The sequence below is a fragment of the Typopeltis vanoorti genome, chromosome 2 (genome assembly GCF_054136105.1).
Source record: "Typopeltis vanoorti isolate ZY-2024b chromosome 2, IOZ_Tvanoo_1.0, whole genome shotgun sequence".
NCBI classification, from domain to species: domain Eukaryota; kingdom Metazoa; phylum Arthropoda; class Arachnida; order Uropygi; family Thelyphonidae; genus Typopeltis; species Typopeltis vanoorti.
Genome location: NC_143550.1, coordinates 3,137,311 through 3,281,489, shown reverse-complemented (window position 1 = coordinate 3,281,489; position 144,179 = coordinate 3,137,311). Strand labels below are relative to the sequence as shown.

The 144,179-nt window shown below is 38.5% G+C and overlaps 1 protein-coding gene across 1 annotated transcript; it reads right to left on the bottom strand.

Moving 5' to 3' along the window:
- Window positions 1–56,635: 56,635 nt before the first annotated feature.
- Window positions 56,636–139,564, bottom strand: LOC150108788 (uncharacterized). The gene is made up of 3 exons (XM_090414248.1): window positions 139,099–139,564; window positions 69,103–69,275; window positions 56,636–57,251 (listed from the first exon to the last, which is right to left on the bottom strand). Exons 1-3 carry the CDS (start codon window positions 139,562–139,564, stop codon window positions 57,027–57,029), a joined length of 864 nt encoding a protein of 287 aa, XP_090270374.1. The 3' UTR covers window positions 56,636–57,026.
- Window positions 139,565–144,179: the final 4,615 nt, after the last annotated feature.

Below are 144,179 nucleotides of genomic sequence, written 5' to 3'. Positions count from 1 at the left end.
AGCCTCTTAATTAAAGAGATAACCGTGAGCTCAGCCACCCATAAAAGACTTCTATCCAACTAAACTGTGCTGCCCCCCCCCTTTCCTCCTTCCGTGCTGAAGGTCACTTCCATTTAAGGAAGTCGTTTGCATTTGGACTTGTTCAAGTGCCTTCTTCATTGCTTTTTTCGGCCGGTGGACCGGCTAACGGCTTTTCAGGTGGTCTGGTCTCATACGGAGGTGGCACCGATTTCATCCTGCAAAACAGGCGGACTCGCAATAAGAATGACGGACAATTGCGAGTAGTCTCGTGGACTTAGTTGCTTCGGTGTTAATTACCCAACAATCCGTCTAGCGATCTGCCTTTACTGCTGAACAGCGAAGGCTCCTGTTCTTCCTCTGTACCTTCGTATCCTTTCTTCACTTCGAACGGAAGAAGAAAAGTCCTGTGGTTAGTCCAGTCCAGATGCTTGGCAGTTGAACTTACGGAAACGTTATGTGGCTCTGTAATATCAGAGGATGAGATGGGTGTTTGGCTTGGATGAGACTCTGATTTCTGGTTTAAACAATAAGAAATCTCTTCGTATAGCAATTTGCCAGCATGGCTTGCAGGCCAGCCACCCTCACGAATGTAGTTTTCAATGACTCTTCGCTATGTTTGAGTTAGCCATTCCTAGTTTACAGCATTTGCTGCTGAACCCCCTCTTTTGAAATTGCTTTCAAAGTGCGCAACCTGTTCTTCTGAAGGGTCTCAACGCTTCGGTTCTTTCAAGATGTCTTTCAGTTTCTGAAACACATCTGGATAATAAGTTGGGTGTAATGAGTGTTTTGCTCTGAAGTGCCTTACTGAGAACCAATCTGCGCTAGCTCTTGCCATGCTGAGGAGGGGAGTTCATTCTATGCCTCGAAGATCCTTCGTTTTGAGAGTATTTCGCAGTTGCAAATTCGCGAGCCGTAATCCTTTCTCAAGGTCTGAGTTATGCAACGTCATTCCAGTTGTTCGCAGGTGAAAATATCCGCTGATAATATAATAACGAAATATCCGCTGATAATATATTAATGAAATTATTATATTATCAGCGAATATTGCTATAATGGAAATATCCGCTGATAATATAATAACGAACAAAAGGGGAAACTCCGTTTCCCCTTTTGTTCGTGAAAATTTTGATTTTCAACATGCAGATTTTGGTTCTTTGTTGTTTTGTTCATCTTTGCAAGAACTCTCGTGTTTCAACAGAAAACAAAAGTTAACATTACACTTGGTCTTTGCGCATGTGATTCCCTTTTGAATGTCAGTGCATACCTTCAGCTATCATATCTTCCTTCAACCCTTAAAAATATTTTTACAGCATTATTTTCTTTTGTGTTCACTTCTGTGTGTAGGACGATTATCAAGTAACTATATAAATAAAATAAAAATACCTAAAAGACATTAGACGATTCATGATTTTACTCCCAAAGGGAGTAGATGGAATTCCTTTAGCTCTAACCTTTTCAAGATTGATGGGCAGTTCGGTCTCTCTCTCTCTCTCTCCTCTTCAGCCATCACTGATAGTGAGCTCAAGCTATCAGTGAATCGTGCAGTTCAGAAGAGACTTTAATGCAGACGCTTAACGCTACTTCGTGGCCCTAAACCGTAAGCGGATATATATTGCTTCTGAAAATAGCGAATTTTATAGTCGATGGTTTTAGTTTATTTCAATGGCATACACTTTTGTTACTTGAAATGGAAAATGTGACTTCAGCGTTGATTTAGTTCTTAGTAATCACCACGAGTCTGTCTTGGTCGCTCATTGATGATACCTCAGTAAAATGTCTAAATTGGACTGAGTAGTGATTGTTCCCATAATGCATAGCAACTAATGTCTGAAAGGAAGTGTGCTGTGCATAATGGGATATTGAGACAATTTCATATGAAGTCTCGATATGCAAATAGCCTGGTCGTGAAAACTGGATGCATTTTTTCGAAAATCTAACGGTGCTTATAAAGTAACTTGCATTTGCAGTTTTGTCGTTGCTGCTTTGTCCACGCACTAAAAAGTAAGTGTACGTTTTAAGTTTGTATGAAAATCATTCGGAGGATGTACAGCACACTCCGTCTAAAGGTGTCTTCGTGGACTTTGTTGAAATGCAGATTTTCTCCGAGGACTCCTCTTTCATAAATATTCTGGAGAAACAGATTACATAATATAATATCATATTGTCATATATATACAGGGTGTTCGGGATAAATTTGACAGTTTCGTAAGGAAAAAGAAAATCTTCTTTGTATCTATTAAATTTAATGAATTGACAAAAAAACATTACAGGCAGAGTTAATTGCAATACTATCAACAAGATTTACTCAAAATAACCACCATTAGCATCGATCACAGCTTCAATTCTGCTTCGGAACCTCGAACAAGCTGATGCTACAGTCTCCCTGGGAAGGGCCGCAAAAACTGTTTTAATTTTATCCATTAACTGGGCTTTTGTATTACTGGAAGTGCGATTGGTGTCTTTTTCAACTGCGCCCCATACAAAATAATCCATGGGGTTAAGGTCTGGGGAGTTTGGAGGCCAAACATTTGGACTGGTGAAGTCGTAGAAATTTTCAGACAACCATTTTTGACTTTTCCCAGAGGTGTGGCAAGGGGCCGAATCCTGCTGCCATACATACGGCCTACCATTGGCTACCCTTGTTATCCAGGGCTTGACTACAGTTAGCAACTCCACGAACAAAGCCCGAATTCCAATGCCAGGGTTCTTCAACACCTGTTCCTGCAGATTTGCGAGGAATTCTGCTGTACGAACGCAATCAGATCGTCTGCTAGGGATCTTTCTTCTTGCTACATCCTCGTAGTCACCATTGCAAGTCTCTAGTTCATGCCTGATTGTTTTTACTGTATTCAGGGAGCATTGGGCAGCAGTCGTAATATCCTTATTTTGATGGCGGGCACGAATCATCATGATACAAGTTATTCTCTTCCATGATTCAGGTGGGTTCCAGCTATCCATCCTTTCTGACATCTTGTATATGAATGAAGAAGGGTCCAAACTTTTAAATGAAGAGAAGTGTGTGTTAATACATGTAACTTACGGAAAAATATAATTAATTATAAATATGTCAAATTTATCCCGAACACCCTGTATATATATATATATATATTACTTTCAAGTCTCAACGAAATCCAAACCGGACAGAAAACATGGGAACGACCGCAAACTGGGAATGGTTAAGAAACTTTGGAAAAAGAAAAACGTGGTGAAATATGCTACATGGAACATTAGAAGCACAGCACGTAAAGAAGAAGAATTAGATAAAATTTTGAATGACGAAAATACGGAAATTGCAGTTCTTACAGAAACAAAAAAGAAACTTAAAGGAACAAAAGAAACGGCTAATTACAATATCATATATAGTGGAGTGGACAAACAAACACATGCAAAATCTGGTGTAATGATTTGGATCCATAAATCAATTAAAGCAAAAATAACTCATTATACATACTGGAATGAAAGAAGAAGTGCGATTAAAATTAAATAAAGAAAATTTAACAGTTCTTGCAGCCCCCTGAAGAAGGAAAATTAGAAGAAAATGGTTACTTTTACAAAGAGTTACAAGGAATATATGAAAAATTAAATAAAACAGACCATATAATTACAGTATAGCCGGAGATCTTAATGCCAGAATAGGAATGAAAAAAATTAACAATAATATACAAAAATTTGGAGAACCAACAGTAAACAAAAATGGAAAGCGACTCATTGATTATACAATATATAATAATTTAAAACTAATGAATACATGTTACAAACATAAAAATATACATAAATATACGTGGTGTGCAAGAGGGGAAAAATCAATAATAGATTACTTCATTGCAAATGAAAATGCAGCAAACTTCTTCCTAGAATTAAAGTTAGAAGAGGGCCAGAAATCGACACAGATTATTATTTAGCAGGCAAAACTAAGTTTTCTGCCAAACTGGCTACAAAAAATACAAAAAAATAAACAAACTAGATAAACAAAATCTAATTACAAAGCAAGACTACTAAATGATTCAAGTATAAGAAATTTATACCAACAGAGGATTAATAACTACTTAGAAAAAATACAAGAGAAAGAATGCAATAATATAAAAGAAATTATTGCATCAGCAACATATGAAAGTCTTAGGAACACACAAAAAATATCATAAAAATAAAAAATTACATATATGGGACAATGAAATAAAAACAATAATTGAAAATAAAAAGCTGGCTTTTAAAAGATGGTTAAGTAGCAAAAAACAAGAAGATGAAATTGAATATAAAAAAGACGAGCAATAGCCAAAAGAGAAACCAGAAAGAGACACAGGGAAAGCGGGGAAAAATTTGCATCATATCTAGAAAATGACATCTACAAAATAAGACTCAGTGCGTACAAAATACTAAAACACATGAATTCAGATATAAAAGAAACTGCAAATATAAATTGTGAAATAGATGTGAAAGAAGTCTTGGATTACTTTACAGATCTTTGGACGGATAATACTGGCAGCAAAAATAATTACACCAGAAGCTTACAAAATACCTTAAATGATATGATAACAGTGAAAGGATTAAAGGACAACCTAAATAGCATAAAAAATGGCAAATCAGCAGGAGAAGATGGGAATACACTCCGAACTGTATAAATTTACTGAAAAAAAATTTCATCAAAGATTACTAAACTTTTTAAATAAAATATATACAAATAGACAAATACCAATAGAATGAAACACAAGCATAGTAATACCTATATTTAAAAAAGGGGATAAAACAAAACCTGATAACTTACAGAGGTATTAGTTTATTGAATACATGCTACAAAATATATAGCAGAATACTTAATGAAAAACTAAAAATATCCAGTGAAAAAATATTATTAGAATTTCAAAATGGATTTAGAAAAGGACGCTCTACAATGGATGCAGCTTTCTGTTTAAAACTACTTATAGAAAAAAGAAGAGAATTTAATTTGGAAACTCATCTTTTGTTTATAGATTACGAAAAAGCGTTTAACAAAGTAAAAAGATATATACTGTGTGATATATTACAAAGAATAAATATACCTAATATTTTACTACGTGCAATATTGAATATATACAAAGATAATGAAATAAAAATAAATGAAAAGTTGTCTGAAAAACAATCTGTGAACCAAGGAGTAAGACAGGGATGCCCTCTGTCTCCACCACTTTTCAATATTTACATTAATGGAATATTAATACAATTATTAAAACAAATAATAAAAACAAGTGAAATGAGATTTATGAGAAGAACTGCAAAATACGCCTTAAACAATCCAGGTATAGAAATTTGCCGGAATAACAAAATGAATACGCTATTATTTGCAGATGATCAGGTAATAATATCAGATAAGGAAGACAATTTACAAAGAGCAATGTATAATTTAAACATTATAGTAGAACAGTTTGGAATGAAAATTTCCATAGATAAAACTAAAACAATGGCATTTTGTGGACAAACTCAAGTTAGAAGCAAAATAGTTATTAATAATAAAATAATAGAACAGATAAATACTTTCAGTTATCTTGGATGTGAAATATCCTATGAAGGAGAAAAAGACATAAAATTAAAAACTTCAAACTTTTTACAGATTATAGGCCTGATAAACAAAACACTCAACCCAAATATAGTACAAAAAGAAACACGCTTGAAAATATACAATACTTTAGCAGTGCCCACATTATTATATGGCAGGAAATTTGGGCAATAAACAAACGAGATAAACAAAGAATAAAAACAAGTGAAATGAGATTTATGAGAAGATCTGCAAAATATACATTATTAGATCAAAAAAGGAACGAAGACATTTTAAAAGAACTAAAAACAAATTCAATAGAAGAAAAACTAAACAATTATAAACAAAAATGGATTGAACATGTAAACCGAATGGCCAACACCCGACATCCAAAACAAATACTCAAATATAAGCTAATTGGAAAAAGAAGCCAGGGTAGACCTCAAAAATGGATATTGGATGGATAATGGGACCGGAACAGACCAATATGGTTTATACCCGTAATTAGTGTTATGATGATATCATATAGATGCAGGTATGCTTACACACATTAAATTTTTATTCTCATTACGTGACACCACCATGGACTCATCGCACCGCACCCAACATAATCCATCGTGTATACCACTCAATCCTCCATTTACTGACATTGATTGTATTTTGTGTCTGTAAATTTTGCGTGTACTCTGGACGAGTTTCGTGTACGCGTGATGAAAACCCCGAGATACTGAGGATTAGTTCTGCTACTTCCTTCAGAGATCGACTAACTCACCTTCAGGCGATAAAGATTCACGACGAGAATCGAACCGAGGTCTTTTCCAATCGACTATGACGTAATTTCCATTTGCGCTAAGGAGGCGCTTATGAAAACATTTAGGGAATCTGCAGACCAATGGGGAAGAAAAAAAAACGTCTTAACAATGCACACTGTGAAGATCGCAAAATGCAAGCTTTCTTAATACATTGAAAGAGACTTTTTAAACCATTCCCGAAAACATTGATTGGTTAATACGCCCATCTTTATAACGCAGCCAACTTCTCACATTTTATTCCCCAACTGGAGATTATATATTCAATAGGAAATGTCTTGATGGTTCGTGACGTTCCCCGTGCAGTCGGTTACAAGGGTTGATGACAGAGTTTAGGAGTTCATTCGGCATGAGTTGCATGCCCTCCACGCTTAAACGTCGGCGTAGTTACATCTCCAAGTAATCTTGCGATAAGCAGTGTCAGTCAGCAGTGCAGATGGAAAAATGCAACTGCATTTTTCCATCTTCACAGTGTGCGTGCACACTGTGAAGATGTTTTTTTTTTTCTTTCTTTCCATTCTTCAGACTACAAGTAATCTTGCGATAAGCCATGTCAAGCAGGAGTGCAGTTGAGAATGAGAGCCACTCGCTCAAAAATATATTTGTGTTTTGGGTTGCAGCACGTCCTCCAATCTGCTCGACGTGGCATTTCTTCAATTTGCTCGTTTCTCTCTCTCTCTCTCTGTGTGTGTGTGTGTGTGTGTGTGTGTGTGTGTGTGTGTGTGTGTGTGTGTGTGTGTGTGTGTGTGTGTGTGTGTGTGTGTGTGTGTGTGTGTGTGTGTGTGTGTGTGTGTGTCTCAAGTGCACGATGAATTCGCTTCAGCATTCGCATTATTGAAGTGACTGATTGTATGCACGTGACAAAGTGGAATCCCATTTTTGCCCATTACGGCGATCCACCGGCCGACACGCTGCTTGCAACGTGAATGGGACTTCATGCTCTGTCGGCAGTGGCGAGTGCGTCACCTGACAAATGGACCTGTCGGAAGTGCATAAACGGAGACTATAGAAATGACCAGGTCCACTTGACAGACCATATGTCGCTCGACGCGGTATCGCACTTCCTTGGCGGCAATGCCATCGCTCGCCTCATCCTTCATCCGCTGCTATTCACCTGTCCGGGATGAGTTACCCGAGGCTGCCTGGAGACAACGGGAGACGCCACGAAAGAATGGCATTCGACACGAGGACTGGATACAATGATGGCAGTGAAAAAAACGAGAGAGTGGAGTAATGAAGTTGTACTTCACCGAATGACCTTGGAAATAAAAGACGTCTTTTGTGCTCGCGAGGGTTTTCAGTATTGCGCCGTGAATATTTGAAAGGAACGGCAAAACAAATTGCTGGCCGTCAATGTCTATTGTAGCGGATAGCAGATAAATAAAGATGGTAATAAGCTATCCAAATGCATCCTCCTCCTCTGGAGGGATATGCGTGACTATTTATCTGCGTTTCGTATTTCGTACAAGTCCGTCACTTGTAGCTCATTGTTTCCTTTTCTGAAACCAGCCAACCTCGAATGCAGTTCGTCATCCATCTTCTCACAAAACGGTTTCTTTGATGACGCCACACCAAATCGGTCACCTTCTTTTGCCGGTTGCATGCAGGGTTCCTGTAAGTCCGTAATATTTAACCTTTTCGTTCTGAGGTCCGAATTAAGATCACACTGATAATAAGATGATGTATTTCTTCGCCATCCTAATATCACGATGGGGATAGCTTAGTGTGAGATGAGCTTCCGCGAATATCGTGACGCGCTACCATTTTGTTAGCCTGGTGATAAGAGTAGATGCTTACCGATTCTCGGGCTGCGGACTCAAATCTCGCCGTGGACCACCAACCACCCTGCCTACGGGAAGCTCCCCTCAGTGGCTTAATAAGTTTCGTGCTTGGTTTACAGAGCAGGGTTCAGCATTATCAGTCCCTTAGCCATCCGGAATTAATACTAATGTGCGATGAGTATATTTTATGGGCGGGATTCACATCAAAAGAAAAAATGAAACCAAATTGCAGCAAGCACGGCGGTCAACTTCAGGATTTTCCTTCTGAACATCCATCTCATTAAGGAAAGAAAATGTTCAAGAATTGGAAGGAAGGCTTTCCTGAGCAAGCAATCTCATTTATTACACTTTTCTTACTCCTGTTGGCAGCGCTGAGCGAAAGTATCCCTCCGTTCCGCTGACTTCATTTGCATACATGAATTGCGCGTCTCCGATCCACTAGGAGGTGCTTTGAACAAGCGTATGCTGAATCGAGAAGGAGGGGGAAAGGAGCAAGAACTCTTGGGGAATAAGCACAAACACTTGGGAAGGAATACTCGGTGAGACTCTTCTCTGGGAAGGAGAAAAAATTTGTAGTTTTAGTGTTTGTCGTTAATTCCGAGTAACCTCCGAAAAAATGTTCCTAAGCAAAACTAACCATTTTAAAGAAAGTCAAGTAAATCACAGCAGCGGGTTTAAGGTGCTTATTTCGCTCGAGTGCCGATCCCAATGGAAATATTCGAACTAATTGGAAATGAAACAATCTGTGGCCGCTTTTCATGAAGTTCTTCTTTTTTTTTTTCTTTTTTTTCCCGTTCAAATTCTGCAACAGATTAAATGAGATTAAAATTAGAGTCAGTTTAGCATCTTGAAAGTATGCGATGCTAAAATTGATTCTGTTTTTTTTGCGTAGAACCGATTTGGAATTGTTCTGTCTTGTGCTTCTCATCGCATTTACACTTTGACAGACTCATTTCCGTAACTGCAAAACTTTTATGTCGGAATCACATCGTTGTGCAGTCCACACCCGAAATTGTTTTTTGTGTGTTCCTCGAGAAAGGTCGAGAACCCATGGGGCATTCATTCCGTGCTAGACTACGGGTTGAATCCTCCAGGATCCCTTCATGAAGACCAACTTCATCCATGACACGGCGGTATTTGATTCCGTAGGCTGTTGTCGGAAAGCAGAGATCCGATCCACTCAGCGCCATTCCAAATAAAATTACACGGAGCTGTGGCGTGACCTGCGATGTAACATCGCTGTTTCCTTTTCACCCTGAACAATTCGACCTTGCAAACATATTCAATAAACGAATTTCGGAAGTGACTTTTTTGAGTCAAATAGATTATCGTCAGTCAACTGGAATGTATCGCGTAATGCTCTGTGATTGTTCAGGTTAGTGCAACATCGCATCCAGACTCCTTCTTAGTTCTTCTAATATCTTCTCTCCCAGCCGTCTCCAAGCTTTAAATTCAGAGCTGAATTCACTTTTCGATACCGATGGAGTAATTCACTGTAGTGATATGTACTGCATAGAGTGCTCTCATGTGTGGAGGGAAAAAAAAAAAGAATTTCGTTTACATATTAGCACTTTGTAATTTTAGAAAATAGAAAACGTGTTTTTTCCTAAAGTACCGATTCCCGACCAAGCGATATTATTATTTTTTCTTTCTAATAGGCGATATCACCTTTCAGGCCGCTTCCATTATTTACAATATATTACTCAAGTTTTTTGACGAGGGATACACCTTAAATGGGGACAACGCACAGTTGGTTCTCTGGGTAATATGGTGTTATCTGGACATTTTACAAACACTTTAGAGCTCACATTTTTGTGAGGTCTAAAGTGTGGGCAAAAATGTGCGCAAAAATGTGAGCTGGAAGGCTCACATTTTTGCACACAGTTCTGCTTGTGGAAAAAAAAAAGGTGCTTTGCACGATCGTGCAGATCCAATTGGACGAAATAGCTAGTTGAATGTATTGTTTCAGAAATAAAAGTACATTTTGCTATTTTGAGACACTTTTTGTTGTTGCAGCAGGGAAAAATAAGAGAAGTTTTCAGAGTGAATTCAACGCACTGTCTTCGTAATAGGAATCAACAAATTATAAACAAATGAAACGAGTAAAAATGGTCGCCGGTGTTTCTAAGTTCAAATCTGCTCCTCAGTGGGCTACCAAAGAGGAGGGAGGGGCGATAATTATTAGCACTGCAGGCATGACACAGAATTGCTTATGTCATGAACAGACAATTCTGTGTCATCCAAGTTCCTTCTTTACTTTGCCCGTTAGTAATGTACAAAAGTCGTTTTATATTAGCTGAGAAAGAATAAAGTGACAAAATCACACGTTCTCGCATTATTCAGTGGTTTCTAAAGTACGTTTAGTTCTTTTTTTTTTGTATTCATCGTGAAAAGCATCAGAACCCTTCTTTCATCTTATTGCTATTATTACATGACTCCTCCAAGACTGATCGTGGTAGGGCAGTCTACTCCCCTGTACACAATTCTCAGTTCCCCCTAACCATAATTCAAAAAAAAAAAAAAAAAAAGGAAAGAAAGCTCGACGAGGTTGGTCATAAGACGTACATTCTAAAACTTAACAAATAACATAAAGAAGAAATTTAGTTAGAAGAGGTGGGGCGGACTTTTTAAAATTGAATTTTGGTATTTATCTGGAAACAGTCGGTGAAGATGAAACTGCAGCTCGGATGAAATTAGAGGATATAAGACTCGACTCCATTCCTTACATTCTCGTGAAATATTAAAAGAATGGCAAAGTATAAATAAGACATCTCATCTGCATAGTCAGAATCAAGTTTAAAATGCTGTTGTATATAAAAGGGTGGTCACATATTAATTACTACAGTTAAGCGCTGTACAATCTTGAACGCGACTGTAATCACTAAATAAAGCACGAGAATGTGTTCTGATCATGGCCTTTAAAAATGTTATCGAGAAGCAGAATAGTTCTGAATAACAAACCGACAGAAAGTTCATTCAAAATGATAATATTGCTGTAATAAAATCGCACCGGAAAAAAACTCTCGTAAAACTCGTGAAGTTACGAAAATCTTTGGCTTGATCGATGATATTTTTTAAATCAAATGCCATACAAAGAAAGAAACCATAAGGAGTATTGAATTTTTAGCCAAACCTTTTATATTATATGCAAGTGACATTGCGGGAAAAGGGGGGGGGGCAGAAAAATCAGCAGAAATATTTTTTAAGAGGATATAACAGCAAGTACGCTTACTAGATTAGAAAAGAGACAGGAATTTTATGAGAACCAAGCCAAGTACCCTAGTGGACAATTACAGGACCAATTGGATTCAGTAACTGAACAGCATGTCGCCGAACAGAATGCAAAAGAAAAGGAAAAAAAAAACGGTTGAAGAGACCAGAGCAGATCACATAACGTAATCCCGTGAAAGGAAGAAGGCGACCAGAGTATTACGGAGAAACTAATCCAAGCCAAAAAGAAACGAATCCAAAAGTGACTTCACCAGCAAGATATCGTGCACGAGAATGTCTGCTAAGGCAGAGTTTTTCCATCCTTTAAATTCCCTTGATAGAGGGAATGTAGATAGCAAGTTCGTGGCACCTTCGAGCTTAGTTAAGCAGCATCGTGAAACCGGCGACAAAGCCAGCACGAACCTTCTAATAAGCATTGGATTATTATTATTATTTGCCGTAACTCCTACCCACGAACGGTTTTCGTAAACCTTTACTACATTCGTGCCGTGGATGAGCTAAGGATTTTTTCCAGTTTTTATCAATTATGTAGGGGTTTTGTATTTTTATTTATTTTTTGCATAGTTCGGAAACCCTCCCTAGAGACCAAACATGGAACTTTTTCAAGCCACTTCATTCCAAATTCATCTTCCACCTAAACGCAACTAAAAACAGCCTGACCACAGCGTGATTCGTTGTTTGGAAAGCGAACAAGCAAACCACTCGGCCAACCAGGCTGGGAAAGCTTTCTTTTTAAGAGGGGGGGGGGCTGATTACCTATCAGTGTTATTTCTTTGAAGAATACAACTACATACTTAGCGCTTTCTCGTAGTTGTTGGGTCGTTATATAATCGTTCCGTTACAATAGTTTTATACTCAATTGTAACGCATCGCGCACGAGCTAAAATTTCTTTGCTGGTGAATTTTGCTCTTGTGCAAATGCGACATTTGATAGAAAATGGCCAAGGAAGGGATTGCCGTAGCTAATGATTGATTTCTATATGAGAGCTGCGTTGGAGCTTAATTTATGAATTTATTGATCGCATACACAAGATACTGAGGGACCTATAAGCAAATCAGCGCCGTGTGTGAGCTGCAGGTGAGGACTGGGATAAAGGTTATTGATTTGTTTGTTTGTTTGTTTGTTGAAGAGTCGCAGGTTGTAGTTGTTTGGGAATACTTCTAACAGCCGGTGGAGGTTTGTCTTTTGAGTGGGAAAGCGGCCATTCAAGCACTTGTGGAGTACACACAACTTGCTGAAACATTGCGAGATAGAGACAGCTGTGAATTTGTAAGAGAGATAGGTCATCTACGGACCGTATTCCTGTCAATAATTTTTAGTGAGTTTTAGGTGTACCTCCATGAACACGTGAACAACATTCTAAGGATAGGTCCATTTGGGATTGATATAGATTTTGTAATTGGATCGTGGGGTGGGTAGAGAACAGAATTTTGAGCGGGAGAAAATGCTTAGTTTAGAGGCAGCTTCCTCAGCCTCTTTTTACAGGCTGAGGAAGCTGTTGATGCGATGTGTTTGTGCCAGGTGACGCTGGAGGTAAATGCTAATCCTAGCAGAGAGATATAATCCTGTGTGGTGATTTGTGTATTACTGAGGGTAAGGGCAGCTGAGCTGGGATGTCTTTTGAGCGAGAAAAAGCGAGACTGCATTTTGATGACACTGAAGGGTGGTACGTAGATCCATGTTTAAAGCACTCGTTGTAGATGATTTTTGAAGGCTTGGGATGTCTGACCAGTGCAAATGAGGAGGAGGAATGAGGAGTCCTATCATTTGCTGAGCCTTGAATGAGATTGTGATAATAATTTCAGTCAAACAGATATGGAGGTATTAAACTGCTACGAGCGATAGCTTCTAATTCTTATAAATAATCCCATTTCATTTTAGAGGTTGTTTTGAATCATTTCCTTTATCTGATTTTCTGTTTGTGGATAGATCTTCCTCCAAATAGAAGCTTTATTTAATGCCATATATTTTAATGTATCGTTGTGTTTTTCCGATCATGGCTGCTATATCTCCTTTATGAGATCGCTGTATTTCTTTTTGTTTGTGACCATCAACGGTAGCGATATAATTAAGTGCGTTTTTTAATGATTTGAAAAAAAAAAATCAGTTTGGAACAAATAAATTGCAAACTTTCAAAAACTTTAAAAAATAACTTTAAAAACATTCTGCATCGCAGTACATCTGCACAATCGGTTCAGTTTACGCTGTAAAATGCGAAAAGCATTGCAGTGTCGCAAATATGGTGTGTTCACAATGATTTACAAAATGAACAAAAATCTGAAAATAATAAAATAGGAAATAATTCTAATAGAGCAGTACATAGTATAGTCAATACATTTTTTTCGTAAAGCAATAGGTGCGGGTACTCGTTCTTTGCAGTAAAAAAATGAAAATTAAAAGGATAGAAAAAATTAATTAGTGATATTTTCTCTTCGTAGTGTGATGATGCGTTTAAAATAAGAAAAACGAACCCAATAGAAGACACGCGGTTTATTAAGAAAAAATCGTGTGCAAGCGTATAAAATAAGTAAAATGCATGCGATAATTTTTAATAAACATTTAGACAAAAGTCTAAAGAAGTTTCGTTCCGCTGATGTTTCACGATGGTCTAATTTAGTCAGCCGAAGATTGTTTACCATCAGACTCTCCTCATTCCGAAATGGATTTGTTTTTAGTTTCTTGTTGATAAATTGCTTTATTTTAATAATTATTATTAATTTATCAAACAGCGAGCTCATGAAAGGTTTTGAGAGTACACATTAAAGCTAGCAATGCAAGGAGCTTTAATAGGCAAGGAATAAAACACTTTTCCACGAAATTTCATCGAAAAGAGTTCATTGAAAGGCAGTCCACCATAAAAATGAAAAGAAAAAAATCGCAATAATTTTGGGCGAATTTCTTTTCATCATTCAACAGAACACTTTCCCCCCTTGCGAAATATTGTTTCAATGTTTTTCTCTAACATTTCCTGATTAAGTGGTCGTCGACTATTTATTTATTTTTTCTTTCAAAATATTATTTTTGAATGTGCTGTGATGATTAACTAGTGGACATTTTCTAACTCGATTGGAGAGTCGCTGTTGGCGTGTGAAGAAGTACTTCCCAGTGTTTAATCAAACCTGACTGCGATTTGCCTTCCCGATTCCCTTTTCGTGCGGGATTTTTGCAAGCAAACAGCCATCGTGGCTGCTAATTACAAAGCCTCATAATTTTCCGTTTATGAAACACTTCATTAATTATTCTGGACATTTAAGAAATAAATTTACAATAACACCTCTTTTTGGTAAGGATTTTTTTTTTTTTAAGATTTCCAAATTACTGCAGAATCGTTTTGGACAAAATAACATAAAATAAAACATATCACGTGAACCGGACAGAGTTTAATGCTGTTTTCAGGTCGTAAGAACATCAATGGACTGAGTGGAAGGTTTTTTTTTGAACCACTCATACTTTGCTCGTACCCCCCCCCCCCCAGCAGGGATGGATGGTTTAAAGATTTTATGAGTCATGAAATATGTTGTGATATGTATTGCAAAACCTAGCAGTGCATTCAATCCGTACGGTGTGTGAGTCAAGTATTACGTAAATGGGAAAAAACTCGACTGGGCATTTCTGAATCGCCTTCTATTCAGACGCGTTCGTTATTAAAGCTAATTACACATCTCATACGTCTTTTGGGCGACAAAATTGTGTACTTTGGTTTTATTTTATTTTTTTTTGTTTGGGTAGACAAGATTTTTTCTCCGGCAACAAATAAAGTGGACAAAAGAACTCACGCAATCCACACATGAACGCCGGACTCAGCCCATGCCTCATCGTCCGCATTCCGTATTTCAAAACCAACGAAAAACTTTTTTTTTTTTTGTCATACGAGCAGATAATAGAGGTACATTGGGAGAGTTATATATATATATATATATGAATTATCTTCCGATGAATTATCTTTCGATTTCTTGTTTTCAGCGAATGTTTTGCACGCCAAACTAATTATGACGTCAGTTGTTATTCTGCATTGAAGTTTCGACAAAGCTTTCCATACCTGAATTCACTTCTTATAAACTCGGGTGATAACAGATGCGTGTTCACAACTTTTTACAAACTAAAGAAGAAAAGCAAACTCCAAGGAATTTTACCTACCAAGGCAAATTTCCGCTGATTAGATGAATGAATGAAAGAATAAATAATAATCGTTGCGATTTCCTTCGATTAAGCAGATGTGAACAGCACATCGGAGCCGCTCCTCACGCAAGCGTGCATAAAATCTTCCATCGCCGGATTTTATGTGTGTGTGTGTGTGTGTGTGTGTGTGTGTGTGTGTGTGTGTGTGTGTGTGTGTGTGTGTGTGTTTTGCCAGATGGAATGTTCCGTTGTGATCTATTGATACGCAACATCTAACACAGCAATAAATTATTCGAAATCTTTCAGGGTGTGACAATTTACTCAGAAAAATCAGGCTCACGAGAAGTTCATGGCAAGTGTACCGTTGATCAGCTTATTCTTCCAGTACGAAGCAAGAGAGAGAGAGAGAGAAAGAAAAAAAAATTAAGGCCAAGAACCTGAATGAAATAAATGTATGGCAGACCTCTCCCAGTCTTCAAATGGAAGAATAAAGAACCATATGTTGCGTATAAGTTTGAAGTTACTTCCATTTAAAGCGCTCTGTCAGCCAGCGTTTATGACAAATATTAATGTGCCTATTATTGGAGTGAGGCTCGCAACCCACAGGGACAAACAACAGTTAAACAAAACCAGCCACGGACATAAATCACGCACGCTTACCACGCTCGGGCTAAGAATGGTTCCCAAGACAACAGACGCGCTATAAAGTCTTAGTTATCTGGCTCGGGTAGAAGGAGGACGCCGTGAATAGATGCAGCGCGGAAGGAACGAACCTGTCAGGAAATTTATGTTCTGCCTTTTGGGAAATGGCCACCGGGTTTATTGACACCCACATTTCCTTTGTTCGTGCTGCCGATTGTTTTTCCTGATATCTCACAATTAGGGTGTTATTATTACAGTCTCGAGCCGTGATCGCGGGCCTTAATTAAGTCGGGAAATGACAGGCCAGCCGCTGGATCGTGAAATTGTTCCTTAACATGGAACGGACATCTGACAGCTAAAGTGGGTGTAATTACAGCACGAGCCTTCGGCTGACCCAACGAAACTGTCTCACTTGGCAAGCTATTCGGAGGAATTATTTGTTTAGAAAGGGGGAATTTTTCACGGCCCGGTGTGTGAAAAGAGCGGATTAAAGTGGAGAATGTAAAGACGTGGAAGTGGCTGCAAATGAGAATTATTACACGGCAAGCGGAAATAAACAGGAAGGGAATTAAAAGGAAGCCTCCAGAAATTAGGGAAAATATTTGACTTTCGGCCCTGCATTTGCTTCTTTAATAGGATACGCGTTAATTTCCATTCTGCGTGTGTTCGTGCACTCCTCGTTTGTTATGTCAAGTAATTTGAGAAGGAAAACTAAAAAGATATTTAAGCAGCGACTTAAGTGCGTACCACGGAAACTGCACATTTAAAGCGCTGGTCATGCCGCAGCCAGGAATCGAACGGCCCAAACTGCAAGCGGGACTGTGGGCTGCGACATGGCCTTAAGGAATGCACGTGCTGAATTTTTTCCGTGATATGCATTACGTCGACACGTATTATTTTTCGGAGAAGATCGACACTCCTTTCTCACACCGTTTCATCCGTTTTTTCGCTTCTCCAGGTATTCTGCCGAGGATCACAAACTAATGCGGCCGTGCTTGAGAGGCGGGCACGGAAGAGTGAGCCTGGAAGGGCGAGGATCAACCAGAACAAACCTTGACTGTGTGCTAAACCGCGTGGAACCGGTTTAAAGGCTTAGACAACGATATCGTTATTCAAACAAAATGAGAACTCCGAGATTAGCAAAACAGGTGTTTGAACCCAAAAATGGAACGACGGAGATGAACACCTTTGGGACGGCATTAAAAGAAGGACGCGAGAAATTGTTAACCACAATTATCGCTAATTTTGATCAAAGATTGCTTTTATTGTTTTTTAAACACAAATAAGACTGCACTGGCGGAAGATTAATGAGAAATCAGGGTTGCAATCTTGGAGAGAGAGAGAGAGAGAGAGAGAAAACGAGAGGGCCAAGGAAAGGAATCACACGAGGAGATTCTTTATATCCTTGGCCCTCCCGTTCTATGAGGATTTAAATGTAAATTAAAATAAAAACAGAACCGAACTTCATCGCCTATGCAGACGATGAGGCATTTCTCGTACGAAATGAAGGCGACCGCCAAAGACTTAAACTGCGAAGATGTGCAAGAGTTTAATAAAACTCACGAGAACCCAGAAAAGCGAATCTTGAGAAGAATTACATGACGAGGGAAAATCAAAATTTGTATTTTCTTTCCATTTGCGGCTAAACGAGACCTTTTTTTTTCGCCATTTGAGCTTCTCTTTTTTTTACGAATCGGGGTTTGGCAGTGAATTTTTTTCGAGTATCTCAGAGAGTTTTTCATGCATTGCTCGTTCCAACGTGCTTACCATTTCTAATACATCTTCCAGCATTCGACTTAATTTCCAGTAATCGTAAACATTTACAATGCAATGCATTTGCATGCAATATTGTGACGAGAGATGAAAAAAAAAAAAAAAAAACTAATCGAAATGAAAACGTGAAAATGACCTGCGGAGTTATTAACAGTCCCGCAAACCTTTCCTCGTTTTATGGCAACTTTCCGACCAAACACTCGAAGCTCATCAGCAAACGCAATCGTTCCTTGTTCTGACGCGACTACGGCCACGAGACCAGCGTATCAGTTTAGTGAATGGAGGGCGTTCTCGGGCAGGTTTGCGTGCTTTCCTGGAGGGAACATCGCTTTTGCACTACGCCGGAATCGAAGTAACCCGCTCCAAAGGCCATCCTCGCTACGGTCGTATAAGTTAGCGAGTTCATGAAAAGGGTAAAATGTCATCAAAACTTTTCCAGATCGTCGTCTTCTCCTTTCGCTCGCATGCGACATCAGTTTGCTGTGAATTCTGAAGCCGCCCCTGTGTGGAGCCGATCATTAATTTCTTGTCTATTAAAAAAAAAAAAAAAGATTTATGACAGCTCCTCACCAAGGCTCGATCAAACTGAGGATACTTAAACAAAGACAGCTTTTAAATCGCCTATACTCTTCTTGAGGGAGGGGGGGGGGGCATCATCCTGTTACGCGTCATGTATTCCATTTCAGGCTCAAAAAATTCCGCTGAACGTGTCTGCCTCTTCCTAATGTATTTATTTCTACCGCGTTGCTGGCTGGCTCTTGTAAACGTACGAAAGTCGCAATATCTTCGTATGTCGCTCGATCATCACTGCAGCCGTGCAGTAGTTCGAAACAGATTTTCTCTTATCGCAGCAGTCCAACTTATAGGTTTATGCAGGACGATTACGCGCAAGATACTCAGATGTCGCATCTTCTCTGACTTCGCTGCGTGCGTCAACAGTTTGGATTTGTACGTTTGCAAACTCAACTGAGAGAGTCGATGCTGATTTTCTGTTGGAAGTAAAGTCGGAGGTATTCGTAGAAAAACTGAAGAATCTTAAATGGAATCTATCGCTTGTCGTTAATCCAGCCAGAGACTTTATTCCTGCACGGAATTAAGTGCAGCTGGAATACGAAGTGGACATACACGTATTTATTTCAATTTCATTTAATTTACATCTGCCTCGTGAGTCATCGGATTTTATGCGGTGAGTAATAAAGCAGCCGAGAAAAAATAGTTTCAACTCTCGGCCCGAAAGTTTTTTTGCTCTTTCAGACGATGAATGAATTTCCACAGAAATTCGCATTTTCGCTCATCGAATCATTGAAACAAACCGACTTTCAGAATGCATCCCCATCTTAAATACGTTTGCGTGTTCTGTTCGTCCGTTTATATTTCTCGCTCTGTCGAGCACAAAATGAATTTTATTCGATGCTGGTTTAGGTTGAAATTTTAGGATCCCTCACATATTTGTTTACAATCGTCAGGGATTTCGGCCCAGTGGCCTGTTCCGGTTTTCGTTGGTCGCCCCTCATTTCTGCGTCTTCCGATACAACCCAATTGGATTTGGGTTGTATCGAATGATCTTTGTGGGTAATCTTGAACTGTCCCTTCTTTCAATAGGTTAAATCTACTTCTTTCGGTATTCGCATATTTATCCAATACGGAGTCCCTTTTTAATCCTTTACGCGTCGCTACGCATCATTCTTTTCCCCAGAGTGCAACTTGCTGTCCTTCGTAGGAATTTCACTTCTCCGGTTTCTGTTCGTTTTTCTTCTGTAGTTTTATGGGCCACATTTCATTCCGTACAAGAGAGGGAAGTCTCGGCAGAACTTTATGAACTCTTGTTCTTGTATGCTTTTGAACTTATTTAGGTTTGAAAATACTGTTGATCATCCCTGTTACGTTTAGGAAGTTTGAAAACTTGATGTCAGCTTCTTTTGTATATGCTCCAGCACATCTAAGTCATTTGCAGCAGTTCGTTTGTTCTAAAAGTTTATTTTCAGTCACGATTTCACTTCTGACGGTCCTTGAAAATCCACGATTTTTGTTTTGTCTGCTGATATTTCCATTCCAATTTTTTTAGCAATTAGTTTGAAAGAATATATTGATTTCTGGAGTCCATCTTCACTTCTTGCTATGATTATTCGGTCAGTATTGGGTAGTATTGTTCCACGATTCCGTTTAAATATTGGTTTTATACTTTTCTTCAATTTGTTTTTTACTATTTCATCCATATAATTATTTATATTACATAATAATTATCTGTATTAAATGAAAGCGGTGATATCGAGCATCTTTGACGTGCCCGTCTGTTTATTCATTTCCATTCTGTAACATGTTTCGTTGATTCTTACCGCTATTTGGTTGTTTTGATACATTTCAGTGCTGCCAGTTAGCTAATTTGGAATGTTTATCTTCCAAACTAATCGACTCCTTAAGACTTTTCCAAAGGCTTTCTGGAAATGATATTCTACTGTGTTTCTATGTTGAATTCACGATGCTTTTCCATTGGAATTTAAAATCAGGTCAATCCGTTTTTCTGAAATCTTCATAAACTTTATCTTCTACATTTGATTTGAGTTTTTAAGTTAATATTCGTGCGTATAATTTAATAACAGTATTTAAAAGACTTATGTGTCTATAGTTTGGATAGCTGCACTTATCGTCTTTTTTTTTATATATTGGAATGAGGATGGCCCTATTCCAACTTTCTGGGATTTTTCGTTGCTCGTAGATATTGATAAATAATTTTAATAGCCGTTTGATGAATGGGATGCCTGCATATTTAATGGGTTATATTTATTCCATCTTCTCCAGGGGGTTTCTTGTTCCTGATTTTCTTTGCAGTATAGCCTTGTGGGAGTTCTTGTAATGTTATTTCTCCAACTCTATAGTTAGCATTATATCAAATTTAGTTTTATTTCCGTTTTGCCACAAGTTTTGCAAGAAATCTAGGCAGATTTTCTCTTTGATTATTCTAGGCCTTCCGTTCACCTCCTTATTCATGTTTCTTTGAATTTTGTATGCATTTGATCTCTTCACTGGAAGATCTCTTTTCAGTTTTGCATGAACAATCCCATATTTCTCTATTCATTTTCCTGTATGTGTTTTTTTTTTTGGGGGGGGGGGCTATTGCTATTTTGCGTTTATAATTAATTTATGATTTACTTAATTTTGTGTTTTTCCATTGTTCATATGCTGCTTTCTTGTATTTATTTGATTATTGCTTCAATGTTTTCATCCCAATTTCTTATCCTTTTCTCCTCTTCCATTTGCTTTTTGTTCCGGTGCAGTCTGTTGTTAATATGGGTTTTAACGTATTCAATCTGAATATCAGAATCGTTTATTTGCTTTTGTTTTCCATTTATTCTTTGAGAATAAAGGTAGTTGATATTTTATCATCCAAGAGTTGAACTCTAATATGGATCATGATCTGATTCCATTTCTGCTCATCTGAATACTCTCGTGTCTCGTGTCAGATGTTTTCCTATTAGCTAGTATATAGTCAGTTTTACTTTTTAGGTTTCTCGTTTTCCACGTGAATTAACTGCCGTCTTTAATGCTTGTAAAAAAACGTATTAGTAATTTTTACGTAGTTATAGGTGGAGAAATCTTGAAGTCTGTATCCATTTCGTAGCTTCACCATTTTTTCTTAGGTTTGTACCGAGTGGAAAGTTCCCTGCTCTGTCATCAAAATTTTCCATTATTAATAGATTACCGCACTGGTTTATATTTTATTTTTTTATTTATTGTAAATCTGAGTAGGAGACATTGTTGTCTTCTTCCGTTGAAGTTAGTGGTCGGGATGTCACGATTTATTTGTAGTCTTAGTTCTAGAATTCTTTCGCCCTATTATTTGTATGTGTAATCGTTTTTAATTGACTCTTCGCTTTTTTCATTTTGCAGTCCACTAGATTTAGAAGTAATTGTTGGTTTCCTTTGAAAGTTTTGCGTTTTCTTTGATTCCTTTATTACTGTTTATTTGATAATTCCTTCTATCAGTTTTGAACAGATCTTGGTGCTTGTGATGAAACGTTCCTTCCTTCCAAGTAGCATGCAAATCATTTCAAGTGCTATTGCTTATTTTCATTCATTTTCTTTTCCTTGTCTTGCTCGTATCTTGCTCATATAATGATCTTAAAATGATCTTGCTCATATCTTTACCAGTTGAAAGTTTCTTTTATAAGATAGGAATTTGTACCCAATATTCCACTTTGTTGCTCTGGTTCCCAGGCTCACTATGTGAGAGTTGGATTGGGGAACAAGAGGATAGATAATCCTTCTTGAGAGGATCATATATGGCGCATCCGTCTTTTGAATTCCATATATTATGTGATTCTTACGTTATTATTATACATGTCCACGTGGAGGAGAGAGAGAAAGAGAGAGAGAGAGAGAGAGAGAGAGATCTTAAAGATTATGTCTCAGATTATGAATAAGATGCAAAAGAAAACGATACGAGTGAAATGTGCTCTACAACTGCTTATTTCCTCGCTCTTCTTCTTTGGCCACTTCCTGATAATAAACCGCACGGAAATAAGAAAAGATGCAGATAAGTTACATATTGCAAGGCAGCACGAGCAACGGGCAGTGAGAAAAGGACACCTTGGTGGAACCAAGAAGTCTGAAAAACTGTCCGGGCAAAAAAGGAGTCCTACCTAACATGGCTTAGAGTCAGTTCACCTGAGATGCATTTGTGGTATGCTGAGGCACGAAAAGCTGCTGCTAAGGCAGTAAAGACAGCAAAGCAGAAGGCTTGGGAATCCTTTGGAGAAAGATTAGACTCATCCTATGCAAATGTAAATAAAGTATTCTGGTAGACCATCCGCCGCCTTTGAGGGAGGAAATCGTCCACAGCAAGGGCAATTGAGGCCTCTGATGATGCACTTTTAACAACCGAGAAGGATATCCTCCACAGATGGAGGGAATACTTTGAGAGCCTTCTTAACCCCGGTGGCCCAGCAGTTGTGGACATCCAAGAAGTGCAGATCGGGGCAATGACTAGTCTCACAGCAGAAGAGGTCCATTTAGCAATAAAATCGCTAAAATTGGACAATGCTGCTGGCGATGATGAAATTCGGCCCTAAATGCTAAAAGCCTTAAATCGAGACGGTATTCTCTGGCTGACTCGAGTGTGTCAGGCTGCTTGGATATCTGGGCGAGCACCAAAGCAATGGCAGACAGGCATAATAATACCACTATTTAAGAATGGAGACCAGAAGGATTGCAGTAACTATCGTGGCATCTCTCTGCTCAGCCTGCCTGGTAAAGTGTATGCTAGGTGCTTGGAAAGACGGTGCAGGAGCATAGTTGAGTCAAAGTTCCAGGAAGAACAATGTGGCTTTCGTCCTGGTAGAAGCACAACTAACCAAATCTTCACTTTAAGACAAGTCTTTGAGAAATCTTGGGAATATGCCAAGAATGTCTACACATGTTTTGTAGACTTGGAGAAGGCATATGACCGGCTTCCTCAGGATAAGCTTTGGCAAGTAGTAGAGGAGTATGGAGTGGATGGTCAACTATTATCTGCCATCAAGTCCCTGCATGAATGCCCAGAGTTTTGCGTCAGGGTAAACAGCACAAAGTCTGAACCTTTCACAGTCTCTGTTGGCCTCTGCCAAGGGTGTGTTTTGTCACCCCTCCTTTTCATAATATTCATGGACTGGATTGATAGGCACAGCCGAGGCAGTGAATGTGTCATAATTGGAAGATGTAGCATTGGACGTCTGCTTTTTGCAGATGACCTAGTTCTGCTTAGCTCTTCCATATATGACCTCCAGAGGACCCTGGATAGGTTTGTAGCTGTTTGTGCAGATGCCGGAGTGAAGATCATTGTGGCCAAAACTGAAACATTTGTGGTATCAAGACAACCACCCCAGTGCACTCTAAACGTAAGTGGAGTCCCAATGAGGCAGGTGGAGAAGTTTAAATACCTTGGGTCCATATTCACGAATGATGGAAAATGGGACATAGAGCTAGATTCTCGAATTAGCTTAGCAAGCTCAATATTGCGGGAGCTTGGCCGTTCGGAAGTATTAAAGTGGGAGTTAAGCAGAAGGCAAAGCTGGTTGTCTTCAATACAGTCTATGTCCCCATCCTCACCTATTGTCATGAGAGTTGGGTAATGACCGAAAGAATGCGGACACGAATCCAAGCAGCTGAAATGAGGTTCCTTCAAGGGGTTGCGGGGCTGACAAAACTCGACAGAGTCAGAAGCTCTGCAATTCGGGAAACCCTCAATACTCAACCGCTGCTTCTCCATGTTGAGAGATCATAGTTACGTTGGTACGGGCACCTGGTCAAAATGCCACAAGAGGGGCTCCCTCAGCAGGGCCACTTTGCCAAGCCAGAGGGTGTGAGGTCACGTGGAAGGCCAAGGACTCGCTGGATAGATTATATCCAAAACCTTGGGTGGACATGTGTGGGAATCCCACCAGAACACCTGAGCGTGGTGGCAGAGGATCGTGACCATTGGAAGTTCCTCTTGCAGCTGCTGCCCCCACAACCCAATTAGGAAAGGTGGGCCTTGAAGATGTATGTATGTATGTATTGTTTTCATGTTTGATGGCTTGTTTGTTTGCTTACATTTTGTGTAGCTTGGAAACTGGAATTTATTTCAAATGAATACTAGCTCTGTAATCTCTCTTATCCAGTCGCCAATTTTGTTGTACGTAGGTGAGAAATCGTGTGTTTGGGTTGGAACATTTCTTTCCTGTGGGAAATTATTGCTGTAGTAAATTAATGCTTAAATTTAGTTTTTTAAAAACCAATATTGACTATTAATTTTACCTGTGATTCCTTGTGCTCTTAACCTATTTCTTTAACTGAAATTAAGTTATTTCATTTATTTTTTCTTTAGCATTGGTAATTTTAAGTAACGGATATGGGACAAACAAGGTTTTGAACTCACCTTAGCATTTTCCTTTAGAAATTTCTTTTGCCAGCACAACAAATAAAGTTATTTCTTATTATTTCAAATGAATATTAGCTCTGTAATATATACTTTGTTAATTTCTACGTTACCTTTTATTTGACTGTAATATTATTAACAAATTGTATTTACTGAATCTAACATACAGAAATTAAATAAAGTGAAAACGACAGTGTTTTTTTTTATTATTATTCTTCTACTTTAACGTTTGTGCTGATGTTCATAGTGTATGATTTGCTACTAGTGTTTACCTGTAATTCATGTGATTTTTCTCCATGTGACATTTCAAAACAAGTTGAACTATATGGCTATTTAGTTCATTAATGTTTTTTTTTCTCTTCCAATGAAGAGTATTATTTGATATATGCATGTTGATTCACTTGATTTTATCTGCACACTACGATACCTTTTTTCTACAGCAATCTTTTTTAGAGTTTTAGTAACGTGTTGGTTTAAAATATCTAATGGCTATTTTAAACTAAATAGCCATTAGATATTTAGTTATGGAAAGTCACAATACTGTTAGAATTTGGCTATTGTAAAATAGCCAAATTCTAACAGTATTGTGACTTTCCAGGTGAAATCTCCTCCACTAAAATTCTGGCTATTAATTTAATACCCAATTATTCCTTTTGCTTCCAAGAGTTGACAGTTTCTTGAAATATTTGATGGCTTAAATGAACAAATAAGATTTTTAATTCACTGAGTCAAAAAAAAAGTCTCTGGTTGGTTTGTAGCATGAAATTTCACAAGGAAAAAAAACGTTATGGTCTTACTTGAATTTGTATAACACATCAACGACACCCAATTTGTTCATTTAAATTTACACATTTTATTTGAATGAAATTATTATTTACAAATTGTATTAACTGAATCTAACATACAGTAAATAAATAAAGTAAAAAATACAATGTAGTTTTTATTTTTTTTTTGTTCCTTAATCTTCTTATTCTTAAATTTGCACTGTTGTTCAAAGATTCTTCCCATGCTTATGGAATTGCCATCATGTGGTTTTTGAGAATGTGACTCTCATCTGAAAGTTAATTTTCCTTTAGTGATCGTTGGGAATTTATTACTGTAGTAAAATTAAGGGTTGCTTGTTTATTTTTTAAAGTATACTTCTGAGAATTATTAAAAGCACAGAATCTTTCGTTATGTTTCCAAAAGTATTTAAAAGTACACATTATGTTTTTACGTTTTTTGCATTCAATTTCATTTAAATCAAGAACAGGCCTCCCTATTCACCTCGTTAATGTTTTTGATTTTTCTCTTCCTTTGGCGAGTAATATTTGATATTTGCATGTTGATTCTATCATCCAATTTTTTAGTTTGTCCAGAGATAGTGAACCAATTTCCCACTTCAGCTGATGGTTATATTTTATTAACCAAGAATTCTGTTTTTTAACTCTTTCAGGTAATTCTTTCCAACTTCAAGGTAAGGTGATTTTGTCAATGTATATCTTAAAATAATTCTATCAGAAAAATAAATTTCTTTAGGAAATAAATTTGAAGTCTTATTCAAAAGAAATTCACAATGAATTATAGCAATGATAACCGAAAATTCGTATTTTTCACCCACTGTGATTTTTCATAACCGTTTTCCTTCATTCTTCTTCTTCTTCTTAGATTACTTCATATGGCACCACAAATAAATAGTTATTTATTATTATTTCACTGATTATTAGCTCTGATCTTATATTTTATGTTAACTTTCTGTTACAAAATTCTAAACAACTTGAACTTTTCACAAAGAAACTTTCAAAGAATTTTGTGGCTCACCAGTTATTTTTACATTACCAAACACAAAACACCACAACACAAAACAACAGCTGCAATGGTGAACGATTACCTTAAGTCCAAAGTCACTCGACTCTACGGTATTTTCTTATAATATGATTTTCCCTTACTATAAGCCCTACCCCGACCATTCCTTCAAAAATGAAATTTGTATATGTGTTATCACACAAACTTTAAGAGTTAAAGTCATGTTTTGGGTTAATTATCTGCAATCTCTCTGTAAATTTTCGATTATGTGAACGAATTGTTTTCAGATAACTCAAACAATGTCAATAGGTAGCATTACACAATTTCTAAAATAATGAATATATGGATATTAGTTTTCAACACTTTTTCCCCGGTTTTTTAATCGGTTTCCATCTTTTTGTAGCTATGTGAAGGGTTTTGTTTCCTGCTATTTTCCTGAAGAAATAAAATTTCAATGACTTTTGTGGCTCACTCATTATTTTACTTTACTTTCCTGGATACCAAACACCACAACACAATACGATACCTGCAATGGATGATCGAATTGCCGTAACTGAAAAGACACTTGACTCATTTGTTTTTCCTTATAGTACTGTTTACCTGACCCTTAACCCTGACCGTTCCTTTCAAAATGATACTTTCGTGCAGATGATTCTTGGACATGTTTCTACGTGCTCTGTGGCTCGAAGGGCATTCTATATTATTTGTCCTTATTATGTTAAGTATTTTATCCTCAAAAAGTGTTTCTGATGTTGGACCATGTGAATATTTCTCTAACTCATATGTCCGAAATCTTTGGGATGGGGAAAAAATAGCATTATGTGGTGGAAGTGAAAAGGTCGTCAAGAGGGTGACAGAGGTCTTCCCTGCAATGCTCCCCCACCCACCCCTAACCCCATCGTCCCCTATTCTCCCCCTCTTTTCCAGATGTTTTTTAATGCAATGTCCAGTGACTGTGTTTTTCTGTTCACTGAACGATTCTGTCACCAGCGCAGTAAGAAAGAGGGCCACCTCACTTGGGCTTCTCAAAATATCTGTTTGAGAACTCTGGTTGAATTATAGTCTCTGAACACAGATCAATAAACACGTACCCACAATATTCACATTTCAGCAACACCGAATAGCACGAGCGCCAAAAAATGTGTCAAGCAGTTTGACTCAACTCACAGATCATGTGATTATAGACAAATAAAATCTATGTGCGTGGAATTGCATTTGGTAGTTCATTCTAAGCAAGTGGCATTTGCTTCCGTCTTGTCAGCGGCAACAAGTTTATAGAATTGGCTGAGAGGCTCATTTATTATGGGATTGCCAACAGCCTCATATGCCATATCACGTCAAGGATTCTGCCTTTATTGGCACAGAACAGTTTCGTACCGAAAAAAAAATAAAAAAATGCGTTTTATTATTTTTTTTCTTTAAAGTTATCAGTATCAGTTGGAGGTGACATCACTAAAAGATATCCGCAAATGATGACCTTGCTCATCTCCACCAGACATCTTCTGGAGGAGAGGAGGAGAAGAGGGGGAGAGGGAGAGTATTGCAGGGAAGGCCTCTGTCACCCTCTTGACTACCCTTTCACTTCCACCACCTAATGCTATTTTTTTTCCTCCAAAGTTATCAGTATCAGTTGGAAGTGACATCACTAAAAGATATTCCGCAAAAGATTAACTCGTTCATCTAGACTAGGTTGAGCAGACATCTTATGAAGGAGAGGGGGAGAATAGGGGGATGATGGGATTAGGGGTGGGTGGGAGAGCATTGCATGGAAGACCTCTGTCACCCTCTTGATGAACTTTTCATTTGCACCACCAAATGCGTTTTTTCCCCATCCCAATAATTTCGGACATATGAGTGAGAGAAATATTCAAATGGCCTAACAACAGAAACACTTTTTGAGGATAAAATACTTAACATAATAAGGACAAATAACACAGAATACCCTTCGCACCACAGAGATAAGATTTGCCCTATGATGTCTCAAAATAAGATAATTTCAGATCACCATCATATCCAACAGCATGTAGAAACATGTCTGTGAATCATCTGTGCGAAAGTTTCATTTTGGAAGGAATGATCAGGGTTAAGTGTCAGGTAAACAGTACTATAAGGAAAAACAAACGAGTCACGTGTCTTTGCAGTTATGGCAATTCGTTCATCCAGTGCAGGTATTGTATTGTGTTGTGGTGTTTGGTATCCAGGAAAGTAAAGTAAAATAATGGGTGAGCCACAAAAGTCATTGAAATTTTCTTTCTTCAGGAACATAGCACAAGACAAAACTCTTCACATAGCTCTAAAAGGATGGAAACCAATTATTATTTTAGAAGACACGTACATCGTGATGTATTTATCCAGGACCACTTGGCAAAAGTTATGCAGGACATGATCTGATATCCTTGGCTACTTGCAAAGAAGAGCTGACTATGAAATGTACCTCGGTGAGTGTTATATTCTGGAATGCCAAGATGGGGAACTAATACTTGATGATACAGGAGCTGATGGAAGTAAAGGTTTTTCTATTAGTTGTGAAGAAGCTAATAGATTTTTACCAAAAATGTACGACATTGATAATCATTTACTATTTTTGGAAACTAAATTACCAGCTATTCGTATCATGTGGAAAATTATTGGTAATCATTTAAATTCGTCAACGGTAAAATTAGACTTTCAAGATTTTTTCCAATTTAATAAAGATTCTTTATTTTGAGACATTTACGAATATTTTATGAAAACTATTTGTGTATATTTGCTGAAAAACGAAAACACAGTATGTTTAGGGAGGCATAGTGTCATTTCCAGACTAACACAATATGAAATGTATGGAGGTGTGATTACCATGGTATCTGGTTTAAAAACTCTTTTGCGTGACCAGCTATTTTGATGTAACCAAGAAACAGTGAGTAACAAAAATTTTATTCATTGAACTCTTTGGAAAATGTTAAGATTCTAAACTAAATATTGTGAAACATTTTTAGGTAATTACATGTTTTGAATTTTTCTCAGTGAAAATACTTGTAAATAGTATTTCAGGAAAATAAAATATGCATTAGTAAACTTAAATGAAGAGAGATGTGTGGTTTTGTTGTTGTGTTTTTTCACAAAGAATTTTTTACTCAGTTATTCTGATTAGAACTTGATATTTAAATCCACAACTTGATACCTTAATGCAATTCTGTTTAATTATTTAAAAAAAATCACAACTGTGAAATAAATGCCAGGAACGGAAAAAAAATAGTTGAAAACTGATATCCATGTACTGATTATTTTAGAAATTGTGTAATGCTACCTATTGACATTGTTTGAGATATTTGAAAACAATTCGTTCATATAATCGAAAATCCGAACTGCTAGAATTTAGTTGTTTTACAGAGAGTTAGCAGATAATTAACCCAACACATGACTTTAACTCTTAAAGTTTGGTATAAAAAAATATTTGTACTCTCCAGATAACACATATACAAATTTTACCTTTTCCCACACAAAGTAAGATAAACACACACCAACAGTATATCCAACAGTATGCGAAAGCATGTTCTTGAGGCATGTTCCTGTGCAAGAGGTTCATTTTTGAAGGAACGGTCAGGGTAGGGCATAGTAAGGGTAAACAGTACTATAAGAAAATACCGTAGAGTCGAGTGACTTTGGACTTAAGGTAATCGTTCACCACTGCAGCTGTTGTTTTGTGTTGTGGTGTTTTGTGTTTTGTGTTTGGTAATGTACAAATAACTGGTGAGCCACAAATTCTTTGAAAGTTTCTTTGTGAAAAGTTCTAATTGTTTAGAATTTTGTAACAGAAAGTTAACATAAAATATAAGATCAGAGCTAATAATCAGTGAAATAATAATAAATAACTATTTATTTGTGGTGCCATATGAAGTAATCTAAGAAGAAGAAAAAGAATGAAGGAAAACGGTTATGAAAAATCACAGTGGGTGAAAAATACGAATTTTCGGTTATCATTGCTATAATTCATTGTGAATTTCTTTTGAATAAGACTTCAAATTTATTTCCTAAAGAAATTTATTTTTCTGATAGAATTATTTTAAGATATACATTGACAAAATCACCTTACCTTGAAGTTGGAAAGAATTACCTGAAAGAGTTAAAAAAGAGAATTCTTGGTTAATAAAATATAACCATCAGCTGAAGTGGGAAATTGGTTCACTATCTCTGGACAAACTAAAAAATTGGATGATAGAATCAACATGCAAATATCAAATATTACTCGCCAAAGGAAGAGAAAAATCAAAAACATTAACGAGGTGAATAGGGAGGCCTGTTCTTGATTTAAATGAAATTGAATGCAAAAAACGTAAAAACATAATGTGTACTTTTAAATACTTTTGGAAACATAACGAAAGATTCTGTGCTTTTAATAATTCTCAGAAGTATACTTTAAAAAATAAACAAGCAACCCTTAATTTTACTACAGTAATAAATTCCCAACGATCACTAAAGGAAAATTAACTTTCAGATGAGAGTCACATTCTCAAAAACCACATGATGGCAATTCCATAAGCATGGGAAGAATCTTTGAACAACAGTGCAAATTTAAGAATAAGAAGATTAAGGAACAAAAAAAAATAAAAACTAGATTGTATTTTTTACTTTATTTATTTACTGTATGTTAGATTCAGTTAATACAATTTGTAAATAATAATTTCATTCAAATAAAATGTGTAAATTTAAATGAACAAATTGGGTGTCGTTGATGTGTTATACAAATTCAAGTAAGACCATAACGTTTTTTTCATTGTGAAATTTCATGTTACAAACCAACCAGAGACTTTTTTTTTGACTCAGTGAATTAAAAATCTTATTTGTTCATTTAAGCCATCAAATATTTCAAGAAACTGTCAACTCTTGGAAGCAAAAGGAATAATTGGGTATTAACTTAATAGCCAGAATTTTAGTGGAGGAGATTTCACCTGGAAAGTCACAATACTGTTAGAATTTGGCTATTTTACAATAGCCAAATTCTAACAGTATTGTGACTTTCCATAACTAAATATCTAATGGCTATTTAGTTTAAAATAGCCATTAGATATTTTAAACCAACACGTTACTAAAACTCTAAAAAAGATTGCTGTAGAAAAAAAGGTATCGTAGTGTGCAGATAAAATCAAGTGAATCAACATGCATATATCAAATAATACTCTTCATTGGAAGAGAAAAAAAAACATTAATGAACTAAATAGCCATATAGTTCAACTTGTTTTGAAATGTCACATGGAGAAAAATCACATGAATTACAGGTAAACACCAGTAGCAAATCATACACTATGAACATCAGCACAAACGTTAAAGTAGAAGAATAATAATAAAAAAAAACACTGTCGTTTTCACTTTATTTAATTTCTGTATGTTAGATTCAGTAAATACAATTTGTTAATAATATTACAGTCAAATAAAAGGTAACGTAGAAATTAACAAAGTATATATTACAGAGCTAATATTCATTTGAAATAATAAGAAATAACTTTATTTGTTGTGCTGGCAAAAGAAATTTCTAAAGGAAAATGCTAAGGTGAGTTCAAAACCTTGTTTGTCCCATATCCGTTACTTAAAATTACCAATGCTAAAGAAAAAATAAATGAAATAACTTAATTTCAGTTAAAGAAATAGGTTAAGAGCACAAGGAATCACAGGTAAAATGAATAGTCAATATTGGATTTAAAAAAATAAATTTAAGCATTAATTTACTACAGCAATAATTTCCCACGGAAACGAAGTGTTCCAACCTAAAGCCACGATTTCTCACCTATGTACAACAAAATTGGCGACTGGATAAGAGAGAGATTACAGAGCTAATATTCATTTGAAATAAATTCCAGTTTCCAAGCTACTCAAAATGTAATCAAACAAACAAGCCATCAAACATGAAATCAAAAACTGTATGAAATCCTTAATCAGGAATGAATAATTTTTGGATTTGTGTCATAAGCATTTTACACTGAAAAACAGTCGAACTTCCCCGAACATAATACCGCACAAAACATCAAAGGGAGAATATGAGTCATGAAAAAGATGACGTTTGGAATATATTATCAAGTATGACCAGGAGAATTCCAATCCCTCCCACTCAGAAAAGTTCACAAGTAGACATAACAATTACCGATTGCTGGCGGATATATTTTGGTCAGCAAAGACATTTTGTGGTTACTCACCACCTGCGGAATAAAAACATATAATATGACCCAATGCTCAGGAATTAACAGTGTGCCAAACAGACAGAAAATCTAAGGAACAAAAGTCAAATAGCTTTTCAGGCTATTACAGAAATTTCGTCCTCTCAAGATTGTGTTTTTGTGAGTTGTGGGGTGGATAAAAATTCAGCTATTTTGAAATATCTATATTTCCATTAAGAAGAATCATTTTGGAAAACTGTAAGTAATTTAAATTATCATTAGAATTTCTAGAATACATACGAAAGGTTGTGTAATACATTTAACTGTCCTTTTATTGTAATTTATTTTTTAATGCCATAGGGACACCAGCATATAATTAAATTATTCAGAAAACTTCGAAAAAACACAGCCGCCACTAGACTCGACTCTATTCTAAGAATTCCCACCCTTTATAGGGAAAGAAATATCCCAAAATGTATTGGATAATTAATACACCCATCCATAGATAACCAAACACAAAGCATGATGACATTGACAGAGGTGTGTCACCCTGGGAAAATTCCAAAATATCTTCTCTCAAACACATCGCCCACAATTCCATAGGCAAACCAAAAGAAAACACCATGTGATATCACAGAGAGGCATATGTTCCCCAGAAATTTCCAAACACATGTTTGGAAATTTTCTCGGGAACATATGTAGAGATAAGAAACGTCACGTCTCTTATCTCTACATATATTTCACAATCCTTCAATTGAACCAAACACACCACATGATGTACCTGACAGACGGAGGCCCCAGCAAAATTCCAAACATTCAAACCTTTATAACAACACACATCCACGTCACGATTCCTTATCTTATCTTGATCTTGATCTGGTTAAAAGTATCCCACCAATTACGATTTCCATTCAAAACAACAACGTCACTTATTTACAACTAACAAATGACGTCACTTATCTTCATCTGATAACAACAAACATTCACGTCATGGTTCCTTATCTTATCTTGATCTGGTCAGAAGTGTCCCACCAATCACGACACGATTCCTTATTCACTAATATATCTCCCTTTCCATTCAAAACAACAACATCACTTATTTACAACTGACAAATTACGTCACTTATTTGCAACTAACAAATGATGTCACTTATCTTCATCTAATAACAACAAACATCGCGTCATGATCCCTTATCTTATCCTGATCTTGATCTGGTCAGAAGTGCACCACCAATCACAACACGAATCCTTATCTCTACCATCACCCATAATTCCATACGCTAACCAAAACACAAGAACTCACGTCAATGACACAAGCCCCAGGGAAATTCCAAAAAATAGAATTCGAATGACGTCATCAAATAAACAACCAATCACGTAACGATTATTTATCTTATCTTGATCTTGATCCGATCAGAAGTAACCACCATACTACTAGAGAGACCTGCAACATGGCATCCTATTACAACTCCTCTTTCAAACTCCGTCAATTCCCTTCTCGCAGCCATTTCACCCAGACGCACAGTTGCTCACATTCACTTTGGCGCATCATATTCCTCCAATTTATACCGGCCAAAATTACTTGACTCGTCATACTGCACCTTGCCTATGGCTGTGAACATTCTCTTTTCTCCAAGCAGTGTGTATATACATAGATAAGCTTAGAGAGAGATTCGGTGTTTTATTTCTGATTCTGCGTGATTTTTTTTCACTCGCAGATCGCAAACATTTTCGACATCTTCCACATTAATTCTGTGGAAGATGTCGAACATAAGAAAATTGTGGGTGGAGTCCCAAGCAGCTTTAGGACAGGTTGAAATATAAAAAAAAATTCAGAATAAAATATGACAAACAAAACGAGATGGACTGCGTTTTTAATGGAGCCTGCGATTTCTTTAGTCAGTTATGATCCCCTCATTGAGTGACTCACATTTAAATGTTCCCGAATTTTTTAATGGAGATTCTTTCACACCCTCAGAAATCAGTAGGTTAAAGAGGGTGTTTATACGTCCCCCCCTTTCTTATTGGTGCTTAAAGATAGAAGCGTCCATAATTTATTAATATTGACCCATTAATCAATATAGTATGCAGAACTCTAATGAGTTAAAGGTTCAATTATTAGACGATGTCTTTGGTTAAAGACACAGTTAAAGACTAAATTTAAATTTCTGTTAAGAAAGAGGAGCTGCCTAAACTTTCTTGGTGGGTCAGTTTCACACGATGTTACTCTACAAGGCAGACAGCTTAATTCCATTGGACTCGCGCCATTTACAGATAATTTATCGGCTCCAGGCCACAGCATGGCTACACGTGGTTCTTGAAGACTTGTTCAATGTGAGGATGTTTGTCGCAAACGTGGGCATGAGCAATTAAAAAAAAAGAACGGAAAAATAAACTCATTCGACTGGTCCGTTTCACGGTGTCAGTGTGAATAAATCTGCAATTTTGGATGGAAGTCCTAAAAGTTCTTTATATTGTCGCTGGATATCGTTTATTTAACCTTTCTTCCTCCTCCTAAATCGCCGTTGTTTTGCAAATAACCCTTTAGTTTCTTATACACAAATCCGAACATATTTTATTCTTAAAATAGCCGACGAAACGGCGAATGCAATGTCTACAGCGCGTTTGAACTTCGTTTTTCGAACAAGTTTATTGCTTTCTGGTGATGAGGGTTGCAGCTGTCTGAAATTTATGATTCCAATAAATTCAAGGTAGAGTATATAAAACACTAGAGGTCTCTGCCCTGGGTTAGCCGTGATTTATTGCCATTATCAGAATTTATAACGCCGGTGTGAGAGCGTCACGCAAGCCCAATTATTTGAAGCGTTCACATTTGCCAGGACCTCGGCTCGAACAGACTTCTCAATGCGCAGCAACTGTCGGAATCCTACATTTAAAAGCATTATTATACGCACTTGCAGCATTCGAGTACATGCGCACGCACCAACACTCCCAACGGACAAGCGTGGTATGTACGCAAGCAGCGGTTGACGTTCCAAGTTGCTTTGGAAAAGGATCTGTGATATTATGAAGGACGAACCACTGTCGGCTACGTTTTTATGAAGATTTGTCCGCAGATCAGTATCGCATTAGTTACAGGGGCGAACAAAAGGCCTTTACAACTGGATGTTAGTGGCCAACACAATAAAACCGCAATGCGCATTACAGAGGAGCAGACTAATCACAAATATCTACTAAGAAGATTTTTTTTTTCTTTTTGCATACTCAGAGCACCAAAAAGTGGGGAAAACGAACCATTCATTATAGCCAAGATGAATAAAACTTTCCGGTTGATGTTCCGCAAACAACAAAATGTCTGACGTGCTGTGCATGTGGTCATGCGGTATTCAGACCATTTTTCGCCATCGATTTTCTGTGCAGTTTTTGCTCGACCTTCCTCAAATTCCTGAGCTCTTCTGGAAAAATGTTGTCGGTGTGCAGTCATTGTGAATATAACAAATTTGAAAAGGTTCAGTCGTCCATTTTCGTGGCTCAGCATTCGTGCGTACAACAGCAGTTAAATGCGCGCAACTTTCAATTTCATTCTATGCCAACACTTAAACAACAGAACAGAGAGTGAGTCTGTCTGTCCGTTTGCCATTTGGGATATGCTTTCTTGAACCTGCCTTTCTTATTTTGCTGTTCTGTTATGCTACTCTAATGTCAGGATTTCCCGATTTCAAATGATCCTGCCGTGATTTTTCGAACTCTCGACTAGTTTGTCGACTCTTTCAAATTGATGTGCTCCCCTCGGAGGTTGAAAGAGAGACTGAATTTTTGCTTCCGTCCCCCAGTTCGTCAGGTTGTTTTGATTTTGCTATTATTTCAGAGAGCATCTGCACAGAATGATTATTTTAATAGCGAAACGTGCGTAGTTCTCGCTGTGTCTCAATAAGTTCGCCAGTCCGTTCTTCTTTCTTTATATCACCTTGCATTGGAGCGTCTTGAGAGTCCTCAACAGCGATGACTTACACCTCGTAAACCGAACTCAATGACCTACTGAACTTGGATTTTCAATGAACAGCGTTCTGTTATCGCTGATTTCGTCATTGAGTGTTTCGTGGCATTCTTTGTGTTCTCGAATGCAACTCGTCCAAGAGCTGCTCCGAACTGGAAGAAAAATTCTCCAAGGATTTTTGCATTTCTTGAAAAAATACCAGTCGGTCAAATTTACCAGTTTGACCGACTAGAGGATTTTGAGAAATAATTTTCGATGAAAATTCATCGAAAGACTTTTCAGGATATGGCAAATCGTCTGGGAAAAAAAAAACTTTTCAGCGAATCATGTAATTCATTATGTCCACCGAAACACAGTGTTCTTGAGAACTGTTGATTTCATGTTAAAAATTATCTGACATTACCTGAGGAACAGACAATTTGCGTAAGGAATTTTGACGCTGTGTGTGTGCGTGTATGCGTGCGCGCGCTACTTCATGGCGGGTTAAGTGATTCATTCTTCGGGAGCTGCAATATTTAAACTTATGCTGATGTCGTAACGAACGTGAGAACTCAGGTAAAAAGCAGCACTTCATCAATTACTCTGCAAAATACTCGTCATCAGTTAAAGATTCCTTTACGTCTTGCGAACATCCAAAGGGCTTCGTAACGGCTAATCACAAATCCTAATACCAATCAGCCATTTTTAATTTTCTTTTTTATTATGAAACGTAATACTTATTATGTTAGACTTCTAAAATAAAAAAAACTTTTAACCTTGTTTTTTTAATGAAATGTTGGTTTTCAGGTATCCCAGTCACTTCAGAATCGCTTCACTGTAACTGGGTGAATGCCTTTGCGATTTTTACTTGTACTTTACTCCTACTCGGAAGGACGGATTAAGGAAACCGCTGTCCCTGGATATGAAAAGTAAGTGCCACCCGCATTAACGTGAGTGCTTATACACTGTCACCTCTAGACGGCAAATGACTTTCATCACTCGATGAAACACCACCGCCTGCGTATTGCATTTCAAGCTCAGCAAATCGGAATGAATTAACTAGAAAACAGCATCTTCTCCATTCGAGAGTACATCAGTAAAGAGATTTCAGCTGCTAGACAGTACATGGAACTGAACCTGTTGGCAATACGTCAAGAAGCTTGGCATGCTGGAGAATAAAGGTGCTGCTGCCGTTTACTCTCTTCCAGGCTGTGCCTGGAGGGAGTATGAGCTTGCAGAACTGAAATCTGGGAATTCCGTGCGTGTATCGGCTGGGAGGGGGGGGGGGTAATCTCCACAAATCTTTCATCTCTGCTGCATGCCCTGGCGCTGTAAGTTTCTGAACATTATCCAGCCATGAAAGATGATCATTCTGTTCTGTCGACTAATATGGCGTGGAACGATCTAAAGCCATCTCCTGGCTGACCTTCTCGGTCTCCTTCCTCCAGGGATGTATCGAAGAACTTATCATGGTCCTGTGTATTTTGTTTACATGCTCTAATCATTTTTGTCTACATCGCAGGATGTATAATACAATATACCTATTGTATTATAAGTATCATATTTAGCTTGTTCGTTATGTCTTTGTTTTTCATGTGGCCTGTGAAGTGTATATTGCAGTTTTACCGATTCTTCATCTTGTTTTTCTGATAGTCCAGCTTCACTCTTTATAGATAAGTATTGGCCTTGTACAAAACTACACTATGCCTTGAAGTTTTATTGGATAAAAAAACTTCATTAAGAATTCTAAATGCGTCGCTCTACTTTTGAATTTTGTCATTGACGTCAGTTTCTTCTTCGTAAGTCATACTACGACCTGAATAGTTGAAAGCAGTTTAAGTTCTCAAGAATTGTAATTTCAATCCATATTTTACTTCGAACTGGTTCCTTTCTATGAAACAGTATATTTTTTTATTTCTACAGTTGAGATTTCCATATTACACTTTTCAGTAAAAAGGTTTTTGAATGGTGCAGAATGTTGTTGCAATTCATTCTTATTATTGGACAAAAGCATCATAATTATTTTCATATAACACTTGGCCAAGATGGCTATCACTTCGTAATGAGATATTTTTCCTCGAACAGTCCGTCTCCTGTGTGTGTTGAAGGGGCTGTTATGAGGTTATGCGCATGAAGATGCGCATAACCTCATATTATGCGCATCTTCATATGCATAATATGAATATGCATAATATGTGGATTGCTGCGATTATTTGGTTTGGGGATTTCATCACCAGCGAGGTTACAAAAAAATTTATTTCTGTTCACGCGGTCAAAGGCTTTCCTGTAGTTTATAAATGCGAGAAGTTTATAAATTTATTGAATTCTTTGTGCCCTTTAATTAGTAATTTCTAGGAAAGAGGAACTCAGGATCCACCAATGCGGGATTCATTGCATTTCTCATCTATCTCATCAATGTAAGGATTCTCTACTTTTTTCTTTCGTTTTGCATATATATTTTGCAACCACTGTTGCCAAGAAGACTCATTCCACGATAATCTTAGTCTTTACGGTTGCTGTTTTATAAACTGGAATAAAATCGCCCGTCGGCTAGGATTCTGCGCCTCTTCCACATCTTTTGTTCAGGTGCATCGGGATTTGAGATTTTCGTCATCAGATTATTACCGCACCATATTGATAACATCTTCTCGTTTCTTGTTTTCAAGGCATTTAATGTAAATTCCTGCACAGAAATGTGTTCTACCAGATTGATTTTGGATGCGACATTTAATTCTCTCGTGATATGTACCCCAAAATCCTGAAAATATGGATGGCGTTCAATCTCTCTTGTTTCTTGATTCGCATTATTGGACAAGAGCATCCATTACTGGATTGAATTTCTTCGTCTGAGTCCAATTTCTTTTTTAGCTACTTTATTTTTCCATCTGTTGTATTTCAATCTTGTCCTCGACGAATCTGATTGATAATGAGAATATTTAAGGGATTTAAGATCTTTTAAGGGATCGACTTTGAAAGAATTCTTTTAGTTTCTGCTTTCATTATTCTGAACCATCGCGTAAGAAATGGAATTTGAGACTAACACGAAGTTTTCAGTTTCTCAGAATTTCGTTAATTTATTATTTACTATTATCAGAAGTGTACTGTACGTTTGTGCGGGGGGAAAGTGTTTGTAACTTTATTATAAAATTATAAATTGGATAATTGACTTCTTCCATTTCTACTAACCGTTTGCTCGTTATGTGTAATTATGACTGAATTGCCTTTGCTATTGGCAGTTCTAGCATTTACGTCTCCCCCACCACTAAACGGTCAGCGTTATTTAATTTATTCGTTATTTCGTGCCGTAGAAAGGAATTTAAAGCTTTCATTACTTTACTCGTCGCCTCCCACCAGTGCATATACTGCAATGACAGTCGGATATCCCGATGTGCCTCCTTTCATTCCAATAAATATATTGAACTCTTTTCTTTCCTAGGTGCGTATCGTCCATGCCACTCCTGTTTTTGCTCTGTCGCTACTGCTTACACCGCGGTAAAATTTGAGCGTCTCCCCTTTTCTGTGGTTTCAGATATTGCTGCAATTGTACGTTCGTTTTATTTAAAACTTCATCAAGTTTTTCATCTTTGTGGCCTTTGACATTTCAAGCACTAATTAATCAAATCATTATTTGTATATTCTTATTCACAGTCTTATTCGTAGACATGAAATAAAGACTAACCGACATAATAAATAACCGACAATCAAAAAAAAAAAAATTTCAAAAATGAAACCGAACACTTCTGCATCGATTTTCAAATGATCTCAATGACGTGCATACAAACATCTAAACCCGATCCTATTCTTCTCGCATGCATCCTCGACGACTGCACTGAAGTTTGTTGTAGAGAATGACTTCCTTTAAAAAAAGGTGAAGCGCATGTTTTTGTCAAGTCACGCATTCCGTGCGAAAGTTTACTAATCGTAGAATATGTATTTTGTATGTTCTTCCCTAGCCGAAGATTTCTTTGTCTTATTTTCTGCCTTTAACACTCATCTTAATCAGATGAACATGTTGGACTTCTTAACCAAACTGCAACATTAGCCATGTTTTGATTTCTTCAGATCGATTTTCTTTAGGCGAATCTCAGGCTCATATCCCATTAAGATGATATTCGGGATTTCTATGCCTCTTTACTACGATGTAATTATTGTTTCCAATCCCATTATCCCAGCACCTGCTCCAACCTCTTTTTTTTTGCTGGAATTGACGGCCTTTATTCTCTTCCCTATACTTAAAACCTCCAGACCCTATCCAAGTTGTGGTTCTTCATCAAATGTGCGGAAGGATACAAATTCCTCGTAGATTCAATGGCTCAAGTCAAATACTCTAGCGCCCTATTCAAATGGAAGCCGCTCTTTCTAGTCCTTAACGAAGTCCTTCCATATTCCCAGTTCTCTCTTTCTGATGGTACGATGGCCACATTACCTAAACAGAAGGTAGACTGCTCGGAATAAATTTTCCCAACTTTTTATTGACAACCAATGCAGCTCTCCTCCCACGAAATGCTAACATAATAGCAAAAAGGACAGCAAAAAGATCCTTAACCTTGATATCAATAAATCCCTTCTCTAGCTGGTATCCCTCCAGTTGAATTAAAAGCTTGTGCTCCAGATTTAACATCTTTCTTGTGTCACCAATACCAGCTGTCGTACTCAACAGCATGGAGGAAAGCCAAGATCTCCCTAAAAAGGGAGATAATTCAGCCATTAAATCCGATCTCGTTATTCTCCCTTCAGTACTTTAGAAAATAATGGAAAACGTTATTTACCGACTACTTCAGTATTTTTGGCCAACCAGTTTCCACTCTCACTCCACAGAAGATCGTACAGGTAATTTGATCACCTTTGGACACAAATTATGGAAACGAATTCTAACCAACCTTATGGTCTTCCTCTTGACCTTTACGAGTGGGCTCTGCTTTCTCCCACGCTCTTCTTCATATACTTCAATGACCGCTCACTAATCTCGTTCAATTCACAGTTTTGCTGATGAGAAGAGCAAAACTTGCTTCAGTCTACCAAGCAGCCGAGATCAGTTTTATCTTCTTGGGTTGACTTTTAAATCTAGATTATACCGACACAAGTACATCCCCGCATCCCATTCACGGCCTCTTCAAGCTCCAAACATTTTTTTAAAAATATTATTCTCCTCATTTCCTCATACTTCATAAATCCAAAGTTCTACCCGACTTAAAATAGTGTTTCTACATTTTGGATGGCGTATCCCACACCTCCGTCAGAATAATTGATTATTTCCATAAGAGGCTTTCCGCTTAGTAGACGATCCTCACCTGGCAAACTCTTTCTATTGGCATTCCCCAAGAAGTTGCCTCCACATTATAATTTTTAGGTTTTTTCTGGATGATGCATCATTGAACTAGTCACCGGACGAAACTTGTTTCCAGTTATGTTGTGTAAATGGCAGGAATCAACCCATGCTGTTGTCTAGTAGGAAGTGACAGCATTCTGATATTGAAAATGCTTTTCTTGGAATCATTCGAATCCTTGATGCCCATAAAGCATTTGATTAACGCTGGAGTATCATCCACTGTGACTAATCAGTTACTCCTCTTCCTGATGGCGGTTTTTTCAGAAGATTCAGGCGTGCTCCAGCAGGATAATGCATCTTGTCCCATTGTTTGTGTCCTCCGAGAGCGGTTCACCGAGCATTGATGCGACTTCCAGGTGTTATCATGGCCTCCGAAATGTTTCGATTTGAACCTCGTAGGAAATCTCTGAGATTGCGTGGAGCGAGAGATCCACGTGTGTGCGTAAATTCCCTGCCGCCATGTTTCCCCCGTTTCCCGGTACATTCATGGTTCTACATTTCGCGGTACGAAATGTAGAACCATGTTGCCGCTGACAAGACGGAAGCAAATGCCACTTGCTTAGGACGAATTACCGGATGCAATTCCACGCACGTAGATTGTAGTTGTCTATAATCACGTGATTTGTGAGTTGAGTCAATCTGTTTGACACATTTTTCGGCGCTCGTGCTATTCTGTGTCGCTGAAATGCGAATATTATGGGCACGTGCTTATTGATCTGTGTTCAGAGACTGTAATTCAACCCGAGTTCTGAAACGGATATTTTGGGAAGCCCAAGTGAGGTGGCCCTCTTTCTTACTGCGCTGCTGACAGAATCGTTCAGTGAACAGGAAAACACCGTCACTGGACGTTGCATTAAGAAATATTGCCTTTCTCAAATGGGAGTATCATCTTTAAAGTTAGCCGCGTAAGTTAATTATGGAGTTTCAGTTGTCTTGGCCAGTGGCAGCAGGCCATTTGGACAAGCAAAGTTGACAAATGACCTTTTTTTAGTGGTGTCATAATCAACAGTAGTACACACTAACTCACTTTGTATTTCGTCATATTCGTAATTTCATTTCCATCCATATTTTCACTTTTCTTTTCATTGGAGTTTCATCTCATGCCGTATTACGCCCTTCCTTAAAAAGTACTTTGGTCTTAAACTGCAAAAGACATGCGAAAGTACTTCTTCTATTCGGTCTGTTAACTCAATCCACGACACGGGATGAATGCAACTCTCTCTTTCTCTCTCTCTCTCTGTGTGTGTGTGTGTGTGTGTGTGTGTGTGTGTGTGTGTGTGTGTGTGTGTGTGTGTGTGCGTGCGTGCGTGTGTGCGTGTGCGTGCGTGCGCGCGCGCACACACAAAGTCATTATTGCACACATTCAGCCATATTGGAAATTCTGCCGCGCTAATCGCGTCCATTCAAAAAGCATACAAAACAGATTTATTAGAAACGTTACAAACCAACGCAGAAACGATTAGAGCCTTGTTCGAATCCAGAGCCAAGTGCAGATTTCCTTTTTCTCCATTTCTCTTAGCATGCAGTTTGCTATATCCAAAGTTACGTAAAAAGACTCACGTTTTTTTTTTTTTTTTTGTGTGTGTGTGGGGGGGGGGGGGAACACGGTTTGAAACTGTTGTTCCCAGACCGTTTTCTATATATACTGAACCAGTGGTGAGAAGGTCAGGGAGCAAAGAATTCTGTGGCCACTATTATGACAGAATCGCATTCTATGGTCGAAAGCGGGAATACGACTGTGAACCATTCCGAACCTTCCTTTCTTCAGACGTTTTCTCACTTTTTCAACAGCGAAGTCATCTTCTTCCGAGAATTTAATGTTCACGAATCCAAATGACCTGCCCTTACCAACCGTACTGTACTTTTTATAGGGAGCTTCAGTTCTACCAAGACACTTTGCCTGCTTATTTGCTTGTAATGATATGAACTTCTGTTACGTTTAAAAGGAAGAAATGCTGAAGTATTCACTTTCTTACACGAACTGTTCACATGCCTACTAGATACCGGACGATCTCAACTACTCTCCAGCCGCTCCTCAACAACGATCCTTCTATGTTGTGAATGTTGCTTCTCTGGACAGCTCATACATATCGCAATCTAATGTTGAAAAGGAGCTTAATTAATCATGTAAGTGAGATATGAATAAGCGACTGTGCTTCCTAATATATTTAATTCTTTTTCAATGGCTACGATTATGGTGAGGGAAAGATGTTTTGCGATTTCTTCTCATACTGCACATCACTCGTAGAGCTACTTTCACCCCGGGATGTAGTTCACAGTTTCTGTGCTTCACTTCCACGGTTAGATTAGTTTTCAGTATTTTTATCCAAACGTTTACACCTTTTTAAAGAACCAAAAAAAAAAAAAAAGGAGAAGGACGAAACTTGCGTCATGAAGGCAGTCATGTGATATGGTCGATTGCCTGTGTTAGCTGTACTCACCTTTTTATTTCTACATTTGAACGGTTCGATTAACCACGGAAAAGCAAACCAATTTCTTAGTTTCCTACTTCGAATTCTTGTATCGATCATGTCAATAATATCCTCGTACTATTCCATCTCTCAGTATTCAGTGCCTCTTTGATTTTTCGCTAGAAAGAGATCAACCGAATCTTCTTCAAATTAATTATCGACTTGTCCAGATGGAACTTTTTTCGAGTTCTGCAAGTCTGTGCTCCAGAGATGGCGCTCTGTTGCCCTTTCATACCCCACTGATTAGCTCATATTTGATGCGTTTCTTTGAAGGATATGAAATCTTGACCATTAAATTGCTTTTAGATAAGAAGAACGTACTAATGCGAGCTCTCTCTTTCTTCATTTCACAAACCTTCTGCGTAATCATTAAACCTTCCACAACCAATTTCTTTAACTGGGATCTCCCCTCTGATTTTCAGAGGTACGAAGGGAGATCTAGTTGGCTTCAGTGATTTCTAAACAGCCTGCCGTCTAATTGTCCATAATAAAGGCTCTGGTTTGGACTTGCTCTTTTCATTTGTATGCCAACAATCTTCTCTAGTCGACCACAAATCGCATCAGTTTCGCCGAGGAAAACCCACTCACTCGTCATTTTCATTTCACAAACTTTGCATCACACCCACCAGCGACAAAATTTGCAGGAAATCTACTTTTACAATCGCAAATTATAATCTCCAACCAGTTATTGAGTAGAGCCCTGATAACCTTATTAAGTTTAGTATTGCTAAAGTCTATAATCTCAGAATATGCTTTTAGAAAAAGATTGAGAGCCCCCCCCCCCCCATTGGACTAAATAACATTGACTTTTATTTTAAATTTTGAACGCATGTTATAGAAAGTCACTCTAAATGTTATGCATTATGTCTGGATTATATTCGTGTGCCCTCATTGACACTGTCGTTTAATTTTTTCACCTACTTTGTATTTTTATAGTAACCTGTATGGCTTACGGCTTGGTTGCACACATTGTATAGTTGCTTCTCATCTATTTCCATTTTTTTGTTCTTTATCCCAGAGTCTTTTCTTTTACTATCAATCTCTATATTACCACCTGGAAAATAATTGTAGAAAATGTTTTTTATGACATGTGTAGTAGAACGTTTTACTAATCTATTATGATCGCTTGTACTGCTCTAAATGCTGAGATAGGAGTATTGTTTGCTTGCTCGACCTTTGCAACGAGTTGCGCGGTGATGTACTACCTTACCCCAGTCCTGAAGATACTTTCAGGCGCAAACTTTGTTTGCTCACACTTGGATAAAGGATTAAACTAAATTTATTATTACTTGCTGTATTTGTTGTATTATATCTTCATGTGTGCTACTTCTTCAGTGTTAATAAATTTCAGTTCAGATAATTGTATTTTTCGACATTTCTTGGCATAAACATACTGCAGCAGAAACCGTCTCGCCTGTATTGAAAAACGTCGGTTTTTCTCTCTCCCTCAAGGTGTTACTTGACCTCGGAACAGTTGTCAACTGTTCTTAAAGTACTAGAATCGTGCTGTCATTTGCAAACACCTTCCTTTTTACGAATTTCCTGAAATGTGGTTTTAACTGGATTTGAAGGAGGCGTGTAGTTCTTCAAATCTGAAGGCGATGAATCAACTTTGAAGACCGTAGAAATTCTGTGCTACTTGGATTTGCGGATTACCATACAAATATAATCGAAGCTCAAAAGTCGATATTCCAGCAGAATATAATAACGCAGAAAGCCAACTAGCACTTCATAACATTATAATGAGATTCTTATTCCACAACGACGCTGTATTTTGTGCTCCCCCCCCCCCAGAAAGTCTGATTGTTGATCCGTCAGCCATTATTCTCGTCGTTGGACGCAGATTAGCGTCAATATGTTATGGAAGTTCAAAGGGAAACCAATTGAAACCACACAAACGACCGTGCTTTTCTTAAGCAATGGAGACATTAAACGAATGGCAACTTCAAGTTTCGTTAGTGGCATCGTTAAAAGTCTCGCATTTTGAAGTTAGCAGTCCTCAAGAAAAAAAAATCGAGTGTCGTGAATTACGTGCAATTTACTGTCCAATTTCTCTGTTTGCTGAAGGAATAATTGGACGATCATCGGAAACGTCCATTTCGGTGTACTTGAATCTTGGAACGTGTGTGAGGCAATCCTGAGGGATCGCTGTACCAGACAAGTTTCCGAGTCCAGGTTGCAACCCACTTGGCCAAGACCATGATGCGTGATTCACAAAAGAATTCAGTTCGATTGCGATTAATAACTTCGAAATCGGTTTCTTTCCATCTGCCTTCTTCTGTTCGGTCGCACTCGCCTATCGGATAATCTTTGACTCTGTTCATGTCTTTTAACGCTGATTGGTTAATCCTTGTGGAAATGATTTGTCTTGTGGCTTCAATCTTCTTTTCACATTTTATTTCCCAACAAAAATGCACCAGATCATTTTAATTTTCAATCTCGGTTGTACGAAAACAACGTGAGCATTCCTACTGGAACGCTTCTCTTCTAGAGAGTTCCGACCGCAAATTAATCGGCATGCAGCTCCGCGCAAGTTTGGCTAGAATTGTTTCCTCTTGGTGCTCTGTTTTCTCGTGACATCTCGTCCTTTGAAAATGTTAATAATGCGAAAGGTTACTTTTCTAACAGTGCAAGGAGGTCGAATCATTAAAAATGAGCAACTATGAGGAGCTGTTTCGCGGCGGGAGCGGGGAGTTCAATCTTTTCGGCAGCCAAAGAGAAATATACACAACCCCGTTTTTATACAATGAAACCTGTGGTGAATTCATCACTAAAAAACACACGTACTAACCACAGTGATAAGTTTTAATACGTAAATATTTCATCCTAAGTATCTTGGGACATCCTCAGTACAGTAATTCAAACAATACTAGGAATAACACACAGTTAGGGCGCATGATTACAATGGAATCCCAATATGCGTGTTATAGAAGTAAATTAAAATATAACTGAACAAAAAAAAGCATATATAAAGAGTCTACTTTACACAATTTTGTATGACAATTTCCCACACTTTTAGGAATAGTAAGAACGTCGTGGCGGTTTAAATTTGGTCTATGTAGTAAGGCTTCAGAACTTTCTTTATATAAACGTTCATGTTTATACAAAGATCTATGTAAAAGTTTCGACTTTTCCCAATGGATTCTATCTTTTCATATATGGTTTTTTTTTTTTTGTTCAATTATATTTTAATTTATTTCTATAACACGTTACTGCACGCATATTGAGATTCCATTGTAATCATGCGCCCTAACTGTATGTTATTCCTAGTATTGTTTGAACTACTGTACTGAGGATGTCCCAAGATACTTGGGATGAAATATTTACGTATTGAAACTTATCACTGTGGTTAGTACGTGTGCTTTTTAGTGATACACAACCTCGTTTTTAGATAATACATGTAGCGCTGCCCACAAGTTCTCGGAGATGAGGTTGATTGGTCCAAGGTTTATTGGCACGCGGACCTTGGATGAAACGATAGTACAACTGGAAGTACTGGGTTTCGCTCCAAGAAACCGTTGTTTCGCTGTATGAACTTTATGGAATATGGTCATCATCATCGTATTGATGTAATGTTTTCACATGAATGCCGTTTTCTACTAGGATGATTGTTTTCTGCGAATTTCGCAATGAAAGCACGAACACCTTGCATCACTTTGGTTAATAAAACTGCTTGAAGAAACTTTTAATGTCGCAAAAGCAGACGAGCCAACGGTAGAGCTTTCAAGACGTTTTATTGGGTGAACGAATGCCAGTTTAGGACATGAATCGCAATTTGTTCACAACTCTCCACCAGATCTGTCGATTGTGTGTGTGTGTGTGTGTGTGTGTGTGTGTGTGTGTGTGTGTGTGTGTGTGTGTGTGTGTGTGTGTGTGTGTGTGTGTGTGTGTGTGTGTGTGTGTGTGTGTGTGTGTGTGTGTGTGTGTGTGTGTGTGTGTGTGTGTGTGAATTTCCTCCACGGAAGGGTGAAACCTTTTTTTTGGGGGGGTGAATTAAGGATTATCCAGGAACCCTGCTGTAAACATCAGAATGAAAATTTCGAGCAGGAAGGTGGTCTCACACCACTAAACGAAATTCGTTTCCCACCCCAAAGAGGTTTTTGCAGGCATTTAAGAGAAGATCATTGATGTTCTCGGAAAAGCAACACGCGGATTATTGAGATGAAGCAACCCTGTTTTGTTTGCTTCATCTCGGAAATTTCCGCTGCATACTGCGTTGTGTATGCAAGAGTTTTTGGCCAAGAACAACATGGCTGCTGCGCTGTCCTTCATGCGCCCCTTTCCTTTGTTTCTCAAGATAGAATTATTACGCGCTGAAAGAGTTGAGGTTTTCGGAGATCCACAGAGAATAGCAATACTGAATGGGATCGCTTAAGAACTTCCGGTGGTGGTTTCAGGAGGAAAACCGAGTCTATAGACTCGAATGTATACAACTATTTCTACCTTAATTTTACGTATAACGATTCCACGAACCTTTTTGGAAAAACTCCTGCATATCGTAATAATATTTCGACATGCAATTTTTCCATCAGAATTCTAGAGTTGTATTCCGGGATCGGTGACATGTGGTAATAAGAATTAGCATCTAGCTGATGCCGAAAGTCATGACGCATTGTTCGTGTGATCTCGACGATCCCTACGATGACGTTATTAGCCGTGAGGCTAACGATTTTGGTTGAAGCATTGCTTCTGTGATAGGTGGGGGCGTGGCCACGACTTCAAGCAGTGTTTTCAGATTAGTAATTTCGGAAGCGTTGTAAACTGATTCTAAATAAATTTGGGAAGCAACAGAGCAGTCCTATCGAACCACTCCACACTGTTGGAGTGGTTCGATAGTGGTTCCTTTAATCCTTTACAATGAGTAATGGATTAAAGGAACGTTGTAAACTTACTGTTCGAAACACCTCTCCCATAATAAAAGATTTGTCTTCTGCGTTTCTGTTGATGATTTGACTAGCCTCTCTCTTTCTGTCTCTCATAGAAAATTCAGACTTGTGAGAAATGTCAAAAATTCAGTGCATTATTAAATTACGTTTTATAATATGGGATCTCCATGTAGAATTGATAGATAACTTGATTTTATCCGAGGTAGCGTCGTTTTAAAATTGCACGACTTTCTCTCTCAAGGAAGGGGCCATTATTGAACAAACAAATGTTCAATAATGGCCGCTTTATGAGTACACAAAGCAAAGAGCAAGTCATTTTTCACTTTTACCTTTTTTAATGTTCAGAAAAATTCTGTACAGAAATCGTAAGTCTCCACTTGATAGTTGTTAGCCTTGAGGGTATACGCCATGTGATTTCGCCAGAATCATTCATTATATCTCGTCTGAACACGTAGGATCCGCTGATATCGTAAAGGGTCAGCATGGAATCTTTACATGCTGACCCTTCAAATATCCCATATGGCCACTGTTACCCAAGTTGGTTTTGTCTTCTTCCTAAGAAGTTTGAATGAAGTTGAATTTATTGAGCTGTTGCGAGACAACTTCCTCAAGCGGCATGTGACAGAAGGAACTCGAGGTCAAAGAGTGTTAGATAAGGTACTCACTTGGGAAGTGGCTAATTTTGCGAATGTTCCATTCAGAAAAGGTTACGTGCTGAACCACAAAGCAGGAAATGATTAGCACCTGAGGAGAATGCCCAGTTCTGCACCATGTGGTTGGAAGGGAAGGACAGTGCGTGGGAAGTGTCTAAAATACTTAAACGATGCAATATCGGAATATGTCCCTAGAGTTCAAAAAATAAATAGAATAGGAGTAAAATAGATGTGTATCTTATTAAGCAATTGATTCGTAAGAAAAGGATGATGTCAGTTATGATAATTATAAGAAGCAGGCCAAAAGAATCACAATCGTGGTACGGAAAGTTAAGTCTGAGTAGGAAAAGAAACTAGCTATGCAAGTTTAAAAACAACCAAAATAATTCTATCTTTGTAGCAAGGTAAAAGAAAGAATGAATACAAAACAATACCTCTCTTGAATGCAGATGGTGTGAGGGTGACAGATGCAAAAGAGATTGTTCAGAAAATGAGTACCCATTTTGCTAAAAGCTCTCAACCTGGTGTGTGCAACATTGAGTTGACTGCTACCTCTTCACTCGACCAAGAAAATCAGGTGTACGCAGAGGGTATTAGAGCTCTTGCATAAACTAAATAACATTCAGCAAGAGGGACTGATGACATATCAGCACGGGTGCAAAAAGAGTGTTCAGCTGGAATAATTTGAGTCTCAGAAGAGGGAAGATTCCGCAAGAGTGGAAAGAATGTATGGTAATTCCACTGCACAAGGGCGATGAAAAGGCCGATGTATCCAGATATCGATCAATTAGTATCTCGGGAGTGGTGGTGCCGAATATTTCGGAAAATCCGGTTAAGGAATGCATTCAGAAATAGGTTTACCGAGAATCTCTACTTTGAAATGAATCGCATGGGTTTACTAAGCGAAGGTCACATTTCAGCAACTTACATTCTATAACAATGTTACCACTGACATTGTGGTAACAATGTGCACAAATGCGCATGGGGAGAAGAGGCAAGGAAAAAGAAAAGTCTCATTGACTATGTTATTGTTGATAGTGATGTTTTCTCCCTGGTGCAGGACACCAGGGTGTACAGAGGATTTAAAATTGGAAGTGATCACTATTTAGTCTTGAGCAGGATAAAATTGAATTTCATATTGAAAAGAATAACAGGTAAGAAAGTTTTAAAGCGAATAAAAGATGAGCAGCTCTCAGATGTGAACTGTAGACTAAAATACAGAAAGATTATTGAAGAAAAAATGAAAGAGTTTGAGAACAGGAATCAAACCTTGGAGATTCAGTGGCAAGCCTTGAAGAAAGCCCTGATTGATTCAGCTAGAGAGGCATGTGGTGAAGTGTGGCATGTGGTGAGGTTGAGTGCAAGGATAGAAAAATTAGAACTCCATGGTGGACATAGGAAGTTAAACAGGCAGCGAAGGAAAAGAAGAAAACATATCAAAAGTTCCTGGCAAATAAGTCAACTTGTGCTCTTAGAGAATACAGAGACAAATGCAAGAATGCTAAACACTGTGTAAAACTAGCTAAACAAAAGTCATGGGAGGACTTTGGCAAGAATATAGAAAATAAATATCAAGAAGGTGGCAAAATATTCTGGAGGTTGTTGAGGAAGCTTAGGAATGGAGGAAAGAATGCTGTAAAAGGAGTTAGAGATGATAAAGGTGACATGAAAACGGGAGAAAAAGATATCCTTGAAGTATGGAGTAATTACTTTGAAAAACTGCTAAATGAAACTAAACTAGCAGTGATGATAACATAGTGGTAAAAATCACTGACCAGGCATGCAGTCAGGAATACATATCCATACTTGAAGTAGAAAAAGCCATCAAAGGCTTAAAATGTGGAAAGCCAGCAGGAGTAGATGATATTCGACCAGAAATGCTGAAGTATGGTGGTATAAAAGTCTTACAGTGGCTGCACTGCATTGTTCAAAAAGCCTGGACAGAGGGACGAATTCCCGATGATTGGAGTAGAGCTCTCATAGTACCCATATATAAAAGTGGAAATAAAACTGAATGTGAGAATTACAGAGGTATTTCCATACTAAGTGTTTATGGCAAGATCTATGCAAGTATACTTGAGAAACGATTGAGAAGAATTGTGGAAGAAACGCTGGGTGAAGAACAAGCTGGATTCCGGCCAAATAGAGGCTGTTAGGATCAGATCTTCACTTTACGACAAATAGTGGAGAAATCATGGGAATATAACAAAGATCTCTATTTGAGTTTTGTCGATTTGGAAAAGGCATATGACAAGGTGCCAAGAGAGAAGCTATCCAATACACTACAGTTATATGGTGTCAATGGGGCATTATATCAAGCAATACTTAGTCTTTATTTGAGTTGTACGTTAGCAGTTAGAATTGAAGGAAGTACAGGAAGATGGTTTAATGTTAAATCTGGTGTGAGACAAGGATGTACATTATCCCCTCTGTTATTCATTATCTATATGGATTATATTATGAAGGAAAGTGGTATTAAACATGATATCAAAGTTGGAGATGTTAATGTCAGCTCTTTGCTTTATGCGGATGATGTTATACTTCTAAATAAATCCGCTACAAGTCTGCAAGATTCTCTGACTAAATTGAATAACTGTTGTAATAGATATGGTATGAAGGTCAGCAATAAAAAGACCAAGACAATGAAAATAGGCAGAATCATTGAAAATGTCAGCTGTCTTGTGAATGGAGAACCTGTGGAACAAGTAAAACATTTTAGCTACTTAGGCACGATTTTTAGTGAAGATGGTAAATTAAATATGGAAATAGACAACAGAATCAGCAAAGCTGGTATGGTGGGAAGTCAATTGAATAAATTCATATGGAATAAGAGAGAAATTAGTCAGAACACTAAATGAACTGTATACCAGACAGTGTTCAAACCAGTTTTAACTTATGGATCTGAGAGCTGGGTCAGAAGTAAAACACTTGACCAAAGACTAGAGACCGCAGATATGAGAGTCCTGAGAATGATTAGAGGCGTGAACTGATGGCATCAATGGCAACATCATATTAAAAATGAGGATATTAGGAAAGAACTTGACATTGTCAGCATCCAGGAATGCGTTAGCAGAGCTAATATCAGGTGGTATGGTCACTTAAATAGAATGGGAGAGGAAAGATTAGCAAAACAAGTGTTCTTTGCCTGGTTGGTAGGAAAACGACCCAGAGGAAGACCAAGATATAGGTGGATTGATACGGTACAAAGTGCCTTAGACGATAGAAATATAAGATCTGATAATGTTGGAGTCTTCACAAGTAACAGACTGATTTGGAGGAAAATTGTAGATAGGAAGTTAGTAATGATGTAATTTTTTCATGTGGTACTATCATATCCTGTGCACCCCTTGAGGGTACATGGCAGGAATTTGATGATGATGATGATGATGATGTTACCACTGAGTTAGACAAAGGAAATGGATACACCATCATACTTTGGATTTTGCTGAGGCTTTTGACAGAATACAGTTTAGAAGACTGCTGCATAAACTGGAGAATATCGGATTGGAATGTAAAATATTAACGTGGATAAGAAGGTGGCTGACTGACAGATACCAAAAAAGTGGTATCTTCAAGATGTAAAGTAACCAGTGGTGTAACATAAGGATATGCCCTTGGTACACTGTTACAGTAATGACATTGGGAAGGATTTGACAGGTGATCCACAGCTATTTGATGATGATGCAAAGATCAGTAGGGTAATCAGGAATGCTGCTGATATGCAGTACTTGCAGAAAGATTTGAATAGGCTGGAATTGTGGGAATGGAAAAATGGATGTCATTTGAATGTCAGTAAATGTAAAATCATGCTAAAGTCATTCACTTTAGCATGATTAGTTATTCAGTGGCGTATTATATTGGTGAGATTATGCTAGAAAAAAACCAATCAGGCTAGGGATCTTGGATTGTTAATAGATAGAAAGTTGAAGTTCAGAGGACATGTGGCAAAGATTGCGAATACAATTCAAAAGATAATTGCAATGCTGAAACTAACGTTCACATGTAAAGATAAGAAATTCATTTTGCCTCTTTACAAGGCCTTGATACGACCTCACTTGGACTATTGTGCGCAGGTGTGGTCTCCTGGTTTCCGTTGTGATTCTGATATATTGGAGAGAGTAGAAAAGAAAGTGTTAAAATGATATCAGGATAGTGGAATACTGATTATGAAGACAGATTGAGAATTTGTAGACTGCAGACACTAGCAAGCAAGAGAAAGAGAGGTGATATGATTGAGACTTACAAACGTCTGAAAGTTCATACAGGATTTCAGCAGTGAAAAATTTTAATTAAATGGAAGGTGGGAAAAGGACGAGAGGGCATCCTTGGAAGCTGAGAATGAATGCAGCTAAGAAGGGGTTATATTTATCTGTTGGACAGATCCGGCACAGAAGCCTCCTTGGCTGAGTCAGCCAACCAATGTTTGTTCACAGAAAAGACAAGAGAATTAGTTCTCTCTATTTTGGCATTTTAGTCAATGGATTTTCCTCTACATTGCTCTTCTGAGTTTTTCAATTTGAATAATTTCTTTTTGTTTCTTAATAGGTTTCTTGCCAAACCACGGAGGCTTGTCTTTTGACCGCACGCAAGTATTAGATCTGCAGAATGATAGTCAAAGTTAATGCGGGCAATTACACAAGTGGTTTCTCGCAACCGCCCTTGTCCTGTGAATTGAAGGACAAGGGCGGAAGAAAAATTCTTTGTGAAGAAAAAAAAATCATATTGACTGTCAGTCGAATTCGAATGGAAGAATCGGATGCGTTTGAGAATCCAAAGTACTACTTATGAAACCAAAGGTTCTAACATTTGAAAGGTCGTTCATCTCATCTTCGCATTAACATGACAGACACAATGGCTATTACAGTCAAGTAGCTTCGTTTCATTCACGACAGAGCTGTTGACTGTCCTGCCAAAGCATTAATTCAAAATGTTTAATCCTATCATTCAGTTGTGCGTGTGCCGTCTCTGGCCTGCGTTTCAAGGGAAGAGAAGCACGACTTTCTGGAAGGTGCAATTCTGCTATCCACCTATGAGGTTGGCTAATTGAAAGTTTTAAATGCTGCAGATGGAATCCGAACCTGGGTTTTAACAACCAGCGTATCATAGTTGGCGACAAGTTCCGACATCATCGATTCCAAGTTGTATCTTGTTTTAAGGAATTAACCAACATCCACTCACATGGCGAATCTCGTGGAATAGATGACTGCATCTGATCTGGCTTAACCAGCACAGTTGTTGAAAACAACACCTTCTTCCCTCATCGAGCGTATTTGCATTTTCCCTTCTCTGGCGATAAGCAAATGAAGGAAAACATCGAAGTTAGGAAGTCAGTTTGCATTTTCACAAGCGACCATCTGGATGCAGAAAGGACTGAAAGAGAAATGAGTGGAACTGCAACTGAAGGATCGAAATGCATTTAAATCAGTTTTATTTGTCTCAATTTTCAAGATGTTGATAATCATTTCGCAGGTTTTATAAACGTTAATTAGAAAGAGGAGAAAGATGGGATTTTGTTTTGAGCTAATGGAGTTATGCTTCTTCCTGGGGCAACAGCTTTTTACTTGCCCCTAAGAAGCTGTGGAAGTGAAGGGGCGCACGTCAATGTCACCGAGTAAAATTTCTTCCTTCGAAGAAGTTGAATGTGGAAAGAGATTTGTATTTAAAAAAAAAAGTTAGTTCTTCGTTATTTACAGGATGAGTAGGCAGGAAATGAACAGAATGAAGCAAAATCATTTGATGCTGGCAAAGAATATCAGTGGTGTGCTTTCAAGCAACTTGAGAGGGAAGACAATATGCGAGTAAGTACTCGAGAAAGGGAAAAGAGTAGTCACGAGATCTTCATTGCAGTTGTAGATAAATATTCTGTCTTAAAAAAAATCTATTTTTTTTTTTTTTCATTTTTACTTGCGGCTGCCCAATGATATTGCACTGACATGTAGCAACAACAATTTGACCAATTGCATGTTTTAAAAGATGCTCTTCCGTAATCATTTCAAGTCCACCATCATCTTGGGGACATCGCTGATCAATAAGAAATTCAACGAATTCGAATTTCGAGAATTCTTTCATTCGAAGTTGCAAAGCTTGTGACGCCGAGTTCCTTTTGCGAATTTATTTTAGTTCTTCAATTGACCGCTTGGACTCCGAAGGTGGTTGAACAAATTTGGTGATCCCCACGATGTCTATTGAGCTTTCGAGAAGAAAAATGCTTCCGCATGTTTTTGGGCTCTGCTCCGAGCTAAAAAACATTTTGTTCATTAAGCTAGGCCTCGGCTAAGTAAGGTATTGGGGTCACATCGGAAGATAAAATAAGCAACTATATGGTAAATCCTCCCTCTCTCTATTTGTCTAATCTCTGCCAATAATCAGGTCATTTTAGGTTCCGTACAGAAGAATGGCGTAAAATGTTCCGTACATCATCTTGAATGATTTTCTCTCATTTTATTCATAAACCAGTTTGTATGTGTGCTATCCGAGGGTCGGGGAGAGAGGAAGAGAATGATAAATGTATACATACACACAGCAGAAACGGAACGTCATTTTAAATATGAAAGATTCTGAAAAATGAACTTCGTTTAGGAAGTGCGTCTTTGGAAATTTATTCATTGGTTTTCAGTGTCTCTGATTGACTTTGTTGTTAAAATCGCTAGCCATTCCAAGTAAACTGATTTAAATAAGAACTCTTTATTGTTCCGGAACAATTAAGGCACAGATCAGTGACAGGATTCTTTAATTTCTCCAGTGGGACTGCTTGAATTATGATCACTGATGAACTTATATTAACACATCTCTTCCCACAACAATCAACAGAGTGAAACTTGCACGCACGCGCGCACACACACACACACACAACAGTTTGCATATATTTATAAATGTGAATTATGTACAAAAGAATGCGGTGGAATCGCCTTTCTTAAAGTTTGTCGTAAGTTTTCCTTCTTTCCTTTTGTATTCGCCGGATTATTGCTGCAACGCAAAGAAGCAAATACAAGGCACGAACACCCAAAGGCCCCCGCTTAAGACACACGCGGTAACGGACGCATTAAGGAACAATTCTTATCACGAGATTTCTGCTATGCCTTCAGCAGCCGAAGACTCCGTTTCTGCTAGCAGTCTGTCGGTAACTGAAGCCGGCGAATTGCTGCTGAAAGGTTGAGAATCTTCGTCCACGAGAGAATGGCTGGAACTTTGAGAGGACATCTGGTCTCCGTCTTGTCCGCTGTGCTCGTCTTCTTGCTTCTGCCTTTTGTGTTTGGTCCGTCGGTTCTGGAACCAGACCTTCACCTGCAGCAAGAAATAAACATTTGCGTATACAAGAGTTCAGTTTCTCACAAAATTACAAATAAGACAAAACTCTGCCACTTAATACAAGTCAATTCTTAAAAACCGTTTGCATTATTTAAGCGCAGTGCATTCAAAAGTTGAATTTTGTGTCATGTCGACGCCGAATTACTTTTCGCTTCCGTCTAGAATCCCTCTGTTCTTGCACTTTTTAACTGTAACTCGGTATCGACGAAGCCTTTCAGATGAAAGCGCCTGGGTTCGAATCCTGCCCAGAACACGAAGAATTTTCAGGATCTTTGTCACGGACGTGGCAGCATGGATAATATTACAATTCCAGAGCAGAGCCCCTCCCCCCCCCCCCCTTTCAGCTTTTGTTTGATTGTTTGTGTAGCTGTTCACTGAATGGTCTCGGACAGAAATGGATTTTTGGCAAGAAATTAAATACTTTCAAAATCAGTATTTTTTATTTACTAAAATAAAGAGCCAAAAGGCTTCACTTCGGCGATGCAAAATTATAAAAATCCAGTGGATATTAAATCCAGCATTATTTCAAAGCCGAATACAGAAACTATAAAAGATTCGTATGAAATTTGACCAGAGAGCTTACGGGAATACACCCACCGGTATTTCCGAGTTGCTCGTAAATACCAGCGAGTTATTCCCACAAGCTCTCTGGCGAAACTTTTATAGTTTCTGTATTCGGCTTTGAAATAATGCTGGGTTTAATATCCACTTGAGTTTTATAATATTTTTTATATTTATTTTATGTATTTTTTGTATATTAAATTTTATTTTACTTAGTCTGGAAACCCTGCTCTACAGACCAAATATGGAACTTTTCAAAGTCACTTCAGGCCTCCAGTATGCGGGAAGGTGGTCTAACACCGGGCGATGAAATTCATCATCCACCTAAAGACAATCTCATACTTCCACGCGCACGGGGGTTTCGAACCCCCAGTCTTAGCGGGCAGAGAGGGTACGCTAACCACTCGGCAAACCGGGAATGAATCACTTGAAGCAATTCTAAGTGGTTTGGAAACATTTGTTCGTTTTTCCACTTCCATTCCATTGTTCTTTTGTTATTCAGACTTGCACGCTTCTTGAAGTGCGCAACTCTGTACGACACAATCGAGCAGATCGCAACTGCGAAAAATTTAAGTCCCTCTTCCTTTCTTCTCAAAGCAGAGCTCAAAACACGTGCAAGCAAACTATCAGCACCTACAAAATTGATTTTGAAAAGTATGTAAACCGAGAGGTTTTTCTCCCTGATTTTCAACTTTTTTCATCTGCAAAACAGGCAAACCGACCAGCATCATATCCAAATGGCAATTATTGCTTTCTCTGGTTTTTATCCAAAGCTATTGACCGCAACTTTTGTCTACTCCTGTTTCCATTTCACTGAAATAATTCCACTTTTTTTTTTCTTTTCTTTTTTTTTTTGTCGGTAACGGCGCAGTCTATTGTTTATCTCTTTCCCCTCTAATTCTTGAACAAAAGTTCTTGGTAAAGGTCATCCTTCATTCTAAGGACATAAATTTCATGTTGCTTTCGATTTTTTTGAAAAAAGATGTGAGAAGAATCTTGCCGAAAGTAGATGCAAAGGTCTCCTGCTTATAATGGCATTTCGTCGATCGTACCGAAGGTTTATTCTGTTCCTGATCGCCTTTATATTCTCCTTCCGCGCTCTGGTAGTTGTCTTATAATCCATTCATTTTTAAGAAGGGCTGCAGATCTTTTCCATCTAATTACTGTCCAGTTTCCTCATTTCGGTTCTTTTTAAAGGAATGGAGAGGACCTTGCATTCTTCTACGCTACCATGAAACCTCTAAACTAACAAACGATTGCTGGAAAGATTCCATCGGTGTCCGTCAACAGGGGATTTTCAGGCTTATGTTGTTCTTCTTTGATAGGAGTGGAAAATTTCAAGTCTTTAATCGCATCTAATCGCGTTTTGTGGCTCCTACCTATGTTGCACTCCTATACTATTCCTATAATAGTATAGGATTATATTATTATAGGAACAGTATAATAGTATAATACTCTACAAATACGTAGTACCAGAAAAGGGGAAAGTGGGTTTTCTCCCCTAATGTGGTATGTGTCCTCCCTCGATGAGTCCCTTACTCCCCCTCCGGGGAGTAAGGGACTCTCGAGGGAGGTCACATACTACACGCACCAGCTATTGTACTTTTTCTTGAATTCATTCACACTGCTTGCACAAACAACATCCACTGGCAATCCATTCCAATCATGCCCCATCCTATAAGAGACAAATCTAGTCCTCACACCCTTCTTGGCGGTTTTCATTCTCAGCTTCCAAGGATGCTCTCTTGTCCTTTTCCCACCCCTCCATAAAAAAAAAATTCCATCAATTGAAATCCTATATGACGCTTTCAGAAGTTTCAACATCTCAATCGTATCAGCCCTCTTTCTCCTAGTGTCTTCACTCTACAAATTCTCAATCTATCTTCATGATCAGTATTCCACAATCCTGATATCATTTTTAACACTCTCCTTTGCACTCTCTCCACTGTATCAGAATTACAACTGAAACCAGGAGACCAGACCTACGCACAATAGTCCAAGGCCTTGTCAAGAGGTAAAAGTCTTATCAAGGCCTTGTAAAGAGGCAAATGACATCCTTATCTTTGCATGTCAAAGTTCGTTTCAGCATTGCAATTATTTTTTGAGTTGTATTTGCAATCATTGCTGTATGGCACCTGAACTTCAACTTCCTATCTACTAACACACCAAGATCCCTAGACCGATCAGTTTTTTCTAACATAATCCCGCCAATATAATGCGACATTGGATATCTAATCATACCAAAGTGAATGACTTTACATTTACTGACATTGAACTCTCATCCATTTTCCATCCAATGCCCACAATTCCAGCCTATTCAAATCATTCTGCAGGTACCGCATATCAGCAGCATTCCTGACTACCCTACCGATCTTTGCATCGTCAGCAAATAGCTGCAGATCGCCCGTCAAATTCTTTCCAATGTCATTAATGTACAAATTGAATAACAGTGTACCGAGGACTTATCCTTGTGGTACACCACTGGTTACCTTAAATCTTGCAGACTCACACACCCCGTATACCACGTTTTGGTACCTGTCAGTCAGCAATCCTCTTATCCACGCTAAAATTTTTTAATTCAAACCCATTTCTCCAACAGACTTCTACGCTGTATTCTATAAAAAGCCTTAGCAAAATCCATTCCCCTTGTCTAGTTGAACAGCAATATTATGGAACGTTAGCAAGTTGCTGAAACATGACCTTCTCTTAGTAAACCCATGCTGTTCATTGCAAAGTAAAAATTCTCTGTCAACCCATTTCTGAATGCAACCTCTAACCAATTTTTTTACAGTCTTCACCACCACTCCTGAGATACTAATTGGTCGATAGTTGGATACATCTGTCTTTTCACCCCCCCCCCCCTTGTGCAATGGAATTAACATACATCCTTCGATTCCTGCGGAATCTTCCCTGTTCTGAAACTCATATTAAACAGCCGAGTAAAAGGAATAGCCAGTTCAGCTAAACACTCCTTTATCACCATGCTGATATCCCATCAGTCCCTACTGCTGAATTCGTATTCAATTTATGCAACAGGTCTAATGCCTCCTCTTCATACACCTAATTTTATTGATCCAGTGAAGAGGTGGCAGTGAACACAATGTTGCTTTCACCAGGTTGAGAGCTTTTAGCAAAATGGGTACTCATTAGCTGAAGAATCTCTTCTGCATCTCTCACCATCTGTATTCAGTAGAGTTATTCTTTCATATTCACTCTTTCTTTTACTTGCAGCATATCGATAGAATTGTTTGGTGTTCCTTTTATTTTGCAGAGGCAGTTTCTTTTCATGCTCAGACTTAACTATCTCTACAACAGTTATGACTAATCTAGCCTGCTGCTTATAATTTTCATAACGGACATCATCTTTATGCACACGGCATTCCTTCCGCATCATTCTTGTCTTAGATTCTCTTGCTTAATAAGATCACACATCCATTTGACTCCACCCTATTTATTCTTCGAAATCTCGGAACACATTCTGATTTTGCATTATTTAAGTATTTCTAAATGCTTTCTATGCACTGTCGATATTCTTCCCATTCAGCAACCGATACCATTGTACTGAACTCAGTATATCCCTCAGTTGCACATAATTTCCTGCTTTGTAGTTGAGCATGTAATCTTTTCTGAATGGAATATTCATAAACTTAGACACTTTCCAAGTGAGTGAAGTTAGTTACTGTCCCATGATCACTGTCACCAACCGGCGGCAGAATAGTTAAATTTTTAACTAAAATGCCCTCTGACGCTATAATCAAACTTACCACTCTTTGACCTCGAGTTCCTTCTGTCACATGCTGCTTGAGGAAGTTGTCTCGCAACATTCAATAAATGCATTTTCTTTCTTCTCATTAGATTTTACTGCTACCCAATCAATATTTGGATAATTAAATTCACCCATTATGATAACTCTTTCCGCGCCCATCCTCTTTATTTGGTGGTACATTTTTTCATCGCCAGCAACCGATCCACCAGGTCTGTAACAGCACCCACTATGTATTTGATGATCCTGTTTGGTTCCACCTCACACCAGATGGGTTCAAACTCACTGCCACATGAGATACTGTTAGTAGTTGTGGTACTCCAATCAAAGGTCTCAACTCTAACTGGATTCAAATCATCCGATATCATTAGTGAGTCTACGTAGCTCAGTCAGTATACACGAACCCTTTGGTCGGAAAGACCTGGGTTCATTCTCGTCAGCGATATGAACGAAAGAGACCAGATGAAGGTTCCATGAGGAACCTTCATCTGGTCTCTTTCGCCGAAAGGTGAGTTAGCCGGTGTCATACGGCGGTAGAGTTTTTTTCACTCGGAAACTCGGGTTTTTCGTCCTCCAGAACAGGCAAACCGGACCCGTGAACTCAGCCGTTAGGGGGATGAAGCAAGGAGCGGCAACCCGGTTGCATTAATTGGCTGTAAACTTCCTCGGTGGGGGGGGGGGGAATTAACCCGTCCTAGAATAGGATGGACGAGTAAATATGATGATGATATGATTAGCAGCACGACCCCCCCCTCATCTCTCACCCTGTCTTTCCTTCCTAAAAATACCTTTTTTGTACCTTTACACTCTCAATACCAGTTAGTATGTATGTCTCTGACAGCCAGGTCTGACTAATGCCTGCAATCTAAGCTCCCCCCCCCCCAATGGAGATTAATTCATTTACAATAACCTCCTCAATATCCTCATTCACCTCCTTAGCGGGGCAAGCCTTCTTGATCTCGACTTCGCTGATCTTTTTAACTTTACCTTTCTTGTGCGTTTCTGGAGCCATTTTAAACTATATTTAAATTACAATATCTTAACAAATATATGTTATAAAACATTAAATACACTAAAATCCGAAAATCTAACTAATGTATTATAAATCTAAGGGAAAAACATAATATCTAAGGGAAAAACACAACAAAACAGATAAAAATCAGCAATTTTACAAGAGCGGTAAATTCACCGACCACTCACAACGTAGCCTCGAATCCAGTCCGCATAATAAAGGGTATAAGCAACAGCCTTTGTATATATAAAGCTGATACCTACTTTGTGTAACACGCAAGTGAAACAACATCAACTTATATTTTTAATTATTTGTGCTGTTAAAATAGCGAGAAAATAATTTGCGCCCTTGGTTTGAAAGAAATATAAAACTGAAAGAATATTTTGACTAAAATTTGGTTTCTGGAAAGATATGTTCCATGAAACTCTTGGTGATTACATATTCTGCTTCTGCTATTTATGTATGAAATACTTCTGAAGGAATGCATGTTTGGAGTATCTTGTTGTCCCTGGTAGATTGCTTTTCTAACAGGGTACCAATGAATCGGGCAATTTGTAGAATAACTCCATGGGATACAAATACAGATTTCTTCGCTAGAGTTCTAATAAATTATAAGATGGCCGGAAAAGAAAGAAAGAAAGAAAGAAAGAAAGAAAGAAAGAGAGAGAGAGAACCAGTCCATTCTTCAAAAATGAAAACTACCAAACTACTTTGAACTATAAAAGCTAAACTAAAGAACAAAATCTTATCTCAGCTATATTTTACCACAAAACCCTGGACTCGAAAAGTGTTTCTCGCGAATAACAATTAACTCTTTTGTTTTCTTTTAGTGCCTTGCTAAAGTTTTTCTTAAACATTGTGTTCGTCCAATTTACGGTGATCGTGTTTTTTTCTTATTTTTTTTACATGAGAATATCAGTACTTTGCAATTTGGTAAATACGTTAATATCAAGATCCATTAAAGCAAAAAGGGTTATTCCTGAGCACCCATAATAATAAAAATTTGTTAGGTACGCTTCGCTAAATCCACCTTCTTTAAGCTTCATTCTTTGCGTTCGGCAATATTTCAATTCTTACGGGTAGATTTTACTCAGTGTGGTATCTGAAATGCTTTTAACAATTCGTCGAGCCATTATTCTTTATAGTCTGCGTATTTTCAGGGCTAGAACGGGACAACATGTCGAAAATAACTTCAATAACTCCACCTTGACTTTGCAAAAGAAATGGTTCTTATTTCGTATTCGATTGTGGTCACAGCCAGTTCGCTTTCACTGCAAAAAGATTTTGCAAAAAAAAAAAAAAAAAAAAAAAATCGAAGAGATATTAATAATTCTGCCCAAGCTGGCTACAAATATTTACATTTTTGTTAGGATCTCTATCAAGCTGTCAAATTACTTTCGATCGGACCACTTGTTGTGGGAAAAATAAGCCGAAAACCAAGTTTCACAAGCTGAATCGTCGAACCCACAGAGTATTACAGAAAAACGTTCTAAAACACAGAACAATAATTACTAAATTCTCGATGACACCTGCGTAAGTTAAAATCCATCTTAGGTAAATTTTCGGTGAATTGTTTTTAGGAGGTGAATTGTCATTCTTTAAACTGCCGTTCGATGAACGCTCTCTATTGCGATTAACTGCTTTTTCATGGAGCCAGGGACGCAGACCTGCGAAGATGCATTTCAAGAACAAAAACAGAAAATCCCACGGAAGATTTTGGTTTCTTTCCACTATGAATTGAGATTTTTGGCAGAAAATATCCAATTCTCTTGCCGTATAAAAAGACTCAAGACTAATAGGGTACACTGACATCTCGCTTCAATTTTCCCTATTATTATTATTATTGTGTTGTTATCGGGTGGACTCATAAGTCCATCGAGGATAACAACGGCAGGAACTCCAAACATTACTTGAATTCACATCCCACTAGAGCAGACACGAACGATTGCATTTAATTCCGATTTCTTGTATTTATTGCCATGATAAATGCCTTTTATGGTTCCTATTACTAAGAATTCTATAATAACCTCTCTCCTGAAGAAGGAAGGAAACCCCGGATGGAATTTAGAAAGTCAATATCATCAAGGAAAGCATTTTACGTGACTGCCTCTGAGATCGAGAATATGTTCATAACTCACGGCTTCCTTCCGAAATTAAGTTGTGCATTGCGCAGAAATGCTTGTCGTTCAAGCGAAAGGCAAGATAGCGTAAGTTTTTCCCGAGAATCGTGTGACAGCCGCTGCATTAAAAGCACTGAGTTGGGATCCAGGAGGGCCTTTCGTTTACTCAAAGCACGTCCGCCTAATTTCTTACTCTCTCCGTGTGTCAGATAGAGCCAATCTGGAACAGTGTGTCTTTCTAGACAGCCCATCAAGTGTTAATGTTCACATCAGTCTTGGCATATCCTAGCCCAGACAACTGGGTCCGCCGCTGGTGATGTAACTCCGCATGTGCAGCGCATACTGATGGCGAGATGTTAACGGGTCAGATAGAGGCATTAGGCCAGCCACGCGGATAAATAACCCTCTCGATTAGGAAATCGTGGACATCTGGTGTCATTCTTATGTACGATGGTACCAGTTTGCACTGCGATCCCGTGTCCAGAGATTTGTGACAACGTTCAGATTGGCGTTATTCCCTCCATTTGGGTGAATGATCTCCTCGAGCAAGCTTCGCCTATTTAGGTTCATCCAACATAAATTATCCCCCGCGTAGTTAAACGTGTTGTGAAAAACTGAAAAATCTGCTGACATTAGCTTTTTAGGGCTCGGAAAAGTCAGGGGATAACACACCGACTTGTTTCTGTCGGGGGAAGGCAATTCTGAGTTTAGGAAGAGCACACAGAAAGACCTCTTTCCTTCAGATCAAATTAAAGCTTCAAAAAAATAAAAAGAAACTCTTCCTTATCAGACAGCTGCTCTATTCTGATACAAACACGGTGTGCTGATAAGGGAAACAGAACTATTTGCCATTTAGATTAGACGGCAAAGATGGAACGGGCTGCTTACGAAAGAAATGAAAGAGAATTTTACTAATTGGAAAGTTATTCAGCTAATGATAAGAATCGAAAACCTGTGTGTGTGTGTGTGTGTGTGTGTATTTTGGATTCACACTCTAAATGTGAATCCTCATTAAAACAGCTGGAAACCATTCAGGATTACTAAAGGTAATTCGCCTTCTTCCGTTGTAATTCTGAAACGACATTGCACAGTACAAGCGACATTATCCTCCTCTGGTTTTTCGTAGAAATATTTGGTCATCGGAGGGAATGAAATCATGAGAAGAATCAATGAAAATCGAAAATTCGTTGCCATAGTAACCTTTTTAACGGCTACTTTTTTTCTGCTTCGTGTGGTTTACGAGTCCTGTACAAGCCTAACTAGATATAAATTAAATGAGGTTTAAACTGAAATTTGAGTCAGCAAGAAGCTGCCCGAAGTGATATTGTATAAGCTAATCCTTATATAATATCAGAAGTGATGTGCATTATTCAGTCTCTGGCCAACTTTTTATTTTCAATAGGCGACACCCATTCAGGCCTTCCATTTCTTCGTTAACTGCATTTTCCAAATATCAACGATTTTGGTTTATAATTTGCAAATGCATCGAAGGATTTTATGAGCACTGCCAACTGCATTTCTCCGGTTCTTTCGGCATGACATGGAGATGCAACTTGAGTTGTTTTAGGCAAATGAATCACGGCATAGGCGCCATTTGCATAGAGATGTAATAAACTTCCCTCGGCCAATCTGAGTTCATAATGAAAGTTCAGAAAATGACTTCACCTTTCACTCGTTCCAGATGATCATTCTGCGCAATGCGAATATGCTTTTGCCTCCCGTGTGTTACAAACAAGAAATTCCAACCCCACAGCGTTTCTGAGTAACCGCATTGAAACACCGGCGAGTGAGATGCCCTTTCATGCTTACGAATACGCGCGCACGAATACGGGCTCGTTCGTTTCTTCGACGGGGGCACAGCCATTCCTGTCGAGGAGGTTAAGCAGGGTGTGCTTTAAGCCTCGTTTACAAGCCCGGAATCGTGTCTTGCTTTCCCAAGTTTTTAAAGCTGCTCCTCGAGGCTCAGACGCCACGCTACAACGAGCTGGTAGCGGTGTCAGGGCGAGGGAAATGCTCGACCACCACCTATCATGCGAATCGGCTTACATTTGGCAGCGTTACTGACCTCGCGTTCAGTCTTGATTCACGCGCCTTGTTTTAGATTCGTGAAAATATTCTTAGCTCGAATCGCCGCCTCCTTGCACTCAAACGCAGAATCTATCGTCGCAATTCTGTATGACTGAAACCATTTGCATTGAGCACTATCGCATACAAGCCACATTAGCAGCCTGTGCTTGTCGAAATTACCCCCCCCCACACACACACACACAGGTCTCAAAGAATGTGCAAGCATTACAGAAATGTCAAGCTCGTGTGTGATGTGGTATCGGTTAATTTGATTCGCGAGTTCATTTCTGTTGACAAGGAATTGTATTATCGCCTAAATAAATTTACATCAACGAAATTATGCAAAGCACGCATCCCGCATTAAACTGAATCCGGTTTACTTTAGGTTATGCGTATCTTAAACGTTACAAGTACTACAGTAATGCTTGAACCTTGTTTTAGCATTATCTCTCTCTCTCTCTCTCTCTCTCTCTCTCTCACCAAGTCTTTTCTTGCATGTTTTTCCACTTTGATAAATAATAAAAGAATGGTAGAAAGATCTTTTACGACCAGCATGAACATTTCATGGAAGAGGAGAAGTGAGAGATGACTTGCTTTTCAAATAATACTTCTCCATCAGGAAATACTTCAGTGAGATTAATTTACTGAATTACTTCAGTTGAGGAAATTGTCAGATTCGATGGTCCTTGGAACAACGCGTGTTAATTGATTGACCGACAACACTCCTATCTCCGGGATCGCTTCGGTGGCGGATATTTTAAATTCTTCACAATGGTGGCAGTCACTTTCCAAAGCACTTCTGAATGTTGAAAAACTATGTGGACACGACATATTCCGTGTGGATACATATTCTACGTGGACACGAAAATTGCTGGAAGCGGCCAACCAACCGCCGAAAACTAAAACGTAATTTAATCGGGTTCGGTGACGATGTCCTCCAACATCCGAATTTGCAAGAAATTCTCATTTGAGCATTTCCCACGAGATATTGAAAGCGGAATGTATATCGGCGATATATTCAGAGGACGCGAACACCTTTCAGTTCATTGCGCGGCAGTTGGCGTAAAGTGTAACATCCTTGCGTAGTAGTCGAGATAAAAGTTACAATGAGGAGAAACAGAATTTGCTGGATATGAATTACCGCAAAGTGTGAAAAGCAAGCATTCTATAGAATGCGTGACGTTTTTAGGCAAAGTATGAAATGTCTGTTTTTTTTTTTAATATTATACATACTTTCCCTAGGCATTGTATAGAATACCTAGGCATTATATAGAATGGCAAATACTATTTCGGCAAAGTATGAAAAACGCTTTTATTGAAAAGATGCATGTGAAAATGTAAGAAGTACAAAATATAAAATACAGGATTTTTCTTCAAAAAGAGAAAAAGATCAGTGCTCAACTAATTGTTGCTACAAACTGCCTTTGACATAAAAAAGCACTTCTAATTTCGGCACTTAGTCTTGCAAGTACACCTCACGAACCCTTGGCCGCTATCCGTGGACTGAGAGGAAGCAGCTGATCGGAGAGCGATTTCCTGGTCAGAAACATCTCCAACTCTCATTAAGTCCTTGGAACATAAATTGAATTGTGATCTGGCATAGACTTGGTTAAAAATTCCTTCAGCAGTTCCAAGTCGGTAAAAACCATCGTCTGTCACACTCATAACAACCGACAGCAGATTGCGCAAGTAACCCCACCTCTTGCCGATGACCATGCGCGCGTTCCTATCTGGGATAGGAACTCGCGCATGGTCCCCAAAGTTGCAGGAGAAAATTTTTTGCGGGAATCCATTTTCATTTTTTGGCCAGTATTTCCACATACAATTTAACCTACCCTAACCTAACATATAACCTAATCTAAAGTCACGTGACCCCCCTTGCGACATTAAACGTCACTGGCGGGAGTGTTTTATACTTTGGCGATTTGCCTTTTGGCATTCTATAGAATGCCTAGGAAATGTGTGAAAATCTAAGCGTTTCATACTTTGACGTTCGACTTTCGGCATTCTATAGAATGCCTAATTTCACACTTTGCCGGTAACATATACAACAAAAATGCTTCATTCCACGAACGAGGATTCTTCTTCTGGAAAGCATTTTCATTTACTGTAGAAGATTCCGAAAGGGGGCTTTCCTCTGTGGACTTAGCGATGCACCAAAAACATAGCCAAGTCCACAGAGGAAATCCCCGTCCAGACTCTTCTACGATAAACCAAACTGCTTTTCAAGAGAAGAATCCTCGTTCTTGGAATGACAGAACGAACTCCGGAGGCATTTTTATTCCCCCCCAATAGAACACTCACCTGGGTCTCCGTGAGGCTGAGGCTCTGAGCCAGCTGCTTCCTTTCTGCTCCCACCACGTAATGATTTTTCTCGAAGGCGTGTTCCAGCTTCAGCAGTTGAGAAGGCGAGAATGCCGTGCGAATCCGCTTCGGTTTCCGGAAGGGATGCAACAGAAATGTCGAGGCATCGGGAACTGAAAAATAATTTTAAACATCACTTAAGCAACGACAGCGATTCAGTTCGAACTGACTTACTGAGTTTACTATTGAATAAAGTTTAATGTGCATTTGAAAAAGGAGAAGATGTTTTTTATTCGGGTACCAAATAAAAAACGTGTTTGCTCGTGCCTCTAAATGCGTTTCACAACAATAATGGTAGCTTTAAGAAGGAGCTGTCCTCTTCCCATGATATACAGGAATCTATTAGACGATTCCAGCAATACAAAATGCGTAGGAGTGGCCCACATCTCTATTAAAGGCAAAAAATCTCCCTTCCTTTCCTCCATGGAAAAAATAAATAAATAAACGGCATCCACAACACATTTAGGTCAGCTGACTAAAATTCTCCACTTTGATCAACATCAAACCCATTTCAACCCGGGTGCGTTGCAGCAACTTTTCAGAATCAGTTGATTCATGAAAGTGATTCATTGTGCTTTGTTGTTGTGGTTTAGTGGTACTCCAATATGATGTCTACCGCTACAAATACCTGCTTACGAAACAAATCTGAAATCATAATAATATACCCGATCTTGTCCACAGAGGTTTGCCAATCAAAAATAAAGAAATAATCCAAGAATGGAACTTCTGCAACAGGAATTTTTGCTCGAACAGTTAATTAGAAGTGGTAAATCCGTCCGGTCTGAGAATGTCGTGTTGTTCTCACATCGTTAATCTTTCCTCTCTCACCACTCCACTTCTCGCTGCTCTCTTCCACACAGACTGATGCTCAGTCTCTTGTCCGTTGATCTTGAACAGGGTGAACAACAGCCAGTCAGAACTGGCACTTCTCTAAATACATATTAAGAAATTTGTGTGTGGAAAACTTTGTACAGCCGCATACATTCGAAGTTTGATTGCAAACTCGCACTTTACCAAACGATTACAGAACAACGATTTTGTTATTGTAAGCGGCTTTTCTTTCTTCCTGTTTTTTTCTTAAGTTTAGCACAGGGCAATTTTCATTGGATGCTGACTTTACAAAGTCTTATATCAGTTTTATTACATAACGTTTGCGTGTATTTTGTAAGAGCAACTAGTGTCACAGGGATTGATTAAAACGGGTTTCTCATAACAATACATTGCAGTATACAAAACATTTAGTTAAGAATAGACGACTTTTAAATGCATCACAGCATTGAGCAGTGCAATTGAAATATTTATTGCATACGATTCGTCAAGTGCAGTATATTTTATGGACTGTACCTCATCATTGTGGTTATGGGTGTGTGTGTGTGTGTGTGTGTGTGTGTGTGTGTGTGTGTGTGTGTGTGTGTGTGTGTGTGTGTGTGTGTGTGTGTGTGTGTGTGTGTGTGTGTCAGGTCACCGTTTCTTTTTTTCCGAGCATTGCGTAATCCAGTGTTTCTCAACCGTGTTACCCAGAAGTACCAAGATTTCTCAAGACTTAAGGACTCCGAATAGTGGAATAACAAATAAGAAAGAAAATTATAAAACATCATGACGAATTCCAAATGTGCCTCGAAATATCGGGGAAATGTTAGTCTGAAAATTTGTAATATTGGAATAATCTCCCTGGGGTTCCCAGAAGTGGATCTCGAGTAGGCAGTGCGGTTTATTTGCGGGAGGAGTTTCACAACTGGTGTTTAGTAACTATTGAAGACGGGAAAAAAGTTGACGTCTATGAAAAAAGAAAAAGAATCAAAATATCCAAGAAATTTTGGATATTTTGATTTGACCACGATCAAATCAGGAGGATAAATGGATGGTATTATTGGGGGAAAAACTCATCTGTACCATGGTGGTTGCTTGGAATCTACACGGCCCAAGGAGAAGAATTTCCTCCATCCCAATGTGTATTGTTTACGGGGAGAAACATTAACACATATGTATTTAGTCTTAACCAAGTTAAATCCACACTTCATTACTAATGACGGACAAAACAGTTGATTATTTTCAAGTGTCTTTTCAATTTTTTTCAAGATTATTTTCAAGGGACAAAACATGTGTACTTTCTCAATCCAATAATACAAAAAAGTTTCTAAGAAAAAAAGCAACTATGAGTGAAAAGACGCAAGAAGCAAGCTGTTTTTAGCTGAGAGCCTTTAAGCCTGCCTATAAAATAAGTGAGAAGAATAATAGGCAAAAAGGTCGAAAGTTCCTATTTCTAGACGTATCACCGGTAGAAGCGTCGATGACATGTCAGTCACATAACATTGGCGCTGTCTTGTTCGAAATACTAAAAAATACTGACTTTGCTCTCCAAGTCGAAGAGTCAGCAAACGTAAGAAGAAAAGCTCAGCTGCTGGAATTCGCTGTCAATCATCATCATGATTTACTAATATCAATTTCCCTGAAGGAGTAGGCTGTCAGAAACTACCAGAGGTCAGGTCATCTGGTCTCGTCCTCTTATGAACATGTTGTGATTGTTTCAATGAGTTATAATTTGCACTGATGGAAGGTGCAATTTCGGTAATGGACTCAATAAAAGGCTTTGTTGTTGCACTCTTCGGAAGATTTTAAAAAAATAAAACTAATGTCATAATGACTCCTTCATCAAGTTCTTGAAAGAGAAACTTTCGTGGGGACTCTAATCAGTTTTAAGTCACTTACGTTTGCAAAACTGTGTTAGTATGCCAAATGACCACGAGACTCTCCAGCACACTGAGATTAGATGGCTTTCCGGAGGGAAGTTTTAGCAAAGGTATTTGAGCTGCGACAGACATTACTGCTTTTCTTCAAGGTGATAAAGCCCATTTTTCTATTTTTATTAAGATTCGATTTCACTAATGGAACTAAATTTCTTACCTTGATCCCCAGCGTGCAGGGCCAAAAGAAAAAAAAAAGAAAAAGTTCAAACATCAGGAATAAATTTGAGATAAAAAAAAAATGAATTTCGGATAATGAGGAATACCACGGTTTCTCTCCTGAAAGATATCGCAGCCTACCAGACTTCAGAGGAACTATCCCCCCCTTCTCCATGCTTGCGAGGAAGTAGTCTTGTTGGAGCTTCCGTCTCGAGTGACATTCCTTTCTCGCTTTTTGAAACTTTTTAGTTTTTCAACTTTGATATCCATGACCCTATTCTGCACATCCCTTATTCTCGCTTAGCTGTCTGCAGAACGAAGGAGCTTTCATTTCGTTTCGGCCTAGTTTGCGTTTCTTTTGGTTCTCTCTTCGAGGCCACGTTGGAACTTCAGCAATTTTCTGGTGTTCATGGGTGTACCTTTTGCACTATTAAACAAGATTTGCACCCAGGATTACTTTTTTGTCTGTTTCACTTCATAAAAATACAAACCGCGTATTGTTTTAGATGGAAAAAAGTATTCCACGTTAACCCCAAAAATGTATTATCGAAAATGCTTGACTAAACTGAAACGTCCTCGACTGGAGGAAATTCGTAAAAAGCCATTGAGATGAAACATTGCGGATTATCTTCTAGCACAGAGATCATATTTAGAGGGTTCTTACCGATAATTATTCTCGACCACAATTTAGCAAAATTCAAATTCATCTCCCAACTTGCAATCTTTTTTATTTTATTTCATTTATTTTTTTTTTTTTTCAGCTGTAAACGTTTTCACCGGCTGAGCTTCCTCAAGATGTTTTATTATATATTTTGTACTTCGTCTTCCCATTTATGTTTCTTGTAATGGTTCGAAATTGCAAAACGATTACTTTCAAAGTGCGAAAGATGTGTAACCCGAGAGCAACAGACCATCCAGGTTACGAGTAAGCCGTTACATAAACACGCACCCAACTCTTTAGAGAGAGAGCTTCAACAACATTCTAACTCAATGCATTTCAGTCACACAATGTAATTAATAATGCACACATCGAGAGGACTTTACAGTCTGCCAATTATCATACTGTCCCGAAAACATTTCAGCATCCTTATTCACGCGCGTTCTCTGATTAGGTTTCAGTTCTTGGCGTTGAATTGGTTTCTTTCCTTATAAGGGCGAGTTATTAATGAAGATATGATGGCCACAATGTTTACGCGATATTTCTTTTCATGTGTTCCTGATCATATATTTTAACCACGCTACCGGCCAAGACGTCAATAGATGTCAAGGTTATCCGTGGATACGAAGTGCATATTAAAATTATAATACCATTGATATTACATTGAAATGTATGATGGATACGAAGCGTATGAGGATGCGTGTTTGATCCATAATGGCCGGTAAGGTGGTTAATATATTAATATTTTAGTGATCGTAACAGAACAGAATATTACTTTAAGACAAATGCAATAATTAAAAAGGACACACTCACAACAGAACCCATAGAGATCCAAAAAGGAGTAATGCAAGGATGCCCATTATCCCCATGCCTATTCAACATATATCTAGAAGCAGTTGTAAAGAAGCTTGGAATCAATGTCAATGGTTTAAACATAAATAATATCAAATATGCAGATGATCTCGTTCTTCTTGCAAGAACCCCAAATGAACTACAAAAGTTGATCAATAAGCTAAACGAAACCTGTAAAACATATGACATGACAATAAATATACAAAAGACAAAAGTGATGAAAATAGGGAAGAACAGAACTACCATCTCAGCAATCCTAAACGGAGAACAAACAGAACAAGTAGACAACTTCATATACCTTGGATCAAAACTAACAGAAACAATAGATGAACTCAAAACAATCAAACACAGGATAGCAATAGGATGGACCACCGTGGGAAAATTACAGAAAATCTGGAAAACAAACAAGATATCTAAGCAAGCCAAAATCAAATTATATGAAGCAATAATTATACCAACAATCATCTATGGAGCAAAAGAGTGGATAGTTAAAAAAAGAGAGGAGAAAAAACTGCTGGCATTTGAAATGAAATGCTTAAGAAAAATAAATAGAACAAGTTGGATAGAAAAGAAAACAAACATCACAGTCAGACAAGAACTATTGTATAAAAAGACAATAATAGAAAAAATTAGAAAACAACAATTGAGATGGTTTGGACACACTGTACGCATGGACGCAGACAGACTTCCTAACGTCCTAATCAATACTTTTCCAACTGAAAAAAGAAGACCCGGAGGACCAAGAATTACCTGGCTGAAATTAATAAGGAACATCTCGGGATGCAGAACATATAAGGAACTTTTTCGAAGAGCAAGGAATAGAGAAGACTGGAAGATCCTGCTCAAGAGAAGACTCAACCCGTCTTAGACGGAAGAGAAGAAGAAGAAGAAGAAGAACAGAAGAGAATGAGCATCCATCTTAGATTCTGTGTTCATCGCTGTTCACAGGAGACACGTAAGCGACTAATTTCAGGAGTAAAATCTCTAACAAGGTTCATCTGGTACACATTATGAACATTTCCATTGCTAATTAGAATGTTTGTTACTTGATTTAAAGATATTATCGAAGAACAGAATGCATACACGAGAACAGTGGATTTAAAAACCAAAAAACTATTTAAAATCTATTCAATATTTAAAAATTTTACTGGACTTAAAATCTATTTAAGCATCTTTTTAACACGAACACCAATTTGACCCTTTCGCTTTAAGTTATTGTCAACATTTAATCCTAAATAGCTTTCGCTACCTCATTTACATCTTCAGTTCAATTTCCATGCAGATTGAGTTAGCATTAATTCAAATCGTTGACGCTCGGTTAATGTTCTGCTTGCAATCATTTACAAAAGGATAATATTCGCGTGAAAAAAAAAATTTATGAGTAAATGCACTCTACATTTTTTAAAAAAGAAAAAATCAAGTTTTGTTTTTTCAGTGTTAAGAAGGAATTCGATTTACTTTATTACAATATTTTAATCCTCATTTTGCACGGCTTGCATTTCTTCGATGTAATCCGCGCTGATGTCTACGACGGGACAATTTCACTTGATGTCGATGGCCGCAGCATTTCTAAAAAAAAAAGAAAAAAAAAAGGTCCAAGTAGAGAACTGTGAGGAACATTAAGATTAACTTGAGGAAATCGCTGCAGCTTCTACTGTATTTGCCTTCGCGGCTTGTTCTCTTGCAGCTTTTAAAAACAGTCAGAAGTATTAATTGCATACGCTTTCATCTTTTATTAAAATTTCGTGCGATTCTCTGTCAAAAGTTGTAGGTAAAAAAAAAAGTACGAATTAAAAAAGTCAGTTGATGCCATTTTTAAACGACCTTTATTTACAGGATTCTCAGTGGTGTGCACCCAAAGTCATTAAATTTATCTCCACCGTTTATTCGTCATTTAAATCTGCACGATTAGGTGTTATTGACAATCGTTAAGTCTCGAAATCTTTCTCACCCAATTATAATATTGCCCGATTTCCAATGTTTTTAATTTTACCTTCGAATTTTAAAAACTCAGTTTATGATTCGTTTACTGCAATGCACAATTCACAGAAAACTTCGAAGTTATTTGAAGTTGGCTACGCAGTACTTGCACATTGCAGGAATATTTGCTGCGTTTCGCACTTCTATTTACTGATTTATTTCTTATGTGTATATCGTCACATAAGAAATAAACATCCAAGCACCAGCCACAGTCAGGGTAGGAGGTGTGACTGGAGATTGGTTTGCTATTGGTCAAGGCACAAGACAAGGGGACCCAGTATCACCAACCATCTTAATCACACATCTGGGAAGGACATTAGATGAGATCAGAGAAGAAAGTGGAGGCATTTCAATAAATGGTATGACAATATACTACCTCTACTTTGCAGATGACATCGTCCTGATTGAAGAAGATGCAGAAAAGCTGGAATAGACGTTGCAAATACCATACACAGAAAGAAAAGATATGGACTAAATATCAATTTACTAAAAAACTAAAACAATGACATTCGGACAGCAGGAGTTACTGAACAAATTTACCATTGAAGGATTTCAACTGGAAAATGTGGAACACTTCACATATTTGGATGCCACATGATGCATGACTCGGACCCAAAAAAGAGGTAAAAATTAGAATAGCCAGAGCAACAGCTATCTTAAAAGTTCGACAAAATATGGATGAGCCGAGCTATAAAGATGCACACTAAACTGCGCATTGTGGAAACCTGTATCTTCAGCAGCATGCTCTAAGGATGCGAGGCCTGGGTACTCCTGAGAGAATCTGAAAGGAGGATATTGGTATTCGAGAGGAAGTGCTACAGAAAGATCTTGAGAATAAGGTGGATCCAGAAAGTGAACAATGAGGAACTCTATAGACGAATACAACCAAAAGAAAATCTGATCCAGAATATAATCAAAAGGAAACTACGTCTATTTGGCCATATATGTAGAATGAACGATGACAGAAAATTAAAAATGTTGCTCTTTGGAATGATTGAAGGAAAAGAACAAAGGAGGAAAACCAAACAGAGAATGGGGAGATGACATCATCAGATGGTGCGGAAACTCTATACACAAACTGAGTCATCTTGCACAAAGTAGAATGCAGCGGAAGAATCTTATCAAGATGGCAGCAGACACTTACGGGCGTTGAACCCATGGTTGTTGTTATTTATCGTCAATTTGATTATATTTGTAGAAGTTTGCGCTTCCTGTACGAGCTTGAACACGCATTTGTTCGTCCGTATTTGACATTTAGTGACAAATGTCAATGAAATTTGCTCGCTGACACACAAGTTCTTTCAGCCAATCTCGGTTCGGTTACGGAGGAGTTTAGTTTGAGTCGATTGTTTTTCTCTTCTCTCTAGTTCGTTTTGCTACACAGCACCCCTCGGTTATAAAACAGGACCTGCCGAGACCCCAATGCCTACCGCGGTATAAAGAGATCCCAAGCGAAATCTCTAATATATGAGAAGGCTTTACAGTTCGTAACTCTGTTTTTACATCTAGCACGCAAGATTCAAGATTATTCAAGACCATATTATATTGTTGTCGATACGTAACATAAATAAAATGTGACAGAATTAATTAAAAATAGATTAGCATGCAGCACAGTATTTTTGTCTCCCGAATATCGAAGGGCAACAATAACATTAAAATATGAATGTCGAATATATAAAGTAAGCTGAGAATGTTGTCTCGGATTAAGAAACGGTAGTTTTCTTACATTATTGTCGATAATTTCTGCCTTGAATTTCAGGGAGATTTACGTCGTCAGCATTTCATAATATCATGCGCAACCGCCCAGAAGAACACTCAGTTAATAGCAGTTAACACACACATAAAAAATGGTTGGCCGCAGTTAATCTGTAATCATTAGCAGCCCCACTCGTCCCTTCTTACTTTGCCAGTCTTTTCTAAATCGCCCTCGCCCATCGTATTGCATTCCTCTAAGAATTCCTCTTCTGCCAACTGGGACTCGCTGATGCAAATAACTTTTGATTAATTTGCATTTATTAAAGCTAAGAATTCCTCGCCTTCATTCCTGATGCTTCTGGAATTAGCGAACGTACACGATAGTCAGCCACCTGCCTGAGACAACTCTTGCAATCTGACCCATTCAAGAATCATCAAATCTCTTCAGAATAATATCAATACCAGATTAACGCCTTACACTGATAAAAAGTTGACGACTCTTTTCTCTACTTTTAAGAATGAAATCAGAAATATCTACTACAACTTCGGGTTTCGATGGAATCACTTGTCAGTCTTGTCAAAGATTGCCCACATAATGATACACATAAAGGGGCAATTACTACGCATTTTCAACCTATCGCTGATGGTGATGACGAGCACGAATCCATCCGATTTCAACAGAGAGTAATTCTCTAGTGTATACACACTAAAACAAACAATGATTTGACTTAAATTTCAGACCCCATCCCCTTATTTCATCTTTGAGTATTCGAGAAATTATTGAAAGGAAAGTAGGTGAATGAAATTTTTAGAAATCTTCATGTTTCCGATGAAACATAAAGAAGCTATTCGAAAGCGCTGGCATTTCGAGGTGTTGTCCTTAATTACTTGAAGAGATTTTTGAATGCACGCCACAAACTGTAAAAATAAACGAAGCAGTGACAGTTTTCCGCCTGTGACGTCCGTGATCTGAAGCTAAAAGGTATAATGTCTACCAAACACTGTCCACCACCCTGATGGACAGGAGAGAGAAATGGAAACTGCGATTTTTAGTTTGCGAAAAAATTCAATATGCAAAACCTTTTTTTTTTTTTTTTCATTGAAATATTTTTGCGTAATTAAAACTGCAGAGCAAAATCCAAATGACTGCAGACAGCAAAAGAGAAAAAACACCATTACGAATTTCGGGTTACAATTTGATTGTAGTTTAAGTTGTACATCAGCGATATGCCTAATACTTATGGAACTCTTAAGTTATGAAGGAATTTCTCTCTCTCTCTCTCTCTCTCTCTTCACATCGCAAACTCAAATTTATATGTGAAGAATAACGTAATCCCGATCCTGATTACAAACAGGGTTATGGCAAGATACAATAAATGTACCATATTAACCTACTTAGATATTTATGTACAGTACAGACTGGAAGTGCTGCTTTTCTTATGAAAGCGGAAATGGATATCGCGAATGATATAAAAGGAGATGTTTTCTGTAGTAGACAACGTTATTCCCCAAATTGCATAACGAAATAATATCCAAGCACTATTTTATAGCATCAAATAATCTAACCTACAGAAAGAAGAAAAAAAAAGTTTCTAGATTTGTATCCGAATTCTGTATAACCCTCTAAATTAAGAAACTACTTAACCAGAGAACCACCCTGCTGTAGAGAACTCGTTTTTTTTCCCTTTCCCAAGAAAGAGTACTTCCTATAAACTATGATTTTTTACTTGAGAGCTTCAATAGCCCCTGTGAGTAGCGATAGTGATCGCGTCCACGAGAAAGGGTTAAGCTACCCTTTTTTCAACATCAAATATTTGTAAGGAGGTTTCTGCTATCTAAATATTAGAACAACGTTCCAGATCAGTCTTTCTTAAACTGTGTTTCGTGCCACCCCAAGGTTCCGCAAATTGCAGTTGATGTAAAAAAAAAAATAAATAAATAAACTCTAGTGTATGGGAGAAATAGAAATATAGAAATAGTGTACTAATTTTTCCGTATATGCTTTCTTAACTGAAATGTTTTGCACGTTCTTTGTCATAATTCCTCTCCAATATTTTTTTTCTGAAAATTTTCATGAGGAGGGATATTCTGCGAAGAAGAAATATTTTTATGCGGGGCTCCGCACTCTCAAAAAAAGGTTAAGAAATCCTGTCCTGGATTGACCGGATTGGTGTTCATATAGGGTTAGAAGTTGCGCATGTGAAAGCAGTGTCATGAGCATAAAAGGAATACCAGAGTTGGGCGGCGGCTAATGAATGTGATGGGCTTATTCCTCTTGTGGTAAAGGGAAATGTCAATCGCACAAAAGACAATCTGGTCTTGCTGGTTGCTCTGGAAAATGCCAAAAGTGAGGTAAGGTGGAGTAAATTTTGTTTTTTTTTAGGAAAAAAAAAAAAAAACTTACTCCACCTTCTGATACCGTTGAAGTTGACTACGTTTCTTTGAATCCAATGAGGAACATCATGGAATTCAATATTTTCCAGGCATCCGTTGAGGATCGTGAATGTTTTTTGTGAACTGCAAGGTTTGTCGAACGAACCGGAGAAATGGGGGCGTAGAAATCACCGGGAAAACTGATGGTGTTACGCTTCAGTTTCATTAAAGAATCCATTAATTAATTAACTTCAGTTAATGGAAGTAAATTAATGAATCTGTTAATTGATGAGGAGAGAGAGAGAGAGAGAGAGAGAAGGTCATTAATGTATAGAATGAGCCAAGGAAACCCATTTATCTCATATGAAAGCAGGGAGGAAACTGACCCAACAGATTACCGAAAGCAGTTTTCTCTCCATCTTTAAGCCATTTGGAATCGAGGCAAATATTAGTCGAAATACTCATCATCAGTGCTTCAAGAAAATCAATCTTTTCAAATTGCCTTCATCGGATAAATCAGTTGTGTTCGTTGGACAAATACGAACTTACACGGAAAGCTTCTACCAAATAAGGCAGCAGATGCCCTATGAGAATACAGCGAAAAATGAGATTGCAAAGCGATGTGGGAAACATAAAGTCACGGGAAGGACTTCAGCAGGAATACAGAAGATAAATATGAGGAAGGTGGTAAATTTAATGTTCTGGAGGCTACTGAAAAAGTTTAGAAAATGAGGAAAGAATAAAAGATGATAAAGATATTCCAGATGTTTGGAGTAATTACTTTGAAAAATTGCTAAATAAAACAGGAAGTGAGAGAACATTAGTAGAAGACAGTCAAGAGGAATGTGATCGGATTCATCGCAACGTTGAGGTAGAATTAAGAGAAATTTGACACGTTCAGAAATGTGCGAACAAAACTAATCTAAGGTGATCTGGTCCCTTAAACAGAATGGAGGGAAAGATTAACAAACCAAATTCTTGACTTCAAGTTAGCAGGGAAAATACGCAAAGGAAGCCCGAGAGGTAGGTGAAATAATGCAAGTGCTTCTTATAAGTTGCCTCTGATCTCACTCATTGCTGAAGAAGGCTTCTTCTCTCATGAGGTGAGGATTGGGTCTATTTTCCCCATGATAACCCAAACCATCTCGGGAGGTGCACATCTTGTATGTATCCATACAGAATCCATGCATCCATTCATAGATTTGTATGCACGGATGTGTATGAATGAATGAAGGACATCACAAACATCCATTCCTAAAGCAGGATCAGAATCCACAGACTTTTGGATGGAGAGCGGATACGCTAACCACTTGGCCGAGAAAGAAGTGCTTTAGAAGACCGAATATAAGATCTGACAATTCTCGACATGTGATCAATAACAGTCACATTTGGAGGAACATCGTCAACAAGAAGTAATAATGCAACTGTAAAATGTTCACGCTCGAACTGTGTGTGGGTGGGTGGGTTTGAATCTCAGTTGTGGGTGTGATATTTGCGAATGCCTTTAAGGGAGATGAATTTCATCGCCATTCTTTATTTGTCAGATTTTTGGAGAGTTTTCAGATTTTCTAACCCTTACTTTCACCACAGCACTGTTGTGCTCATCATTGTCCGTCTTCTTTCGTGACTGGGATTCACATAAAAATAGTATCCCGAGCATTCCGTAAGGATTGTTGACTACTCCGGTTGTGCTGTGGTCGATACTCAGCAGCAGAAATAATGCATTGTGTCAATCAGCTGAGTATTGGCTGATTTTCTTGTCAGAAGGATGCCATTCTGAGAGGAAAGCTCTCTTCCACATTTGTGTGCGACTCACCTTCATTTGAAATGCCGTTACGTAAAGGATCTTCGCTTACCACAATCTCTATCTTCTCTACCGTACAGTTCATCATCGATAAGCAGCTGGTTGCACAACCGAAGATGAATTCACTCACTCCGCGTTGGTCCAGATAAAAAGTGACGTTTCTGATCCCAAGTAATATTTAATTGCATGCTCCGATGTGTTTCGGGGCTGATTGTGCGAATTGTGAACCTGAGTTTCTCGCTGGAGAAAAAAAATCGACTAACCAGGCTGAAAAAGAACTTCATCTTCGATCGGCCTGGTTGGATGAGTGGTTATCGTACCCTCTCTCCAATCAACATGTCGCGGGTTCGAAATCCAACATTGGTATGGATGCTTGTGATTGTCTTTAAGCGAGAGATGAATGTCATCTGCTGATGTGAGACCACCGCTCCGCTTACTGGAGACCTGAAGTGGCTTTAAAAAGTTCCATGTTTGGTGTGTAGGGCAGGATTTCTGAACTATGCACAAAATAAATTTAAAAAATAAAAATATAGAAAAATAGAAATAAATCCTTAGTCCACCTTTGGTGGATGGGAGCAACACACACACACACACAAAAAAAAAAAATTGCAGTTCGTAGAAGGTAAAAAGCTGTCTTCGTGAACGCGTGCAGTCTCACTTGACATCTTAAATCGAAAAATTGAAAGGCTTGAATTATAAAGCGAGATAGCTTAATAGCTTCCATTTTCACTCTAATGTGTATTTTAGCGTCAAATGAAAAAAAAAAAAAAAACGAAGCCAATCTTGAGAAGGAAGATTTTTCGCCCACGCAACGCATCCCCCTGCGGAGGGCAAAATTCTCGAGAAAAGAATCGCGAAAAAGTAAACACCGAAGCCGTGGTGCATTCGTCTGATCGAGACACTCGTGACTGTCATTTATTTATCAAGTAATAAAGCTTCGTAGAGGCCGTTTCGTAGTGGGTTAAGAAGACTCTTCTGGGTTACTGAACTCGGTGTCAAATATAGCGTTTCAAGTGTTTCGAAAGCGGACAGACAGACAGGCCTTAGCCAGATGAACGCATTCACTCAGAATGGGAGGGGGCTTTCCTACTTCATCATTTTCACTGATAATTATTTCGCTTTAGAAAAGTCATCCTGTTCTTTCTATTTAGCTTAAAAAGATAATCTGGTTTTCTTAAGTGCCTTCATCATCATCCTTCCAGAGATTTGAGGAACCTCCCAGAAGTCTGTTTTCGGTCTCGTGCGAATGCGAAACAGACGTTTTCCTCCCGTCGAAATTTCGGCTTCATTCTACAACCGAAGTATTTTTTTCGGTTGCCCGATGAATTTTTTTTTCCTCGATAAGAAAAATTATTTCATCCATTTGAGTCAACGTGTTGAGATCAGAAGGATTAATTAATCACGTCAGCTCAATTAACCACTTAAGACTCCTGATTACCATTTTAGAGCGACCACGTTGTGAATTTAGATCGAGCACAAAGAAAGGAGAATCATTTCTGATAAGGTGGCGCGCGCACGCACGCACACACACACACACACACACACACACACACACACACACACACACACACACACACACACACACACACACATTGTAGACCACTGTAGCCATCTTTGCACGAACAGTTTAGGATATCCTTTCCTTGGCGTTCGTCTTTGTGCTGCTTTTCTTCAGCCTTTAGGGTGTAAATTTCTGACAACAAAGGACTGCATTAAATCTACAGCTTCAGGTACCTCCCAGGGACGCAGATAACAGTGTAAAAGATCTCGTGACGTCTGCGGTTTACATTATCCTCAATTAGTTACTAAATCTGTTTTGGAGCTCTTTTCCACGCTGTTTAGTAAAAGGTCAACTTGTTCGATGTTTACTTCTCTTAACACAGCACTCGACGTTTATGCATCGCCATAATACTTACGTAATTCGGATTTTATCGAAACTCAGGCTTCTAAAAAAATTAATAATAAAGAATTTAATAAAGTTTAAGGTGAGCTGAGTCGTATTTAAGCATAAATGTAGATGCCAACCAACATCTCCGATTATTTGCTTGTCGAAACAGGAGCGCTACCACGAATCAGCTAAGATCTGACCTCGCTTCGGCTACAGGAAAGTTGGTATCTGCTTCGACGTGCGTAGAATAACAATACCAGAACAATAGCGATAATAAAAACCACATCGTATACGAAGTTTTTGTATTAGTTCGATTTTAATAACATTAACCACAGCATGAAGTGGATAATAATACATTGAGTTTTTTAATCTCACTGTAAACCAATATGACTGTCAAAATCGAAAAAAAAAAATCTACCTTTGTATAAGCAGGTCTTCAACACAGTTACATTTTCAACTAATATTCACGATTTTGACACCTGAACAACTCGAGTTTGTTCTGAGCAAGGTTCATTAACAGCGGATAACGTGGTAGGATGCTAAATATGCAAAGACTAATAGTATACGATTAATTGTGCGAGTGAATAATTCAAATAATGCTAGTCCACCGATTCGAGGAAAGGTGTGTGTGTGGGGGGGGGAGAGTTCAGAACGCAGAATATATCTATTTCATATTACAAGAAAGTGGAATAGAAGAAATTCAAGGAAGATCTCACATTTCCCCTCTGAAAATTAGATTCTTTCATTTGTCTTGTTTCAGCAATGTGGCACATACCTGTTATCTCTCTCTCTCTGCGGATGCTCGATCGACAAGATGCGTCTGCTTGTGAAGAATAAAAAGGCGTCAATCTTGAAAATGTGCTAATGAGCATATAGGCGAAACATTCTAAATAAATGTCATTTCCACGTGCGAGTCATCACCCGACTTACTGGAGGCCTGAAGTGCCTTGAATAAGGTTTCGTTGGGTTTCCGAGAGCAGCGCTACCAGTTAATACTTCGAAATGCTTAACGCGATGCGCAGCAGCAATGCGGGTTACAGCGACAACCTTTCGTGGATGGAATTCGGATAAAGATGAATGTAATAATGTCAACAAAAAAAACTTCAGCTGATAGAAAGAATTACTGAATGTGGAGAGTATAAAAGAGCATCGCCATTTGTATTGAATCCTCTCTTTCTGTCGACAGTCTAACCATCCCACTAACCAGCTTAGTCTCTGCTGTTTCTTCCACTTTGCAGACAAAACTAGTCCAGAATATGGCGCTGCAACGGGGAACATCTTTCTTTCTCTAACCTTAAAAAAATCCCATTTTGTAACTTCTTCATTCACTGTGCTCTATTGCAGCCATTTTTAAATTATTTTAATCAACGACAAAAATATTCCCATTCACTATCTCTCTCTCCCTCTCTCTCTCTCTCTCTCTCTGCATGTAAACCATTTTGGTTTTCATCTAATCAGCAATAAAAAATTTCACATGCATGAAGCATGTCTTCAAGGCATGCTTCACGTCACCTCTTACTATATCAAGAACCGCTTGTAGCATTTCTCCTCTGATCATTTGCCGAAGGAGTTCAGAAACATCCACAGTAGTCTTTATGCTATCCTTTCATATGACTGTGTTCCAGAATTGACACCCACCCTGTATCGCTCGCCTATACAGCTTGACATACTCGCCTTGTACCTTTCCAATAGCTTGGATGCAAACATTTTCCAGCTTCTATCAAAAAAAAAATATATACATATATATACATATATATATACAGGGTGTTCGGGATAAATTTGACATATTTATAATTAATTATATTTTTCCGTAAGTTACATGTATTAACACACACTTCTCTTCATTTAAAAGTTTGGACCCTTCTTCATTCGTATACAAGATGTCAGAAAGGATGGATAGCTGGAACCCACCTGAATCATGGAAGAGAATAACTTGTATCATGATGATTCGTGCCCGCCATCAAAATAAGGATATTACGACTGCTGCCCAATGCTCCCTGAATACAGTAAAAACAATTAGGCATGAACTAGAGACTTGCAATGGTGACTACGAGGATGTAGCAAGAAGAAAGATCCCTAGCAGACGATCTGATTGCGTTCGTACAGCAGAATTCCTCGCAAATCTGCAGGAACAGGTGTTGAAGAACCCTGGCATTGGAATTCGGGCTTTGTTCGTGGAGTTGCTAACTGTAGTCAAGCCCTGGATAACAAGGGTAGCCAATGGTAGGCCGTATGTATGGCAGCAGGATTCGGCCCCTTGCCACACCTCTGGGAAAAGTCAAAAATGGTTGTCTGAAAATTTCTACGACTTCACCAGTCCAAATGTTTGGCCTCCAAACTCCCCAGACCTTAACCCCATGGATTATTTTGTATGGGGCGCAGTTGAAAAAGACACCAATCGCACTTCCAGTAATACAAAAGCCCAGTTAATGGATAAAATTAAAACAGTTTTTGCGGCCCTTCCCAGGGAGACTGTAGCATCAGCTTGTTCGAGGTTCCGAAGCAGAATTGAAGCTGTGATCGATGCTAATGGTGGTTATTTTGAGTAAATCTTGTTGATAGTATTGTAATTAACTCTGCCTGTAATGTTTTTTTGTCAATTCATTAAATTTAATAGATACAAAGAAGATTTTCTTTTTCCTTACGAAACTGTCAAATTTATCCCGAACACCCTGTAAAAGTCAGCTATCAAAATATTGTCCAATTACCCTGATCTCAATACTCTCGAAAGCGACAAAGAAGGTCATCAACAGCCAACTGCTGCACACTTAGAGACCCATCAGTTAGTGATCTCCAATATGGATTCGCTATTCTCGCTCCGTAGTAGACCTTCTAGCTAACTTTCCCCATCTTTGGATGCAGGCTAAGGAAATATTTGGAAAACCCATCTGGTCACTCATGATATCTCAAAAGCATCTGATCAAGTTTGGCATCGATGCTCTCTCACCGCGCTACCATCTTATAGTTTTCCTTCTACTCTCTCCGTTCACTGTATGCCATGGTGGATGGCTTCTTATCAGATTTCTAGATCTCTTTATCACTGCTGGAGTACCTCAGAGTTCTGTATTCATCCCTGCTTTTCCTTCTGCACCTCAGCGACTTCTTTCTAGCCTCAAACTATTCGTAGATTTTCTGATGCCACTTCACCCCATTCTTCTTCTTCTTCTTCATTCGAATAGTCTTGTAGTACTCAAATGAGTGAAGCCCCGAGAGATCTTCCATAGCTAATATCTAAATTACTCTCCTGACCACTCTCAAGTGGCGTGAAGATAATCTAGTAAACTGCAAAGCTATCAAAACACAGTTCTGTCCTATTCTCCAGAAGGGAGATCTTCCTCACTCCCTCTTACTTTTGATAATCTTTCATTTTATAGTAAAGGTCTGTTTTTTTTTTCTCTCTTCTTAAACTTGCCATAAATATATTACATTCTCTCAGCCTCCTCTAACTCCAAAATATTGGTGCTTATTTTTATTAAAACTTCTCCTCTGCTCAATTCTTAATATTTTTAAAATCCCAGAAATTCTTGAACGTTTACGGATTATCAAAAGGAAGATAGCAATCCGCTTAACAGGTGACCCTGATCCTCCCTTCTCAGAGACTCCCTCGATCACTTTCTCACAGATGCTCTTTTCTGCATATGGCCCTTTATAGGCACTCTGGTGGGCGTTGCTCCCGAACTGGCCACTCCCATTTCTCTGCTTTTCTCTAATTTCATAAGCAGCCACTCGACTCAGCTCACTGCACCAATCTTGCATATTCTTGCATTCCATCTCCCTGTTTTGGAAACAGATTTTCTTTCGCCATTTTCTCAATGAATGCAACCTAGCTTTTCAAAAAATATGTTAACAGTTCAGTTTATTTCATTTTCTTGAACCATTTTCTCAACAGCGCACGTTGTGTTTTAAGTTTTGTCACCTCTCGTGTGCGAGTTTATATAGATTATATCCTAAGGTACTTGTCGTTGCCGTTACTTTAACAGAAAAGAAGAAGCAAGTGCTCATTTTCCTATGGAAGGGGGATTATTAATGCATCATTCTACTTCTATAAAAATTCCTTTCAGTTTCTCCTCACTGGTGCAAGTAACATAATTATTACTTGATCCATAAGAAGAAATGCAAACGCTGCAAATTTATGACTAACCACTAAAACATAACAATACGCACTGACATCGAGTCACACTGAATACTCAATCCTTCTGGGTTACTAAAGGGTTGTTGATGCGAAATATAGTCTCTCGGTCAGGTCAATCCGAATCTTCTCATCCTGTTTGTGCAAATATGGCGTTTTCCACAAACAGAACTCCGGCGTATCAGGGGCTCTGCAGTACTGCCTCCGCAAATGCATACCTTCCCTGTTTAGAGGAAATGATGAATTTAGAGGAAACTAGACCTCTGTTTTTAGTCGCTGGTGTATTGGAAACATGAAGTGGCTTGCTACCACATTCTTAATTCAAAAATAGTGTATTGGAGGCAAGATGGATAGGAGATAACTGAAGCAAACCAAAAATCGAATTACGGAGTGATCATTTTGCATGCGTGTACTGTTTAGGCGGTCATGTTGCGATGTTGGATGTGACATTGACTGATGGGGGGATAGAGATTGAAGAATTGGAGGTGCTTACGATATTGCAGAACCTCAATGCGAACACAGCCATGGGATTAGATGGAACATCGGCTCGTGAACTCTGCGAAATATGCAAGCGAATTATCAGCTCTCCTCTCACTAAGCAATACTGGGACTGTGTCACTGGGGTGGAGAGAAAAAAATTGTTTCTATGTATAAAGAGATGCCGAGGGATAACAGCTGTAATAAATTAGGCATGAAGATCAGCAATAAAAAGACCAAAGCATTCAAGAATGTGTGGGCAGAACAATCTCAGGTGTTATGGCTACTTCAACAGAATGGGAGAGGAAAGGTTTAAAAAACAGGTGTTCGATTCCAAAATGGCAGGAAAATGATTCAGAGGAAGACCGACGTCTAAGTGGATTGATTCTGTCAGAAGTGCCTTAGAAGACCGAAATGTTAGATACAACAAGATTGGAGTGCTTACAAGTAATAGACTATTTGAAGGAAAATTGTTGGTAGGAAAATAGTGATGATATAAACTTGATCGTGTAGTATTGTTATGAAGCCTGAATACTCCTTGAGAGAACATATAAAGAAACTGATGATATATCATTCGTCGAGAAGCTGCTGCCATCCACAAGAACGTGGAGATGAAGAAATGATCGTTAATTATTTAGTTAACTTAATAAAGAACTTATATGAATGCAGACAAACGCATTTTAAGAACATATCATCCATTTTACCAAAAGTATATACATAATGGATTCAGTTCACAGAGTACAGCAGATGATTCGCACTGTGGGCACATTGTCCAATTCATCAGCATAATTGAGTCCTCCTCGTGGGATATTTATGTGGATTAATCCATTCAAAGAAGTGTATTCGGATTCTTGCATCTTACTACATGCATTGTACAAATTTATACGCACCTTCTGAAAGATAAGCTTTATGTGGCAAATATGTACACATCACGTGTCCTTTTTAGAATGGGCTTAATTTTTATTTAGAAATAGAGTCTTTAAAATCAATCCATTAATAAACATAATAACGTAAAATTAAACTAATTATTTTCGTTTATTTATTTTAATGCATCGGTTCCAGTGCTTCACAATAGCTCCTCGCCGCCTGCAGAGTGATCTTCACGTCGGCTTAATTTGGGGTTTGGGAACTGAAAGTTTATTCTGTTGTACCAAATAAAACTTCTTATTCCCGATATCTTTCAATAAACATTCCTCCTCTGCTTCAATGCACGAGAGAAAATCGTGCGTACGATTGGTTTCGCAATGGCGAAATGTGCTCAAGTTATTTTCATTGGTCTTTTAATTATTACTTGTTTTTCTGCAGTTACACGCGATATAAAGATACAGAGAACAGCTTGGAAGATATAAAGCAAATCGACTTTGAATGAAAATAAAATATAATATTCTGAAATTTCATTCGGATTCATGTTACCAACTTCTTGGGCATTTACATTTAAAGAAACGTCATAAATGAAAATGCAAACCCTACGCAGTAATGCAAGTCTACTTTCGGACCAGAGTTTTTTTCCGTAAGATATTTCTCTCACATATAATCAAACAGTTTCAAAGAAAGAGAATTTGCGATGTGGCCAAAAAGACGATATCGGGAGGGAGGCTAAAAAAAAAAAGTAATATTTGCTAGAATTTCGTTGTCTAGCACAGTGCTTCCCAAACTTTTAGATATCAGGACCCCTTTTTTGAAAAATTAAAATATTTCACGGCCCCCTCGAAAAAAAATCTTAATATTATCATAATATTTATTGTATTTATATTCAATACAAAACATACACAGCGAATATTGAAAAGTCAAAGGCAAATATTACATTTTTAGCATCTTACATTCACATTTGACATGGCACATTTTCTCATCTTTTATATAGATAGATATATTGTTATTGTACATTTGCAGTACAAGCACATGAAACGTAAAACGATTAGTAATAAAAAAAGAATTAAAAACACAAAAGAAGTTGAATAACAATTCAATGTGATGGATGTGTTTCGATACTGCTACACCAATATCCGGTGAAATATTTGAAACTGCAATTCTTAGATTTCTGCTTTGAAATGAAACTTATATGAATAAGCGTATTTACTAATATTCATTAAGTGCCGAAATACGCAGGAAGCAAAATTTGTGAACTCGCACCAACGTGTGATTTTTTTTCATTAAAATATAAAAAATTAAAAAAAAGAAACAACAAAAATGAAATAGGTTTCTTTTAAGATAAAAAAAACCTACTAATTCTCAAAACATTTAAAATTTGTTTTTATTATTTCACGGCCCCCTCAACAAAACCTACGGCCCCCAATGGGGCCGCGGCCCACAGTTTGGGAAGCGCTGATCTAGCACAACGTGTAGAACATTGTTTTCAGGTATCAAATAAATGTAATAATTATAAATTTAGAAATGTGTTGAAATATACGGAAATGTTTTATCTTTATATTGGTTCGAAAGAGTGTATCAAATGTAATATAACCAGTGCAGATGGTACTTAAACATACGAATACGTGGAATACAGCAGCAAAAGAAAATCGAAGGCAGGCCCAGAAAAAAGAAGCTCATATACCTGTGTGTGTGTGTGTGTGTGTGTGTGTGTGTGTGTGTGTGTGTGTGTGTGTGTGTGTGTGTGTGTGTGTGTGTGTGTGTGTGTGTGTGTGTGTGTGTGTGTGTGTGTGTGTTATTTCACAGTATTGCAGATTCTCTTATCCCCGCCTATCCTTCATTAAATGCAAACTAAACTGGAGCAAGAGAATGTCTGTTGTGGACTACAATTCGTTCTGTGCAAAAGTGTGTGCAGTATTGAATTGCCCCCACAAAATACACAGGAGGAGGACCACGAAAAGAAATAGAAAAATTTACTGGCCTTCCCTATGTTTGCACATAGGAAAGAGCAGTGAAATTTTAGTGCTCTGGAAGAGAAAGATTCTTCTTATTTATTGCCCAATTCAGATGAGATATACAAACATTACTTATCATTATTAAAGAAAATATTCTACATGAAACGATAATAATTATATCAGATTGTTGGAAGACATGCAGCTGCCCAGATGAAGGATACTTTTATGAAAGAGAATATCACTTTAAAGCTTCCGTCCATCCTAGAATTTATACCCAATGAATGAGTGGAATGCTCTCATGTTTCAGACTCCATAAGTAGGTTCACTTTGCCCGCTATATCGCAGAATATTTGCTTCAGAATGCGAGGCTTGGAGCACTAGGCATGCGTGATCTCTTTGGGCTAACAATATTCAGGCAATGAACATTAGTAGTTCCCTTTCAATCCGAAAAACAAAAAAAAAAAGTAGAACCACTGAAGTCCTGCAAAAATAATCCAAATTTCACGAATCAGTGAAATTCTAAATGTCCTTTGATGTGACTCAATGCGCATGTTATTCATTTTCTATAAGCTGTTTAAGTGACCTTTCGCCAGCAGGTGATGAATCCCGAAAATCAAGATTTATTCACTTTTCTACTGAGTGACATCGAAATTTCCGTTAGTAATTGATTTTCGTTAAGAATTTCGTGTTTTCTACGTAACTCAACGTATTTAATTATTTCATAAATTTAAATCATTCGCGAAAGGGAAAAAAAAGCGGTATTTTTGGTAGTTGCGTATTTTGCAGTAATTCTTTCTGTGGTATTTCAGTGTGGATTAATGAATATGTAATAAGTCTTAAATAATTTCAAGCATTTTTAAGCCGTAAGTAGTTTAATTTCTGAGATTTGTATCTTGATTTTAAGCGTCGGCCACCCCATTACCAGCTAAGCCTAATTCTTGGCTTTAGGATACGGGCCGTATTAATTAGTGCAGATCACCAGAAGTTCACTTCTATAAGTGCAAAACAAATTCATTGAGGCGAGCAGCTCTACTCCATCAAAATGGGAATCCAATTTGTTTAAAGCGGAACGATCAGTTGAACAAGACGTTAGCTGTTTACGTGTGAAGTCTCAATTATTCTGAAGATATGAGACAGGGCGATCTGCAAGCGATTGTATACAACAGGATATTCCTATACAACAGGAGTGGAATCAACACAATTAAATACTCGGGTCTTACCTTTTAGTGGAGTGCATACAGATTTACCGTCGAGAAGTAGAAGACAGGATTTTCTTAATGACTAACAATAGCGACCCACAGGAACCAGTTGCCACTGGAAAGCAACAGAACCAAATTCTGATACGGCTAGAGCGAGGCAAAGTTTAATTTGCACTAAATAATTCACACACCACAGGTTCACTTCCCTCGGCTAAGTGTGCATCCCAATATGATTAAAATATTATTTCCGTCAGCACAGCGTCGGTGACTGTAAAGGAATCTAAATGGGTGAAGACACTAAATTCGAAATGTGTTAGTTATTTCTAGCAACGGATATATTTTACGGAAGTCCGTGCAAAGTGACCTCTGCGAATTCTTACAAGGATTAGATCAATTGTTACTCAAACTTAACTCGCAGCTTCTTCAGAGTCCCGTGGAGATAGTCGAGCATTGGTTTCTTCTTCTGTGCTGTCTAAGTAACCCACGCGCAGCAGTCCTCTCACTCCAAACAATACAAGATAACAGACTAGGTGCTCAGGAGTCATTTGAAGAACCTCCTGTGTGATCCGTTGTTTGTCCTTCACAGCAATATCAAAGATTCATCCGAAATGCGAGCCATCTCTGGTTCCAGAAATTATCACTCAGATAAGAGACCACATCAGTCAGAAATTACTCGGGAAGGCATTCGGATGCTCGCGACTGAGCTTCTGTGAACGATAATTCACAAGTTCTCGTTTCTATTCCCCTGACTGCGCTGATTTGAAAGGCGGCACCTAATCAGCCACCCGTTGAGTACTGACGGAACAAATTCTCAGACCTACGTTGCAGATATGAAGTCGCAACGGTCTGCCAGCGCATTGTCCTGGCTCTACGCTGTCTGCAATTCAATCTTTTAAGAAGATTGCTGCTGCGGGCCAGGGAATGCAGAGGTTAGGATGTGGATGGCATGTATTAGCAAACACTCTCGATGAGTAGGGGGAGAGTAATTATTGTGGAGGACTTTAACTACGGGGGACATAGGAGACAGGAGGAGGAGACTGGAGGAAGAAACGTCACATTGGAGGAAAGAAATGGCACGTGCGCAGATATTAAGAAATAGCGACCTGCTGCAATATGATGAAAATACCAGGGAAACGAGGGTTCTGTATCTTGTGGCAGCATCAGAGGATTTGCTTGTAACCAACGTAGCCACACGTTGAGGAGAGTGGTCCACCTGAGAAGTGGCTAAACTGACAGGGTCAGGACCTGAGAAGTTTAGCCATTTTAATAAGAAACGTTGATACAGGAAATGGACTGAGGGAAAATGTTTGCTGATAATATAAAACTGAGTAAATAAAACAATAGTGAATTTGATGTAGAGATCTTGCAGGATGATTGAGACCGATAGTGTGTGGCAAAGGATGATTGACTATTCATTTAATGTGGCAAAGCGTAAGGTTTTGTACTTTGGGATGAACAAATTTCCAGCTGTATGCTACATTGATAAACTCTTCTCCAGGAAACTGATGAAACTAATCATTTAGGGATGTTGATAAATGAGGATGAAGTTCAGAGGGCATATTGCAAAAGTGACTAAAATAGCTCAGAGGATTACCTGGGTATTGAAGAACACCTTGACAAGCAGAGACGAGCAGGTTATTATTCCTGTATGGCTTTGATGCTACCCCTTTCGTGGCTCATATTCACTGATCTCTGGGGGTTTTTTTTGGGAGGGGAGGATGCGGAAGTGATTGGAGAGGATCCAATGATGAGTGACTAAAATGATGGAAGGATTATGGGATGTTCCTTATGAGGATAGATTGAAGATCTTTAGGCTACAAAATTGGCGCTAGGTGGAAAGAAGGGAAAAGATAGAGACATATCCTCTCAATTTTTAAGAAGTTGATTAAGAGAGTAGTTAGCAAAGGCGTCAGGACTTTTTATTTATTTATTTTTGCTTGGAGAGTAGCGAATGATTGGAATGGATTTTGCAGGCGTCGTTTGCGAATGCACTGTCGGTGAATGAGTTCAAGGCGAAGTTGGAGGTATTGCGCAAATCATCGTTAGTTCTTGGTGAGATGTTAGTGGGCCTTCCGCAATGAGTCTACTAACTCCATGAAGGTGCTTATATAATAATAATAATAATAATAATAATAATAATAATAATAATAATAATAATAATAATAATAATAATAATAATAATAATGATAAAATACATCGAACAGAAATTGTTTGGTTTTAAGCAAACAATGATAGCACCTTCTCACAGGTTGTGAGAAATTAAAAAAAAAAAAAAAAAAAACGACTTTATAACCGAATAACTTGTTAGTTGAAATCGGCATGACGTTTTAGGCGTCATCTCGGAGGAAGCTACACAATGCGCATATTTACATTTTAATCGTTAAATGTATTTTGGTCTGTTAACTGCCTGTGGCAAAAGCTACTTCTTAACTTTACGGTATTTTGTTGTTGAAGGAAATAAGAAAAGCCCCGTTGACTACGTCATTGTTGATAGTGATATCTTCACGCTGGTTCAAGATACAAGAGTGTACAAAGGATTTGACATTGGAAGTGACCATTACTTAGTGCTAAGTAGAATAAGAATGGATATGACATTGAAAAGAACAGTATGTAAGAAGTTTTAAAAAGAATTAAAGTTGAGCAGCTTTTACAAGTAAACTGTACACTGGACTATACAACACTACAATTATATGGGGTGAATGAAACATTATACAGAGCAAAACATTTCTAAGTTGCAGTCGGCAGTTAGAATTGAAGGAAATACAGGAAGATGGTTTGATGTTAAATCGGATGTGAGACAGGAATACACATCATCTCCACTGTCATTCATCATCATATTATGAAGAAAAACAGTATTAAACGTGATATCAAAACTGGAGCTGTTCATATCAGCTCTTTACTTCGTGCAGATGATTTTATATTCCTAAACACGCCAGGTGCAAGTCGCTGGAGTTCTCTAACTAAATTGCATTCCAACTGTGACAAATGTGGCCTGACAGTCAGCTATAAAAAGACCAAAACTATGAAAATAGGCACAAACATTGAATACATCAACTGCATTCTGAATGGAGAGTCTATAGAACAAGTAAAGTATTTTAGTTCTTTAGGCACAGTTTTTAGTGAGGATGGCAAGTTAAACCAGGGAATAAGCAGAGAATTAGTAAAGCTGGTAGGGGGGGAAGGCGGCGGAATAAGAGAGAAATTAGTCAAAACATTAAAGTAGAAGACAGCATTCAAACCAGTTTTAACTTGCGGATCTGAGAGCTGGGTGAGAAGTAAAACACTTGACCAAAGGCTGGACTATTCTGATAGAGTTCTGGAAAATATTAGAGGAGTGAACAGATGGATGGCAGATAGAACAATGGAAGTATCACATTAAACATGAGATCAGGTGGGATGGCCACTTAAAACAGAAGAATATAAAAAGCAAATGCTAAGTGGATTGATTCAGTCCGAAGTGCTTTAGAAGCAGATGTGAGCATATTGGAGGAAAATTATTGATAGAAGATTAATAATAATCTAAACTTCGTATAGTGTCACCATAGTAGCCTGAACATCCCTTGAGAGTACACTTCAGCAAATGGATGAGGAAGTATTTTGTTGTATTCTTGCGTAAATCTCTTAATGCAAAATGTCGTGTTGTTATTTTTCTTCCTGAATGCTCTCTCTCTCTCTCTCTCTCTCTCTCTCTCTCAAAAACAAACAACAAACTTGACAAACAATACGCATATTTTCGGGTAGACTGTGTGAAGAGTGTGAGTACCCCTTCCCTCCATCTTAGCGTCGATTAAGTTTAGACGAAGCAGAATTACTTAACCGTGACAGGACACTGAGATGCAAATAGCGAACGAACGTGCATAACTAGTTTCGAGAATTGCTTAGATATCCCTACCTGATTAGGCTGTAAAATGTTTTGTTGAACGTAATTAAATATGGGAGTCGTCATTAAGGAAATGAATCTCCAGGAGCAAACATCCGAGATATCAGTCGCAATATATAACGAATTACGCAAGTCTGACGGGTTTATTTAACTCTTTTTTTTTTTTTAAGAAAGCCAGTTAATTTGCCTGTTTAGCTAATTCAGTTCAAACAGCTTTCTCCCTTCTGATGCAGGTGTCGCAGGAGTCGTTATATTCTTAACGCAGTATTCTGCACGTAGTATCCTAAATTAATAATAATAATCTTAAAAAAATGAACTACGAAAAGATCTTGCATTTTACATCAGAATGAAGCCTTTTTGCTCTTTCTTTGTAATTACTGTTCCGCACCGACCAAGAGTTCACTTATCAAAAACACAACTCTCAACATTGGAAAGGTTTCTGGAAGAATGTGGGTTACTTTACATGCGCAATTGGTAACCAAAAAATATTATGTCGTCATCTCGATGTGCCGTGGTTAGCGTATCCGCTCTCCAACCAAAAGGCTGCGGGTTCGAATCCCGCCGTGGGCATGAATGTTTGTGATTGTCTGTGAAAATACTAGTGATGCCGTTGGTGTAGAATAACTGTAGATGGTGCAGTTTGCTGTAGTTGGTGGATTGAGTGGCGGAGACGGAGTGTTGTAGAGTAGGTGCCCTTCCTCGATGAGTCTTTGGACATCTTGGAGGTGTCACGTAATAATAATAGTAGTAGTAATAATCATAAACGTACCACGTCAGTAATTGCCCGAAGATTGACAGACGTGAGGGGTTTCTGAAGAATGGAAATCTCATCTTGACTGATATTAGAAGAATAGTCCGGTGCAGCTGGATTTTTGTTTCGGTGAGAATGCAAGAGTTCATCAGGAATTGAATCCGACTAGTTTACATCCATTTATACCGTAACGTCGGCATTTAAAAAGCGGTTGTAAATCTCTGTCTACAAAGAATAGGTCACATGAAGGTAAATATGTCGACTATACAGCGGTCTTTTACGTAAGAAGCGTTCATTTCAGACTCCTTCGAATAACCTTCAAAAATCCAAAGATGTGCATCGCCACCATACTTGACACACTTAGAGCAACTTTGCCCGAAAGTCGCAACCGTTTCGTGACACCGCAGGGTTGTGTAACTGACATGTATTCTACTTTACGGTTTCATGTAAAAAAAAAAAAAAGTTGACGAAATGTTCCTGCCCTTTAAACGTCTTCGTAGCATGCGGCTAATATTAGTAGTAAGTGAGTTATTTTTACTTTGACGCAGTGATAATAATAATAATAATAATAATAATAATAATAATAATAATAGCACAGTAGAAAGTTCAATACGTTTAAATAACGATGCGGCTGTGACTAGTTGATCAAAAGTTTGCAATCTGAAATGGCCAATTGTGTGTGTAAGATAGCAACGCCACCTTTTAGTAGTCATGCATGCGTCACGAGGCCGAAATTTACAACTTCTTCGTGTCACTACTTAATTTTTCTAAATACATAATGGCGGAGGGTGAAAAGTGACCGTTGCTATCACTTATCGTCCAACACGTGGCCGTAACGAATTAATGGAGGCCGTAAAGCAGACTGTTATAGCAGCCCTTACACCGATGACACCGGCGATAAGCAGTGGTGGGTCGTTAGACAAAAATGCAGTCCTCCGGTGACAAGTAGGTCTTGCCGTTTTAAGAAGAATTTTATTACCAGCGACTCGCATTGTTTCAGCCGAGCATTCGCGGGAGAGTTTTTAGCTGCGAGAAGCGCTCTTCAGTATTCGTGTCTTGGCTTGCAGGCGCCTCGCAAATGCAAATGAGCTCCGCGCGCAGCAGAATCCTCGCAAGGACAGAAAGAGATATAATTTGCCCCTCGTTTCTCTTTATTTCCTGCGTGGAGTCCCTCCGGCGAGATACTGCAAACGTTCCCAGGACGCCGCCCCCGGTCGCTAAAAACATACTTCGTATAAACGGACCAGTTGTATGACGCTCACGCTTAACCTTTGCAACGCTAGGGGGCGTTTCCTCTAAAGAGTCCATTCCGATCGCTGTTATCGGATCTTAGGAGGTAATATAACAGGTTCCGAGTCGTTTTCCTCTCGCTCAGCCTGTACAGGTTAGTAAACGCGCGTTGACATCCGTAACCGCCAATCTAGAAACTCGCGCATTGTTTTGCAAAGTTGTTATTACGGCACGTCCCACACATGCGGCTAAAAACTCCCGAGCAATCGGCGTGAAAGAGAACAACTTCTGACAAAACCCGTTGTCCTTATGTCCAAACATTACCGGGTGCTTTTCAGACCCCCCCCCCCCTTCCGTCCGTCGTATTCTTCCAGTGAAATTTAAAGGGAAGTTAAAAACTTCGGTGCGTTCATAATTTGCTACGGCCGAATGTGTGTGGGAGTTTTATGCTTGTGTTTGGCGCTGAGGGCTCCTACGAAAAGGTGTGAAATCTTCATTTATGGCACGTCGTGAAGAAAACCAAAGGTCTTCGAATGTTCCTTGGGTCACAACGTCTGAAATCAGTAAACAAAGAAAAAATAAACATCTGGGACATTTTATGCTGCATTCATCGACGCCAGAGGACGGTTGTGAAGATGTCGCTAACTCGGTTGTCGGTCGGTGATGAAGACTCAGAGAGGACTTCATGGTGATACATACTGGGAGGGTGGGGGGGGACGGAGAGAAGGGAAAGAAGAACCGACATTGCTTAACTTCGGTGTGAAGTGCAGTAGTTTTCTGGTGCTTGTCTTCGTTCATCAAAGCAGAAATTTTTCTCAGAAAAATAAGAATGTCGGTAAATGTGAAATATTCCTTGAGATGGAATACTTTATTTCGGAACGAATGTAAGACCGAAAGCATCTTCATCACCAGCACGCAAGCTCAAAGTTCTTCCTTCCCCTCCCGAAATTCTACTTTCGAACCCCACTCGAAATGAAGCACGAGATTCAATGTTATGTTTAAAGCACGCGAATTATTTCGGAAAGATTTCGCTCAGAAAACAGATCTACGGAGAACTTGCGGAAGTTCCCGAGGCTTCTCTTCTTCTTCTTCTTCTTCCTAACATGGAATATAGGCCATGTGGCCTGTTCCGGTCTCATGCCATCTCTTTCTTGGTCTTCCGATTCTTCTTTTTCCACTTATTTTGTATCTGTATAATATTTTTGGTAGTCTGCTGTTGTCCAATCGATTTAAATGTTCTAGCCATTTTTGTTTATACTGTCTTATGTAGTAATTAATTGGTTTGATTTTTAGGGATTGTAAGATTTCTTCATTTGTTTTGTGGTCCCACTTGGTATATCCAGCTGCTTTTCTGAGGAACTTCATTTCTGCTGTTTGAATTCGTTTTTCATCTTTCCTTTTCATTGTCCATGTTTCGCTTCCGTATAGTAGAGTTAGTTTTGACAAGATATTATACAGTCTGATTCTAGTGTGTTTTTGTACCAGGGATGGCTTAAATATATTATTTATTATGCCATTTACTTTGACAAAGTTTGATATTTTAGTGTCTATGTCTTTTTCTTCTTCGTATGATAGATCACATCCCAAGTATCTGAAAGTGTTTACTTGTTCCAGTATTTTATTATCTATCACTATTTTACTTGTTATTGGGTTTTCTCCTTTGAATGCCATTATTTTTGTTTTTTCTTTGGATATTGTCATATTATATTGCTTTGAGATATCATTTAGTGATTTTAATGATCTTTGTAAGTCATCTTCTGATGTAGCTAATACTATTTGATCATCTGCAAATAGGTGTATCTATCTTCATTTGCGGGGTCATTTGTATACCAAATGGGTTATGCTGTTTCCAGATTGTTAATATTTCATTTATATATATATTGAAAAGCAGAGGTGAGAGGGTACATCCTTGTCGTACCCCTCTTGATGTATCTTTCCATTCTGAGGTGTGTTCTAATTTAACTGCTATTTTATTTCCTGTATATATTTCTTGAATAGATTGTAAAAGTTGGTTTGGTATGTTTAAATTGGTTAATATTTTAAACAATTTTTGTCGACTAATTTTGTCAAACGCTTTTTCATAATCAATAAACGCCACATGTGTTTCTTTTTGAAATTCTCTTCTCTCTTCTATTAATAATTTTAAAGTAAAAATTGGATCTATGCAGGATCGGCCTTTTCGGAAGCCATTTTGTTCTTCTAGTAATTTGTTTTCTACAATGCTGCTTAGTTTCTCTTTTAATATTCCTGCATATATTTTATAGCCTGTATTCAGCAGGCTAATTCCCCTATAATTATTGCAATTGTATTTATTTCCTTTTTTATAGATTGGGATAACCAGTGCTTTTTTCCAAGAGTTAGGGGTTTTTCAGGACATCCAAACTATATTAAAAAATTTCATAGGCCTTTCATTAAATTTTTCGCCTGCATTTTTGTATAGTTCTATATTTATATTGTCTTCTCCTGGCGTTTTCCTATTTTTCATCTTCTTTATTATATTTTTCAGTTCTAACATTGTGATATTTTCTATTAGGTCATGCTTTGTCTTATAAAATTTTAATTCATTGTTCTCATCTGTCTAGAAATTTTGGAAATAGGTCACCCATTTTTCTAAATCTATTGTTTGTATTTTTATCTTTTCTTTTCTTTCTTTATTCATGTATTTTATTACTTTATAGGTTTTGGGTTGTGGCTTAAATAAATCCTTTTCTAGTTCTGTTACGAAATTGTTCCATCTTTCTCTATGTTTTTTCCTTACTTCTCGTTTTGCAATTGCACTATTTCTTTTATACTCTATTTTTTTGGTAACTGTCCTTTTTGGTTTTTATTATATTTTCTATTTCTTTGTTCCAGTCTCGTAGTCCTCTTTTTCTAATCCATTTGTGCTTTATTCCTAAGGTTTCTGTTGCTGCTTTTGTGAGAATTTGTATCAAATTTTCCCATTCATCTTCTATGTCACTTGATTCATGTGTGGTTTCTGTTTTTAAGTTTGCGCATTTTTGATATTGTAGTCTTACTTGAGGATCCTGTAATGAAGAAATTTTGTAGCTTGGCTGGTAAGAATTTTCAATTCTATGTGTTTTTAGCCACTTTGGTTTAAAACGAATTTTTGCTGATACCATATAATGATCAGAGTTTAATTCAAAGCCTCGATATGCTCTTACGTCTAAAATTAACTCCGCTAATTTAAAATTTGTGATACCGTAGTCGATTACTGATTTGTATCCTCTGGCTGACCAAGTATATTTATGTATTTCCTTGTGTTTAAACATTGAATTCATTATTCTCATATTATTATAAATGACAAAATCGCGCAATCTGACCATTTTGATTGTATGTATCTTCGCCAAATTTATCTATGTTTGTTTTGTATTTTTTGTTTCCTATTCTGGCATTTAAATCTCCTGCTAGCAGTAAATAGTCAGTTTTGTTTGTTTTATCTATGGCATTCTGTAATTCTTTATAAAATATATTACTGTCTTCTTCTTTTCCCTCTTCTGGTGCATGTGCACCAATTATTGTTATATGGCCTCTTAATGTCTTCAGTCTAATTTCTATTAGTCTTTCATTCGAATAGTTGTAATATACAATATTGTTCTTCAGGGATTTATGTACCATAATCATTATACCTGCTTTTGCTCTTTCTTCTTTTTTTACCACTGTAGATTTGTATATAGTTGTTTGTTTCTTTTGTACCTTTTTGTTTTTTCTTTGTTTCTGTTACTATACATATCTTTATGTTAGCTTGGTTTAGTTGTTTATCAAGTTCTTCTTCTTTGTGTGCAATGCTTCTCACATTCCATGTTGCAATCTTCATTATGTGTTCCTTTTTCCAATTTCGTTTACCGTTTCCTGGGTTGTGGTCTTTTCCCTGACAGTCAGCAAACAAAGAAATCTTTCAGCTCTTTTGAGCACTTAGAACTAAGCAGCTGCAATAAACTACCCAACGATATGAAGTGTGTACCACCAGGTTGCACTTTTAGGAAAACATTGAGGGACCATCTCGTGGGGCTAAATAAAGCCGAATTTTATATTAAACGCATATTATAGAAAATTACTCTAAATGTTATGTCTCGATTATTTTCTGTGCGTATTCGTGAGTCCTCATAGATATAATCAATTACTTTTTTATCGTTATATTTGCATTTTTATAGTAACCAGTTTGGCTGCGTCCTTTGGCTTCAGTGCTTTCTTATCTATTTCCATTTTCTGCTCTTGTATTCTTAATTATTTTCTTTAACTATCAATCTCCATGTTATCACGTGGAAAATAATTGTGGTATATTTCTTAACATGTGTAATTTTTCTTTTTGCTATTCGCTGTTATCACTTGCATTGTTCGAAATGCTTGCTGCATCTGTTTCCTTCTGATCATCTGCATTCCCTTATTCGATTTTTCTTCCTCAAATAGTCATTTTGTCACGCGTTGTAAACAGACAGGGAAAAAAAAACACCCGCCATTCATTAATAAATTTGTTTTATTCAAAATGATTGAATATCGTAAGTATTTGGGATTTACTTCAGAAAACTACACACGTTTCCTGTAGGATTCTGGCATTTCCGTTCGCTGCTCGGAGATTTTTGAAAGGAAGTCGATATTTGCAGGGTACCTCTTCTGGCAATGGCTCCTTTATCTCCTGCCATTCCCTCAAAACAAAATAGAAATGGGGAGACGGTGTCTAAAAGAAATTTAATGCAGTTAAATCGTGAGATTTTTGTCGAACGTGATCCTCCTGATAGCAAGTGCAAGTAACTCGGGTCCCAACATGCTTAAACGTGAATGCTTGCTGTGTCGAGACCACACTAACGAAGATCAGCTGAGCACTGCAGTTTCCATCCCAAAAGGGTTCGTTAAAATAATGTAACCTTCTGTTTTTCTTAAATTCTGGTTCAAATGCTTCGATTCGTTGCGTGTTCAGATGGAAGTTGGAAAATGCAAGCGGGTTCCATTCGGTGCTCTCGATGTTTCCGTTGGATGAATATTTAATCGGCTGCGCATTCTCCTTCTTCGTGGCAGGCACATAAATTAGAACCTCCGCTATTTCTACAGGGTGAGGTCTAATTGGTCGCTACAATCGGTTATCTAAAGTGCGGTAATCTTGAAGTGTGCGCGGCGCTGTAATGGGCTGGAAAACCAAAGCAGGGAGCAGATTACGCTACAAATGCGTCCCAGTGCATTAGAAAGGATCCCTGGCGATACATACCAATGAGAATCGGTGGCCATCTGTCAAGCCATTTGTCTTTCGGGTCGCCTGTGTCTGAGGAGGCAGACATCTATTGTGTCATAACGACGCTAAATGAGGCTGCACACTCGGCACTTGTTAACCAAATCAATACATTTCTAGATCGCGTGAGTGCATCAATGTAAGACCTCTTGTTCCATCCTTGTCCTTTATTCCCTGAGGTTATATATATATGTATATAAGTAAACCATCCGTAAGGAGCGTCCACAATGTTTTTGTGTAGGAGGAGGAAACGCAAAGAATTGCGCATAACTGGAAGATTTAAAGCCGTCTGCTGTTTGTTTCATGATTCTCATTCTGTTCTCTTCTGTTGTACGGCCATTCATATATGATTGCCGCCCGCCTTATGTCATTCGCAATTATTTCTGTTCGACACTCACTGATGGGAGATATTAAGAGGCGGTTGCGATAAACTTATCTCGTATGTTTTTTTTTTTTAAATTCCTTTTGTTTTATTGTTCTAGTATCTGGAATTGTGCAGCTAATAATAGCACCATTTAATTTTTTTTCTCTAAATTTCTAAATCGTTTTCTACAGTTCATTTGTCATCTAAATTGTGATTCGGGTTAGTTCGCTCTGATTTCATTTCTAGAAGGTAGGAGGGTCATTCTTTTGCTCTGCCACTAAGGCAAAAGGTTTTCAGGAAAGTGTTCCGAAATGCGGAAAAAAAAAAAAAAAACCCGCAACAGTTTTCGGATGCACTGCGGTTCAGACAGCAGTTTTGTGCACCCGTTTCAACTTAGCATTAAAATTCCATTTCAGTAATAAATTTGAAATCTCATTTCAGATCGGCTGAAACAAATGAAACAATAAAAATCTGCAGTTTAAACGCTTGTGAATTTGAGGAAATCTTTATGGACTTTTTTTTTTCTCTCTCAGTTAATGCACTTCAAAACAGCAGAAGTTTTTTTGAGTTCTTTCTTAGTTAGCATTAACAACAACAGCTTAGTTCCTCAAAATATGGATACTTTATTTAATGATGTTCGCCAATTTCTTTCAAATGATTTAATTATTCTTGTGTGTGCCAAGAATTGCACTGCATGTCCGCATTCACTTCGATTGGTTATCCTTCTTCTCCCTATTGTTGCGTCGTACGAAATAATTCCAATTTAATTTTTTCTTCTAATCCTCTTCTTCAAAAATCTTCCCATATAAACGTTAATCTGGAATTTGCATATAATTCTCTATATAAGCGAGAGATTAATTTAATCTCCCGGTGTGAGACTACTTCCATGCTTACTGGAGGCTTGAAGTGAGTGAAAAAAGTTCCATGTTGGGTCTCTAGAGCAGAGTTTCCCGACTTTGTAAAAAATAAATAAATAAACGTAAAAATAATAAAAATAGTAATACGTAGCCCTTTCTTCGATGGGAGCCACACACACACACACACACACACAGGTATCTGGGGTTGATAAGGATATCAAAACCAGATAACTATAACGATAAATATGTTCACCCAAGCTAATGCAGGAAACTGACCAAGGACTTGCTTGTTAGCCAAAATCAGAACCGGCGCTAGGGTCTTTGTCGCCCGCATGCAATGTCTATCTAAGCGCCCCTGTGACGATCCGGGCGTGTGTGGTTCTTTTACGATAATAAAAATTTAAATTATTTGAAATTTCTTAAATAAATTTTGACAGAACAACCACACGTTGGTTCGCTAAATGTAACGAACCGGGGGTGTTGACTTGGCAGGATAATCGTTAAAAACCCGAATATCAAAAAAATTCTCAAAAGTTAAAGCAAATTTTGATAAAGCCACTTTACTTTAATCGTTGAATATAATGATACAGGGATTATAGCCTTCTCAACGACCCGAATCGTTAACAAAATTAAAATGAATTTTAATTAAAGTTAAAATTTATTTGAATTAAAGTTTAAAAAATTCTTGCATTTTACAAGTTACAAAATTCTTAGTGACTTGTAAAAATGTTTTAATAATTTTTATAAGTGGAAGTATCTTTTAGGAAAATAAAAGAAACTCAAGATAGATGAGAAAATATGAAAAGAATTCAGAAATAATTAGAACATTTAATATAAGTATTCAAAAAATAACATCTTTACAGAATAACAGAAAATAAATTAAATTACATAAATATACTTGACATTTTTTAAATTAAAATTTTAGGAGTTTTGATTTTATATTCACAAAATTAGAAATAATGGTCTTAACGTCTAATTCCGCACATACATCATTTTCAATAGAGCTATTAACGCCAAAGTAACAAGCCTTTTTTGTGACATACTTGTTCTTAAGTAGGTTTTAATCAATTTCAATTTGGAAAAGGAACGTTCACCGCTCGCTACACTAACAGGAAAGGTTAATAGTATTCTTAAAGCAATTGAAAAGTTAGGGAAAGATAAATTATTGGACACAATAAAATTAAGAATATCAAAAGGGTTTTGAATATTTAAATTATCCTTCCGAAAAATATCCCGGAAAGCACATAACTCGTCATATAGTTCTATTGCATTTGCGTGTTTATTGTCGCCGTCCTTCAAGAGAATCGTCACAATTTTTTCGAAAATCTTCGTTATTAATTTGTAGAAATCTATACAATAAATTGAAATTATCATAATATGTTTTTAGTTGTTTAAAACGTTCTATTAACGAACACATTGCAACGCCTAGACGTGTATAAAACACATTCACTCTAAATTTATCTTCTGGCGATTGTGGCATTTCGTCATGATGCTCGTAGTCAAATTGTCGTGTCTTCTTTCGTCGTCGAACTTCCGTACCAGTTTTAAATTCTTGTTCTCCATCCACCTCTTCACTCAGTTCTTTTGCCGTTTTTAGAACTTCTTTAAAATTTGTATCTGATCGATACTCTTGTAAGAATATTTTAAATATTCTTACAAGGTTTATACCTTTGGCTGCACCGTTAATGATTAAATTTAGAGTATGAGCAGCACATGGCACGTAAAAATCTCGAGAAGTTTTGTTCAAAAGCAAATTTTGGAGCCCATATTTTTTCCCTTTCATATACCCTTGACCTCGCATGTCTTCAATGGGAATGTTCCATTTTTCCAGTTGTTCCATTATTGTTGCACATAAACCACGTCCTGTGGAATCTGATATATCTGCAAAACCTAAACAGTTTTCCCTGATCTTGACAATTCTATTGCCACAGGAAACAAACCGAATAATAATGATCATTTGTTCTGTTTTACTTGCATCAGATGTGCAGTTTAAAATTTTGGACTAACATTTAGATTTTCGAATTGATAATAAAATTGTATCCCTGATTGCATTACTAAGTTTCAGTATTTCATTTTGACTGTCTTTACTCAAATAGTGTACCCTATTGTTTCTTTGTAGGGCCCTTTCAACATGATTTTCCATAACGGGAGCAAACTTCGCAAACAGTTCGACTAATTTTTAAAAAATTGCCGTTATTCCTTTCATATAATTTATCAGATGATCCGCGAAAGGCTAAATTTTGGCTACCAAGGAATTTTATAATTTCAATCAAGCGTTCTTAAACACTCGTCCACTGTTTCTTTTCCATTTCATACATGCTTTGAGTCTGGCAATCAATAGTAGTTTTGTTTTATAAATTTTTATCAAGTTCCTTCAATTTTAAGACATTTTTCATGTGAGTTAAACTAGTCTCATGTCTATGCAAAGTTGTACTCACATTTCTCCAATCGTTATAACCTTCTACAAAACTACTTGATTCGGTAGGTGCGAAAAGTTTACAACAAAAGCAAAAAACAGAATTTAAAGTTTCGGAATAAATGAGCCATATTCTTGGCACGAGCTCACCGTTTTCCATTTTTCTATTATAATACGTGTTGCCAAATGTACGACCATATGTATCTCTGGGATATATTATATTTTTCTTTTGAACAGGCCCCATTTCAATTAAAACAACTCGTAATTTTTCATCAATATTTCCCCGTTCACCTGGATCTAAACTTACAGACACTAACAATGTGTTACTTTCGTGGTCAACTACAACTAAATCTTCTCCTAACTGTTTTTCACTTAAATCATGCATCTTGTTATCTTGTTCAATAGTTGCAATAGTACTTTCATGCAAACTGGATGATGTGTACGGTTCTTCAACTCTGATTTCTGATGTTTCGAGTTGTTTACAATCTGCATCAGAATATTTTAATATTTTAACAAATTATTAATAGCCCCAGTTTGTTTCTTAACATCTGCTTCTTTCGCAGCATGACACTTACAATTTTGTGCACCGGATAACTTTTTTTTAATTTTTGATTCCATTTCTATTTTATACCCACAAGAAATTATTACACAACACGACATAGAGACGAAATAATAGTCCGCATTGCTCTACTGTCAGTAGCCTACCGAGATGCGTACCATATGACTGGTACGCATAAAAACCGTTCACCGTTTCACTTTAGATAGATTGCAGTAGAGACAACATTCTGCAGGCAAGCATTTAGCTCTCGCTGCAAAATTGTAAACAGCCGGCTGATCAAAGAGGCGGCAATATACAATTTTATAAAAATTTTATTCGGTGTATCCGGCCTTATTTATTTTAATATTGATCATTCTAAGAATTTTTTGTTTTTATGATAAAAAGTTTGTTTCTTAAAAATGAACTTATGAACCGTGCCCCGGCGGCGGCTTAGTAGCGGCGCCCTTCGTAGCGGCGCCGGCATGCTCTGCATGCCCGCTTCCCCTGGCCCTGGCCAAAATCACAAACAAAACTGATGGCACGACATGGACGAGATGCCATCGCTGCTGGGACTTGTGTTGACAAAATTGGTGTTACCGAGATGAAGATGACTAAAACGGCTAATGAGATACTGCTAAATAGTAAGTACAAAATGCTTTCTTCTGGCATTAGCCATCAGCTGTAGTATCCAATGCTAAACACACGAAGATGATCTTGAATAGCTGACCATCTCAAGTAGAGTGATGTGGGAAATTTTCAAAATGGGGTTAAGAACTCATGCGATTATAAGAAGGATCTGTGCTTAAGTTGGTTTGAAGACCTGGAAGAGATATATGACAAAGCACTAAGAGAAAGGCTGTTCGAAATGCTAAAATTATGTGGTGTGAATGTCTTTGTATCGAGCAATACCTAGCCTGTATATGAGTTGTCAGTCAGTAGGTGACATTGAAGGAGTCAGGGGAAGATTTGATGTTAAATCAGGTGAGACATGGTTCACACTGTCTCCACTTTATTCATCATTTATATGGATGACATTATGAAGGAAAGGGGCATCAGGCCTGACATCAAAATCTGAATTATTCAACTCAGCTTTTGCTGTATGCTAATTATGATATTTTACTCCAAAACTGGAAACAGCAGAATTTTTCAGCATTAGTCAACTAAACTGCTTGAACAAGAAACACGTTAACAGATTTCTTTCTTCTCTGTAATCACTTGCCTACAAACAGCACTGTACTGTCGTGCAATAGGACTTACGACCTCTCTTTTTTTTGGAGGGGGGGTTAATTATAAAAGATGAACTATGAATAAACAGGCAGAACATGAAAAACATGAACAATGGAGAATCAATAAATCGAGTGAAATATTTCAGCTGATTCTGAAATAGATAGCAGCATGAACAAAGCTGGGCAACCAGATTGAAAAACTCTTATAAAAGATTCTTTGAGTCCTCGATGAGACATGAAGACGCTTTTATAAGAGCTACAGAAGATCTAGGATCGACGATACAGAATTTCGTTTAAAAGGTTTCGTGAAAGACAACTGCATATTTGGATAAATATTACTTAAGTAAAAGTAACTGGCAAACATGAAAATGCCTCAGTCTGAAACTTCCTACCAGATACCGAATCCCATTCCCCACCCCTCCAAAAAAAAATAATAAAACTGGCCTAAATTTATTAAAACATATTGTACCCGTCTTGGCCTCTTAAAAAGGTTTATCGATGCCACGTTGGAAATCACAACCTCAATAGTGATATAAAATGCAGTTCCTCATGCGTAATGCAGATCATCAGAACATGACCTGCTTGCGCATTTGGCTGCTATCACTGGAGACGATAGCAGCCAAATGTGTGATGTCATCGGCAGATCATGTGTTATTCCATATGAAGTTATTTGCTTTGATTCCTTATGTAAGTGATGGTAATATGTTGTGTTTTCTGAACTCCACTTATAAAGTAGAGGTGACAGAACATAACCGCACTATTTGCCTACTGATATTTTCTGTGTTCTACTGATATTTTTGAGTTTAACATTGACGAGTGACGCAAGCATAACTGGTCCATCTTATCAGTTATAATATCGATTTCCTGATTTACGTTCATGCTACTCATTTGTTAGACATTAAGTGTTTTAAAATGACAATAAAGCACCGGTTTTCGCCAAATTCAGGGCAAGGCGATGGAAAGAGGGCCTTCTGCTGAGGGTGAAGGATAACCGCATTATCATTCCCACACATGAGGTGTTACTCTTATTGCAGAATACGATGCAGTAAACTGGAAGGCAATTAACCATCCTTAGTTATGTACAGTATCAGCTGGTGTAAGTAAAGCAAGCTTTGCATACAAACAGCCCTTAACCAGTAGCTCCCGGATGCAATACCAAGAATCATCAATTTAAAGACACCAAAATCTCTAGAAATACGAGAAACTGCAACTAAGCTTGTAAACTGAAGAATGGCATTCATTACCTGAATGTGTTTGTGAGTGAGTTTGAATTCAGTATGATAGATACTCCATGATGAGACTCTTCAGTTGTCATATTTGATACAGAAATTTCTCCTCTGATGAGTATTCGACTCTTGGAAAATGTACTGCTGCTGCTATTGCTACTACTACTGATTTTTTACTGATTCCAAGTTTATTTCTATCATAATTTCTTTTGTGATCGAATAGAGTATACTTTGCAGCTTTTTTCATAAACTTCATTTCTGCTGTTGTTAATCTTTGTTTATCTTTTTGTTTTATTGACCAGATTTCTCCACTACCATACAACAGAACTGGTAGGGCTAATGTATTGTATACTTTTAGTCTGGTTTGTTTTTGAACTAGATTAGATTTAAATACAGAGTTAATTACACCTGTTATTTTTAAATATTTCGCAATTTTTAGGTTTATATTTTTTTTCATTTTCGTATGTAATCATACATCTTAAGTAATTAAATGAATTCACCTGTTCTAAAATCTTGTTATCTATTACTATTTCAGTTCTTATTGGATCTTGTCCTTTAAAGGCCATCGTTTTTTTTAATTTTTATTTTTCTGTTGCTATTATCATTCCATGATCTTTGACTATTTCAGAATAATAGCCAAAGAATTTGTGATTATTATTTGATCATCAGCAAAAAGGAGAATGTTTAAGTTTACAGTAGGAGAAAGGTTAACCCCCTTGATGGGAATTTTTATTCCATTTTATTATTATTTCATTTAAATAAATACTAAAAAGAGTTGCTAAAAGGGGATATCCTTGTAGAACTCCTTGGTTTATCTCTCTCGGATATGATAGTTCATAATTTAATCTTAATTGTGTTTGATTATTTTCGTATATTATTATTATTATTATTATTATTATTATTATTATTATTATTATTATTATTATTTACGGCATCTTCATGGAGTCCGGAGACTCATCGCGGAAAACCCAAATAAACCATCATACACACAACTCTTATCATACCTCCTTGAATCCGTTCACCGTCAGGGAACTCACAACCGTTTCTAGCAATCCATTCCACTCACTCTCCACGCAAAACATCTGGTCCGCACACCCCTACTAACCACACGTTTACACAACTCCCACAGTTGGCTCCTAGTTCTCTGCCATATATCGAAAATGTTCACTTGCATTGATTTTACAAAACCGCTTTAATATCTTAAAAGGTTCTATCATGTCCCTTCTTTTCTGTCTAATCTTTTGTAACCCACAAACCTTCAACCTATCCTCGTAGGGAGTATTCCACAGACCTGTCACCATGTCACTCATCTCTAAATCTTTTCGATCACCTCCTGGTCCCTAAGAAACCAAATCTGTGCTCAGCAGTCAAGAATCATCAATTTGAAGACACCAAAATCTCTAGAAATACGAGAAACTGCAACTAAGCTTGTAAACTGAAGAATGGCATTCATTGCCTGAATGTGTTTGTGAGTGAGTTTGAATTCAGTATGATAGATACTCCATGATGAGACTCTTCAGTTGTCATATTTGATACAGAAATTTCTCCTCTGATGAGTGTTCGACTCTTGGAAAACTTTACCTGTTCAATAGGTGAATCATAACTTTATAAAGAGGGATAATAATTTCCTTATCTTTACTTGTTAGTGTGTTTTTCAACATCCAAGTAATCTGTTGAGCTATTTTACCAGTTTTTGCAATATTTCCTCTGAACTTCAACTCTTTGTCCACCATTATCTCCAAGTCCTTAACCTCATCAATTTCCTGCAATTCAGTACCATCAATATGGCACACCATATTCAACCTTTTCAACCCGAAGTGCATAACCTTACATTTTACAACATTAAATTGAAATCCACAATGCCAATTTATTTAAATGATCCTGTAGGATATCTACATCACCTTTATCAACTATTGCTCTCTCCAGTTTTGCATCATCAGCAAACAATTGAATCGTTCCCTATGTCACTGATATACAAATAAAAGAGTAGTGGCCCTAATACAAATCCCTGAGGTACTAGTCACTACCATTCTCCTAGACTCCACTCCACCATATGCTACTCTCCGGTCTGTCCATCAGCCAACCCCCTATCTATACTACTAGCCTCCTATCCTCTCCAGTTTTTGTAATAGTTTTCCATGTCGTATTCTGTCGAATGCCTTCGCAAAGTCGAGCAGTATTACGGTTTATCCATTACATTTATCCAATTCTGTTGTCACTTTATTATAAAATGTGAAAATTCTAAGACAGGACCTACCGTTTACAAAGCTATATCAATTGGTCTGTAGTTTGCTACTTCTGTCGCGGAGCCACCTTTATGCAATGGTACTATCATGCCCTCTTTCCACTCCCTTGGAACCCTGCCAGAGATGAGACTTAGATTGAACAACTTCGCTGTAGGCAATGCTAATTCTCTTGCACACTCACGTAGCACTCGGGCTGATATGCCATCCAGTCCCACTGCTGTGTTCACATTTATATGTTTCAATGTGATGAACACCCCCCCCCCCGTTCATCTACTTCAATGTTGATATGTATCTCTGTAACATCAACTGTAAAATCACCACCTGGATTATACACCTTTGCAAACTGATCATTCAGCAACTCAACTATTTCTTTTGGTTCAGTCGCCTTCTTATCATGAGCATTGTTTAAAGTCATCCTACCATAGTTATTTTTCCTCTTACTTACTACATAACGAAAACACTCCATTGGGTTTACTTTGGCCTGCTTGGCTAATTCTCTCTCATAGTCTGATATGGCCTTCCTTACCATACTGCTTACCCTTTTTGCTTGCACTTTGTACTACTCATGAGTATACCGATCACTTTTTTTTTCCTTTCTATTTTCCTCCACAATGTTCTTTTTTTATTTTTTTTTAATTTTTATTTTTGCAGTTCTTGCTTTATATCCCTACTCATCAACATAATTCCCACTTGGTTTATCCTCCTGACCTTGAGTATGCAGTCTGATACTTCTACTCTCAAGTAATCTCTGACCACTTGCCATGCACTACTAAATATTTCATATATACTCATGAGAGCTTTTAGCTATCATAAGTGTATATGAAATATTCTTCTTCTCTCTTCCATCATCTATGTAGATGAGGCCGAATGAACTCTTTCCACTTCTGTCTCTCCCTGGAAAGGCCGAACAATTCTGTTCAGTTTGGTGTCACTTGTTGTGATTTGGTTTTCAGGTCCTCTTTTATTTTGTCTATCCATCTAATTCTGGGCCGCCCTTTGGATCTTTTACCTTCCATCGTTGTATTCAGGGCTTTAGATGGTAATCTTTCTGTTCCCATTCTGGTCACATGGCCAAACCATCGCAGTCTTCTTTCTTGAATTTTGTCTATTACTGTTATTTCTTGTTTTTGTCGTTTCCTTATGTCTTTGTTTCTTAGTCTATCCAACAGTGATACTCCAAGTAATCTTCTTAGCCAACCCATTTCAATAGATAATATTTTTTTCTCTTCAGGCTTTTGAGATTCATACAGCATTCACTTCCACAGAGGAGTATTGGGAGGACCATTTTTTCATAGATTCTTACTTTGCTGCTTGTTTGATGTCTCTTGACCTCCATTTTTTTATTCAGTCGTTCAAAGGTTTGGGATGCTTGACTGATTCGTCTGTTTATATCTTTTGTAATTTCACCGTTGTACTCAATTACTCCTCCGAGGTAGGCGAAGTTTTCTACCTGCACTATATTCTTACTATCAATTTCCATTTTGAGAATGGTGTTTCTTTTTCCTATTTGCATAATTTTTCTTTTGTCTATATTTATGTTTAATCCAAATTACACATTCTTCCTTTATTTCATCAGAAATTCGCTGTAGATTTTCTTCTGTGCTTGCAAGTAATGCAATGTCGTCTGCAAATTTTAAAATTATTATATTTTCCCCATATATTTGGATTCCGGCGTCTTCTTTGTTTAAGGCCTTACTGGTTGCTTCTTCCAGTGTAAGATTGAACAGGTCTGGTGACAGATGGCATCCCTGTCTTACTCCACACTCTGTGTGGAACCAGTTGGTTAAGGTGTCCTTCACTCATTCTGCACTTTCAGATTTCTCGTACAGATTCTTTATTATTCTTATGGGAATTCCAAATTCTTCCATAGTTTTCCATCGTTCTCTTCTACGGATTGAATCAAATGCCTGACGAAAGCCTATGAAATTTATGTAGCAACTTTGGTTGTAATCTAGTGTATTTCTATTAGCTGTCTTAAAGTGAATAGTTGATCAATTGTGCTTCGTCCTGGTCTGAAACCTGCTTGTTCTTCTCCTAGTTCTTCTATATATGGCTTAATTTGTTTTGGAGTACTTTCGTAAAAATCTTACTTGGAATACTGAGGAGGCTAATGCCCCTGCAATTATTGCATTCTGTTTTATCTCCTTTTTTGTATATAAGAGTTATAACTGATTTGGTCCAATCAGTAGGTATTGCTTTCTTTTTGCAGATCCTTTCAAATAATGTTTTCACTGGTTCCAAAATTTGTTCCGTTCCTGCTTTTAAAATTCTACGTGTATTTGATTTTTAACACCAGGTGCTTTCCTAGTTTTACCTATGCTGTGTGGTATGTATTATTTGTTTGGTAAAGATGCTTCTTTCCTCTTCCATTTCAGTGGCTGGAATAATAATATCCTGAGAGCTGTTTTTATTATATAAATCTCTAAAATATTCTTCCCATCGTGTCATTATTTTCTGTTTTACTTTCAATTAGTTGTCCCTCTTTGTTTTTTGATCATTAGCATTTTTGTAGTCCGTGTCTTACTAATTTGGTCTATTTGTTTATATAATCCATGAAGGTTATTTTCTTTTGATAGCTTCTCTGCCATTTTGCATTTTTCTTCTAACCAGCTATTCTTGTGTTTTTTAACTAGTTTTCTAATTTCTCTGGTTAATCTATTATACTCATTTCTGTTATAGTTCTGTTTTAATTTCACGTTTTTCCTTTGGTCGCTTAACTTTTTTACTTCATTTGAGATCCAACCCTTTTTATTTTATCTTTCTGTGTAACCGATTGTATTTTCTACCGATTTTAATATTATTTCCTTTAATTTGCACCAATGTTCTTCGATGTTTATATTCTGTTTCGGTAGTTCCTTCAGGTTTTTATCTAGTTCTAGTTGATATTTTCTTAGAATATTGTTGTCTTGTAGTTTTTTCACATTCAGTCTCCTTTTGATTCTAAAAGTGCTTTCAGATTTTGAAATAATAATAATTAATATATACTAAATAATAACTAATAAATACTAAAACTACTAATAATAACAATAATAATAAAATTGCTTAAAATGATTTCATGCACCTAATACTTGAAAATTAACTTGCTGAAATACGGCGCGTGCAGCGGATCAAGTAAAACTTGCAGAATTCACCGGCTGTCATTTCGGGTGATGGAATGCACCAAAAGAGAGTCGAGTGTTCGGTGGAAAAGAAGTGAGTGTGCTGTTGGATTTGAATATTACACACCAAACTGTGTCTACAATACTAACTTTCGGAAACCGACTTAAACGGATCTCAATGGGCAGCTGGCGCCCGCCCGCAAATGATATGTTGATACGGAAAGCAAGTAATTCTGCGAGTCCCTTCGAAATGATCGTGAAATCGCTGAAATTTCACGAGATCATCATGTTAATGCGCACTTTGGAAGATAAGCGTTGGTGGAGAAAGGACTGGCCTCGAACAAGAAACAACTTACTTGATTAATTATGTAACTGGAGTTCTGCAACGCGTACAAATTTATTTTTTGTGCAGCATGTGGTTTGACTACTTCTAGTGGAAAAGATGTAATCCAGAATACCTGACGATGATGAAATTGAGAAGACAGATCATCCGTAATCAATCTTTTTTTCTTTTTATAAATGATGCTACTACGAGAAATGTTACGATTCATCGAGGTACAAACTGTAATTCAGACCACTTGTCAGTAATATTAATATCAAACTCAAAAGTCTGCAATCAGGACAAGTACGACAAGGATGCACCATTCGTGTGTGAAAATCCAGAAAAATACAGGGGGCGTAACAAAGTATGCGACCACACCAGTCTAACGATTGCAAACCAAAATGGTGGAAAACAGTGGAGCTCATCGCGCAGGAAATTCATGGTTGATCTTTCCGCCAGGAGCCAATCCATCTAGAATGACAACACTATTGGTGCAAATCTTATTGTATTTTTTCTTTATTTTTGTGTGAATTCCGTCCACTAAATACTGGAAATCTATATTGTTAATCAGTAACCAAGCGAGGACTAAGGTAATGTGGGCATTCTGCCCCACAAAACGAAAAACGTTTTTCCCCCTCAAGACACTTCAGGCCAGCAGTAAGCAGAGTGTATTGATGTTTACGGTCCGTCTAAAGACAAACATTTGTGCCACAGTAGGACTCTAACCCACAGCCGAAAAAGACTCACTATCCTCTCTGTCGAGCGACCTCATGACGCCTCAAATGGCATTTGTCATTGTTCGTTGCGGAAGCGAAATATTGGAAGAGGAGGCGGAAACAACGGACATTTCTGAGCGATGGCAGTGACTGGGTGATGATCATTTAACTGCTAAAAGCTCTTCCTTTGATTTCATTACAGCACTTATTTCAACGATATTTAAGGAACCATGTGAACTAATTAATTTGAGAATGGTATACTCAACAATGCTTAAAAAACTTTTTTTTTTCCTTTACAAAAAGAAAAAACTAAGCATTTAAACATTTCTAATAAAGCTTAGTAAATCATAAGATAATTAGACTCAGATTAGTTACAGCATTTGCAAAAAAAAAAAAAAAACGATTAGGCTTCACTACAAAGACAAAGTGAATTCTGAAAAAAAAAAAAAAAAAAAAAACAGGAAAAAAGATAGAGAGATACACACAAACCCACTCGCACGTATATATCTTCGTTCATTTAGATGTCCCTTCATAAATAGGGTGTTTGGAAGGATGTTTAGTTTCTGGGTTAGTAGGATAATGGCTCTATCCGAGGGTAGAGGGCTCATTCCTGAAATCTGACAACTGGTGATGACAGATTGAGGTTAAACCGCGCGCAATTAACAAGAAACCGCATTCAACGCGTTGTCGTGTCTGAGGATTGTGAATCAGACTGAGGTGGCGCGATTAGATTACCAAAACAAGAGGGCAGAAGTTGCCTAATGGAGGAAAATTAGGCTAACGGGCTGCGATGTAAAGCGTGTAAAGAAAAGAATTACGTGCTTTGGTGTGGTGTTGTTTTTCACCTGAATGCACATTACTGAGATATCTGAAAGGGAAACGCTATTCCGCTGTTCAAAAAACAAAACCTGGGTAAAGAAATAGTTCTATCATCATTCAGAACATCTCACAAGTAGCTCAACGCGAACAAAAACAGGAACGAATTTTAAACCGATAAAGAAAAGACATTCGTAAGATGACGCGATCACACAACCTTCATACCCTACGATTCAGCCACGCGCCTACCATTAGAGCTCAAATGGATGGTGCTTTATAGTAATTGGTTAACAGAGCTGCTGCAAAAGGTGCAGAACCAAAGCAGTCGTTTCCTCCTTCTGCATTCCAAAATTGTGGTGTTCGCAGCAAACCCGATTTCTTGGTGTTTCCGATTTTAGTGAAGAAAATTTTACACGTCACTGTTTGTGAGAGTATTTGAATTCGCATTGCATCCGAAACGGTTTCCGAATCAATTTCAAAATACTTCATAATAAAAAGAATAAGTTGGGAGCAGAGCAAGTCGGTCGATCTCAGCTGATTATCAAATTGCAGCCTCTTTTCTCGCAACACTCGTTTCTGCGTAATGTTACTTAATTTCACGAGCAATTTCGATCCCTAAATCACGTGACCCATTAAGTCACAAGAAACGTAGAACAGCAGCTAGAAACCATATTTTTTCCCGTTTGGTTTATTTAAGGGCAAAGTCGAGTTTTTTTAAATGAAAAAAAAAAAAAAACCTCAAATTAGGCTCAGGTCACGAGTCAAAGAATTTATGTCTGTTAACTGGACGCGTCTCTCGGTCTGACTGCTTGTTTTAAGGGGAAAGCAGAGACGAATCGTACTATCTCTGACTGAGTCGAATCATTCGATTTCGGTGGAAACGCGTTTTAAATATTTTCCTTTCAGGATTTGGAAGTGTCTTAGTACACACAAACGCAAAAAAAAAAATGCTGAAAGAAAAACTTTCGTTGATCAGAATGCGATTAGTTTCAGTGTTAAGTTTAGCATTTCAGGCCTAAAAATAAAATAAATTATTGCAAAAAAGCTATTTGCATTAAGAAATTTGTGTGTGTGTGTGTGTGTGTGTGTGTGTGTGTGTGTGTGTGTGTGTGTGTGTGTGTGTGTGTGTGTGTGTGTGTGTGTGTGTGTGTGTGTGTGTGTGTGAAAGAGAGAGAGAGAGAGAAAAAATAACAGCAAAACACGGAAACTAGTTAAGAAGAAGAAGAACTGTTATTAACCCGATGCTTTATGCGCAGAATCTGATTGTATTGGAAGCCAATGAAGATGACTTCAAAAATTTGTCAACCGCAAAAGTTAAAGATCTTAAAGGGAAATAAATAAATAAACAAAACAAAAAATCACAGCATTTAAAGACAGAGATTGTGTTAAATCATAATAGTCTTAAGAGCATTAAATCAAGTAAACAGCACTGAATAAAAATAAAGAGCCATATCGCTTCAATTTATAAAGTTCTAGGGATTTTCCATTCTCATTAAGAAATAAGACGGTTAAAAAGAAAGATGAAAGTAAAATACAATAAACGGGGAAGGGACATAAGAGCAGCGAAAGGAGGTACAAATTTAGATCAAATAAAAAAATATCAAAAGAAGAAAATGCATAATCCTTGAGAAGTCTAGTATTAAAAGTTTATCACTGAAATCCCCCCCCCCCCCCCAAAAAAAACTTCGCATTAAGGATTCCGTACTGAGCTAGGAATGCAAGCTAATCAGTTTATTCCAGTGGGTGTAGGTTTGTTTTTATATATTTATTGTTTCTGGAAAAGGCGTGGCAATAATTATCGCTGCCACCTGCTTGTTACCCAGATTTCAATCTGGACTACAACGAAATGAGCAAAGATAAAAATCAAATCAGCCCACAATTAACATGTTTTCTGATATTTGGTTGCTAGAAAGTTCAGTCTTGTATTGTTCTCTTTATACATTTATGATTCTCCACGCACGAGGTTACAAAACCTACAGCACTAACAGTGCCGTGCTGGACAAGAGATAAGAAATTTCCTAATCTTTCTAAACAGGTGCAAGTCCTTTGTAAATACTACGCGAGGAAGGGGGGAGGTTCAGGAGAAGTTCGTTTTTGCTTGAAGTTAGAATGCGAATTTAAGATAATCCTTATTTGCAACTAATATTATTTTCGAAAGCACAGCAGACTGGAAGAAGCTGACGAGCAGGTGCTTTCGTTTTTTCGTTTTTTCGGCTTAATAATAATAAGTGGAGGAAGGATGGAAGTCAGCTCGTTAGAACAGGACCGACCCGCACAGAAAATGCACAAAAACAGGCCTTGGCAGAGGGGGTCGTTTAACAGGCAGACTACCCTCTTTCGAAAATCGTCGTGGACTTTTAGGCGAGATGATCTTAACAGTTTGTGAAAAATTAGCAGCTGCCCGGGCGAGAGATTGCGCCTCCTAAGAGAAAAAGGATTCCAAGTATTTGGAGACTAATAATGAGGCAGCGGATGAATGCGTTTCACCCAGTAAAGGTTGGTCGTCGTTGCAAGAAGAGAAATCCCATTTTTTTGAGACTTTGGCATTTGCAAAAGGATGAAGTGAGACATTTTTATGAGAAAGAATATAGTCTCTAATTAAAGATCCTTCTTATAAGAAAGATGGCAGTCTTGAGATCTTTGCCATGCTCTAGTAGGAGAGCATTGTCACACCTGAGAATGATAACGAAATCGGGATTTTGGGCCGTTTCATTACGGAACATCTTTGAGCTGAGACTGTTCAAGCGTCACAAAGTTTTCGAATGAAGACAAGGAAGGAACTTCGTTCGTTGTTATCAGAGAAGCTGTCGACAGGATTTGAGGTTAGTAATCAGTGTATAGGATCGTCTGGTCGAAAGGCGCCCTTGAGGACACTGACAGAGAGCTCTGAAGAGAAGAAAGACATCTACTGTAAAACGCGCAAAAGACCAGCAAAGAAATTGGCGTTGTTTAGAATCAAAGCAAAGCTCATAGGAGGCCAGAGCATGACGTCTCTTCACCGCGAAAGTTCTTCTGGACGGTTTTTCCGCTTTGCGAGATGAAAAACCAGAGTTGAAGACAAGAAATCCTTGCTGTCCCACCGTATCGGAAACTGGTCTCCCAGCTAAAATAGATGGCGACAGACCCACAGAAGAGTGGATTGCTGAGGTAGCGTTTATGAAATGCCTTGGAAAACATGAAGATCAACGAGACATTTCAGCGAACATTTTTATGTGAGCAAAGACTGACGATGTGGATTAGCAGGTCTTCAGCGAACCGAGAGAGGCAGAATCCACGCCAGTAGTCATTTGATTAACTGAAGGACCTTTAGGATGGTGAAGAATTATGCCTCGACGATTTTTTTCCATTAGTTTTTGGGAGAGAGAATGGACGTGAGCGCAACAGTTTTATAGCTAACATGTTTTCTTCTTTCTTTTTATGGATGGCAAATGAAGCAGTGTTAATAAACGAGCAAAGCGATGCTGTTCGTACTATTTCTTTCTTTCGAAATGTCAGCGGTTCGGCCGGGTGAAATTATTTACTTCGAAAATAAAGCGTGACGACCTTGTCCATAGCTTACGCCCTTGTTCTTTGCGTTGTCGCGATCCTCAATTTTTAATTGAAAATGAAACATTTCCGGCCTGAATGACTTCGAGTGACATCCACCCGGTGCGAGTGCCTTCTTGCACAAATCGCATTTCTTTTTTTTATTCGAAATTTTATTTTTTCCGATTTCAACTCAACTTGGCGTTACTAAGGCGGACGTCCTACGCGATCACCTTTCTCCTCCGTCCACTTTGCGGCTATTTCAACAGAACTACAAACGTCATTTGGAATCGGCAGCTACGGCCGTCCATCGATGGACGGTCTAAAGCCACGTGGTATTTATTTTAGATTTTCCTCTCGAATACTCCGTCTGTTTATCTCCGGGCTTGGGATCAGATTAAGTGCGAGGGTAATTCAGTTTCTCCCGTAATTTTCGTGTAATAAGTGGTGATTTATTTATCTTTGCTACACCCACTCAACCCTATCATTTGGCGATGCACCAGGCTAATACGCGTCCCACCCCTTCGGCGAAACGCGAACTTGCCTCAGTAAAGTTTCTGCGAAGGAATATTTCTTTCATACGCGAGATCCGTCAGTCGAGTTTCCTTTTCTCGCAATGAGAAAGCTCCGAAGAATAAATCAAGAGAGAATTACGACGGGGTCAGCACATATGAACGGTGACGAGAGCCACGTTTAGAAGCAATATATTCCATTTCGTGTCCCCACTCTTGACAGTCATCCCTTCAAGCTCTCCCAAATGCAAGACAATTTCTGATTTTCGTCCACCACAATTCGCTCCTCGCATTTAGGAAAAAGGTTCCTTTAAAAAAAACTACTGATGGTTGAGACTAAACAACACAACGAATTATAAGTTTGCTCATTTAATTTCATTCGAGTAGTCAACCACGAATCTTTCTTTCTCTCTTTTCCCTGTAAATAAAAGTTCTTTGCATTTGGAATCGATTCTGTTCTGGATGGAGAAGCGAGAAATTGGAATTTTTCCAATTCTCGCTTCTCCATCCAAGAGATGGAGAAGCGAGAATTGGTTCAGCGGTTGCAACCGATGAACTGAATTCAGTTCATCGGTTGCAACCGCTGTTATCGTTGATCTTTTGCCGATTACCATTTACGCCAGCAGCGCCTCGTATTTCGAAACCACTTCGTTGGCCCAACTCTTTCCTTTCTTCGTTAGCTTCAGCGGCACACAGTTTGACTTCACGCCTGGAACAAAGCGGAATCTATTTCGGCATGTCCCCATCCCCTTCATAATAATTTTCGCCAATGAACGTTCGCTCATGAGTCCGCCCTTCTCGCTCAACGTCTGCTCTACAAAGTGATTCAGGTTCAAACCCCATCCGTAACTGGAAAATTATGAGATGATTTTGGCATTTTTCCATACGAAATTAGAATCCCCCCCACCCCCCAGGAAAATAGGGAAATTGATCAAGAATGTATAAGCGAGGTTGCAAAACCCTTCTTACTGGTCTGGAAGTGATCGGCACAGAATTTCGTGTAAACACCCTCCCGATCGGAGCTCGTCTTCCCAGCCACCCACCCACGCTGCAGCGGGGACAAAATTCACCGCTTGCAGAAGAAAGTTCATCATTCCGATGAAATATGCAAATCTGCTGCGAAGAATGGGGGAAGGGGTCGTTTCGTGCGCGTGTCGAATAACGTTAAGTGCCAAGTGATACAAGTGCGGTAATCGCAGTTTGATGTTGCGCGGAAGAGCGCGAACGCTTGTAACTGGGAGGTAAAACACCGTCATGCAGCGTAATCATAGTGGTGTGGATAAAAAACAAAGGGATCAATAGCCGACTTATTACGTGCTGTCTGCAGCCGACTGACATGTCCCCACCCTGCACCGAATTCCCACATCTCCATCTCTCTGCTTCCTCCGTCTTAATGCCGGCTTAATTACAAGCCCTGCCGATCATCCACTCGGGCGTCACTTCATTCTGCATCGCGTTCGTGTGTGATCGCTGTTCCAGCTCGCCGCTCGCTGGGTGCCGTTGGCTTCTCCGTGCCGCAGCTTCCGTCAGCCGAGTTCGCTGAAAAGAGTTGGACGTGACGTCCGCACCAATCTGACGGAGAAACGTGCTTTTTCTGCGCGGAGTGTTCACGCAGCACACGAGCTCGCTGCGAACGATTCTTTGCTTCGTGGCAAACATTTCCTCGTCAGATTATTGCGAATCAGAGGCGAACGAAATGCCGGACGAACAGAGTGTGTGTCAAAACGTGTTACGCGATGATCTCGTCTCGGTTAAACACGGGGGAGCTGAAAAGGTTCGGGTGTCCCTCTTCGGAGAGCGATCACTAAAATGTCGAAGCCGTGCACGGAAGAAAAGGCGTTTCTAAATGTGACCCTTTGCTTCAGACACACGAATGATTCCCCTCATCGCTGTTCGTTTCCCTGCTGAGCAGAACTCGACGTGCTTTCGCTCCCCGCTTGCTTCATTTCTCATACCAAACCGCTCGCACTCGGCATCTCGTTCAAGCACAGCTGAAAGACGCTCTTCCAAAAATTCTTTTCGCACATCAGAACCATTTCATGCGACGCTTCTTCTTTGGATGCAAATTAGTCGGCTGGCATTGTGAATATTTTCCTCCGCTCAAAGGATGCTTTGATTTCGTGGGTGACCTTAAAATATTTTTCTTTTACTGAAGCTCCTTTCAGTATGGCATCCGCGATGGGAGGCGGAGATGAATTTCACTGCCCACTGCGAGACCTCCCCCTTACTGATGGTCTGAAGCGGCTTGAAAAGTTCCATGTTTGGTCTGTAGAGCAGGGTTTCCGAATCAGGTTTAATAAGTAAAATAATAATAAAAATCTTTATCTCGCACCCGGTACTAACATGCAATACTTATAAAAATAAAAGCACGCAAAGTTAATATTAAAAAAAAAACTGTTAATTCCCATGTTTCGAATAATACTTGCAGAGTGGACTATTACCCGAATATATATATATATATATATATATATATTTTAAATTTCCCTTTCCTTCTCCACACCATAACATCGTGAAGTGTCTTTGCCTCGATTGCTTGCTTCGTGGTTGTGCTCTTTGCGACTTGCAAGTCTGGAGAACTCTCCTGATATTAAAAGCACATCCGTATAAGAGGATGAGGCAGTTAAACTAGTTATTTGTTGTGCCCGCATAAGTGGTGCGCTTGACCGCTTCTCCCCTACCCTCACAGAGGACCCTTAAACGAACGAGTGATTATCGGCAATAAATATTTCTGAACGTCAGTTAAATATCATCGCCGTAGTGTCAGTTGCTCATCGCAGCGACAGGCATTCGTGTAAATTATTTCACGAAGTCAATCCAGCTGTTCTAGCAGTGCCGCATCGTAACTCTCATTGCTACGTGTCAGCCAGTCGCGAAACACCACGCAGTTTCTTATTGCAGCACTTCTATCCTCGGCACTAATAACGACGCATTACCTAAACAGACTGGATTCACGGAGAAGTTCTTCCACTCATGAACGGAAAAATCACAGGAAATGTTTCCATACCATCCCCCCCCCCCATGACTTGAGCTCTGCACAAATCTCGTCTCTTCCACAGCAGACGAGAAACGACGTGGATTTATTTATTTCACGTGAATCGCATCGAGAAAGGTTGCAAGCATCCGCAGCGCAGAGGGTGGGCTAAGAATGAGACAATCTAGAAACCCCCCCCCGCCACATCGTCTAAGCCAAACGTGGAAAAATTCAAGCCATTTCCGGCCTCCAGTAAGCAGGACGATGAAATCGTCTGCCATCGAAATTCGTCAGCCGAGGATAGCCTGACGTCCGGAGGGGAAAGGGCTTCGAACTGCTCAAGCTGAATTGCAATGAGTAAGCAAGCAGCAAAAATCCACGTGGGTGCTCTTGATTTTTTTTATTAAAGGAAGGAAAACTGTCTCAAAGTTTAATAGCCAGCTATGCTGAGAGAGAGATTTTATTCCGGAAATGCAGGTTTGATTGGCGAAGTAAATGAATGCATCGAGTGGGAAAGATCATTTCGTCAGCCTAAAGATCGAATGCAGAAGAACGTTTTGGTGCCAGAACAAATGCGCCAATTAGGTGGACGAAGAGTGGCACTGCTAAAACTAGATAAGGTCAAGATTGAGCGAGCGATAAAGTCTGTATTTAATTGCCTTCGGAGAGCGGGATTTACGCCCATTGATTAATTACTGCCAACAAGAGTGACACGCTAATAACCGATCGCCACGGGAACGAGAAAAAAGTTCCTTTTCGTCAGCACTTCGGAGAAACTGCACGGTCAAGTTGGATTCAGTCATTTCTGCGCGAAAAGGGGCCACACACATGACCAGTTTCCATCTGCGCTCGCCGTCCATTCTAATTGTTTGCTGCGTTAATAAACACATTCAGGCTGAGCGCACACACACACACACACACACACACACACACACACACACACACGGATCCCAAGGAAGGAACATCTACGCTTGGGCTCCGAGATGACTCAGAACAGGGAAGTGGAAAGTCATCGAAGTGGAAAAGGGAAGAAGGGATATTCGGAACAGTTCGGCGAAACTGTCACCAAGCCAACCAAATGACATCGAACCAGGAGTGGGGATCGTTCTGAAACGCGTAATCGCCCTCAGAAGTCTCAAATGCACTCCTTGACAGCCCTGCATTCTGCCCACAGGAACCAAAACTTGTTTTCGGATGGCTTTCAATGGGGACACTGAACTGGAATCGGGTGCGATGTCTTATCACGCATCTACGAAATCTTTACGCGCGCGCGCTCACACACGCAACTGGAGCAACTCGTGGATCATTTCATTTACGGGATTTCCATGCATCTTTCGAAAGCCTCTTTCAGGAACCCCAAACTTAAAATGTTTTGAACACGAGGATGGGCAGTGGGGATGACGTGAGAAGAGGAAAAGTTCTCGAAATCGGAGCTTCTAAAATGAAGTCCAGAAAGAAAGAAGAAAATGGTCTTTCTTAAGAATGGCATCGCTACGCGCGGAAAATATTTAACGTAAAATTCAAAATATTTTTGCTGTCACTTACTATTGCCGTTAGCATTGCAAATAGTAAAAGAGACGGGTTCCGCAATAAAATCCCACACAAGGCCCTCGGACGCCTCCTCAGAAAGGGACTCCACTGAGGACAGCGAAATTCATCGGGGGAGGGAGGGGACTTTGGAGCCAAGGATGCGCAGCGTCCTAACTGCTTCTCTACAGACCTCCGTAGTGTCACCTCGAATTTTCACCGGTGCTGCTCATGAAGACCTGAACCGAGTTCGACGGGAAATATTTTCCCTGCAGGACAATCCTGCTAAGTTCTGCTAAATGTTTGGCATCGAAGCTGTTTGAAGATTTCTTTTACAGAAATTAGTTGCGTGTTTGTTGGGGAAACAGCGAAGTGACTCCTCAGACAACCGCGAGAACTGAAGACTGCAACCCGAGTTCGCAGCTCTACGGCCTCTCCCGTAGTGTGCGTGCCTGCACTTCGTTGTTCTACCTTTCGTAAAAGAAGCATTCACCCCATTCCCCGGGTTGATTAATTTCGAATGGAAGCATTCCCGAAGAGTGGGAAGTGATGCTGCACGCACCGTTTTCTGCTATTTATTATTATTATTTTTTTTTTTTCAATTTAGCACATTATTTCATTCATAAGCTTCCGATAATAGTATAAAATGTTGAACAATCCTATGTGTAAGCTAAGAGCAACAGCTCGTCCATATGCATAAAGTCACAAAAATTTATGTAATGCATTTTCATTATATAACATATGTACATGCATGTTACGTACTATTATAATATAATAACATAATAAAATCCCAGGAGACATGCTAATATGTACAGAGAAAGTTGCATAACAATTAATTGGGATTGGGATAATTTCGTTTTATGGCACGACCGGCGGCGTGAACGTAATGTTATAGTAATTAATGCGTGTGTTGATTATCTGATCTGAATTATTTCTGCACTAATCTCAGTTACTCCTCCCTTTGTTTCCCAGTGTGAGTGCGCACGCGGATTACTCGTAGATTAGGGGCTTTTCTTCGTAATGAGTTTCAATTATTAGGCAACAAAGTAATCGTGAAACGCAGCTACCAACTTAAACCCAAAAGTTGCCCGCTAATAAACGCCTCGATATTTACACGATCCTAACAACTTACCCGAGGACGCGCAGGTTCCTTCCCCAATGATGTGATCCTAAAACCGCTTGAAACTTGAAGCAAACTCATTTCACCGCCTCCCCGTGTACTGCAGCGCTTCAAGTAAGGAATTGGGACTTTCTTCAACGTGGTTTCGCAGCTCCTTCGAGATTGATCACAATACGTGACTTCAGTCTCGAGCACAAATCCAAATTATGAAACAAACAAAAATCGTTTTCTTACTGGACAGTAAGAGCTTTTGTTTGTCGCGTAATGAGGTCCCCGAATCAGCGGTAATCGGCTGGAATGCGTTAATTACACATTCCAACCGGGATGCGTGACGATTCGTGAAGCTTCCATCACAGCAAATTCTGGCAGTTTTCTTCGCGGCCATTAATTTTTACTTTGACAAGTTAGAGAAGCGAGAGGACATTTCAATAGGAAAATAAAGCGGTCGAGACTAAAAGTGCTTTAGCTTTGTTACCGCAGACGTCTTTGCGAATGTTGGCGCGAAGAAATTGAACGTTTACTTGCTGTGCGACGCTAACGTTTCAAAATCTGCAGTTGCTTTAAATTGTCTGTTGAATTTAATTAAATTGTCGCGTAGTTAAAATGCAGTGGGATCGACACGAGGATGATGGCCAAGACCGTAAATTAAAGCTTCCTCTCGTTCTTGGTCGACACGCAATAAGAACGCGTTCCCTCAAATAACTCGGCGCGTAATCCACAATTCTGGGTGAGTGGAATTTCCGACCTTGGAAATTCCTCTGACAAACCCAAATGTAAAAATAAAAAAGTAAGCGCACGAGCATTCGAAGATTCTCCCGAACGTGAAAGGAAAATAATTTGTGAGAAGAAAGGAAAGTGCTGAGAACACTTTGGAGCAATATTTCGTCGAGTTTGGTTTATGCAAATCAAACAAAAACGTTCGCTTCAGGAAATAGTTTTTTATTGTATTTTGTCGGATCTCCAAAATACCGCACTTGGCATTAATGCACAGGACGATGCTCTTTCAGACCCGGACATGATCTCGGCTCCTCTAGAGCAGGGTTGCCCAATGCGGAACCACTTCGAGCACGTTTGTTTTTGAACATGATGCTGTTGTAGTTTCAGTTTTGCTCGAGTGATTTGAAGAGTTGAATAGGGACAGATCACGTTTTACGTAGTGTAGGATCTAAGCCGCATTCAACCAACAGTACGTTCCCTCCTGCGAGTCAACATCACAGCAAACATTTCGAACGGAATCAAGATTAGCTGGCGGGATTGTTTTCTGCGTTACTTTTGTGCGCATTCCAATTTGAAAACGACATTAATAAATGATAGCTATTTGTGCTAATAAACTGTTATTAAAGTACGGACCACCCTTTCTAATGTGGTTCGCATTCGATTGAATCCAAGCGGAGACACGAAGTGCTGAGAATCACCGCAGTGAGAAGGCTAAAATTCAAGTTTTGTGTTGGCAATTACAATTTCCAAACAGTTGTTGATGCTGGAGAAATACTGAACTGCAATGTTTGGCTCGTTGATACTGAACAGATGATTTCTCATTGTCACTGAACTGGAAGCGATAATTAATCCTATCACTTCTCTCTCTCTCTCTCTCTCTCTCTCTCTCTCTCTCTCTCTCTCTCGGTCTTGTGGGAGATATGAAAGTCCGGTTTATCGAAACACAGTTAAGACAGGAGTTATTCAAATGTTGCCGATATTTTCATGTGAAGGCGCGAGGGTTCCAGCACAATATCAACAAAAATGTTGACTTCAAAATATGAGTTCGATGTCACGAACTCTTCCACTGAGTTTATCTCGCCACAAACGGGGCATACGAAAGAGTGCTTCGACTGCACTCAAACTGTTTCCTTCGTATCTCATGCTAACCCAACGGTGGTGCGTACTCAGAGCCACGTGTCGTCATTTGGCCATGCAGATGGAAACTTTGGTTGGGCAAAAATTAGAAAGACATTAATTGAAATTTGTTTGTTACTTTCCTAAACTAACCTTTCAAAAATCTCAATTTTTAAATTCCCGTAGAAAAGAAATGCGATGTTATGGACTTGCTCTGGTGAATGTGAACGGGAAAATCCTCAATCGGAGCTCACACGTGAAAACTTAAAGCGGTCAGCAGTTAGAAAAGAAAAATCGGCTGAAACCTTTTAAGTAGTTGTTGCTTATGTAGAAGGAAGCGATACAGTCCTACCCAATCTTCTGTTAGACTCTGCTAAGATTCTTCTCCAGGTCCAAATGGACTCTCCTAGCTCATCTTAAATCGCACAAGAGGAAATGAGTCGAATCCATTCCAAAAGTTGTATCCGCTGATAATTCATCGCATTGAGCTAACATTTGGGAGTTGGAAGAGATCTGGAGGGATGCACTGCAGTTGGGAGAAAGGATTGCAGCGTTCTATCTCTTCTGTTTGTCCCGTGTGGTGAATTTTGAGATAATCTGTCTATAATTGAGACAGACAAATCTTCTGGAACAATTCATCTTAAACAACTTAAGGCACGCTTATCGTATTACGGTAATCTGTTAGTAGGGTTGGGTTCCGAATGATACGAATAAACTCAGCGGTATCAGAAAAAACGGAACCGAATATGAAAAGAAAGAAAAAAAAAATGAGTGGACTTTTTCCTCCGCAATTTTCCTTCCTTTTGCCATTTTAAATGATTGGACTTTGGGACGAATGGAGGCATTTTAATAATCGGAAAGGCAAATCGAAAGATGAATCGAAAATAATATTTATTTGAAATCGACGGGAATGGAAGGAGTGAGTGAGGGAGTGCCAGTCCCAAACATTTTATGTTCGAAGGAAGAGTCCCTTTTGGAAGCGTGCAAGACAAAGACTTAATTTAGCGCTTAGTTCTTAATAAAGAAAGATCAAGTTTGCATTGTTTAGCCATTTCAACCAGAAATATCTAATAAAAGTGCGAATTTCAATAATCAGTTCGTTTCCCTCTTGGATCATTTCTACAGCTACTCCTCCGTGGACGTCAAACCTACACTTTGCCAGCCAGCAGTTGTAGGCTCGAATCCCACTGGGCTCAGAAGTTCGTCAAAGTATTTTAAGTGATTTCGAATTTATTATTATTAAATTAAAAATAAAGTAATAATAAAAATAAGAAATCGGTGAAATTTAAAGTTCGCACATCCGCCCCGATAAGAAATGAATAAACAAGGCTGCAGTTTTACATTCCAGAAACTTCAGAGCAAATTCGCTTTGCCTGCAACACATTTCATAAGCAGAAAAAGAACTCAGCGGAGGCTTCGCTTGTGAAGTTTCCTTTTTCAAACCAGCACGCTGTTCGGTGAAATCCCGCTGTAGGCGTGTGGGTGTTTGTGAATGTCTTTGGGTGGTGATGAATTTCTATGGGTCGTTGGGTGTGTTCAGTTGCCCGGTTTGCGAGATGAAAAAGCAGGGTTTCCGGGAAAGAAAACCCCGTCACATCTGCATGAGACCGGCTCCAGTTGAACAGCCCTGATGAAGGTGATTCACGTCGTAGAGGGCATGCGGACCCAGTTCTTTCGAACCAAAGGACATCGTCTGGTACTACCAGACTACTACCACTCTGCTCATTGGAAATCTGAAGAGGTATAGAAAAGCTCAGCCTTTATTTTCTGGAGGGTGACCTTCAGCCCACCTACACACCGCGCGATAGCTTTAAAACTTTTCGAGGGTGGGATTCGCATTAAAACGCGTTTTACCAAGAACGTAAATTTCAATAATAATTAAAGCAACCGAAACTGAAGTCGACCATCGTGTGTGCCTTAGAAGTTGAATTTAATCCAGTTCCTCTTTTCCCGATTCTCTTAATTCTCGGACCACATGTTTTGTTAAAACTGCACATTTCAACTGGTGAGATGCTTCTTCCAAGAAAAATTCACGCGAAAACCATTTGTGACTTATTCACCACAAACTCTTTCTGGAAACGTTGGAAGGTGATAATTCTTTATTCACGCGAGAAACAAAGGAAATTGAATGCACCCCCCCCCCCCCATGTCACGATATCTTATGGTTTGCGAACTGGGTTTATTTTAATTCTTGTGGAATTCTGAGCCTTCTTTTTATTTTGACTTTAATTTCTTTGACACGCGAACTCGGAATTCATTTTCAAGCTGTGTGATCCAAATTACCGCTTTCGTTTCCGCAATAAATTGAGTCAGTTATCGAGTGGCAGAATCCGTAGTAAGAAATATTTAATCGCAAATTAACTGAAGATTCTTGGAAGAGCAAATAAGAAATTATTAAAAACAGTAGCGGTAGAGATCTCTGGTGATTCTTAGCAGGTAGAAAATGGCATTCGTTGGGACATACGAATGGATCGCCAAAGTCTTCAATCTTGACGACAATCACGCTCTAATGAGAAGAAGAAGACTTCAGGAAGCGAAATTGGCGAAACCGATTCTGCACTTGTGGTAATCGTTTTTGCTCTTTGCTGTCTGCAGCCAATGGTGCGAATTTAAAAATGAACTCTTAAAACCGAACATTAAAGCACGTTTCTTTCTGGGTTTATGAATTGATCACTTAGAGCAGGGCTGTTCATGCGCCCGCGGACCACATCCGCCCCGCGGTGCGATTTTGTGCCTGTGGGTTTCGATTTTCACGAGCGAAAAAATAAAATAACAATTTGAATCAAATGCTCATTAGATATTTTAATTCTATCACTAATCGATAATCTCGATGTTGGTAATTTTATTTTGTTTTTGCATCACTGTACACCCACGTGTTTTTCAAATATTATGTGTGTCAAAGAAGCATTCTTGCACTATTTTGTTCCAAATGCGCATGCTTCGGGTTTCAATGTACGTAAGCGCGCAATTAGTGTTGTTCGTTTGTTCAGCTATCGAAGTTGTTTCGCGGCTGCTCACCAAATTACTAGATGCGCAATGTGATGCGGCTCTCAGATTACCTAAGGTTGGGCAGTCCTGACTTAGAGCATCATAAATCGCATCCCTACCACCAATAAAATGGGGGGAGGGCTACAAATGTGAGTCTCGAAAAGATTGAACTTAGCAATATGTACGAGATTCAGAATTCAATCCTCCAGCGAGTAGGGAAATGCCGCGAACGATGGACGGTTGTGTATTACTTGTGATTGAGTGCGGCTCCAGCTGTCTCCAGAATGGCGGTCTAATACACGCACTTCCTGTCACAGTGAAATATAAATAATTTCACTCAAAAAAATGAGAATCGTGTAAATTTTCAGATTCATTCGGAGGAGTAGCGGCCGTTATTTATTTCATTTACGAAACCAAAGCGAGTTATTGAAATGCAGAAGATAACAAAAGAATACAAGAATTAAATTCTGGTGAGTTTCCAACTTTAGATGAATCGTTGGAAAAATTCCTCCCAAATCTCTCTTAAGGGAAACATCTTATTTCCCTATACGAAGGTGTATTTCTTATGCTAATATTGCACCGACTGATTAATTCATCTGATTTTGGTGGTGGTCATAGACTGATGACGGCAGTCCAAGTTTGGCTTCTGGAGGTCACTCATTTGCAGTGTCAGAAAAAACAGTTTCTGTTGTCGTAAAGTTCTTCTCCGTGAACTTTTGCGTTCGTACTGTGGAATAGCAAAGGTCTGGGTAATCTGTAAACCCTGATCTGTAGCTCAAACATCGAACTTTTTCAAGCCGCTTTGATAAGCAGGACGGTGGTGTCACATCGGGAGATGAAATTCATCTATCCAGACCGACAAGCATGGTGGTGTTCAGTTGTCTTGAAAGTTTTCAGAGCTTCCTGTGCTGTTATAAGATGTCGTTCGCTTTCTTAACAAGAGTTTTCACGGTCCTCGTTTTCAGTCCGGCGAAGTAAAGCAACGCAAGATCACAATCGACTCGAAGTGCTCTTTTTTTTTGCCCAAGAGAAGCATCCTCGAAAGAGTGGATGCAAACGATTTCTGCTTCATTTGGCTTCATATGTAAACTTCGTCAGGTATGGCCATCGGTGGAACTCGGTGGCTCAATTAATGATGGTTTCTGACAACGCCACCGACCATACCCAATGCAAAAGACGCACTGCGTGAAGAATGACCAACTGAAACCGAACGACTGCCCGTAAGCAGCTAATGAAGTGACTGAGTGACCACAAAGCAGCTGCATTTCATTCGCCGTAGGATGACTCGTTGGGATCCATCAAATTCCAAAGCGCGGCAAAACGGAACCAGACGCTCTTTATTTCTGCTACAAAAGAATAATTTTCTCATTTCCCCACACACGAACCTCGAGTACATCAGCGCCATGTTTATCACAAAATTGTGTAAAACAGGTTCGGTGTCATTCATAGCTCTGGTTTTCCATTCTCGGCATTTTAATAAGAAATGCCACTTAGTTAAAAAAAAATGCAAAGCGACTGAGCTGTTAAGTCCCAGTGAGCTTCTCGATCCTAATCTATTACGAGTAGGATCTAGAAGTTACGTTGAGTCGAAGAAAAGTACAAAAAAAAAAGTTGAAGGAAGCAAAGTGTGTGTCATAATGGGAAAACGAATGCAAACACTTAACTGGAGTCGGATAACCCAAGGTGTGTGTATTCGGTTGATAGAAATAACATTTTTATATCAAAATACACACTTACCGATGAGCACACTCAATTAATAAACAAAAGCATATCACGGTTTGTTATTTCTGCGTGTTGATCCTTCATGAAGAAACGATGGGATGAAGGTGTAGCAAGTGCAAAATTTCAGCGAAGTCACTATGGCGACAGTTCTGTTGAAGGTAAAGGATCTGATCAAAACCATCCTCGCCACATCGACCGATGTGAAAGCACTCACTAAGCTTGGTACACACTCTCCACAATAGGAGACGACTGTTTTCAAGGGCCGGCATTTTGTCAGCGGTCAAGAGAAAACTACGTCAGGAAGCACCGCATTAGGAAACAACAGTCGATTTGCGTTTTTCTTCAGGCATGAAAATACTGGAGTGATCACCCCCCCCCCCCCGTGACACTGCTATCATGTCAATTTTAAAAATATATTGCATATAGTTTCTGATTTGCCTTCTTGTGTTTAAAAGTCTGAGGTAGCCAGATTTCCACATTCAGAGGGGAGAGAGAGAAAGAGGGAGGAGGATCCCATGGAGTGTTCTTTCAGTACTAAAAGGATTTCCTTAATTTAAAAAAGAAACAAGCAGATTACAGAAATAGTTTACTTCCTAACTTTCTGTTCACTTTATATTATTCAAACTTTTTTTATGCCCGTTAATTAGAACATGCGTACAAATCAACGCAGAATAATTCAAAGGGGGAAAAAATTCAATAGGACAGCAGAAAACACTCGAGAATGAGATGTTAATTTTTTTTTTACTTTTCTTTTAATGTACTAATATGTTGGATTTGTACAGAGCTACCGGACTATCACATTGAGAACAATAATGTCTTAATATTTCCGTGTTACTTTCTTTCTTATTTTGAATAATTTTCAACAAATCTTCTTGCTGTCGTGATATCTCAATTGCTGTTTCTGTTCTGTGTCCAAATGTACATCGAGGTTTAAATGAGAAAAATATTTAAATATTTTTCGCATTTAATCTTAATCGATAATCCTTATCGCATTTTAATCTGGCCGAAACCAATCTCATTAGCCTGAAGTATACAGAATATGGCACAGCACTTAAGATAATATATGTGGGAATTGGATCTTCGTCGATTTGTTATTTTTGACGAGATGAAACCTGCAGTAAAGGAAGTATTGCGATGATGCACCTGACAACTCGGGCTACTTCATAGAGAAGATAATTCCTGCATAGAGTTCTTTACAAAGAAGAAGAAGTGGCATTTTTTGACTACTAAAACATCCTAAACAAGCATCACAAACCCCCATATTAGGGTACTGCATTCCTTATTTCCCGGGGTTACTGAGAGCAAAATTATTCAACACAAACCTGAAATGACAGATCTCGTGGGAAACCTTGATCGTCTCGTTTCACAGAATTTCAAAAGAAGAATGAGCGGTACTTGAACTTCTTTGCAGACATATTCTCAGCAGAGAGGGTTGCCATGTTGGTTCATTCCGATTGAAACTGCGTGGTTTTAATATGATTGGAAAACGATCGAGTTTGACTCTCACACAAAACAAGCGGAAAAGAATTGCATATCTTCGGATATAAAATTTCACACACACACACACACACCCGTGTGTGGAAGTCACACAGCACTTCAGAAAAATGATTTCAAGAGAAACCAATCCCGACGAGATGCGGAAGTAAAATGTTGCACTTGGAAGAAAGACATAAAAATTATCAACTTACATGAGCGATAGTCTCACCTAACAGTCTGCAAACGCACTCGCAATTTCCACTCAGTCGTGAATTCACCAGCGAAGCCGTGAAATATGAGAAAGGTGGACTTGCTAATCACGAGATATTATCTCTAATTTCAGTTCTGGTTGGTGTAACGACATTCCTAACAAGTGAGAAGTGCCAGAGGGCAAAACGAAACATTGCTTGCTGCCTTTGTAACTTGATTTTGGGTATTTCTTGAGGGTAATCGTCTTGGTATTCCTCGCGCATGTCCACGTATTTTCGATACATTAAGAAACGATCAGGAAAAAAATGCAACAGTAGACCCAGAATGAACCACGAAGTCTTAAAGAAAATACACAGCATTTCAGGGGACGCACGAATATAAAACTGAGTGCTCTTGCTCGCTCTTTCAGTGTTTTTGCTTTCATTAAAATTTCTTCAAACGATTATAAAAATCAAGTGAATATTAAATCCTCGATTATTTTAGTAAATTTTTTCAAACGATTTTAGAAAAGATGGTTTGCTTCTGCCAGACAGCACTTCAACGAAGCAGCTCATCGAAAGCGGATTCACCAAAAAAAACAAATCTTTGAACGACGTTTCATCGTAAAAAATCACATTTCGACGATTCTTTCTCATAATTCACCAAAAAACTTATTTTATTGAAAAACGTTGATGTGCTAACGTTTTTGTTAGTTATGTAAGATGCGGACAACATCATCAGGCGGCCATCGAGGATTTTAACAACTCTTTCGTTCTATTTTAGGATATTCTTTAGTAACGTGCGGCTTGGTTAGCTTGGCCGAGTGTATCCGCTCTCTACCCAAAAGACTGTGGGTTCGAATCCCGCTTAGGGGGATGGATGTTTGTGATTGTCTTCCACCTTCATTCATACAAGTGAATAAACATTCTCCCAAGATGGACTGCGTCACCATGGGAGAAATAGACCCAACCCTCCCGCAATGGGAGAGGCCTTCACCTGTAGTGGGTGAAAAAGACAGGCTGATCATCATCATCATCATCATCATTCAGTAATGTGCGTGCATGCGTGTGTGTGTGTGTGTGTGTGTGTGTGCACTTGGTAGACAGTGTCAAGTTATTCAGCCTTGGAGAGCAGCAATATTTTAGATTGTTCTGATCATCCTCATAGAACAGAACGTGTTGTAAACAGAAGCAGTTCACTTTCTTCACAGAAAATGCTCTTCATCCATCCCGAATTTCTTGAGACTGCTTTCTTGCCATAATGGCAATGTTGATAACTGCTAATCAAAAGCCTAATATTATTCAGATACGAAACGTTATCATTTACTCTTGTTATGTAAAAGACAGAGTGAGGAAATGTAATTTTGAATTCGCTACAGTTCTGTTTTCAGAATATCTCGATTACTTCCCAATCATTCAAAATAAAGCAGATGAATCGTACTGTTTTTCCCCGTCCTAAACATATTTCTCTCAACCGTGTAACTTGGGTGGGGACGTCTTTACTTAGCTATTTGTTTTAACTCAGTAAAACGTGCCCCCTACTTTGAACCGCTTGTATTTTATTCTTATCCTCCCCCTCAGGGAAAGATAATGGATTCTGCTATCCCTAGGCCATGAAAGAAGTTCCACCTATATTAACTTACTTGAATGATATACAGATGTGCATCAGCCTACACACGAGCGGTTGCGAAACCCACAATTCATCTTTGGTTAAAGTATGAAGCACATAAGAACGGAAAACCATTGCAACTGGGCAACTACAAATCCTGTTATTTTTATGCAACTGATCGTGCCTCATTACGTAGCTAATTACATATTCCTTTTGGTCGACAAATTTATTAATTACGCATAATCTAGAGAAGTTGTTGAATTCTTTACAACTCATGACAACAAAAAGAATTAGAATTGTGCATTTTGATTTTAACTTCGTTTCCCCTTCTTTCTTCTGGTTAGTTATTGTGTGTGTCATACGAGCACACACACACATTGATTAACAAGTGAATTGTTAATGAATAACAAAATGCTTTTCCAACCAGAAAAGCAAGAGGGGGCAGCAATAAAATGCTAAAAAAATTCACAATAAATTAAAGAATGCGGCAGTTGGTTTCACCTTCACTGATTTCAACAGCACAAAATGCTGAAATATTTTAGGAATTTCTCAGCCACTTTTTCACGAAACCTCCTTCGGTTCATTTTTATAGTTGAGTTGCTTTCTTCGATGAATTGTGGATTTTCAACAATTTGGATGCCAATTTTATTTCCTTGGTTAATTGGCATTCGATTTTTCTGCACACTTCATCTAATACGCTTTCAAGCAAAACAACCAGCATGCCTGATTCTCATTTCTAATATTTTATTACACACACACACACAGCTGTCTGCACTTTTCTTAACCATACACAAGATCTTGCTTTCTTAAATCTAGACAGCACCCTAAGCGAACAGGTTATTTCAGTGTCTCAAAGAGTGTAAGCGAAACGCCAATGGCTGTCTCTATTCAGAGGGTTTTTTCTTCTGTCCAGATCGCAAAAAAGTGCGCTTACAATATGCTGAAGAGTGAACAGTTTGACACTAAATTGATCGGCAGGTTCCCCTTTCGTTTTTGTGAAAAAGTAGTCCTAAGCAGATAAGGGAGGATGCCTACCCCCTCGTACAGACTGTGTTTAACGTAGCCAAGTGATTATTAGCGATGTAATCCACGTTACAATTTTTTTAGGAAAGGAGTGTTCTGCTTTCTGCCATCATCGGATGCTCTTCCTGAGTATAAAAACAAAACAAAACTGATTACGATGTAAACACGTGACTGTCTGTTGAGCGGAAATATTCTGACAACGTTATCATCTCGGAGCAAAATATTTACAACGCTATTCTGGGTCAATGATGAGCAACAAGCAGCCCCCCTCCCGTCCCCCTAAAATTCCACTTTCGTGAACGAAAACACCAAAAATATCTGCAAGCGATTCAACTTCAGAAATAAGTGATTTTACGAGGTCACGAAGGTATTCTGAATAACCCCAAGTAGCCTTTCGGATACTATTGAGAGACGGAAAGAGATTTCTCGCTTCTGATTATTTTTACACGAGAACATAAAGTGCTTGATTTAGTTATTAAATCGAATCCGATGCAGTGCAACGTGATTGTATTAGCTGGAGTCGCCTGCAATGCGAATTATCTCGAATGCGCCGGAAACTGGAAGACATTCATCATTCGTTTCAGAGAACATGGTCCGTAACGATAGCCAATTATCAGAATATCGCTATCTTGCAACTCTGCTAGATATATAATATATAACAGCGTTATATCAATGGTTAAATAATGTTCGGATATTATTGAAAATGTCTGATAAAACAGCACTCTCCACACAAACACTGCAAATGTTGCTAACTTATGGCGATTTAGTAAAAGCCTGTACAGGGAATTATCATTGAAAATATGCTTTTACCGATTTACCATAATGAACACACACACACACACACACACACACGCCTTGATGCACATCAAAATCCACTGCTAAAGTTTTCACCTTGCATTGAAAACAATGCGAGTGTGCCTAACAAAGAGAGATGCATTTAACTGGCGTGCTTGCATTTTGTGCATCATCACAGAAATCAGAGTTAAGACGGAGCATTGCACATCGTAAAGAACCTTCTTTGTTTTTCAGATTCGGCAGATGCTGCATCATTCCCAACAAAGAGGCAGTCACTTTCATAACATACCTCCTTTCTGCAATTATTTTCTGAAAGAAATACTCTAGGTGGAGGAACTATGAAAACAAAAAGAACATCAGACTAAGATAGGACGCCAACGCAGAGATAAAATAAAATAAACACCATTCATGTTTCCTCGGCTCGGCGTGTACTTGTGGTGAGCATACATTTATGATGATTCAATCATAGAAAGATATTAAATTAGATGAGAAGCATTTACCAAATGCTTTCCATCTACCAAAAATTCAACAACAGGCGCGCACCATTTAGCGGCAGTTGATCTGCGGAAGGATTTTGATCGTGGTCTTAATTTACGGTCGACTGAATTTAGATGGAATATGCAAACAGAGTCCTTTAATGCAGGCGTATTTTTATGCGCAGGAAGCGTTAATGTCGTAGATTAACGAATGTTGTATTAAACTTCACATAACTTTGATCCGGTTTAAAAGAACCTTCGCTTCACCTCCGCAAGAGATTAGAAAAGACTCTCAATCGATCGACTGACTGCGTCAACTTCGTTTAATTTTGCACTTCGTTTTCATGATGTTACGCGTGTAGTTCGATTAAGATCGTACAACTGCGTGTACGCGAGCGCATTCCATGCATTAACACGTCCTGCCTACCGATGCACTTTCGAGACTTGAGTCGGTATCGTAAAGAACAGTAAGGAAACTTACCGTGAAGACGGGACGGAAAAAGTCTGTTAGGTCGAGTGAGGAGCCACGGGTACAGTGCGTGCGATTCTCTGCCCAGGAGCATCGGAAAGGCCGGGTGGACGGATGACTGCGGCGGTAAACAGGAGCCCATTGGAGCTAGCGGACTGGTAACGTACGGAAAGGACGACTCCTGTTGGCCGTGGTAGAGTCCGGACGGCAAGGAACCGAGAGGGTCCAACACGTTCACCGGTCCTGCTTGCGGGAAGCAGGCGGCGGCGAGAGGGAAATAAGCATTTCTCTCGAGCACGACTTCCGGATGATGTCGGTAGCACTCGGTGGGCGAGAGGGCGGGGGTTCTGCTCTCCGTATCCTCCTGCACGCTGGTCTTGATTGCGGATTTCTGTTCGTCGTGTCCCACTAACTCCTCGATCGAGAAGCCGAGTTTAGGCCTTGTTGTCATGGATACGTGTCCTCTGGATAGCGGCATTATACGGTGCCGTCACCAAGTTGAACCCCGGTCGATTTCACGATAGGCGTGCATTCTTTCGGGCACTTTTGTTCGTTGGTGCGAGCAGACAGGGATTGAGAGGACGGACACGAAATAACTCCAGGTTTCGCTCGGCGTTTACTATTGCTTCCTTCCGTGGCGGTGTTTGCACGAGCTGCTGTTCATCCCGAATCCACTTCTGGACGACGTTTTTGCCGCTCGTTTACTCGAATCCTTCCCGATAACCCGCACAGATCAGTACAGTTGGTCTTCTCGTTTCTACTCTTGTCTGCGATGACGTACCAGATGTGGAGCGTAGCAAGGGCAGTGCACGCACACGTGGAAGCGTAGCGACCTCTAGTGACAACAGGAGGCAACACGCGGAGAAAGTTCCCGAGATTGCATTCAAGGCCATCGAGGAGCGACTTCATTTCGCATTTGTGACGTGAAAATGGATCTCGAAGGCCGCCATTAAAGTCATCAATTTGACAAACTTCATTAGCGAGATGATGAACATCGAAACCACGCGCATTACATTCGTCCTTCGGGAAGATTTACACATCTTTTTATAATCGGCTTAAAATTGTTTTTTTTTCTTCTCGCAGTTTACGAGTCGTGCTTTCCCTTCTGTGCGGTGTGGATCGTTCACGACTGCTTTCATTCGCAAACAACTCTTTCTAGTACGTAATCGAAATTGCACGTGCAGACCTGCATTTTTTCCCCTGAAAACTTTTTCGAAACATTTTCAATGCCTCAGGTTGAAATCGTGTGAGTCCAGGCCGTTTTATTCAGAAAAACCATCTCGTGAGAAGTCTTGGCTATCGCCGGGATTTGAGTGCGAACCAGCGAAACCCATTCGACGGTAAAACCAGAAATAAATCAGAAGTGAAGGAAATAATTCCACAAATGGACTGCTGAATTTGGAAATGCGTGTGAGAGACGATGAGGATCCAGAACTTGCCATTCAGATTTACGTGATAATTCGAGAATTAATATGAAACCACGTGGCCAAGCTGCAAACTCAAATTACAGCCAAATCACGTGGTTTGGATTCGCGGTCAGCAGAGCTCCAGTTTATCGACTCTTAAAAATTTCTCCTCAAGAAACAACGGGAATGCTTTCCGGGCCACCTCTTGTAACATGCAGCGCTGTGGTTACGTTTGTTAAGGCTTCCAAATACGACATGCTTTCTGGACATGAGCGTAGCAAGCGAGCATTCGCCGAGCATTAATACATCGTCGATTCCGGCTCCTAAACGGGGACACTTCAGGTTCTCAGCAAAGCTGACATTTAAAGCAGCGAAAGAGCACTTAGTATGCACGGAGCAACGTCAGCTAAGATTTAAGCTCCAAGTTGAACATATAATTACATTCAATAACACCTAATAACTGGGACAGACAGACAGACGGACGGACAGATATTTATGACCGCGAAGCCAATTAACACGCCGCTATCATTACGCCGAGACATTTTTAGCTCCATCTTTTGTTATTAATGCACATTACAAGCCATAAAGCACCTAATAATCCGGAATATTTTTCTTTCGTGAACAGTACGGAATCTTACGCTTTTAAGAAGTTGCTGTTCAAATACCAGGTCCTGAATTCGGAGAGGTGCTCATGAGCGTCTGTGTGTGTGTGTGGGGGGGGGGGGGGATTAAATATCCACTAGCATATTCATTCAAACGTTCGTTAATTCATTTAATTCTTTGATTGAAAAAAGCTCCGTAACGAACACACTTAAAAAAAAAAGTTGGACGTGATTGAAGTGAAGGACTTCACAGACCTTCAAAAACCTGAAGCGCTAAGAAGGGAAAGAGAAAAAAAAATTCTGTTGGCTTCTTCAGAGGAATTTATGGGAAAAGATGAGACTAGCATTTTTTTTTTTTTTTGTCCCACCTACGAAAGGTTTATTTCTAAACCTATAGTATCTTCGTAGCGTGAGAGGACTAATCATTTTTTTTTTCATTTTTATCGCTTATATTTATTTTATATATATATATATATATGTTAAAGATACCAAGTAATTTTAAACCTGGTTTTACTCCATTTCCCAAGTAAGCAAACAGACTAAAAGTCAAGTTTGCGCCTGCAATTGATGCAAGTCTAACTGATCCCACAGGTAGTGCAGGACCAGAGCAACTCGTGGCAAAGGTGGAACAAGCTCCGATCACTAATCTTAATATTTTCCCTTAATGCCAAAACACATCTCCAAGAAGGGGATGTATAATGTTTTGTATTAAAGGCAAGGGGCCACTACCCAGACCGGTTTCGACCTTTATTGAGGTCTCGTCAGTGGGAGCTAGGCTAGAATTAGAAATACCAAGATTTAGTAGTACAGAGCTTGTAAGTATTTCGCCAAAACAAGTTACCATAAGGTGTTTTAACCTTATTAAATAAGAATCTCTGGAGGAGATATAAATGTAGAAAGTATTTTTACCTTGGGTATAAATATGTTAAAGATACCAAGTAATTTTTCTGGAGGAGATATAAATGTAGAAAGTATTTTTCCAGAGATTCTTATTTAATAAGGTTAAAACACCTTATGGTAACTTGTTTTGGCGAAATACTTACAAGCTCTGTACTACTAAATCTTGGTATTTCTAATTCTAGCCTAGCTCCCACTGACGAGACCTTAATAAAGGTCGAAACCGGTCTGGGTAGTGGCCCCTTGCCTTTAATACAAAACATTATACATCCCCTTCTTGGAGATGTGTTTTGGCATTAAGGGTAAATATTAAGATTAGTGATCGGAGCTTGTTCCACCTTTGCCACGAGTTGCCCTGGTCCTGCACTACCTGTGGGATCAGTTAGACTTGCATCAATTGCAGGCGCAAACTTGACTTTTAGTCTGTTTGCTTACTTGGGAAATGGAGTAAAACCAGGTTTAAAATTACTTGGTATCTTTAACATATTTATACCCAAGGTAAAAATACTTTCTACATATATATATATATATATATATATAGAACTTGAAGCATGGCTAATTGGTGACAACAGTCGCGCAACAGATCGGCTCACCACTTCTCCTATTACATATATTAACCCATGGTAAAATCCTCAAAGAGAAGAATTATTTAGGCATTCATTAGAACACACGACCTGCAACATCTCGCATCAACACACCGGCTCCTGTTAACACACACGTTATCAGTGCTAATCGTCAACCTCGATGACACATCTGGTTGCAATTTCGTTCTCCTGCGCAACCTCCTCTCCCTCTACATGCCACCTCTTTCCACGCTATACAAATTCAAGTAAGCTGTCGTTGCCAAAAAGCATCCCTGATAGCCTCGTAAAAACACAAACTGATTCATTGCCCATGGGTCCAATGCCTGTTTCACCATTCTTTGCCATTTCTCTCTCTCTCTCTCTCTCTCTCTCTCTCTCTCTCTCTCTCTGTCCACCTCCAGATGACTCAAATCCTGTAAATTCTTTCCACGCCACTCCTTTACATCATCCACCCACTCTCGTCCTCTTCTGTTTACACCGTCCCCTGCACCAAGCATCAAGGTTTTCATCTTGCTACTGTTATCCACTTTGCACATATGTCCCAAAAGCTTTAGTTTCCTTTGAATAATTTTCTGTATTAGACCCTCTTTGCAGTTGATTTGATACAGCTCTTCATTAGTTACTTTTTACACCCACCAATCTTTCTAAACATGTTCTTTCGAAAGCCAATATTCGTCTCACAGAGTCTTTGAGTATTTCCATGACTCAAGGCCATAGAGAGCACTTGTGAATATGTATGTTTCTAGCAGTCTCAGCTGGGAAGGCTCACTGATTTACTTTTCCATATCCTCTCCTTTGCATGTAGGCTTACTTTAACTTTTGTTATTCGGGATCTTATTTCTTTCTTACAATCTAAAATCATGCATTATGCTGCTCCCTAGGTATGTGAAGTTCCTAACTTCTTGCGGCTCTTGTCTGTTGACCTTTAATTGCTTTTTCATCCACTTCTCTCAGAATATATCATTGTTTTTGTTTTACCGTTGTTCATTATCAGCACATATCTCTTTCCTTCTTCACTTTAGCGCTGTTCTTTCTAGTTCCTCTTCATTCCAGTGAAGCTCGTGCCACTTTTTGATCTATACCGTCGAAAGCTTTCTGAAAGCCAACAAAACAAGTATAAACATTTTTATTTTTACTTCAAGTTTTCTGCACAACTAATCTTACCATTAATATTTGGCGCACAGCACTTAGAAATCATTTTCAAGCTTTTCTTCCATAGTTTCTTATTCTTTTCCGTTAATATTTTGCTTTCTTCTTTGTGAATGGGTATTAGGATCAATCTTGTCCATCTTTATGTGTTTTGTCCTCCTCCCCTGCCATGTTACACAACTGGCACAGTTCGTCTATTATCCCCTCTTATGCTTACAGTAGTACACTACTTATAATAAATTATCCAAGAGCTTTATACAAGGACCTTTTCTATTCGTGTTCATAGAAATATGAAGCAAAAACATCAACAATAGAGAAGAGGGAAGAAAAAAGATAATAACCCATGGATTAATGATAATATTCTAAACAGCCTTGGGTTGAAACACAACCTGTGGAAGAGATTTAAAACGTCGCCCAACAACATTCATCTACAAGTATTATTAGCGAAGAATAAC

Excerpts from the sequence above, each read along its gene's own strand:
- LOC150108788 (XM_090414248.1), bottom strand. The coding sequence starts at position 139,564 with ATGCCGCTATCCAGAGGACACGTATCCATGACAACAAGGCCTAAACTC. Across the intron at positions 69,276-139,098 it reads TTTTCCGTCCCGTCTTCACG|TTCCCGATGCCTCGACATTT; the intron begins GTAAGTTTCCTT and ends ATTATTTTTCAG. Across the intron at positions 57,252-69,102 it reads TCAGCCTCACGGAGACCCAG|GTGAAGGTCTGGTTCCAGAA; the intron begins GTGAGTGTTCTA and ends TTCTTGCTGCAG.